Source organism: Balaenoptera musculus, chromosome 10, assembly GCF_009873245.2.
Source record: "Balaenoptera musculus isolate JJ_BM4_2016_0621 chromosome 10, mBalMus1.pri.v3, whole genome shotgun sequence".
Lineage (NCBI taxonomy): Eukaryota > Metazoa > Chordata > Mammalia > Artiodactyla > Balaenopteridae > Balaenoptera > Balaenoptera musculus.
In genome coordinates, this window is record NC_045794.1 from 1,606,994 (window position 1) to 1,749,450 (window position 142,457).

The 142,457-nt window shown below is 52.1% G+C and overlaps 3 protein-coding genes and 1 pseudogene across 9 annotated transcripts in view; 2 read left to right on the top strand and 2 right to left on the bottom strand.

Annotated features, from left to right (window-relative positions):
- Positions 1-7,249: 7,249 nt before the first annotated feature.
- On the bottom strand, positions 7,250-101,972 carry WNT5B (Wnt family member 5B). 3 transcript variants are annotated; one of them, XM_036866194.1, is made up of 5 exons: positions 101,757-101,972; positions 21,655-21,807; positions 20,351-20,598; positions 15,594-15,886; positions 7,250-10,645 (listed from the first exon to the last, which is right to left on the bottom strand). In XM_036866194.1, coding segments are annotated over exons 1-5 (1,155 nt in total). In that variant the 5' UTR covers positions 101,759-101,972; the 3' UTR covers positions 7,250-10,186. The 3 variants fall into 3 exon arrangements, with proteins under 3 accessions (XP_036722089.1, XP_036722090.1, XP_036722092.1); XM_036866195.1 differs by lacking the exon at positions 101,757-101,972 and adding an exon at positions 101,015-101,365; XM_036866197.1 differs by lacking the exon at positions 101,757-101,972 and adding an exon at positions 24,627-24,685.
- LOC118902901 lies at positions 38,336-38,462 on the top strand (annotated as a pseudogene).
- FBXL14 (F-box and leucine rich repeat protein 14) lies at positions 52,381-54,365 on the top strand. Its single transcript, XM_036866193.1, has one exon. The coding sequence runs from the start codon at positions 52,521-52,523 to the stop codon at positions 53,721-53,723; it is 1,203 nt and encodes a 400-aa protein (XP_036722088.1). The 5' UTR covers positions 52,381-52,520; the 3' UTR covers positions 53,724-54,365.
- Positions 101,973-122,971: 20,999 nt separating the features above from the next.
- ERC1 (ELKS/RAB6-interacting/CAST family member 1) overlaps positions 122,972-142,457 on the bottom strand; it is a 285,407-nt gene continuing 265,921 nt past the window's right edge. For all 5 annotated transcript variants that reach the window (XM_036866387.1, XM_036866383.1, XM_036866384.1 and 2 more), the window contains one exon: positions 122,972-127,128. In XM_036866387.1, coding sequence (XP_036722282.1) covers positions 126,991-127,128 — 138 coding nt within the window. In that variant the 3' untranslated portion in view covers positions 122,972-126,990. The remainder of the gene's footprint in view (positions 127,129-142,457) is intronic.

Genomic DNA, 142,457 nt, shown 5'->3' on the forward strand with positions numbered 1-142,457 from the left:
TATTATCCCTGTTTTATTGCTAAGGAAACTGCCTGAGATCACTTAGCTGGGAAGCCGGGCCCTTTGCACCAATTCCAAGCCCTTGCTGATGCTAATTCTGGAAGGGAGACAGGACCCACAGTCCTGTAGCTGAAACGAGTCTCCAGGTAATATCTGGTTTTCTCCGTGTCTCCAGACTCTTCCAAATTACCCCAAACATCTAGATATCCCTTCTTTTCTTAAACTTCTCTAGGGAGTGAAATCTATAACTCTCGCTTACCTGTCCTGGTGACAAATAGCCTCTCTCTGATTAGAAAGATATCCTTTATTTCCACCTTGGTTCTTTGTGTTACCAAAAAATCTGTTTGGCCGAGAGAGCGTTGTTTTTTATTTTTTTCTACTTTGTTGGGAACATACAGTACGGGGCTCAGAAAACAAGCCTGGGATTACTGGGTCTGTCCACAGCAGACCTGAAATGACAGCTAACGCAAGAGTGTGATCGGGTACATGGTCCAAAGCACTTGCCCAACTTCTGTTGCAGCCGAGCATTACCAAGCCCCTGAGGGGCAGGTGGCACTGGATCAGCCAAGACCTGGCAGCCTGGTGCCGCGTCCGGGGCTCTTGCACGAGCCGACAGCAGAGCCAGACCGGAATTCTGGTCTCTGACTCTGGGATTAAGGAGCAAGTGTTTATGCCCGTCACAAAGTCGTCCGACTTGATAGCTTAACAAAGTTCTTATCTGGATGAGCTCTCAATTCGTGCCCAAGTCCAAATTCAGGACTCTGGAGGCAGAAGCAGAGGTGACCCTGGGGACTCTCCTTAGAGAGAGCACAAAGCCCCCGTTGGCTTCTGCCGGTGGGTCCCAGGACAGTGGCTGGCGGAGGTGCGCAGTGGCCGGCTCTGCCCTGAGCTGACCTGCGTGGGGACCGGCAGCAGCAAAGGCTCCTCTTGGGCTGTTGTCCACGTGGTCTGGGACGGTCTGAGCACAGGGCCGCTCCGGTGCATGCTGTGTCCTGCGCGTCTCTCCAAAGCCAGAGGAGACAGACCAAGACACAGCCAAGCTCAGGGCTCAGGTCTGCCTCCAACAGACGCTCTCCTCATCTGGTCAGACAATGTGGTCCATGGACCACAGCAGAGATTAGAAACACGTCCAGGAAGTTACGTCCACACATCTTACTATGGAGGAGAGTTTGGGGACAGACTCTACTGATGTTAGACTTTTGGGGAGACGCTAATTCAGGACGGCCCACCGTCCCCTAGTCCAGGGTCAATCTCGAGGATGTAGACACTGACCTCTAGCAGCCTGATGCCCTGCGCATGCTACCTCTAAACCCAGCTCCTCTGCAAACAGCCGTCTCACTTGTGCGCAAGGCTTGCTTGGTCAGACCTGATAATCTGTCAGCAAGTCTCAAACTAGCCGCAGAGCAGAATCGCCCAAGGCATCTTTTGAAAACAGATATTCCCAGACCCGACCCCAGATTCACTCAATCAGCGTCTCTAGGTCTGGGTCCTGGAAGTCTGAATTCTTACTTTTTATTTTATTTTATTATTTTTTCGTCTGCGCCGCGCGGCATGCAGGATCCTAGTTCCCTGAGCAGGGATCGAACCCGCGCCCCCTGCAGTGGAAGTGTGGAGTCCTAACCACTGAACGGCCAGGGAAGTCCCATGAGTTGTTTTTTTTTTTTTTAATATTTATTTATTTATTTGGTTGCGCTGGGTCTTAGCTGCGGCAGGCGGGCTCTTTTGTTGTGGCATGCATGCGGGATCGTAGTTCCCCGAGCAGGGATCGAACCCGCACCCTCTGCATTGGGAGCGTAGAGTCTTAACCACTGGACCACCAGGGAAGTCCCATGAATTCTTAAATCTCCCCAGATTTTAACAGCCAGATGGAGGACAAGCTCGGGCCCTGCAATTATCCAAGCTCCACTCAGCGTCCAGTTCGAGCTTCCTCTCCCGGGATCCATGGACGGCATCTTGCTTGCTCCCGGGCTCCCTTCTCTCCAAGCAGATCGAGGATGGGGGCCCAGAAGTGCAGGCGAGGCTCTGAGTCTGCAGCAGGAGCTGCCCTTCCTGCTCTTGCCCCCGCGGTGGACACGGCCTGGGAAGCGCTCGCACTTGGACACCCCCCCACCCCAGCCCCATGCCGCAGCCCCTCGGTCCAGCGCAGCAGGCGATTCCCAAGGCGTCCTGGTCCTACTCGGCCGCCAGCACATCTGAGCCCAAGAGTGGACTGAGCAGAGGGGGGAGGGCTCTCCGGGGCTGAAAATATGCACGTAATTCGGAAGTATTTTAGGGCGTCTCCTTCTCTGTGGTAGAAGGTACTTATCTGCGATGCAGAGGCGGGTCCTGGTGTGGAGGCTGAGAGCCGGAGGAGCAGCTTAGAAGAGGGGTTTCCAGAGCTCAGCTCACGGCCTGGTCTGCTGACGTCACGCATTCTCAGGGCCCTTCTGAATTTTGAAGAGCACCATTATTCCAAACCTCAGACTCATCAGACCCAGGAAAGGCAATGGGGTTTGTGTAAATCCAGGGAAGTGCCCAGTGGAGACCGTCTGTCCTCCATCTCTGCTGGGGGCCTCAGGCCCCTCCTGAGGGCCGCATGTCCCCACCTCCCTGGGTAGATGCACTCTGGCCCTGGGGCTGAAGTCCAAGCCCATGTTTGACTTGAGGACCCAGGGTATGTGTGACCTCGTCACCCCCCACCCCGTCCCCCTCCAGACGATTCCACTCTTGTCCTCTGCGCTCAGATCTACAACCTTCCCACGGTCATCCCTGCGACTCAGGCCTCTCCAACCAAGAGGCCATCTTATCGCTCCTGCCAGGGGCCTCCTCCAAGGGCCGCTGTCTCGCCTCGTCTGACGGCTGAAGTGCTTCTGCTGTGTTAGTTACATCACCAGAACAAATTAAAAATTTCAGAGAATCAAAAACAAAAAACCCAAAAACGAAACAACAACTGTCTTGTGTAAAACGAACCCACTGTGAGGCAGCTCTGTAATTCACACGTAAGGCGAGTGACCTAGTCAGTTCCGCTGTCCTGGGCACACAGCAAGCGCCAAGCTCAGCATCCACCATCCGTCTTTGCTTCAACATGTCTTTCAACACCCTCTCTTCCCTTTGTGCAGATTCTCCGTGTCCTCAGCTCTGCACACCTTGCCCTCTTCCCTTAGATTCAGGATGGCCAAGTTCCCTCGGCCATGTGCCTCTATCAGAAGAAATTTCCCTACTCACCCTTCTCATTCAAAATTCATGGTAGCGGGACCTCCCTGGTGGTCCAGTGGGTAAGACTCTGTGCTCCCAATGCAGGGGGTCCGGGTTCGATCTCTGGTCGGGGAACTAGATCCTGCATGCATGCTGCAACTAAAAGTCCGCCCGCTGAAACTGTGAGCCCTCGTGCCACAGCTAAGACCCGGCGCGGCCAAAATAAAAATAAATAAATAAAATATGCATATATATTAAAAAATTCATGGTGGCAAGATGGGGAAGATTACTGTACACACCTGAGGCTCAGAAGGAAACGGGCACCTCTTATTTCAGGTGACTACATCCTGTGATCACCCAGAAATCCACTGAGGAACCGGAAGGGCCTCTGGAGTTGTTCGGCATCAATCAGCAGCTGTGTGAGTCAGAGGATGTTACTTGACCTCTCTGAGTTATAGTCTTCCCATCTGTAACATGTGGATAATAACACAGACCTTGCAGAGGTACTGAGAGAATTATACATAATATATGCAAAGCAGCTGGTACAGTCAGCCAGCCCTCTGAATGGTAGCTATAGTTACTCCCCACCTCTGTAACGATGACCTTCAAGCAAGCAGAGTATTCGGCTGCCTGGAAACTACTTAGGGGCAGGAGATCAGCTCCCAGCCTGAGCTCCACTGCTGTCACGGATAACTCAGTGGCCCATCCCAGCCGGACTAGGTACTCCCCTCATCGTCCTTGCACACTCAATCTTTAAAAAATTAGTAAAATATGGGAATTCCCTGGTGGTCCAGTGGTTAGGACTCTGAGTTCTCACTGCCGAGGGCCCGGCTTCGATCCCTGGTTGGGGAACGAAGATCCCACAGGCCACGTGGCGTGGCCAAAAAAAACATTAGTAAAATTACACTGACCTAATTCTTCCCAAATTCGTCCAAACGAAGCATCTGAAACTCAGCCGTGCTGCTGTCCAGGGTCTGTTTCTGGCATCAACCTGCAAAGACCCCACGCCCAGCTTTTGAGCTAAGGCGCGAGCCACAGACGCTGGGCTGGAGCTGGGGAAACAGCGACACCGTGCGGCCAGGCGGAAGGGGAGCCCAGCGCAGAGTGGGAGAGGAGAGGCCCCGACAGTCAGGAAATAGAAAGAGGAGGGAACACAGCACCTTACACGTGCGAGTGGACCCACTTCCTACTCAATGCTCCTCCCGTCCCCAGCCTAAGACTAGAAGGCAGGGCAGTGCACGCTCTCAGATCAGAAGGGACAAAAGCAGGCTGCCTGCAGGGCATTTGTAAAGTTTCCAGTGTTTGCTGCCTTTGCTCCCGGGAGCCGTGGCAGATTTACAGAAACATCGGGCCATCTTTGTCCCTCTCAGATATTTCTTTTTTGATGAGGACTCGGACCTTGCAGAACTGAGGAAAGTGTGAAGGAAGCAGTTGGTGCTGTAGAGTTATTACTGTCAAAGAGAAGTATCTTTATTTTTTGTTCTTTGTTTCTTTTTCTTTAAAAATATTTTTTGTCTTCTTTTTCAAAGGGAAGTATCTTTATAATTGTTTTTTTGGGGGGGGTTTTTTTGGCCACAAGGCATGCAGGATCTGATCCCCAACCAGGGCTCGAACCTTTGTCCCCTACATTGGCAGGCAGATTCTTAACCACTGTGCCACCAGGGAAGCCCTCAGATCAATTTCTGTCACTTGGAACTTTGAGAGAACAAACTACACTGTTTCCTCATCTGTTGAGTGAGAATCATCATTCCTCCAGCAATTATGTATGGAACCGTCTCTCTGCAAGGCACTATTTGAGATTCTGGGAGACAGAGCTGGGAACAAAAGAGATTTTTTAAAAGTCCTTCCTTTATGAAACTTCCCTTCTACTAAAAAGGTCTCTGGAAAACCAGTAAATCTAAGGGAGACAACAACGTCAAATCAGAGACTAGCCAAAGGGCTGGTTGACCCAACAGACAGAGCACAGCCCCCGGTCCTAGAAAGCATGCTAGAGGGCCAGGCCCCTTGAAACAATCACATCCCTTTTGGCTTTAAAATAAAATTGGTTTAAAGGATGCAGCTTTCTTTTTTATATATTTTTAAAAAGTATTTATTTATTTAGGCTGCATCGGGTCTTCATTGCAGCACACGGGCTTCTTAGTTGCAGCATGTGGGCTCTTAGTTGTGGCATGTGGGATCTAGTTCCCTGACCAGGGATCGAACCTGGGCCCCGTGCTTTGGGAGAGCAGAGTCTTATCCACTGTGCCACCAGGGAAGTCCCTAAAGGGTACAACTTTCTATAGTGTCTTTTCTTGTACGTCTTGGAGCAGCTGCTGCGGCCCCTTCTGATGGTTTGCTGACAGGGCCCACACTCGGGCCAGCTCTGTCTGTACTGCGGTTTCCTACCTGCTTTGGCCGTGGCAGCTTTAAGGCTATTTCCAGTTATCCTGGGAGCAGTAGAAATACACCTAAGTGACAAGTAAAATTTGCAAATCATTTAAAAACCTAATTTCAGCCACCTCTTCTCCCACTCCGTTATTTATGAAAACTACTCAGGAAGCCCAAGTTAACTGATTTGGTTCTATCTTCTGTTGCCACCTCGGGCAGAGCTGCAAATGGACAGAGCTGCAAATGGGACAGAGCAAAGAGCAAAGAGCAAAGGGCAGGCGGCAGGGGAGAAAGCAGAGCGTGGACAATCTACGTGAAAATCAACCGTGTGAAGGCTCTTCCACGCACCGAACATCTGACCCTCATACCTGGGCCAAACCTTCTTACTTAGGGGCAAATTACCTGGCATTCTATGTAAAATCAGGAATTAAAGCACCTTTCCTTATTGTTTGGGTATAACTACAGTGCAGATTCTTACATAACAAAGGACTCACAATAATACTTAGCAACCACGGCTAGGGGGGCCCTTCTCAGCCCCCAAGGCTTCTTCCAGAGACGTGAAGCTTGTCCTCCCAACCAGAGGGCAGGGGTTTCCAATAAAGACAGACAATTCATGTTCTGCAGCGTCTCAGCCAGAAGTGGTGACAGTTACTTTTATTTATTTTTTTTACATATTCCATGTCTCCAGTGCCTCTCTAACTCCCCTCCAAATTTAATGAAAGCGTTCATTCCTGTGTACTTGGTGGGCATGGGCGTGTACAAGCGCACGCACACGCACACATACCCCTTGCACGTGCACGCACACACTGAGGTCCCAAGATACATGTGACCAGGGTCAGTGGGGTCTGGCAATGCGTCAGGGCCTGTTTTAAGATGGAAATGAGGACTTTTCCCACCTTCTTGGGACAGTGCGGCTCTCCTCCCAAGAAATGGGCTTCTTTCTTGATAAATCACTGGAGCTGTAAGATCACTGTCTCGTGGAGCAGTTTCAACCACAGATGTCTTGCTATGGGCCCAGAGCTCCAGGGATAACAAAGCTTAAATAAAATTATATATATATATATATGTATATATTTTTTGGCCGCGTGGCATGCGAGATCCTAGTTCCCCGACCAGGGATTGAACCCATGCCCGCTGCAGTGGAAGTGCAGAGTCCTAACCACTGGACCACCAGGGAAGTCCCTAAAATAATAATGATTTAAGGGAGGAAGCAGGGCAGAATTGCAGAGGAAATAACCAACTTGGGGATTTAATACAAGTAGCAAGTTTTGTTTCTCAGCTCAAAGGATGGAGCGTGGATGACAACGAAATGCATTCTCCAAACTAGGACTTCGAATTCGGTTCCTGAGACTCTGGTCACAAAGCCTTTGTGAGTGGAGGCCTGGCCTCATCTTGACCCCAGCTCTGGCTGTCCTCCCACCCTCCCATCTACTTTAGGTGGAGGCAGTCAGGCATGCCTTTCTCCGAATTTCATCCTGAAGACAAGGTGAATGCCTGCACACACAGCTAAGTAAACAACACCTTATTATATTCATAGTGGATCTGTAGGCTTCCCCCCAGTCCCGGGTGGAACATCCCAGGGCAGATCGGTTCTGCTCTGTGCCAGCATCTTTCCCCTCTCATCAAATAGGCTCTCTGGGGAATTCCCTGGTGGTCCAGTGGTTAGGACTCGGTGCTTTCACTGCCATGGCCCAGGTTCAAGCCCTGGTCAGGGAACTAAGATCCCACAAGCTGCGTGGCACAGCCAAAAAAAGAAAAAAAAGAAAGGCTCCCCGGGATGGCTGCTTGGTCCAGGCATTTCATTAATTCAATTAGGCTACATGTTAATACATTTCAGGTGCCAGGGAATTCTGCACAGTGTTGCCAAGAGCACCAGGTTGGGAGTTAGGGCCCAGCTGCCTGTCTCCCTGTGGGTCCTGGGCTAGCTCTCAATGACTGTAGGTCCAGTAGAGTCTCTGGACCACCAGCGCAGGGTTCCCTCAGGTCCTTGATGAGGGTGCGGACAGTGGTCCTAGCTCCACCCCAGACCAAGTGAATAAAAATTTCTGGCGTTGCAGGTCTAGGACTCTGCATTTTCACAGCACACTAAGGTTTAGGACCTGCTCATAATTTGGAGGTCCTTATCTGGACACACAGGAGCTGGGGGTCTGACTGCCACACTCTCTGCTCAAACAGTCTACGGTTCTGAGCAGAAGCTTTTTTTTTTTTTTTTTGCTTCGCCGCACAAGCTTGTGGGATCTTAGTTCCCCGACCAGAGATCGAACCCTAGGCCCTGGCAGTGGAAGTGCGGGGTCCTAACCACTGGACCGCTGGGGAAGTGCCCAGAAGCTCAGTTTTCTAGGGCGGTCTCCATATTCTCCACCCACTTCCCACCGCCTCACCGGCCGCGTCACAGGCAGCTGCCAATTCACCAGGATCCCACAAGCGTGTGACAATAACTCTAACTTCATCCCAACCCATTTTGAACATTAAATAATCCCGAGACCTGGTTGTCAGCGGCTGCAACAATCACATGGGTGTCTGAACATACAACCTTCTCCCCAGTTGGAAGGAAAACATTGACTATTCGCCCATTCCCTTGCCAGGACTCTGCAGGAATAAGCTCAGCATGACAGGGGTGACCCATCTCCCTTTGTGAACATGGGGCCACTTTTTGGGATTGTGGGCAAGTCACTCCCAACTAACTTTCTGAAGTGTCTGAGGATGAACTGGGTCTCAGCTCTTCAACACTTTGAGCACCTGATACAAGGTAACTCTCGGGGTCTGTGGACCAGTGATGTAGGCAAGGGCAATGAAGCCAGACAGTGTTTCAAAACCCTGACCGTCACGGTTGATTTGGGTGACTGGTTGGTTTATTTGGTTAAATGCCAGCGATTGAAGCCAAGGACGTGCTTTTGATCTTTTGTGGGCCAGTTGGTTTAAACACTTTCTCTCATGGACCATTCCTCTTGAAAATGTTGACCAATCTGGGTAACCGTGCGAGGAACAGTTACAGGGAACACAGCCCTACGTCGGACGTTCCTCGGTGTCGGGTCAGGAGGTTCTTCTTTAGGTACTAAAGACACAGCAGGATATGGGACCGTGGATACCCTCAGGCAGAATCTCTTTTACACTGTTCTGCAGCATCATTTGCTCATTATAACCAAGTTAATTCCGTAATCCCATCACTTCCCCGGAAACAAATTTTTCTCACATAAAACTGGTGTCTTTTGTGGTTTCTGGCTCGCTGGACAGCCTGTCTCAGTGTCTCTCCCAGAAACTCCCGCCTTTTCTAGGGTGCCTGAGCTCTGCCTTACTCTCTCCTGTCCCAGATACTCCAAAACTGAAGCTCTGGCCCCCAAACCGGACATGGCAACACGGAGAAGCCAGCAGAGGGCATCCCCAACGCCTGTGGTCACCAAGAGCCCAGGAGGACTGGTGGGAGGTAAAATGGGGAAGGTGGGGAGGAGGAGGTAAATGTGAGGTTTAACCCTAACTCTCTGAATTCTCTTCAGGGCAGTGATACTAACGGCCATCATTTAACTCTGTGCTGCCCTTGGGGAGAAGGCGTGCACGCACGCGTCACCTTATGAATTCTCACGATGTCCCCCTGTCCCTGTAACACCAGACTAGGGCTCTGAAACGTCTCCATTCTCTTGCCCTCTTCCGTGCGTGCACCGGGTAGCAGGGTTTCCAAGGATCAGACTGAAAATAAAAGGACCCATGAAACATAACCGTGTGTCCAAGTAAGGAAAGAGAAAGTTCGGTGGAGGGTGTTTAATGTCAGAGGGGAACTACATCCGGGGCACAGGAGAAGAGCCCGCAACAGGCCGGCCGAGCAGGGCCGCGCCTGCCCCAGCTTCCCGCAGCGGGGCGGGCCGGCAGCAACCTCAGAGCGCCCGCTCCCTGCGCCGGAGCACGGTGCCATCCGCCCTCGCCGGTCGCCACCTGGCTTTCTGCAGCTCGGGCACAGAGAGGCCATGCCCTTCCTGACACGGCAGGTCAAACGACCCCTCCCTCCTGGTGCAGGAGCCCGCGAATCGCGGAGGAAAAGCAGTTCTCGCTGGAAAGGCAGGACCCGGAGTCGGGGGAAGGGCTGTCCCCCTGTGGTCCCCAGAGACGGCGTGGGGCCGGTCCTCTTTCCTGTAACTGTGGATTCTGCAAGCACGCACACGGACGAAAGTGCAAGGAGGCACTGGGCCTCTCATGGAACCGGCCGGTGTCCTGGACGAGACCCGGAAGATGCCAGGCGTGAGGCTGGGTTCCCGCCACTCCACGGGGCCGCCCGGCCCAGAGGCCAGGGTCGCAGGGCAGTCACCCACCCAGCAAAGACTCCAGACATCATCAAGTTCCCCCTCCGAGCACCACCTCTGTCCTCAAGGCCGCGGTGGCTAGACAGGGAACAGTCCCAAGTCCCTACCTCTTGAGAGGCCCCACCAGAGGCGGGGACAGAGCCCTTTTCCCACCCACTGGGAGCAGAGAACCAGCAAAATCCAATCCTCCAAGATTTCCAGCGTCTCTTAAATAGGCTTTTCCTTTCCGTTTTCTTCCTTCAGTTATTTACCATCCATCCTTTTCTTTATACAAATATAAAATAGATTTATATAGATTTATATCCTATAGACTCTGTGCGGCAGCGCGGAGGAGCACCGGCGAGCGGCCCTGGCTACTTGCAGACGAACTGGTCCACGACCTGCGTGCACTTCTTGCAGCGGACGAAGCAGCACCAGTGGAACTTGCAGTGGCAGCGCTCGGTCTGCACGCTCTTGAACTGGTCGTAGCCGCGGCCGCAGCACATGAGCGCGCAGCCGTCCAGGCCCTCGGACGTCTTGTTGCACAGGCGGCCCTGCGTGCCCAGCGAGCCCGTGCTCTGGTCGCGCAGGCAGTAGTCCGGGCTGGGGTCCACATAGACCAGGTCCTCGGGGGTGGGCTGCTTGAAGCGGCTGTTGACCAGCTCCAGCTTGCCCCGGCGGGTGATGCGCATGGCAGCCGCGCTATCGTACTTCTCCTTCAGCTGGTCCCCCACCTTGCGGAACTCCGCCAGCTGCAGCCAGCAGGTCTTGAGGCTGCAGGACCCCGAGACGCCGTGGCATTTGCAGGCCACGTCTGCCGTCTTATACACAGCCTGCGGGGAGAGGGGGAGGAGAGAGAAGGGGATGAGAAGGAGCATCCCTGACGGAAGACGCCCGGAGGCCGGCGAGGGCGAGCGCGGGAGAGGGCTGGCGGGGTGCGAGTGCGGAGGGGCGGTTTTCCAACCGTGTCCAAAGGTCTTTCCAGGTTGAAAGTGGATAAAAGGAACAGCACATAGAAAACTTCTGGGGAGGTGATGGCCATGTCTGAGTCACTACCAGGATGGCACACTTGCCCTTTTTGTTACCCATTTATTATCACTTGAAATTTGTCACAAGAAATGCGTCATCGTTACCAGCAGGAAAAAAAAAAAAGAAAAGGCTATTTCTATCTTGATCAAAGTCTCAAACAAATAAAAACCAGCCACATGAGTCTAGATTTTACACGATATGGAGCCCAGTCCAGAAAAAAGAATCGGCCGTACCGGGAGCCTGTAACAGAGACCGCTGGCACGGCCCTGGCTAGCCGAAAGCTACCCCCAATCCTGTCAAGTCCCCTAAGAATTAAACGGTCCCTTCTTCTGTGTTAACAGTTGGTCACTAGCTCCGCAGAGCCGTCGGAGCCTCACCATAAACCACAGCACATTTGTGACAAGACACCCCCTGGGAGTGGCTGTGAGGCAGGGGAGGGGCAGGCCCTCTGCGATGGGAGAGCAGACCGGTGGGTCCCTCTTAGGGCGGATGTCTTGGAAAACAAATCCACCCAGAAGTCACTGAACCACAAAAATGGGAGGGGACCTGAACGTGGGCTACCCCAAATCCAAATGGAAAAGCAACAGCAGACCAGAAAGCTGCTTACAAAGTGCCTTTCAGCGAAAGCATACGGATGCATTGTGTCAACTAGCCCTGGCAGCCGGCCCAGAAGTGCAGATGGCAGGATAAAGATGCAGGTCCGCCGCCCAACATTTTCTTCTGCCACAGCTATTGTCACCGACGCAGGCAGGACTCATCTGTCAAGGGTTTCTCTTGGCTTTCTTTTCAAGAGTCCCCAGATTGTGTCTTTATTCAGCACTGCGGCCGGGACCACTGCAGGTGCAAGAGGGAGCTTCAGCTGCATCAGCTCACATTACTCCTGTCCAAACTCTTCCTGATTTTTTTCTGGTACAGAACTATTCCCACTATTTTAGGGTGGAGAAACTCGCTCTACATGAGGCTCGATAAGCTGTGCAAGGGCCACCCAGGAAGGATTGCTCACCGAACTTGGGGCTTAAAAAAGGATTAGGGTGGAAAAGTCAGGCAGCCCCCTCCCCAAGGTTAAAGGCACCAGCACTTGGCTGGCAGCTCCAAGCCGAAGGCAGAAAGGAACTGACACCCCATTCCAACAGGGACTTCAAAGACGGGGCCCGCAATCTTCCTCTGGCGCAAATCCCCCAGGTCTGAGCTGGAGCCTGACATTCCTTGGAAATGGTCCTCGGTTTAGAGAGGGATGTCAGGCAGCTGGCGCTGTTAGAAGAAGAGGAAACATTAAGGGCCTAAAACTGTGTACCCGACACTGAGTGACTGGGGGTGAGGGGCGGATAAGCATCTCCAATGGGCAGCAAACACTTCAGGAGATTTGGGAGGGACAGGAATTTTAGTAAAACAAATCCGGAAGGGAGAGCGTCACTGACCCTCACTATTTAGACGTCCATTCTACCTTCTTCTAGGAAGAAAGACACCATAGAGACGGTACTGTTTGTATTTTAAATATTTTACTGTTGCTAATATATAGACGCTCCTCTTGCAAGAGAAGGAGGTTGGTAATTTTGGCCCTTGCTGCGAACTGAAAAAGCAAGAGAATGTTTTAAAATTTTTCTTAGGTCTACATCTCGCCCCCTGGCAGAGCCCCTGGCCCCTCTTCCGCATCTAACGGTGTGACAGAGCTTGGTCACTGGCAGGAACGTCACAAGGACGAGGCAGCTTTCACCTGGAAAACGCTCAGAGGCCCTTGAGTGACAAGGCAGTATCAACCCACCGCCCCTGGCTGCAGTATTGTAAAACAAGGTCATTAGAGGCTCTCAAAGGCCAAGAGAAATTTCTTGCAAAGTATGCCCAAGATTTACTCTGTGGTCAAGATGTCAGATCCTAGATATCCTACCCTTTAAAAAGATCTGGTTGTAAAATACCGGTCCGGGGCATTTTCAATCCCGGCCACCGCTTAGTCCTTCCTGAGGAAGGTTCTGTGTAGGTGTGAGGAGGTGGGAGGTGATTGATGGTGAGGCCTGCTCCTTGGAGGGGGGATAAGACGTAGAGAGGGACAGAGATTCCCCACCTGGAGCAGATGGAGGCCGGGGAGAGATAAAGGGCTGTGCAGAGGTGAGGAGACTGCAGGGAGGAGACAGAGGAAGCCGGGGAGGGGGTAGGACAGGCTGATGGAAGGCGCAGCCGAGATAAGGGCTGGAAAAAGCAAACAAACAATTAAGGGTGAAGAAATGAGGAGCCAGCAGAAGTGGGGCCCGGATGAGGATGAGTGCCTGGTCACCTCCGCATCTGCCCCGGGGCCCCAAGCACGGCTCCGAGCAGAGACAGGAAAGCCTTCCTGAATTTGACCTCTTGCTAGGAGGCCACGGGGAATTTTCCCTGCACTGTCACGTGCACACTGCCCCCCCCCCTCCAACCAAGAGCACAGCAGAGGTCCCAGGGCACCCCGGTCCTCAGGAGCTGGAGGAAGGAAAGTCTAACACCTCAGCCAAGTCCGCAAGGCTCCACTGCGCCTCAGATGCAGAGACGGCCGGCCACGGGGGATGGGAAAGATTGTGGGAGTACGTCGTATTTGAAGTGGGATCTCGAAAAATGGGTAGAATTTGGGCGTTCAGGAGATAAAGTGAAGACCTTAACCTTTCTTTTTTTAATCAGTCTTTCACGGTTAGACTCCCAAAGACTGGCAAACAGGAAGTCGTGGGAGACTGAGGCAGCTCCACAGATGCCCTCAGAGCAGAAGAGTTCTGGTCTCTCCACCCGGATTTATAGCACAATAGCCACGGATCAGAGCGACGGCCCGAACTCCTGACATGCCACAGCTGAACACCCATATCTGGCTAAACAAAACTAGCCTCTGGACGTGGGCTCTGCAAGGAAGATGCTGGGCAATGACCAATTCTAATTCTGACTTGATGTCACGCTAGTGATGGCGCTAGGTTTACACACGGGTACCATGTTCTACCAGCACCACAGGATGCTAAGTCATAGAAAAGGCATTTCCAATCCCCTTTGTTTGATATGTGCTCCTATGAAACGAGTTAATTTTTTAAAAAATTAATATATTAACACTTTTTAGAAGTATATCCATATCCTGTTACTGAATCACCAATGAACCAACATTAAATTTCTGAATTTATTTCTCCTCCAGAAACTGCTGCTCCTGTTTTTTCGTTAGATCATCTTTGGCTTCACTAAGTACCTTGCTGGGCCCCGAGCCCGGGCTTGACACAGACCTGAGTGTGGACAGCTCTCCCAGAGAGAGGTCTGTGTAGTCTCCTGAGAGGTCCGTGGCCCCGGCCCTTCGCCAGGACGGCCTCCTGCCACCCAGCACTCGGGCCTCAGACCTCTCTCCAGGGAGATGTGGACGCACATCCACAATGGACGCCTGAAGAGTGGAAGACAGAGCTGGCTGAGAGAGACCTCCAGTCGGTAGCAGAGGCAGACCCCGTCGGGGCAGACCCTGCTCAGGAGAGAGGAGCAGGCCGTGTGCTGAGACATGGGGGCTTCCTGAGCAGGTGCCGGCAGATGAGGCCCGAGCTCTCCAGCACCCGTGCAGGAAGCCCAGAGCCCTGGCCCAGGTGTGCTCTGCACAAACAATAAACCCAGCTCTCCCCAAACCTACATTTTAGTCTCCACTGAAATTGAGGCTCAGAAGACCCTCGCCTCTTACATGAGATTGATGAGACTGGGCCTTCAAAGGATAGTTGCCTTCCACACTTCCACTTAGGTTAAAGCACCCAAGTGTGTTTGCCATCAGTACTGAAGTGTGCTTTTGGACTGGGTCTCGGGATATGCATGATGGCAGCCCTGAAAAGTCAGCTCTGCTTTACCTGAGCCTCTAACAAACCATAAACCCTAGACGAGGTCTGATGGCCGAAACTTCCAATCATCCTAGCTGTTCAAATGACACAGGAGGGGCAGCGAAGACAAGAGGTGTCTGGGATTCTGATGATGAGACTGCACCTAAGTCCTACAGGCACGGATGTCCTGTGGAGAAACAGATAAGCCTAAAAGAGTGACAACTGCGTGTGTCTCGTGGGAAATGGAGCCTTTGGAAATCAAGGATGAGCTCCACAGTGTGGGGATCTAGGTCAGCATCCTAAGAATCTCTGTGGTCAGACTTACCCCCCTTCCTGGACCAGCCGCCATCACGCAGCAGAGCCCAGGAACAGCCGATGGTCTAGGTGTGTGCGTGGGCGGGGCCCTCTGTCCATGTGTGTGCGTGGGCGGGGCCCTCTGTCCAGGTGTGTGTGTGGGCGGGGCCCTCTGTCCAGGTGTGTGTGTGGGTGGGGCCCTCTGTCTGGGTGTGTGTGGGGGGCGGGGCCCTCTGTCCAGGTGTGTGTGTGTGGGGGGGGCCCCCTGTCTAGGTGTTTGTGGGGCGGGGCCCCCTGTCCAGGTGTGTGTGTGGGGCGGGGCCCTCTGTCCAGGTGTGTGTGTGTTTTGGGGGGGGCCACCTGTCCAGGTGTTTGTGGGGCAGGGCCCCCTGTCCAGGTGTGTGTGTGGGGCGGGGCCCTCTGTCCAGGTGTGTGTGTGGGGGGGGGGCCCCCTGTCTAGGTGTTTGTGGGGCGGGGCCCCCTGTCCAGGTGTGTGTGTGGGGTGGGGCCCTCTGTCCTGGTGTGTGTGGGGCAGGGCCCTCTGACCAGGTGTGTGTGTGTGGGCGGGGCCCCCCGTCCAGCTGTGTGTGTGGGTGGGGCCCCCTGTCCAGCTGTGTGTGTGTGTGGGCGGGGCCCGCCGTCCAGGTGCCCGTGGGGCGGGGTCGCTTACCCTCCGGCCGGCCTCGTTGTTCTGCAGGTTCATGAGCACGCGGCCCTGCTCCTCCGAGCCCTTGGCGAAGTTCTTCTCGCGCTCGCGGGCGTCCACGAACTCCTTGGCGAAGCGGTAGCCGTAGTCGACGTTGTCGCCGCAGCCGCCCCACAGCCAGTCCCGGGGCAGGTCCTTGGGCCGCGCGGCCCGGCTGCAGCCGCACGTGGAAAGCTCCCCCTCGCGGCAGGCGCGGCTGATGGCGTTGACCACCCCGGCCGCGCTCACGGCGTAGGTGAAGGCCGTCTCCCGGCTGCCTGCGGGTGGACGGGAGCCGGGTGAGGCCCCTGCCCCCTGCCGCCCCGCCAGCCCGCACGCCGGGAGGGGGCACCTCTCCCTGCCGAGGCCCCCAGGGTTAGAAAGCGCCCTGGACCAGGAACCGAAGTTGACTCGTCTGCCTGCGAGTCCCTTCAGCCCCGGCCTGCACCTCGTCCCTTCCGGAGAGGTTTCCCCGGCTGTGCCTTCCTAGGAGGCTGGCCTGAGCGGACGGGAGGGGGGCCTGGAGGCATTGGTGGACCAGGTGGGACGGCCGGAATGAGACTGGGCACGAATCATGGGACCCACAGTGCAGCTCTATCCTGGCAAACACCGCTCCCTCACAGGTCTGTTTCTCACCCTCCACGAGTCACACATCTGTCTTTTTACGCCTGCATTATCTATCTGGACAGCGGCCGAGACCAGGAGTAGAAATGAACTAGGATGACAACATCCAGAACCGTCTGAGCCGTTTCCCTCTGTCCCCCGAGGTCCACACTGCCGCCCAACCCGATGGTACTGGGGCACCACCTCCACGGACACTCAGCACGGTCTTTCTAAATATCCAGATCATTTCCTGTAAAAAATCCAAACCGTGTACTTTATTGCTATAGTGAACCGCTTAAGAACCCATATGATGGATGTTCTACTTCAATAAAAACGTTGATAAAAAATAACACCCAGCCACCAGGGACATGCAAATCAAAATCACGAGACATCACTTCACACCCACGAGGATGGCTATAATCAAAAAGGCAACTAATGACAAGTTGATGAGGATATGGAAAAACCGGAACCCTCATGTGTTGCTGGTGGGAATGTTTTAAGGCACAGCTGCTTTGGAAAACAGTCTGGCAGCTCCTCAAAAGGTTAAATGTAGAACTACCATATGACCCAGGAATTCCACTCCTAAGAATATATCCAAGATAAATGAAAACATATGTCCACAGAAAAACTAGTATGTGAATGTTCGTCGCAGCATTATTCGTAATACCCCAAAAGTCGAAACAACTCATATTGTCCATCAGCGAATGAATGGGTGAACAAAAGGTGGCATTATCCACGCAATGGAATGTTATTCAGCCATAAAAAGTAATGAAGTGCTGCGGACAGGATACAACATGGTTGAACCTTGAGTTATTATGGTAAGTGAGCCACTTGGCATTTTGTATCTGTATTGAACAGACACAAAAGGCCATGTATTGTATGATCCCGTTTATATGAAATGTCCACAATATGAAAATTCATAGAGACAGAAAGATTAGTGCTGTCTAGGGTTTGGGGAAGAGGGAGAAGAGGTGGAGAGTGACCACTTGTGGGTATGCAGTGTCTTTATAGGGCTGTGAAAATGTCCTGAGATTAGAGGGTGGTGATGGTTGCACAATCTGGTGAATACACACTGAACTGTACACCTCAAAATGCTGAATTGTACCATACGTGAATTACGTTCAGTAAAGCTGTTATGAGAAATGAAAAATAATACTCGTATGGACTCAGGTATGGAGGGAGGGGAGGCGTTCTTAGCAGGGAACTGAGATTCGGTCCTGATCTCAGCGATTAAACCAGGCAGGATCTTCTGCTCCCCACGCCACCCCCTCTTCTGAGCCTCCAAGGTCAGGGGTAGCCATCCCATGATCCTGTCTGGGCAGGTGGTGAGGAAGGCAGTCTGCAGTCACCGCACCTGGCCCTACTTCTGGATGGTCTAGGCACAACACAGTGAAGTTTGCAACCAGGACAGACAGGGCAAGTCAGTTTTTCTCCAGTAACCAGGGGTCAGCTTACGGTCAGGTGTGGAGCAGGAGAGGCCCCAGGAGAAACCAGGTGATGTGGGAAGCCACGCTCATGATTCAGCCCTCGGGACTGATGTTGGAGCCAGTGTGAACCACAGCCAGAGACAGGATCTATGGGTCTAGGGAGTTAGACTATGCGAGCTCCCAGGATGGTTAAGATGGCCAAGGGGTCTTAGGGAGGAGAGCCTGGGCACCCCTTTGAAGGAGTCATGCCTGAGAAGTCTCCCTAAAACAGTTCCGCAACCCCCAACCTGGCATCCAGGGACAGGGAGGAGAGTCTGAAGCTGGGCCCGGATCTACACTCCATCCGCGGTGAGCATTGCTTTTACAACATGCCTTGGAGAATCGGGTTGGGTTCCCAAGGCCACCCACTCCATCTTTTTAAAATGACTCTAATCACCAGAATGTTCTTTCTTAGAGTAAGCTGAAAGATGCCTCCCTATAACTTCCCTCTTCTGGAGCTAATCCCTCTTCCATTTGACAGCCCTTCAGGATTTGAAAACAACGAATATGCCTTTTATGTTTTCTCTTTTCCAAGCTACATATGTCTGATTTCTTCCACCACCGTTCTTTAGCAAACACGCTTTGCAGAGCTGAGTCACCCCTCTCAGAATTGCCTTTTAAAATAACGTTCCTGCAGCTGAGTGTAATCCTGCAGACGTCAGGGCTCTGAGGGTCCAGTCCACCATGTAGTTGGATCCTGGTCTGTCCCGGTGAATCCCCTCAGGATCTCCCGTGGTCACTCTGTCTCCTTTGGTTGGGGGCATCATTCGGGCCCTGAGTGCAGGCAGCTCTGCCTTCCTGAGGCAGCACGTGGGCCTCAGGGAAGCCTAAGGACAGACCTCGTGCTGCTCTCAGCAGCAGAGAACTGGGGGCGTCTCTATATGTGAAACAATACAGAGAGGACAAAGGCTGATAAACCAGCAGCCAGGGAGCTCCTGAGAGGTCGTGCATCTTCCCGGGACACAGAGACAGCAGGACAATATCACGTCCTCTGTTCCACAGCTGCCCCGCTACCCGTAGGAGCCTCCCACCTCCCTGGCCTCCCTGGCCTCCAGGCGAGGGGCCTGGTGCCCTCCAGGCCGCTCTGCTGCCCTCTGGTGGTGGACTCTTGCAGTGGCTCAAAGGAAGGCGTCTCAGAAGCCACCGGCCAGACACAGGGAGAGGACTCGCCAGAATGCCTGGGCCCAGCGGGAGGCGGGAGGACAGCTTCCCAGGCAGCATAAGCCTGCAGGGAAGCTGCAAAAGGGGACGGTGAGGATAAGGCAAACAGAGGGGTTCCATTTGTAACAGAATAGGGCAGAGACTGGTAGCGTCTGCTTTCACTGGTCACTCCACCACGCAGACCTGCACCCCACGGAGTTTCTATTCCAGACACGCCTTCTTCCCTAAAGCAAAGCCGCGCTTTTGGGCCTTCACGCAACAAAATTACATGAAAAGGGTCCGGCCAACGTCAGGCATTCACTAGGTCCCAAAGAAATATTAGTTCCCTGACAGTGATTAGGGGATGCCTCTCTCTGCACCCGGGCCATCCTAGTTCCCTCACCTGAAACCCAGCAGGCAGGGAGAGTGGCTAACCAAGACCCTCACCAGGAAGAAGGGACGGACACTAAGCGCATTTGAGAAGAACTGATCAACTATGAATGAATCCCATCTGACCCCCAGGCCTATTGTTTTGGGAAAGTTGCCCAGCAGGACTGTTGCAGGAACTCATGAGCATTCCTTTCAAGGACCTTGCGTTGATGCTGAAGGAAGAAGAGAAAGCAAGTTTCAAAGTGTAATTTCCCTGGACCTCACTTCTCAATGTGGGGCAGGGAGGGAGGGGAAAGGGGTCAGGAGAGGGCGGGGCCTTCGCAAAAGAGGCGCAGAATCCCTAACTCCCCTGGTCCTGGCCTGCTAGAAACCGCAGCCTCAGGGAACTCCAGAATGTTGCCTTTGGGGGGAAGCTGTTGGGGGAGAATGTGAGCCGGGACGTGGTGCTCTAACACCTTCCTTTTATGGCCCTGGGGATAAGAACCAGTAGAATAGGGCCGGATTTCTCGATTTCTTGCCAGGGAGGGGAGGACTGCATTTCAAAAGGACCTAAAACAATTAGACCCCAGATCACACCTCCATCTAAGCAATAGGGTAGCCAAAGAATCCTCGGCCAGGAGTGGGAGAGGGGACAGGACAGGGATCCAGGCAGGGGTGGCCCTCTCATCTTCCTCCTTCAGTCTGCCCCTCCCCGCCCTCACTTTCACACACATCCCCTTTCAAATGAAAAAGCCGGGACTGGATCTAGGTCGGGTTAATGACAGCCATCACCAATTTGGCCCAAAGTTTCTCTCTCTCTCAGTGTCCAAGTGGAAGAGGCGAAGAAACCCTCCGGACACTCAGGGCTGCAATTTTCAGCTCTCTGCCCACAGCTCTAGAGGAGGCCCTGGAGCTGAGACAGGGGTCAGTCGTGGTGGGTGGGCTTCCCGATCTGCTCGAACTCAGCTTAGACCCCTGCCCCCTGCCCAGAGGGAGCGCCTCTAGGCTGCCTGCTCGGGGCCGGGCGGGAAGCAGAGGGCCAGCTGACCCCGGGGCTGGGCGCCAGCACGCCACCCGAGACCACCCCCTTGCACACCGGTTCCCGTGGAGCCCTGGCTCCCAGGCCGGGAAGCACAGCTGCTCCAGCCCCACCCCCCCGCTCACCTATCTGCATGACTCTCCCGAAGACGGAGGCATCGTCCACGGTGCTGCAGTTCCAGCGCCGCTGCCGGAACTGGTGCTGGCACTCCCTGATGCCCGTCCTGGCCCCCTCGCCTATGTAGGCCATGTGCTCCTGGTACAGCTGGCACAGCTTCCGCTGGCCGGCGGAGAGCCCGGGGAGCTGGCTGCACACGGGCTGCGCCCCGATGATGAACATCTCAGGCCTCTGCACCGGGTTCAGAGCCAAAGACCTGCAGCAAGAGGGCCGGGAGTGAGCGCGGCCCAGGGGCAGCGGCAGGCCTCGCACCTGACCCCCTCCCAGGGGGGTTTTCCGCGGGCAGGCCCTGAGCCGGGGGCTTGGGAAGGAAAGTCACCCAAAACCGAGTTCCTGCCTTCAAAGGGAAACTGAGGCACGAACGCAGGCGACGCGTGAGATGTCGAATGCCCGAGACCACCTTGGGCGTCTGGATCCACAGTGACCAGACAGGGAGGAGCACTCAGAGCTGGGAGAAGGCTTCAGGGGGGATGGCCGGAGTGGTCTGCAGGGTGGGCACGCTGTGCGTGTGGCCGCTTCTCTGCAGGAGGAGCGGTTAGGCCACTGCGGCCCAAGGGCAGGATGTGTGCGGAAAGCAGTCCGTTCCTTTCAAGAGAACTCCCCTTAGGCCTTTAAAATCGAAACCAGTTTACATACATGGCCATATGTTCTAAAAGTCTGCACTTCCTTCTCCGCCACACGGCCCCTGCCCTTGCCCTGTAGGGCTCTCCTGCTCATCTAGCAGATACAATAAGGTGCTAAGTCACAGCAGAAGGCCGTGGTTTTGCCATCTGAGCAAAACTGAGAGCAGAGCACAGGCCATGCCAAACAGGGGGCGGGGGGCATGCCTGCCATTCCCCTGTCCACCCGGCGGTGACAGTAATCTTAACAACACAAAAGGAAGCCACACACGCTCCTGCAAATCCCTCATCTGGCCTTCAGACTTAGAAACCGGGAATCCTACTCTCCTTGCCCTCGCCAGCAGGAAAAAAAAAAAAAAATCAATATTCGTATTGATCCGATAGCAACAAAAGAGCTATTTCTAACAACCCATGGAGATGGAGGAGGTCCAGGGAAAGGGGATTTGGACAGGATCAGAGAAAAAGCCAAATGAACTAATCCTTCCTCCTCAGGGAACCTTTACATAGCTCTGGGGGCTTGAGAGAGAAAGAGCGGTCCTCGTTCTCCTGGGGTTGCTGAAAAGGGAATGGCCCCTTCTCCCCTCTTCTATGGCCCAGGGGGCCAGGCTGGGAGGGCTTCAGCCCGCACTCACCACCAGGAGCTGGCCGCGGCCCTTAGCGGGGCCCAGCAGGCGAACAGCGCAGCAGCAGCAGCGAGCAGGGCAGGCGGGCTGGGCATGGTCCGCCTGCGCCCCCCCAGGGCCCGGGGAAGACCCCGGGGACCGACGGCTTCCGAGACGGGCTCCCTGGAGAGAAGAGACCAAAGGGGGCAGTCAGTGTGCGACGCAGACCAGGGGGACCAGGAGGGCCTGCTTCCCGGGGAAGGTCCATCTCTCCCCAGCCTCCCGTCCCACCCTCCCCTTCTCACCCTGGGGGTCGCTCCAGCCTGGGGAGCCCTGCTCGGGACCCGCTGCTTAAGGAAAGAGGGGACTGAGAGACCAGGAAAGGGAGGAAAGCAAGGCATTTGCAGAGCAGGACCGCTCCGGGCGGCATTTAGGGAGATGCTTTGGCTGCTGCTATGCACACCTGCCCTCCTTCCAGAACGTCCAAAGAGACAGGACCATCCCACCGGCTCCTCCCCGGGATGCATCCGTTGCGTGGAGCTAAAAACACCTGGCGAGTTGATTGCCCACAGCCAAACAGGAGCCTCCGCTCTCCATCCGCACCCTTCTCCCGCTAAACGCGTTTTCCAAATCCCAGCCCGAGCCCGCCAGGACAGACAGTAGGCGCAGGGAGGGACTTTTCACTTTCTCGAGCCAGCTCCTCTGGGAAATGTAAAAGCTGCCCCCAGGCTGTGCCGGCGGCGTCCCCTCGGTGGCCCGTGCCTCCTCTGTGCCCTCCAGGAGGGATGGGTTTGCCACCCTCGCATCAGACTGCCTGTTCCCAGAGAACGGCTCTCCCAGAGCCCCTGGAGACAGACGGACCCTGGAGCAAGCCTCTGGCAACGCAACCCCACCTCCTCTCCTCCCTGAGCCCCCATCCAGGGCGTGACCACACCCCCAGGGCCCCTCAGCACCCCACCTCAACGAAACACCCGCTCCCACGCTCCGAGACCACCCCCATCTCACCGAGCAGCACAGGGCCTCCTGGCTCTCCGGGAGGGGCTCTGGGCCATCAGCCTGGGAGATATCTCTGTCCCGGGGCCACCAGGAGAGGGAGGTGGCCGAGCAGGGCCCGGGGGAGCTGGGGCACAGCTGTCCCCACCCCCTCCGGGCTCTTCTTCGGGAGGTCTCCGTCGGGGCGGGGGCACCCGCGGGCAGGTGTGTCGGGCTGGTGGGGGGGCAGATCAAAGCCCCTTTGTCATGCAGAGCCAGCTCGGAAATGATCTGGCCTGGCGGCCGCCGGCATCTCCCCACACCCTGCTTTCCTAACAGACCTCGCCTCCTCTGAAGAGGCCCTCCCCCCCATAAATCCTCCCCGTCCCCCAGGGCAGGAGCTCTGTGAATGCACCGACAGGGCCCAGAGATAGAGCAGAGATAGGGCTGGCACCAGAAGCTAATGGCTTTATGGAGGGGAGGGGACCAGGGCCAGAGTGGGAGGACAGGAGAGAAGCTTCAAAGCGCTTCCTTGTGCAAACACCCTCCACCCCACCACCGGCCCTTCTCGGGGACTGGAGGGCCGGGGCCACTCCCTGTGGTCCCCTCCCTCCCCACACCCGCCGGCCCATCCCCACCACTGCGGAGCTGAGTTCTCTCTCCCAACAGGTGCCCCTTCTCATCCCCAGGCCCCTCTCTCTCATTTCTGTCCCACCCTCTCATCGGGCTCCTGTGAAGCCTCTCCTGCAAGTCCCAGGTTCACCGGAGGCCACGCTGGGCCCGTTTCCGAGGACAGGAGTCAGAGTGGCTCTGACCGCCCAGCTCCAGCACAGGCGCTAAGGCCGAACTTCCCCAAGCCGCTAATCCCGCCCTCGTAAACATCCAAGGCGGGAATCACTCGGGCAGCTGTTGCTACCGCCCTGTGCTTTCCAGCAAACCCTAGGCTCATTAAAAAATATGTTTTAAAAACTTGGAAAAGGAAAACAAAAGACCCTAGCACGTGTGGTGGCTTCCTTCTCTGCTTTCCAGATGTCCGGCACCTGAAATTGAACACTTGTCCCCAAAACACACACACAGCAGCCCTCAGGACCCGCTCTCTCCCACGGACAGACGTGACCCGCCCCCCCCCCCAGCGACTGGCCTCATTGGCATGGGCAGAATGGAAACGTCTTGCCCCACCCGGCTGGGGAGGAAGGAGGCTGTGAGGCCCACGGTTTGGCCGAACGAGCCAGCAGACAGGGCAGGATTAAGCAGGGGGGGTCCAGGGTCTCTCTTTGCGGGGCCAGGGGAGGATGCCACATTCTCAGTCAGGACCCCTCCTGAGGGCCAGAACGAGCTGGTCAGACATCTACTCTGCCCTCCGGCCGCATTATTTCATTCATTCAAAATAGTCGTTCGCCAAATGTGTCTTGGGGGCCTGGTATGTGCCAGAGATACAGCCATGAACAAATAAGTACGTAATATGTCAGGTCCAGTGAACCTCGAGGAAAAATCAAGGGGGGACAAGGATCCAGAATGAGGGTGATGGTTTACCCTGTTTCGGGTCCTTGGGGGGAGCATCCCCCAAACCACTGAGTGGCCAGGTGGGGTGCAGCCCTGCTGTACTCGGGCCCCTCTGCGCACGTCCAGGGTCCTTACTGAGACCACTTTACTGTCACAGCCAAAGGGGTGCATATTTGAATTGGGACTTTTCCGGCCACAAGTTTTCATTCCCTAAGAGGCCGTGTCCACCCCGAGCAGCCGACCAGGAGAGGGGCTTGGGGGCTGAGGCCGACGCAGCAGCCCCGCCCTTGAAGGGGCGTCTCCTTGCTGTCCACACACCAGAGCAGTGACGCCACAGAAAATCCCACCCGCGGGACAAGCGCCCGCCAAGATCACTGGCTGTTCACAAAACCACCCCTGGCTGCTCAGGACTGGCCTCCCCCAGAGCCCGAGGACTCAAGCAGCTTAGGTGTCCCCTAGGAAGAGATGTCACCTCCCACACCTGCCCCCTGGCCCCAGATGGGCCCCCTCCCCACCTGGAAACCTACCCAGAAAGAACAGCCTGCAGGGACCCTTTTCCAGGTTGCCACTGGCTACTTCTTACTCTGCGACCCAGCGAGGAGCTGCTGCCTTGTAATTCAAAGGTCATTTGCAATTTTGTTAACAGTCCTGGCACAGCAGGTAGACAAGCTCGGTGCCTGTGTGAACTCCCTCCGGCTGCTGTGCAAGTGCTGCCCTTGGTCCCAGGAGCTCTGCGGGGGGTGGGGGGAGGGGTGGGGGGAAGGGAGGGGGTACCAGAGCTGCAGGCCTGTGCCTTCCCTCCCCTCCCCGCTATCCAACCCCCCCCCCCCCCACAACCCGGCCACTCCATTTCCACCTCTGTAGAGAAAGGCTCCTCATGGACCTCAGGACACCCGACGACACCTCCTGAGATGCAGGTGCCTTCATCCCCCTTCCCTGCTTTCCAGGAAGTGCTCTCTGCTGTCTAACCCACGGGGCTCCAACACCAGCTTTCCTGCAGCACTGACTGTGCATCATAATGTTTCCCCGGTTGAAAATTCACGGTGGCTCCCAGCCCTTGCGCCCCCAAAACTTCCCAACCTGGCCTCATTCTACCCCCCAGCTCTTTGCCTGAAGTTCCTGCCACGGGGTCCCTATTCCAGTCTCCTCCTGCTCTGAGAACAAGCCCTGCTTCCCCGCCCAAGACCTCATCCTGATCCTCTGCCTCTCCGGCAATCAAACCTCAAACGACTTGCAAGTCCACCACCAAGGTTCACTTCCTCCGTAAAGCTGCCTTTGATTAATCCAATGCCAGGAGGCTCTTTCCCCTGACCTGGCGTTTCCTTAGCCCCTGGAGGATGGTGTCCAGCCTGCACCGCCAAGCCTGCACACGCTGCCTTGGAACTGTGTGTGTTCCTACTTCTCCGGTAGGTCTAGCGTTTGCTGAAGGTCGGATGCGCCCCCCTCCTTCTCCTGGGTGCCCCATCCTGCCTGCTGTACGTACACCTGTCAATAAACAGCTCCTGATTGATGACCAGTGACAATACCTAATACTAGTGAGCATTTATTAAACACCTTCTACATGCACTGAGCCAAATGTTTTACACCCATTTTCCTCATTTAACTGTCACTAAAATTCTATGGTACAGGCTATTTTTATCCTCACTTTGAGCAGGGAAACCACAGGGAACTAAGGCATGGAGGGGCCCGGTAACTTGGTCCTACAGCGATTGAATGGGAGACCCTGGCTTGGAATCGAGACATTTCCCCTCTTGCCCAAATACATCACGTACCATCCCTGGAGCAAAGGCCTTCTCTGCTCTGCTTCCCTGCTTTTCACCACTGCCCTCTTACCAAGAGGAAGGCTGTCCGAGGACAACATCCTGATTTGTAGGAAATAGCCCCAAAAGCAATGTTTATAAAAAACAGGCTGATTACAAAGTGACTAGTATAAACACACACACACACACACACACACACACACACTCACACACACAGCCTTGTGGGTGAAACAAAGCAGACTTTCCCCCAAACAGAATGATACATGGATTGAGAACAGGTCAGGCTGTTTAAAGCTGGAGAAATTAAAATAGAATAATAGGATTTTTTAAAAACTTTTATTTGAAGGATAGTTGATGTATAAGAAATAGAATGATGGTTTTAAAGAGCTGGTGTTTATGTTGAGATGGGAGATCCCAACCAGGCTGAGAGATGAGGGTCGGGAGACAGACCCTGTGAGGTGTGAGGGGTGCAGAGGCGAGGAGCAGTGTGGTTACGGGAAGAAATGCAAGGTTCGGGGAGAACGTGGAAAGAAGTTTCAGATAGCTTGTAACAGGGACTGACCAAGGGACTGCGTCTTCGGGAGGAGAAGACCCTACACCGATGGTGGAAAACTGCATTGCCTTTCAACGAATACGGCTGCCATAGAGCTCTTTCTATTTTACGTATTTATTTTTAATTAATTAATTTTTTTTGGCCACCCCACACGGCGTGTGGGATCTTAGTTCCCCGACCAGGGATCAAACCCGTGCGCCCTGCAGTGGAAGCGTGGAGTTTTAACCACTGGACCGCCAGGGAAGTCCCAAAGGAGCTCTTTTTAAAACTCAAAATCGACCAGAGACTTCTCTGCTTTTTTAAGAAAGGCTCCCCGTCTTCTAAAGGATGAAGTCGGAGCTCCTCAACACGTACGCGAGGCCTTTCAAGAGGCCCCCCCCCCCGGCCGGGCCTCCCACCCTCCCCTGGTTTCCACTCCGCTGGAGGAACCCCCGGCTGTCTGAGGCCTGCCTTCGCCCGTCCCCACGGTTTCTCCCTTTGCACTTGGCTGACCTCAGGACCAGCTTCTCCTCTCTCTGTGCAGGGCAGGCTCCTCTGGCCTTGAGGTCCCATCTTCAACTGACCGCCCGCTCCAGAGAAGGCCCCTCCGTCCTCCTCATCTCCAGCTTCCTGTGAGCGTCTGCAGCAGCACTGAATGTAATGCGCAAGAAGCTGGCGCGCTAATCTGTTTATTCGTGGTTTTGTGTCTTTGCTCTGGAAACGATCTTGTTCACCATCTCCTCCCTGTCATTAGGACAGAACCCAACTGAAAGGAAAGAAAAGCCTTCCTTTTGCTCTCAAGGAAACAGGAGGCGGGACACTAAGGCCCCCACGCGTGGCAGCCCACCGACCAGCGAGAAGCTGCTTCGGTTTCTTATCCTCTTATTTGGGAACCACTGTCGGCTGCAGATGGAGATTTCAGAGACGCCAGCCACGTCTCTACCTTCTCCTCAGAGACTCGAGCACCATCCGGCATCTGGAAATGTGTAAGGTGCTGCTCCCCCAAGGCGCCGTGGTCCAGCAGGGATGACAAACCTACTGGAAAGGCAGGACGGATCAGCCCAAGGACGACCACGTCAGGATGTAGAGTTGGAGAGGGACAGAGCAAGAAGGACGGCATACAGCAATGCGCTTTGGTCCAAAAGAAAACTTCAAGTTGCTTTTGGAAGGGTCCGAGAGATATTGCGATAAAGAAGGCGTGCGGGACTTCCCTGGTGGCGCAGCGGTTAAGAATCTGCCTGCCAATGCAGGGGACACGGGTTCGAGCCCTGGTCCGGGAAGATCCCACATGCCGTGGAGCAAGTAAGCCCGTGCGTCACAACTACTGAGCCTGAGCTCTAGAGCCCGTGAGCCACAACTGCTGAGCCCGCATGCCACAACTACTGAAGCCCATGCGCCTAGAGCCTGTGCTCCGCAACAAGAGAAGCCACCGCAATGAGAAGCCCACACACCGCAACGAAGAGTAGCCCCCGCTCGCCGCAACTAGAGAAAGCCTGCGTGCAGCAACGAAGACCCAACGCAGCCAAAAATAAATAAACAAATAAATAAAAAGGAGTGCGATAATTTCCAATGTACTCAGAACAATTCTTGTTTGTTAAAGTTACGAGTCCCTCTGAAATCTGATATTGAATCCCCACTGAGCATGTAACATCCGTGGTCCAGGGAAACTCCCATGATCACATGCTTCTAGTTTCTTAGGGGGGTCAGTCACCTTTTGACCACGAAATGATGGTTGAGTAAGTCTTCTTAGAGAGCCAAGAAGTACAGACATGAAGATACTGATTGGCTACACCTCTTCCTCGCAATCCTGCCTGTTCTCTGTCCTCCAATTCTCCTCCTGGATCCAGGCCTGAAATCTTGGTGTCCTTCTTGACCCCTCCCTCACCCATACCCTCCGTGTCAAAGCAATTGTCAAGGCCTCTTGACTGTGACTCCCTAATACTTTAAAAATGTGTTCCTGACTCTCCATTGCTACTGCCATACTCTTAGCTACTACAAGAGCCTGCTAACTGCCCTTTTCCCTCCAACAAATTGTGTCTCATACCCCATCTCATCTACTGAATGATTGAATGAATTCCTTCCTCACGCAGTCCTCCAACTTCCAAGGTAACAGCCGGCTACAAGTTTCTCGAAATATGGTCCCCAACTAACAGCATGAGCATCACTTGAAACCCGATTAAGTACAGAGATTCTCAAGCTCCACCCAGACCTACTGAACCTGAAACTCTGAGGGTGGTGCCTAGCAATCCGTTTTTGTTTGTTTGTTTGTTTGTTTTGTTTTGTTTTTTTTTGCAATCCGTTTTAACAAGCCATCCGGTGGTTCTGATGCCCAAGAAAATGTGAGAGCCACTGTCATAGAACCATCCATAGTAATACGCAGCGAATTAAAGCATGCAGTTTTTCAAATAACATATATATGTATGTATGGATGGATGGACGGATGGATGGATGGATGGATTTTAACGGCAAATTTCTACATGAAATGCCTGGAACCAGTGGCTCCTCCCCTGGGGGCTAAAGACATCTGGAGACCACAGAACCACAGAACATGCAGACCAAGCACTGTCTCCAGAATGAGTAAATATGTCCACGTACTTCCACTCTGACAGTCTACGTATATGTACATCCTTGTAATTAATAAAATACTAATTCACTTAAAAGTGCTACTGATGACTGTGGTGATGCTAGTATATTACAATTCAAGGAGTATATTAAAACCATTGGATTATACACTTCAAATGGGTGAATTATATGGTATGTGAGTTATATCTCAATAAAGCTGTGACATTTTTAAAACATGTTCCTGAAGACACAGCAGTTCCACTCTCCTGGAGGAATCTGCCACGTGCACACCAGAATATGTGTCAAGACTAGAACAGCCTCAAACTGGAAATAACACGCATGTCCGTTATAGTTTATTACAAGGTACTGAGTAGAGTTCCCTGTGCTATACAGTAAATCCTTGCTGTTTATCTATTTTATATACGGTGGTATGCATCTGTTAATCCCATACTCCCAACTTATCCCTCCCCACCACCTTTCCCCTTTGGTAACCAGAAGTTTATCTTCTAAGTCTGTGCGTCTATTTCTGTTTTGTAAATAAGTTCATTGGTACTATTTTCTAGATTCCACATGTAAATGATGTCACATAACATCTGTCTTTCTCAACACAGATATTTTTAAATGGGAAAATACCTAATGATTTGAGGGAATCTTTACACACTATCTCAGTGGAAAATATAACTATTTTGTCTCCTGGGGCACATAACTTTTTTTTTCTTGCTTAAAAAAGGGTCCTCACACTTAAAAAGAAACCTCTGCCTTCAGTGAACGTTGGAAAATTTAGGTACAGAGACAGCTGGCTGGAGGGCAGGTGGAGCTGGCAGGGAGGGAAGGGCTCAGGGGGTTCAATGCAAACCATGTGGGCTGGTTACACAAGCGCAAGGCCTGACCCAGCCATGCAAGAAACAGCAGCTACCTCGACCACTCGCTCCAGGAAAGAGGACCTGGCAAAGCCTCCTCTGTCTCTTTTTTTTTGGGGGGGGGGGTCAAAAATTGCTGTTTAGTCCTGTAGATAGCTGTTTCTCTGGCGTGCATTTCTCTCCATAGACACTTTTCTCTTTAAAATATTTTCTTAAGGAGAGACCAGAGATTAATGCAATGATGAACCCAGACTTTATCAGAAAGTTCCATAACCTCCTGCAGAATCCCCTGGTGACTGTTCTCCTTCTCAGTTAAGGCAGCCTCAGCAAGTTCCCCAAGGGTCCCTCTCTGTCCCTGGGTCTCTCTCTAGTTCTTCCTTCTAAGTTTTGCCCAATGAACCCTCTCAGCCTTAAGGCATATAGCATTCCTTTGTGTGATATTTCTCAACAGTTGGTGGAGATGAAAATAAGTAAGTTTTGGGTTTTTTTGGAGGGGGAATCCCAGCCCCACCATCTTACTCTTTGCAGCCCCTTGGGAAGCCTTATCTCGCAAACACTGTGTCGTTTCTCCTGTGTCTCTAGCTTGCAGGACAAATCACATCTTGGGGGTGAGGTGAAGGGTAGAGAGTGGGTGGGTAGGAGTGGTGAGGTTTTAATTGTGGCCTTTCAGAGAAATGTAAAACTGCCCTTCCCCTGAAATGAGTTTGTCCTTCACAGTGATAAATTTGCCACAGCGACAAACTTCCCACTGTTTGGGAAGGAGACAGCAAACCCGCCCCAACTGTGGCGCAGGGTGTCAGCACACACAACCGGATCCTGAGACCACACTGCTAAAGACTAATTCTTTTTTTTTTTCTCTTTTTCTTTCTGGTTGCGTTGGGTCTTCGTTGCTGCGCCAGCTTTCTCTGGTTGCGGCGAGCGGGGGCTACTCTTCGTTGCGGTGCGAAGGCTTCTCATCACGGTGGCTTCTCTTGTTGTGGAGCACAGGCTCTAGGCATGCGGGCTTCAGTAGTTGCAGCACGTGGGCTCAGTAGTTGAGGCTCGTGGGCTCTAGAGCGCAGGCTCAGTAGTTGTGGTGCACGGGCTTAGTTGCTCCGCAGCATATGGGATCTTCCCGGACCAGGGCTTGAACCTGTGTCCCCTGCATTGGCAGGCGGATTCTTAACCACTGCGCCACCAGGGAAGCCATAAAGACTAATTCTTGATGTTTCAGAGAACCATGATTCCCCAGGTCCCAGGGCCTCAGGAAGTGTAAATGTGTCCTCTGTATCTGCTGCAATGCGACCCAAGGAGCAGGCGGTGCAAGTCCCCAGACTCCGGTCCCTGCAAGGTTCCCAGAGGGGCCGATCCCTGCTGACTCCCCCTCACCTCACTTGGAAAAGCAGAGTTTTCTCCCTGGGTACCAAGCAAAAGTCCATCGGAAGATAAGAAAGAGGAATTTTTCCTCCTCACGAATCCTGATAAATTAATTTAAAAAGATGCTCTAGAAAAGAATGGCCAGAGGTAAGTGTGGTACAGGAAGCATGGCAACCACACTTGTGGACTTCGTTTTCAGGGGAGCGGGGAGGGGAAGGGAGAGATGTCTGGGTGCTCGCACCTTTCTCCCGTCATCTGCTTTCAGTGGGTCTGCTGGTCTGGGGAAAAGCATTTACCTGGTCAAGTGTCATCCACTTCTGCACATTCCTTGGTTGGGACAGAGTGAACAAAGCAATAAATGGAGCTCTGGATCCCCATCACCTGCAGGCCAATGACCTCTCTCTAAGCCATGGGCTAACTAGAATTTAAATGTCTATCTTATGTTATCAAGTAAATGTGTTCCTGTTTTTGCAAACCAAAGCGTATTTTAAAAGGACCTGGGGAAATCTTACTATTTAAAAAAGCAGGAATCACCAACTGTCAGCCAATCAAATCTCTTTGACTAACATAAAGTTTCAAAATTTTTGAAATATAAATGCCTCATGGATGGGGCAGGGTATGCACAGGCTAATTTTCCAAACTCCCCACCGCTCTCTATCGCCTCTCTCCTGGCTGCTTCACACATTCATTTTGCTTGTCAGGTTCCCAAAGGCTTTTAAGTAAGTGACTCTCTTATTTAAAGGAACATTACTATATGTATTATATATTTTTATATATTACATATAATAGTCATTTTACCATGTGAATAATCCTTCTGAACTATTTATAAATCTGGATTTGCACATATGGGGTTTTCTGGCAGCAGTTACATATACTGGTTCTTTTTTCTAAACAATTCCATCGTTCCATCCCAGAAACAGAGAGTTTGGTTAAGTCGTTGCCTCATCTTACTCTAGTCTTCTTGTGCTCTTACACTCTTACTGAAGTTGCCAAACTTCTGCTCCCAAAATGGGCAATTTCCATTTGGAAAAACAGGATAGTTATTTCATTCATTTTTATAAACAAGCAGGAGATGCCTACTGCAGTGAAAAGAATAGTGGAAGCAGCAGCCTGGATCCACAGGGCTGGAATGGTGATGCCAGACACCTGGGCCTCCACCTCCACCAGCCAGGTACCAGGGACACGGCTGAGGAAGGACCGGCCGGAGGGGCTCCCACCCAGAGCAGGAGAGGAGGGGGCATCTGACTGTCCCGGGACTGACAGCCCACGCGGACGTGGCCCCCTGGGTGCCAGCAACTCTAGGTGATGCAGTCTGCCCACTGCTGCCTCTAGCTGGTCCCCGGGTTCCGACTGACCCTTAGACTGTGCTGCGGGAGAGCTAGGTCCTCGGAGGGAAGAGGTGTCCAGCATCCTTCTAATGGGACCAGAGGCAGAAAGTGCTCACCCCTACAGGGGCCCTCACTTCCTTCCCCACGGGGAGAACATCACAGCCAGGCGGCCCCCTTCTTCCCTCCCTTCGCCAGCACAATACCCACATCTCCCTTCCCCAGACCAGAGTCACACTGGACTCCTTCAGGTCAGGTCCCGGGGTCTCACAGCTTCTGGGTTTTGGAATTAAATGACTTGCGCGGTTGCCTCTGGAAAAAGCAGGATCACCCGATTCAAGCCCGGGCAGGTTGAGGGTCTCGGCTCACCACCGAGATTCTTCTGTTTCTTTTACGGCTCTGCCAGGCCCCTTTCACAGGCTCCCAGCCCTCCTGCTAAATTGCTCCCCGGTGGCCGTGTGGCCTGGGCCGCCTCATGGGGGCTGCAGAGAAGGCAGGTGACACACAGACGCCGGCAGGCCCCTTGAATTCTGCGGCCCCTGCTGAGTGTTCAGTGCCCATCACTCGACGGGTACTGACTGTGGGCCACCGAGCGCCTCGCCCCGCACAGGAGAGGACAACAGGCCCGTAAGATGTCACTCCCCTAGGAATGCAGCACTGCCGTCCCTCCACTGCGGTAGCCACTGGCCACTCGTGACTACTGAAAGTTAAAATGACTCAGGACTTCCCTGGTCGTCCAGTGGTTAGGGCTCGGCGCTTTCACTGCCGTGGGCCCGGGTTCAATCCCTGGTCGGGGAACTAAGATCCCGCAAGCTCTGTGGAGCGGCCAAAAAAAAAGTTAAAATGTCTTGAAGTTAAGCATTCTGGTCTTCAGTGGCAGTGGCCACATTTCAAAGGCTCAGTACCCTCGTGGGTCTTGCGGCTGTTTTTTTTGTTTTTTGTTTTTTTTTGCCACATCGCACAGCATGTGAGATCTTAGTTCCCCAACCAGGGATCGAACCTGCGCCCCCTGCAGTAGAAGCGTGGAGTCCTAACCACTGGACCGCCAGGGAATTCCGTGGGTCTTGTGGCTTTTGTTGGGGACAGCTCAGGTCACAGTACGTTTCCATCATCACAGGGACTTTACGGACCGAGCTGGTCTAGAGTGGCAGCCAAGCAAGAAAAACAAATCATCACCACCATCATCAAAACCACAAGCTCCATCTGAAATCTGTGAGTTAGTTATGTTTTGTGTAGTAAGGGCTGTAACAGAGGTAACACGCAAGATACTACAGGCACATGGGTAGTAAAAGCAGCCAACCTAACCCACGGCCCAGGGTCACCCACCTACCAGCCAGGGAGATAAACTTTCTATTCCAGTAACTTCTCATCCTTACAGTTAATCACTAGGAAAAGCAGATGCAGTAATGACATGGGGAGTAATTTCCCATCATCAGAACCAAATGACTAGCTATTTCGTATTTGCTACTCAATATAGGAAAAAGGTCAGACCCAGCGAAAATGCCAGACAGTAATTCAAAGGAAATTCTTTCTGTGACTCCAAATCAATAAATTTTATCGAGCATCTACTACGTCTTGGTCAAAGATGAGTGAAATTGTTCTTATCTTTCAGGGGCGGGACAACGGGCCAGATTACAATACTGAGCAGAGTAACATGTCACAGTGGAGGTACCAAATGGCTGTTCAGCTGTTATCCTAGTAAGTGTATCCGATTATTAATCCTAAGAAAGACAGATTAACTCCTAAGGAGGGGATGCTTCATGATGGAGGCGGTGGTTTATTTTTTTTAATTCTTTAAATAATTAATTAATTAATTTTTGGCTGTGTTGGGTCTTCGTTGTTGTGAGCGGGCTTTTCTTTAGTTGTGGTGAGCGGGGGCTACTCTTCCTTGTGGTGCGCGGGCTTCTCACTGCGGTGGCTTCTCTTGTTGCGGAGCACGGGCTCTAGGCATGCGGGCTTCAGTAGTTGTGGCATGCGGGCTCAGTAGCTGTGGCGCACGGGCTTAGTTGCTCCACGGCATGTGGGATCTTCCCAGACCAGGGCTCGAACCTGTGTCCCCTGCGTTGGCAGGCGGATTCTCAACCACTGTGCCACCAGGGAAGCTCTGATGGAGGTGGTGTTTGAACTTGTCCCTCAGAGGATGGGCAGGATTCCCACGGGTGGACATGGGAGGGGGAGGCCTTCCCACTGGACGAAGGTCAGAAACACGTAACGCATTTTGAGAATGACAAGAACATCATATAACAATTTCACGTCCAAAATTCAACTGTAGAAAACACAGAATGAGAAAGAGAGAGAGAGAGAGAGAGAAAACCAAAATTCAAAGAAAAACAAAAGTCATCAATTCCTGGCAAGGCGGGCTCCCTCATCCTGGGACCACCTGATTGAAGACCCCAGGACACCCCCCCCACTCCAGGAGTCTGGGCCTCCGTCTGCAATCTGCAGGACACCCAAGACACTCCAGCAGGTGAGAGGCAACATCAGATCTGCACTCAGGAAGGCCGGCGACGTTTGCTGTTCGTGGAGTGAGAGCCCAGAGTTTGGGGCCCAGCTGGGAGGGCCGACCCCGCAGGAGCACAGTGAGGGCAGAAGGAGAAGCTTGTCAGCCACGTGGGCAGGTCTGTGTTACACAGCTGTGAGGGTGACAAACGTCAGGAGTGGGGACCAGCCACCAGCACAGGCCCTCAGACCGCTTGCCTTCGGTCACGGCTGAACTGAAATCGAGAATACTGATGGGAGAGGACTTCCCTGGCGGTCCAGTGGCTAAGACTCTGCACTCCCAATGCAGGGGGCTGGGGTTTGATCCCTGGTCAGGGAGCTAGATCCCACATGATGCAACTGAAAAAAAAAAAAAAGATCCTGTGTGCTGCAGCTAAGACCCAGTGCAGCCAAATAAATAAATAAAAATTTAAAAAAATACTGATGGGACCATTTCTGCATGTGGCTTTGGGGAGAGCTCATGATTTTCATGCACCTCTCCAAGGCTACATTGGGTGGTTGGGGAAGGTTTGATCTCCACTGGATCCGGCCAGCTTGCAAACATGTCCTCGACCCGAGAGAGGCACCACAACTGAAAACACAAACGGCCTGAAGTGTGTATACACCTACGAGGAGTCAGCAGAGATGCATTTATTAAAATCAACGAAAATGATAATCATAGAAATAAGTATTAATAACTTCTGCAACCCTGGGTACCTACGCATTTATTTGCTGAGATGTTACTTCACCCCATAGACATCTTCCCACTTGGGACCCTCACAGCTATTCGTGGCAGAGCTCACGGGCTGGTCACACGGCTCGATCACATTTTCCAGCGCTCAGATGTCCTAAAATGGTCATAGGACTGAGCTCTTCCTCGTGGAATGTCAGAAGAAATGATGTCGGCAACTCCCGGGTCTGGCCCGTGAAAACCCCCCACAAGCTGTACCCCATGCTCCCTGCTTCTTTCAGCTTCATGTGCACAAGCACGGCGGATTCAAGGAGGACTAAAGCCAGAGTCACAGACGGAAGAAGCCCAGGTCCTGGAGTTGCTGCCTGGAGAACTGCTGGCCGATAAGGAACATGCATTTTGGTTTTCACAGGGGCTAGAAATGAACTTCTACAATTTTAGAGCCGATTTACAGCTGGCACTTGTTCATGACAGGATCTAGTATGAGCTTGACTAACACCAGCTCTCACAGCCTATCCTACTTTGTATTAGACTCATGTATAGACTTTTAAACATCCCCTTTCAGACTGTAAACACCTCTGTGTATTTGGAGTTGCTCAAATGGTTGCTAAGTAAGTCTACCGAAGAGACGGCAACTGTGGTCAGGTGGCAATCCTCATTAAAAATACAGAGGGGGGAGGGATAAAGTGGGAGACTGGCACTGACATACACACACTGCTATATATGAGACAGGTAACTAATGGGAACCTACTGTCCAGCACAGGGAACTCTACTCAACACTCTGTGATGACCTATGTGGGAAAAGAATCTAAAAAAGAGTGGATACATGTATACGTATAACTGATCCACTTTGCTGTACACCTGAAACTAACACAACCTTGTAAATCAACTCTAACGAAAATTTTTAAAAAATACAGAGAGGCATCTAGACACACAGTCGTATAAGGACAGAGAGCGGACGGGAAAACAGGCCTGAATTCCTGTTTTTTGAGGCTTATGACATTTTGTCTGTCTGGAAAGACAGTAAAGCACAACATCCTAGAGACATTAAAAAAGAAAAGAAAGCATAATCCTATATTAAGCTATTCACCTACAGCAAGACCTAAGCAACAGCACATTGTGTTTTACTAACGCAGTTCTAGCCCTTCATACTTGGGACTGCAGACACACCTGCTCTACATCCCTGATTCCTCATGAAGATGACAAAGGGCTGAACCACATAAGCCCTAAAGTCCTTTCCAGCCCTCACAGCCCTGGCATCTACTGACCAGTCCACCAATCCAGTTAAATTGGCTTATTAAGTCTATTAGGCAATTTATTATGCTTTCAAAATAAATTGTCTAAAAAATTTCCAACCTTTCATGAAGGTAAAGCCTAATAAAACACTGAAGTAATTTTTAGTTCTGAATAACAAAAGTTAATTAAGATGATTGGATAGTGTCATTTAAAAAAAAATCTCATCTTGTGATAGGTAAAAAATATTATCTCATTTTGGGCTTCCCTGGTGGCACAGTGGTTAAGAATCCGCCTGCCAATGCAGGGGACACGGGTTCGAGCCCTGGTCCGGGAAGATCCCACATGCCGTGGAGCAACTAAGCCCGTGCGTCACAACTACTGAGCCTGCACTCTAGAGCCTGCGAGCCACAACTACTGAGCCCGCAAGCCACAACTACTGAGCCCGCATACCACAACTACTGAAGCCCACGCGCCTAGAGCCCGTGCTCCACAACAAGAGAAGTCACTGCGATGAGAAGCCCACGCACCACAACGAAGAGTAGCCCCCGCTCGCTGCAACTAGAGAAAGCCTGCGTGCAGCAACAAAGACCCAACACAGCCAAAAATAAATAAATAAATAAATTTATTTAAAAAAATACAATCTCATTTTAAACTGCATTTCTTTGATTATTCACAAGGGCAGGCGCATTTAGATGATTCTTAGGCATTTGTATTTCCTCTTTCATATGTCATTTAGTTTTAAGATGAGAACACTTCAGCAGGACCACATCTTTCAGCCAGCAGCCAACTGAGGGAGGCCAGAGGATCCTGCCCAGAACTGTCACCAGCTCTGGGGACAGAAGTGTGGGACTCCTCGCCTTGGTTCAGCTCTGTATCTCTGACCGCACACCTGACTTTCATTATGTGTTAAATGCAATGGAAGCACAGCATTGGTGGCGAGCAGGGGTCCGTATTTATTCTCTTTCTGTGACAGCCACATCCAATGAAAGAAAAAAACACGGTTACAAATTCCACCCAGGATCTGGAAAGCCAGCTGGACTGCTGGAGTTTCTTTCTACTTCTCCATGAATAAACATTCTACAGAGGAGCCCTGAACAAGCAGTGCCTCTAATCACGTGTGAAGCAGATTGGGCCCCCAAACTCCACTAGCCAGGCGACGCTGGCTTTGCCTGGCGAACTCTAGCGCAAAAACGTGTTTTTGCCAAAGGAAGCCTGTGACTCTGTAACTGGATATGGGCTGAAGTCACTCAGAGGGCGGAAGTGTTGAATCAGGGGGCATTTTTTGGCTCTGCTGCTTTCCCAAAGCTAACCATGCTCTGTGGCCACAGCCCTATCCCAACATCGCCCGCTGGGTTCCACCAGCAAAATAAAACAACACTGTGGGTTTCAAAAGCAGTTAGAAATTTCGTTTACAAAAACGACTGAAGTGCCCACCGCCGCCACAGCAGCAGATCTACTAAAATTGGAAAGACACAGAGAAGATCTATATCCTCTGTACGTACCTTCGATACTAGCATGGCCTCAGCAAGGGTGATGCAAGTTTGTGACAAGGTCCCTATTTTATATGTCGGTTACACCTCAGTAACAAAACAGATTTTAAAAACTGCCAGCGGGCTTCCCTGGTGGCGCAGTGGTTAAGAATCCGCCTGCCAATGCAGAGGACACAGGTTCGAGCCCTGGCCCGGGCAGATTCCACATGCCACGGAGCAGCTAAGCCCGTGCGTCACAACTACTGAAGCCCGCGCACCGCAACGAAGACCCAATGCAGCCAAAAATAAAAATAAATAAAATAAATTCAAAAAACAAAAAACAAAAAAAACTGCCAGAGAGGAAAATTCTAATGAGGACCCTCATTAGATGGGTCTAATGCCCAGTAGCCAGTGCCCCCAAGTTCAAGTCAAGGACACATTAGCAGGCGCAAGAACAAGGCAGGAGCGTTCTTGCTCTTCTGCAAAGGGCCTCACCCTTGCGGATGCCACCATGTGGGGTGTCAGGGACTGGCAGGCCAGCTGGGTCTGGCGCTCTGACGTGTGTCACGGCTTTCCCGTGGTGCCCTTGTCCTCCTGGTGGCACAGAGCGGCTGCATCCCCTGCCCCGCAGAAAGGCCTGTGTTTTTCACCCATAGGAACGCGAACACGAACCCCGATGACAATTTCCAGCTTACAATGGCCAGACCCCTAGGAAAATCTCAGTGATAAAAGGTACTCGTGTTTGTGTCAAGAGAAACCGCACACCCAACCTGGAAAGCCAGTATCAACAACCAAAATGACAATGGAAAACTGCACAGCAGAACCCAGCAAGTATAATGTGACCCAACAGGGCTCCAAAGGGAACAGCATGGAGCGGGGTACAGCAACGATAAAACGACTGTATTTTTCCAACATTAAGGAAACATCCTCAAAGACGGAGGCAGTCCCAGAAAGGTCTGTGTGTTCTCTGTCCCAGCTCCTGGCCCGTCCCGGGATACTCCCCATGACACAGAGTCTCTGATCTAGGCTTTAAAAAACAGTTTCCTTTTCCCTCTCTCTCCCACTCTACTCCCCACCTGCAACACAGATTAACCAAAGAAAAGTGATCAGACTGAAAGAATATTTATCAAGTGCCAACTGCATACACTGTACCAGGGGCTGCAGGATGTGGGTGAGCAGAATGGCAAACTCCCTGCCCTAGTTCAGCGCGCGCAGCCAGGCCAGAAAGGTCCAGGGAGGGTGTGGCAGTCACTGGGCAAGGGCGGCCGCAGGGCTGCGGGTTAGGGTTAAGGCACAGTGCCTGGCCCTTTTCAATTCCAGGGAGCAGCTGCCGCAGAACCTCTACCCTTTTGATTGGCCCGTTGAATAAACAGAACTTGTGATCATTTGTACGCATAGAAGTAAACCTCCCTTGACCTGTTAAGCCCCCTCTGACTTAAACAAACAAACAGCTTAAAAAAAAAATAAAAAAGGAAACAAAATATACATAGAGTAAAATACACAAATCTTAAATACACAGCTTGATGAATTTTGACATTTGTCTACACCCATGAAACCACGACCCAGATCCAGGTGCATCTAACCATGAAGCAAACCAAACTGGTATGCTGCAGAAAAATGCAGAATAGAATCTGGTGGATCTCTGATACACCTTTTTAAAGTTGTTTTATTGCTGTTCTTGATTTTATTTTGATGTTTAGAGATAGTTTACTCTTTTTTTGGGAGGGGAGCGAGTGGGGGAGGTCCACTCAAGCAGGAGCTAGGAAACATTCTCCTAACAGGCACTAGGTGACACTCACCCAGGATGGAATATTCTGCTTGTTTAACCTTTCAGGATCCCTAACATCTAAGAAATGTTTAAGAAAACATTCAGGCTCCAACCTAATGCTGCCATATATTTGCATCCATCCTGTTTAGAAAGGGGTGTGAAGCAGCTCAACTTTCATATGGAATCTGGGTGCTTTCTCACGCATAACACCGCAGACTTAATCCCTCCAACTTTTATTTTTTAATTTTTTTGCGAGCCATTGCTTTTCCTGGGAGAATAGCAAATGATAGACAATGTTATTTTCAGGTCTTCAACTCTCCCTTTTCCAGCTTTGTCTTAGAATTTAAATGAACAGAATAAAAAAAAAATTTTTTTTTAAGGAAAAACAAAACAGAGAATTCCCTGGCGGTCCAGTGCTTAGGACTTGGCGCTCTCACTGCCGGGGGCCAAGGTTTGATCCCTGGTCGCAGAACTAAGTTCCCACAAGACCAAGTCATACATCGTGGCCGGAAAAAAAAAAAAAAAAGCAAAGCAAAACAAAACAAACACCTCCCACCCTCAGTGTGGCACACGATCCACCCATCAGAATGGAAAAACTGGCTCTCTCCCAGAGCCAAGGATAATTTAAGATGATCTAATTTAAACCATGGGATTCTTTGTTGTTTTTTTTCAAATTGAAGTATAGTTGATTTACAATATTGCGTTAGTTTCAGGTGTACAGTATAGTGACTGAGTATTTTTGCAGATTATACTCTATTATACATTATTACAAGATAATGGGTATAATTCCCTGTGCTGTACAATATATCCTTGCTGCTTCTCTAGTTTATATTGGGTTGGCCAAAAAGTTCGTTCGGGTTTTTCCATAAGATGTTACAGAAAAACCCAAATTCTTTGGCTAATCAATATACAGTAGTTTGTTAATCTCATACCTCTAATTTGTTCCCTCCCCTCTTCAACCATGAGATTCTTTATGGTGGTTAAGGATTAACAAATGCTCAAACCTTAAGCACTTCCTATCTTATACTATATAACACAGAAAAATATTAGCATATTAATTCACACAGTAGCCGCGGCTTTCCGTTGGTGTATGACCCCTTACAGGGTGTTTGTAGTAAATGCTACGTTTATATGGAACATTATGATGGTCGGGTAGTAGCCTAAGGAAGCAGATGCGCCGTTTCTAATGGGAAGCGTAACACAGGCTGCTGCTGAGGTCACAGGGCAGCTCACTCACTTCCACTCTGCCTGCTAGGGCAGCTTCTTAGCTTACATATGATTTTTCAAAGTATGTCAAACTTTTAACATTTAAATATAAAATTGGGAGAATGGAGAACCAGGCAAAAAGGGGATCCCAAAGGTGGGGATTCCCGTTTCCCCACAGCACTTTTTCTTTTAGGATATTTTATAATTTATTTATTATTTATTTATTTATCCGCCCTCCGCCCAGCACCATTAACAGCCGCTCCCACCGTCACTCTGTTTGGAGTGGCTGCTTTTCCTCGCCTGCTGCGGTTTATCAATTAGCATCCCCCTCACTTAGTGCCACAAGTGAGCCCACGTCTGTGGACTTCTGCCCACGTCTGATTATCCTTCCAGATGCACAGAGCTTTAGTGAAACATCACGTACAAAGGCAAGCCTGCGTGCGGGGTTCCCAGAAGCTGTGCGGGCCCAGGAAAGACCCCATGACTTTGACAAGGTCACTTCTCATTCTCCGCCTTGTTTTCTCCACTTGTAAAACGCAGTGCTGTCCTCACACGTCCTCACGGCGCCCTTGAAGCTTCAAAGGGAAGCATCGTCCAATCTCTAGGTTTCCCTCTTCTGCCCAAATGCTGACGGCTTAGTCCCCGCTACCAACTAAATCAAGGAATTCTTGATGGTCCACAGCAGGCACGGACAACTTGAAAGAGTTACCTGAACTTTTTGGCTTTAAACAGTATGTGAAGTTTAAAAATAAACAGCAAACAACAGACAAAGAACGTCACGGAGTTCAGGGCTGAGACGAATTTTTCCGGCTTTAGGGACAGTGTGGACAGAGTTTCCGTGCTGTTTTCATGCCCTGACACAGGGGGAAGCCATGCCTGAAGTTAGCGGCCTCTTTGGGAACGACTGGCAATCAGGAAAGCTGCGGATCCCAGGATGTAAAGATGCGATTTTTATCTCCAACCATCTTCTCTGGGGTGTGAAGGGTTAACACCAGCAAGGCGAGATTGTGCTTTTGTACCCCTTGAGCTTCTGGCTTTTTTTAAACCTTTAACCCTATCCTCTTGGCAGAAAAGGGCTGTGAACTCGGCATCAGGGCTGACCCTTAGTCCTCCTCTGGGTCTGACATGATGTAAGAAATGTCAATGCTCTGGTTCATCCAAATAGGGCTTTCCAGCAAAGCCTGGCTCAGTGCCAGCACCCTTCCAGAAGGGAATAACCTTCAAACTCCGGCCCCCTACGGCTGCAGACAGCGGAGTCCCAGGCCCGATATGGAGTTACAAATCAGTTCTGAGTTGATGGATCTTAATCCCCTCCCTGCCTTTGAAATATTTATCAAGATATGAGAGACCTACGAGGATCCTGACAAAAATGACCTTTCCCGGCAGAGAGAACATAGCCTCAGGCCGGGGAGAAGCAGTCAAGCCAGCCGTCCACCCAGGTGGTGAGAGTTTGGAATTTACTCAGCCCTTGTGAGTCCCACGGCCTGTGCCTACTTCCCTTGGAAAAGAGAACTGAAACTGGTTAAAAATAGTTCTTCTCCGACCCCACCAGCCCTCTGCACTGACGCTCCGGAGAGAGCCCGGGGTGCAGTACCCACGCCCACAAACAAGAAACAGCGCTCGATAAAGATGGATACGCGCTCTGTTTCTGTAAATAAGTTCATTTATATCATTTGTTTAGATTCCACATATAAGTGATATCATACAATATTTGTCTTTCTCTTTCTGACTTACTTCACTTAATATGATAACCTCTAGGTCCATCCATGTTGCTGCGGAAATAGACTCACAGACACAGAAAACAAACATAGGGTTACCAGAGGGGATGGGGGGGAGGATAAATTAGGAGCTTGGGATGAACAGATACACACCACTATGTATAAAATAGATAAACAACAGAGACCTGCTCTATAGCACAGGGAGCTATATTCAATGTCTTGTAATAACCTATAATGGAAAAGAATCTGAAAAAGAATAGATACATATGGTGTACATATATGTGTATGTATATACATAGGTATGTGTGTGTATGTATATATAGCTGAATCACTTTGCTGTACACCTGAAACTATATTGTAAATCAACTATACCTCAATTAAAAATAAAAGGTTGAAAAAATTGATGAGTAGGAGCTCCTCCTCTCTCCAGATGTTCTGCCTTTCCCACCTCCCCCTTCTCTGCAGGAGTAAACTAATCCTTATTCCCGGAACACTTTGCCCTCTCCCGATCGTACCCCTCTCTCCTTGCCCTTGGCCACACTCCTCTTTTCCCAGCACTGCCTCCTTGCAGCCCCCCCAAGCTCCCTGAGGGTCTGCTCACCCAGAGGTCACCTGCACCTAGAGGGAGGGGCTGCTCCGCGGATAAAGGGCTAATAGGGAAGTAACCACTAGAGGGTGACATAATTACACACAAGCGGCTTCCTGGGGCCTGAGCGAGGCCAGAGCCGGCCGGGCATCCCGCTGGAGGCCCGGAGATGGAGCCGGGCGTCAGCACGTCACCCCAGGGAGCACACTCACAGCGGTGCCCGCAGGCTCCGCCCTCACAGTCTCTGTGTCTCTCACACACACACACACAGATCCACTGTGGCCGTCTACCAACCAGGGCCTTAGGTGTTGCACACGAAAGCCACCCCTCGTCATGGCCCACGACCGTTCATGGCGGGGTCAGGATCTCAGTCACCGGCAGCTGCTGCTTTCATGGACCCTCCTTGTTTGGTGTCGCACAGAAACTGCACCCTAGCCAGGTGGGCTGACAAACTTACATGCATCCTCAGGGCAGCGGAGCAGTGATTTAGAAAGTGGCTCTAGGTCTAGACCATGGCGTTGAAATCCGGGTTCTGTGGGCCGGATTGTCTTGAACACACTTACCTCTGTGCCGTGGTTTCCCCACCAGGAAACAGAGGTAGTAATGGAACCTACTTCACAGTCATGTAGGTGGACCTATGGGAGGAACAGCTGAGTCATACTCGTAAAGACCTTCAAAGAATGTCTAACACACAATAAATGCGCAATAAATACCAGGTGTTCTGGGGACTTCCCTGGTGGTCCAGTGGCTAAGGCTCCGCGTTTCCACTGCAAGGGGCCTGGGTTTGATCCCTGGCTGCGGAGCTAAGATTCTGCATGCTGCGTGGTGCAGCCAAAAAAAAAAAAAAATACTAGCTATTTTCACGACGGCCAGAGGCCATACTAGGGGGTTCCGTGCATTATCCCGCTCAATCCTCACAAAGCTCCCAAGGTAAGAAAATCACTAGTCCTATTTTACAGACGAGAAAACCAAGTCTCCAAGTGATGAAATAGCTCGTCCAAAGTCACAGAGCTGATACGTGATAAAGTCAAGGTTTTGACCCAGAATCTGTCTGACTAAAAACCCACGTTCTATCAGTACATCACGGGGAAAACTTCGGACTTCACACCAGAGACTCAAAGGCAAAAGATGGTAGTTGGGGGGGGACATAATTATTTTAAATATTATTTGTATTTTACTAAAAAAGGAGAGACTTCAAGAAGTATAATTTCACAAAGTTTTAAATCAGGAGAAGGAAAACCGGGGGGTAGGAGGTTCTGGCAGCACCTGGGAAACCCGCTGGACGTGCAAATTCTCAGCACCACCCCCCCAACCCAGACCTCTGACTCAGAGACCTTCGAAGTCACTCTGATACACATGCAAGTCAGAGAAGGCCAAGAAAGCATGAGAGTTGGTGATGAAAACCTAGGTCGGACGAAAAAGGATGGATGTGTGTCTGGCAGAGTCTGGGACTGTATCTTGGTTTTCTGAATGGAGCACGACTCTTCCCGGCTCAGGGAGGAGAGAAGGAGGGGCACAGAGACAGGGGCTCCCCCCACGTGAGGGACCATCTCACCACGCTCTTGCGAGTTTGCCGTTTCCGCTCCTTTAACCTGCGCATTTCTTAAAAACAGGAAATAGCATTTTTAAAATGTTTAACTGTCAGTAAGGATGTATCTGTACAATTTGGGGGCACATCCATGTGGGGCTTTTTTGGATGGTTCATTTATAAAAGAAAAAACCAGAACAGTGTTTATTAGCTCCCTCCTAAGGGCCAGGTTCCCCATGAGGGCCCTCCCTTTCCCCTGCGTGGTTTTTCTCAATGAGTTCTCACCACAGTTCTGTGACAAGGGGTGACTTTTCATTTTACAGATGAGGAAACTGAAGCTCAAAGCACTGAAGCCACGCTGCCGGAGGGCACGCAACCATAATGGAAGAGCCGGGACTCCAGTGCACAACTTGGGCTGCAAGTCTGGGGGACACTTAACTCCTCAGGACACTGCCTGGGGAACAGCCCTGTGTCAAGGGGCCTCGAGTCACGGGCACCTAGGGGAGCCCCCCTCGGACCTGGGCCGTCCCAGGGGTCAGTCAATGTCTCAGTGGTCCCCTCTCACCGCCCCCCCCCCCAGGGTGTGAGGCACCAAGCTCTATTGTCGGGCAAAATGAGGAGAAAGACAGCTGATTTAAAATAATTTTTTCCCAAGTCAGTCTCTGTTCTAAAAACAGTAGCAAAGTCCAGACCATGAACTAAGAATTTCTGACTTCAGAAGCCAAATTCCAGTTCCGGATAGACAACAGTTAAAATAAAGTTTCTTATTCTTGAAAGAGAATAAAGAGAAAAAGCTAAGAATTCTTTGAAAAGGTGATTCTTTTTGGGGGGTCATGTCGCACGGCTTGTGGGATCTTGGTTACCCAACCAGGGACTGAACCCGGGCACTCAGCAGTGAAAGTGCCGAGTCCTAACCACTGGGCCGCCAGGGAATTCCCTGAAAAGGAAATTTTCAATATTCTTCAATACTGAAGAATCAGAACAATGTATGACAATGTATGTTTGCTATTATGGCGTTATTTTTTCCTAAACTAGTAAAGTAAAGCCAGCCTGTTCTCTAAATAAATTTCCACCCTATGTAATGACTTGCCTCTCATCAACACTATTCAAATTCGAGGCTTCTCTGTAGTGGTCCTCTAAACTGAGAACATTTTATTTATAACCATCACTCCATTGGCACTTACCCCACTGATAATACGGAAACTATTTCGTAGCGCGTTGCCGGGTCCTGAGTCCTAAGAAGCAGACATACCCTCTGCATCTTTGTCTATTCCAGGGCACAGAGCCGTGCACACCAGCTGTAGGAACATTTCCTGAACTATCACATGATTGAAAACCCACCTTCCCAAATGCTCAGTGCTTGGAAATGGCTACATTTACAAGATGGCTTGTTTTATTTTAGGGTTGTCATAGCTACCTGCTTGGTAACAAGTACCTAAGGTGTTTGTTAATATTAACAACTAATAACTGATACTTGGGTTTATTCGATCAAAGTATTTCTAATCCTTTCGTCGGGCGCCTGAAAATATGAAGATATATGTTAGGCTTCCCCGGTGGCGCAGTGGTTAAGAATCTGCCTGCCAATGCAGGGGACACATATTCAAGCCCCGGTCTGGGAAGATCCCACATGCTGTGGAGCAACTAAGCCCGTGCACCACAACTACTGAGGCTGCGCTCTAGAGCCTGCGAGCCACAACTAGTGAAGCCCGCGCACCTAGAGCCGGTGCTCCGCAACAAGAGAAGCCACCGCACCGCAACGATGAGTAGCCCCCGCTTGCCGCAACTAGAGAAAGCCCACGCACAGCAACGAAGCCCCAACGCAGCCAAAATAAATAAATAAATAAATTTTAAAAAATAAAATAATAAAATAAATTAATTTAAAAAAAAAGAAAATATATGGTACAGTTAACACTCAAAAGTTGCAAACAACAAATTTCAAATGCAGCCGCATTTCCAGTGTAAAAGGAGGGCGTGTCCATTCATCCGGGGGCGATTATTAATAGCACCCCGTCTCTTTCGCATGAGTTTTTCCAGTTTGTACATGAAAGGGCCCCATCATCCTCAGGAGAGGGCTCCAGCTACCCAGACCTCAAGCCCTTATTTTTATTGGGGTGGATAAAGCCCTTGTTTACAGGATACAATGAACTAATAATTTGGGAGAGAGTAAACAAATATTTCGGGGTGTTCTAGGAATTTGTTGATGTGAGGACAATTTTCACCTATTTTTCCTATTTATTTACATCTTCATTTCACAATGTTGGTTCTGTTTAAATCTTTTCATTTTTAATTGTGGTAAAATATATATAACGTAAAACTTACCATCTTAACCATTTTAAGGTGTACAATTCAATAGTCTTAAGTACATTCACATTGTGCAACAAATTTCCATAACTTGTTCATCTTGCAAAACTGAAACTCTGTGCCCCGAAACAGCTCCCCTCCCTCAGCCTCTGGCAGCCACCCTTCTACTTTCTGTTTCTGTGATTTTGACTGTTCTACATACCTCTTATAAGCGAAATAATACAGTATTTGTCTTTTTGTGACTGGCTTACTTCACTCAGCATGATGTCTTCAAGCCCCCTCCATGCTGTGGTGTGTGACAGGATTTCCTTCCTTTTTTAAGGCTGAATAATATTCCATCGTATGGATAGACCGTCTTGTGTTTATCCATGATCTGTGAGGGACACTTGGGTTGCTCCTACCTTTTGGCTGTTGCAGATAATGCTATGAACTTGGGTGTACAAATGGTGCGTCTAGACTCTGCTTTTATTTATTTTTGGTATATGCCCAGAAGTGGAATTGCTGGATCATAAGGTAGTTCTATTTTTAAGTTTTTGAGGAGCCTCCATACTGTTTCCCACAGCAGCCGTACCATTTCACATTCCCACCAACAGCACACCAGGGTTCCAATATCTCTACCTCCTCACCAACACTTGTTTTCTGTTTTAGTCATTGCAGCCATCCTAACGGGCATGAGATAATATCTTATTGTGGTTTTGATTAGCATTTCCCTAATGCTTAATGATGTTGAGCATCTTTTCACCTGCTTGTTGGCCACCTGTACGTCTTCTTTGGAGAACGGTCTGTTCAAGTCCTTTGCGCATTATTCAATGAGGTTGTTCTGTTGTTGTTCCTAGTTAAATCTTCTCCTTGCAGTCAGTGAATCAAGTCCTCACTATGTCTTACCTTTTCTCTAATCAAGAGGTGCCCCAGGATACTCTCCTGCTAAGAATTACTTAGGAATAGAGAGAACATTGCCTTGAAGTGGGGAAGTAGTTGGAAAGGCACGATCTTGTAAACCTCAGATATCCATTGTTACTGGTGGTCCAGAAAAGTTTTGACATGTATGAAGTCTTTCGTAAAGAGATTATATAATTGTTATCGTTCTCATTCACTTCAGTTCAACCACATTTACAGAGTGCCTACCTGCGAGGCATCCATTGTGCCATGGATACATTAGAGTTAACATAAAACACACACATGTTTTAACTCCTTTGAGCCAACGCCCACCAGCTAGACTCTGGGTCACTGTTTCTGGACACCTACATTCCTTTTTTTTTTTTTTTTAATAAATTTATTTTATTTTATTTATTTTTATTTTTGGCTGCGCTGGGTCTTCGTTGCTGCGTGTGGGCTTTCTCTAGTTGCGGCAAGTGGGGGCTACTCTTCATTGCGGTGCGCGGGCTTCTCATTGAGGTGGCTTCTCTTGTTGCGGAGCACAGGCTCTAGGCACGCAGGCTTCACTAGTTGTGGCATGCGGGCTCAGTAGTTGTGGCTCGCGGGCTCTAGAGCACAGGCTCAGTAGTTGCGGCACACGGGCTTAGTTGCTCTGTGGCATGTGGGATCTTCCCGGACCAGGGCTCGAACCCGTGTCCCCTGCATTGGCAGGCGGATTCTTAACCACTGCGCCACCAGGGAAGCCCTGGACACATATATTCTTGAATGAGGAGTTTAAAAGCTACGGATCTCTTCTGATCTTTCCTGCCTCTCTGTGTGAGGAAGCATACATCTTTTTTTTTAATATTTATTTATTTGGTCGTGCCAGGTCTTAGTGGTGGCTCGTGGGCCCCTTAGTTGAGACATGCGGGCTCCCTAGTTGTGGCATGAGAGCTCTTAGTTGCGACATGCATGTGGGATCTAGTTCCCTGACCAGAGATTGAACCCAGGCCCACGGCATGGGGAGCGTGGAGTCCCAACCACTGCGCCACCAGGGAAGTCCCAGGAAGCTTACATCCTTAAGTAAGCCTGACCTTTGGGTTGGGCCTCACAATTTTCCCAGGTCCTACCCAGATGAAAAACACACCCTATCTGAAAAACCAGTGTCTTTAAAATTCTTGGTAAAGTTTTAGAGACTCTGTACACAGGGCTATCACCTCTGCTTCGAAACAGAATTTCAGAGCTCATTCAGAAAAAAACTTCACCTTGGTTGCAAGCTGTTGAATCATATACAAAAGTCTCAACCTGGGCTCAAAATATGAGTAGCTGTCCACGGGACCCTCTACATTGATATACATCTTCTCCAGACCACCAGTCTCTGGTCCATAATTCCCTCCACCTATTTTTGTGTCCTAAATCACAGCCTAAACTGAAACCCCCAAGAAGCCAGTGCATGTGAAACTATCCCTTCTCTCCGGGTTGCATTAGGAACAATGCGAAATGTCGGGCTGAGACAGGACTCAGAGAGGCTCATGGTTTCCCAGAGGGTAACTGTTGAGAAGATCCCTGGAGATTATCCAGTCAATCTGCCGCAGTGAAACACAAGGACACTGAGCCTCGGAAAGGGGAGACACTTCCTCCATGCCCCAGACTCAGCAGAGGGTTCACCTGATGCCACTCTTGTTTCCCCACTAATGTGCATTTTCTAAGATACTTCTTGATGTTTATTCTCCTGTTTATTGAAAGTGAACACAATCATATTGCTGAAAATCCTTGTCATATATGTTTGAACGCCTTACATAAAAGGTCCTGAATTAATACCATTCTAGAGTTAAACTCAAGAAAAAACTTCGCGAGAGCTAGGAGCAGGTGGTCCACTTCTCGAGAAAGTGCTTCCAGGCACCTCTGAACTACTTTTCAGACTTGAGAGCAGCAGCGGGTCTGGAGGAGGGACACGGCTAAGCTCCTTCTCTTCAGGTCAGCCCCCCCCCCCGCCCCCCACTGGTGGTCTAGCACTTTGTTTTGTGATAAGGAGGATTAAGGTGTTGTGGATTAAGACCTTGATATCAACACAAACACATCTACATCCACAGAACAACAGAAAAAGTCACTTCACGTAGCGTGTAAGGTAAAAGTTTGGGCAGCAGTGACGGAGACCAGTGTATGCCTAGATACAGCCCAGGAGAAGAGTGCCAACCCAGGTGCAGCCCAGAATTGAGACTCTCACTGCACAGCACATTTGGAATCCTCTAGATGACCAACACAACCCTACATGATTCCAGGAGGGTTATAAAAATCTCTGGGCCTTGCACCACGTGCATCGTGGGTGAAGGATTATGCTTCTGCATTTCCTGATTTAGGAACAGGGGAGGTGGGTGGCAGTCTACAAAGGTATTATGCCTATTACTTATCTGTATGTACTTGGCCCGCTACTGGTCTCCTGGGCAAAAGAGAAGTAAGTGGCCAAAAGGGAACCTCATATACTGAATACGGAACCCAGTCAAAACCTTGTTCAGGTTCTCAAAGAATCAATGAAACCATTCTCTGTTTTTGATAGCTGAACCAGACTGTCTTGCATCTTGTTGTGTGGATTCACAAATTCCTTAAAAACACAGAGGGTCATTTTTCTGGTTCCAAAATTCTTGGTTTGAAGGTAGTTAAAATGAAACTCTTTTGAAACCCTATCCTCTGAGTGGGCATTTAAGACCCAGGAGCCACGGTCTAGACTGGAGCATTCCATGGTTCCAGAGAACACAGTTTGTAAAGGAACAGACATTTGCTGGAGCACCTTAAACCAAGCCCAATCGTCACTCTGTTTTGTCAAAAGATAAAATTGTATCGGCACATACGAACACACTGACTGTCGGCACAACTGGGCCCTTCATCGTCTAAGAGGCTGACAAGAAAGAAAGCGGTGGCGGTAAGGGCTGAGGGGAGGCTGCTCCCTCCGGGCGCGAGGCAGGCGGAGGCGACGCGGCGCAGCCCAGGGCTGCCGGCCGAGTGCGGAAGCGGAGGAAGTTGAGATGCAGAAGGAGCCGAGGGAGCGCACTGGCGGCGGTGTCTGGAAACACCCGGAACATGCTAGAAGGAAGTGGTAATGGCTAGATCCAGAGTGCGCACTGGGGGACGCCGTGCTCGGCTAAGGGACGCGTGGGTAGTCCTGAGTTTCTCCCCAGTTTAGGGCACAACACTGGAGCGAAAAGAACCGTGGGAAGCCGCCCACTGGGGAGGACCGAGGAGGTGTCCGCACAGACGCGCGGCGGGGCGCCGGGGACGGAGGCGGGGAGGAGAGCGGGGCGGTCACCGAGCAGCGGTCCGGGGAGGAGGGTCTTGCGGGAGGATAAAGGGAGCGGGCGGGAGGCTGGGCCGGGAGCGCGCGGGGAGGCCTCGGAGCCGGCGGCGCGGAGCCTAGACGCGGGCCGGGCGCGGCCGGCGGCTCCTTGCGGGCGGTGGAGGCGGCGGAAGCGGCGGCGGCGGGCCCCGCTGGCGCCCCGACGGCGCGCACAGGGTTAACCCGCGGCGGGCCGGCGCTCGGTTTCCAGGACAACGCCGGCAGTTCCGGCGCGCAGGCTCGTACCATCGCGCGCGCGCGGGGGAGCGCGGGGGGCGGGGGCGCGGAGGCGCGGAGAGCAGCGGGTCCGGCCCGGACGCCCCCGGCGCGGCCGCCGCTCGCCCCGGGTCGGCTCCGCGCGCGCGCTCCGTGCCGGCCGGCGCTGCCCCGCGCGCGGACGCGGGGGCCGAGCGCGCGCCGGTCCGAGGTCCCCCCGCCGGGGCGGCCGAGTGCGGGCGGCCCGCTGGCAGCTTTGAAAAGCGGGCGAGGACAAAGGCGGCCGCAGCCTCCCGGCGCCCAGCCCGAGCGCGCAGCCCGGCCCGCGCGGCGCCGGAGGATGCGGCCGGGGGCGCGGCGGCGGCGGCGGCGGGGCGCGCGGGGCGGCGCGGGCCGGGCGCGGCAGGGCTGAGCCCAGCAAGGGCCGGGCTGCGGGGGCGCCCGCCCGGGATGTGAGCGCCGAGCGCGCCGGGCGGGGAGGGCGGGCAGGGCGGCAGGAAGGACGCGCGGACGGGAGGAGGAGCGGCGCCGAGCCGGAAGGCGGGAGGCGCGTCCGTTGGGCCCGCGGCGCGGCCGGCCAGCCGCCTCGTCGCTCGGGCGGGAGCGGGGCCCGCGCCTCCTCCCGGGCGCCGCGGGGAGGAAGATGGAGACGCACATCTCGTGCCTGTTCCCCGAGCTGCTGGCCATGATCTTCGGCTACCTGGACGTGCGCGACAAGGGGCGCGCGGCGCAGGTGTGCACGGCCTGGCGGGACGCCGCCTACCACAAGTCGGTGTGGCGGGGGGTGGAGGCCAAGCTGCACCTGCGCCGGGCCAACCCGTCGCTGTTCCCCAGCCTGCAGGCCCGGGGCATCCGCCGGGTGCAGATCCTGAGCCTGCGCCGCAGCCTCAGCTACGTGATCCAGGGCATGGCCAACATCGAGAGCCTCAACCTCAGCGGCTGCTACAACCTCACCGACAACGGACTGGGCCACGCGTTCGTGCAGGAGATCGGCTCGCTGCGCGCCCTCAACCTGAGCCTCTGCAAGCAGATCACCGACAGCAGCCTGGGCCGCATAGCCCAGTACCTCAAGGGCCTGGAGGTGCTGGAGCTGGGCGGCTGCAGCAACATCACCAACACCGGCCTCCTGCTCATCGCCTGGGGCCTGCAGCGCCTCAAGAGCCTTAATCTCCGCAGCTGCCGCCACCTCTCGGACGTGGGCATCGGCCACCTGGCCGGCATGACGCGCAGCGCGGCCGAGGGCTGCCTGGGCCTGGAGCAGCTCACGCTGCAGGACTGCCAGAAGCTCACGGATCTGTCTCTGAAGCACATCTCCCGGGGGCTGACGGGCCTGAGGCTCCTCAACCTCAGCTTCTGCGGAGGCATCTCGGACGCGGGCCTCCTGCACCTGTCGCACATGGGCAGCCTGCGCAGCCTTAACCTGCGCTCCTGCGACAACATCAGTGACACGGGCATCATGCATCTGGCCATGGGCAGCCTGCGCCTCTCGGGGCTGGATGTGTCCTTCTGTGACAAGGTGGGGGACCAGAGCCTGGCTTACATAGCGCAGGGGCTGGACGGCCTCAAGTCCCTTTCCCTCTGCTCCTGCCACATCAGCGACGACGGCATCAACCGCATGGTGCGGCAGATGCACGGGCTGCGCACACTCAACATCGGGCAGTGTGTGCGCATCACGGACAAGGGCCTGGAGCTGATCGCCGAGCACCTGAGCCAGCTCACCGGCATCGACCTGTACGGCTGCACCCGCATCACCAAGCGCGGCCTGGAGCGCATCACGCAGCTCCCCTGCCTCAAGGTACTCAACCTGGGCCTCTGGCAGATGACGGACAGTGAGAAGGTCAGGTGAGGGCGGCAGCACCAACTCCCCCGGCCCCGCCCTGTTCGTCCTCCTGCCACCGCCGCGGCCCCCGCGCTCACTCGACACGCACACGTAGACCCAGAGCATTGCCGCGGACGCGGTGGGGGCCATGACGCGGAGCCCCAGGCTCGTCCTCCCCTCCCCCCCGTCGTTGCGTCCGGGGTCCCTCCGCCACCCACACCCACACCCTCTCCTTTTCCCCGAGGATGCGGAGATGGACTCGCCACCCACCAGCCACTCCTCCCAGCAGGGGTTTGGAGGACGGATTGAGCTACTGTATCCCCGCCGCGCTGCATTTGGAAACGGGGGGGGGGTGGGGGGGTGGGGAGGGACCAGTCCTTTCAGCCCTGGGGAGTTGGGGAAAATGTCTGCCTTCACTTAAGCTTTCATTTGAATACTGTGATCTGGTTTTTATTTCGAAACGTATAAAAGCAAACCCAACTACAACGGCCTTTTCACCCTTCTTCCACTTCGTAACTAATCGCAGTCTCTCCTCATCAGTCCTTTGACAGTACTCTGCTACTCACGCTCATTTCATTTGTATTGTCTTTCTTTTTTTATTTTTTGAAGAAAGTTGACATCATGGTCTCTTTTTTTTTTCTGCTGAGTATAGTCTATATATTATATATATATAAATTATATATATATGTGTGTGTGTGTGTATATATATATATACATATATATATATATATGTGTGTGTGTGTGTGTGTGTGTGTGTGTGTCTGGCTACCTCGTTTTAGTTTACTTTTTTCTCTGAAGCCCTGGAATTCTACAAGAGAGATATTTTGAGACTGAAACATTTTTGTGCCTGGACTGGAAAGATGCCCATCGGGTTTGTACATCTTTTTTGTTTTGGCTTCTTCCCAAACCCCATCCACCCCGTGTATCCCACTTCACATTCTGGCTCTGCTTTCCTTTTTCTCCTTGTCCATAGGGATTTGAGGGCCCAGCCGTGATCCTAAATCTTGACTTAATTTATAGCACAAATGTGTGGGAGACATGAGAGAGAGTTGGACTGTTTTGTTTTTTATTTTTTTTGTCTGTTTGTTTGAGATGCAGATTGTGTCTTGAAAAATGATGATTATATATGCAGATTCTGCCCTGCCCTCACCCTCTTGCAAGTTTCCCCACGAAAAGGTCACACAGTGAGGGTTCCTGTTGGGAGCAGAGGAGCCGAGTTGGCTTCCAGAGCCCCCGGGGCTGTAATGTGAAGGGGAGGAGACTGAAATTCATGTCATATCTCTGTTCTGTTAGTAAAACGGGAGTTTGTGGGTTTTTAAAAATTCTGTTTCTAAATGGAGGAGTAGATGCCTTTCTTTATTTTGATGGGGGTTGGGACTTGTGGCTTTAAAAAAAAAATCACTTTTGTGTAGGATGTACATTTCTGTTGGATTTTTTTTGGTTTATTTTTTTTTAGAATCCTCCACAGCAACATGCGAGACCATGGAGTTAAAGAAACCCAGAGACCTTTATCAGTTAATTGTACTGTTTGTGAATTTGTATAAATAATAACAAAGATCCTCTTAAAACGTTTATATTCTTACAGTAAAAGGTTAAACTGATATTTATATAATAAAAGAGGAAATATGAAGTATGTTTTTGAAAAAAAAAAAACCAAAAACAAAAGCCTTGTATCTGTGCATTATTTTTAAGGCAGTGTGTGTTTGGGTCCAGGCCACAGTAGGAGGTGCTGTTTTGCGTCTCTGAAGTAAAAGTATAAGATGCAGAGTTCCGTGCAGCCTGTGTGGTGTGAGCTCATGGTGAAAAATTTATCCTGTATAAGGTTCACCACTGACATCTACATGTTTTGTTGCTAGAAATGTGATTGGAATGGAGATTTATATAATTTCTGGTTCTGAACTGTCAACAACATGGAAATTTAAAGAATCTGAACAAAATGAAACTTCTTCTTAAACCAGATTTGTAAAGAGTCACAGTTTCACCAGGGTGGCCAGTTTTTCTCCAAATGGACATGAGATCTAGGGGCGATGTTCAAGAAATGCGTCCTGAGATGTGGAAGTGGGAAGAAAGATGGGTTTCTTGACCCTGAGGGGGTGTGGGGAGGCTGCGAGGGGGCAGGGAGGGCGCCAGGGCCATTGTTGGGAAAGTTAAGGGCGCTCAGTCATGCGGACTGGGGCTCAGTGTGAGCTGTGCGGCAGGGCGGGGGCGGGGGCCCCTCCTTAGCATTCCCCGCCAGCCCCGCCAGCGCCGCCGGGTTGGAGCACTTTCCTGGGGGCGGGGAGGCCGGCCTGGAGTTCTTGCACATTTGCATTTTAAGAAGGCGGCCACTCGAACCCTGGTGAGGGTTCTTAGACTGAATTGGGGCTGAATACCAACAATTCCAGCAAAGAGCTCCCTTTGGTAGACAATAACTAAATCATCTGACACCCTGTGGTTGGGCTGTGGAAACGGAAGTGTATAAATGCTCCAGCAGTGGGTTTTTTCATATTCCTGTTTCGCAGAGGTCTGTCTGACTTGTTTCTGAGGTTTTTTTTAAAAAAAAATACTGATCCCAGGAAGAGCCGATAAGAATAGCACAAAACTTTCCTGGATCAACACCTCTTTCCAGGAAGAGAGCTAGAACCAGGTTTCTCTTGGGTAAGACTGTTTTGTAAAGTTTCCAAGCTTGCTGTACGGGCCTGTCACAAAAGCTGCATTGTTCCTTCTTGGAGAGCCATCACAAGTGGGTCTAATGGAGCCTGACACTAGATCCATCTTCCTTTTCTTTGGGGAAGGTGTGGATCTCTTTCTTCCCTCTTACGTTACAGTGCTTACTGCCTGGAAGAAAAAAAGACATGTGTGAACCCCAGTAAGAAGGGACTCTGAATCAGGGTCAGCTTTCTGATTTAGCATTTGCCTGTACAGCGCGTGAAGCTTCCACAAGCTGTGAGTTCTTAGGCTATTTTTCTTCTTCCAAGAGACCGTGTGGCTGTGCAGATTCGGTCAGTAAGAATCTGGGCAGCTCCTAAGTCTTAGGCTCTGTGCTCACCTCCTTCATTTAATACGAAAAGTAATCCTACCAACTATTACTGGAAGGTTTTCTGTTTCTCTGCTTTGTCTTGGTTTTTACTTTAAAGGTTAAATATACGCTTGACTCAAGGCTGGTAAATTACTGTTTGGAAGTTAAGATCACGGGCCTGGTGTCCTCATCCTGAACTGGGCCTAGTTTAGAATGTATCTGGAGTGTCTCGGGAAAGATGAATAAACCTCCTTGCATCAGTCAGAGGTGACTGCTTATCCCTCAACCTTGTTTGACAGAAAGAAAGGAATCAGGGTTGAGAACCAATGGTGTGCTCTGCCTGGTACTTGAAAATTTCTCCTAGTCCTCAAAGCAACCTGCTGAAAGGTACCCTCTTTTCCAGATAAGAATACTGCTCGCCTAAAGTCAGCCAGCCACTAAGTCCAGCCCCCTTCCACTCCAGGAGAAGGATCAGCTACTGATCGCACCTTGGTTTCCAGGAAGGCGACCTCCCAGAAGCGAGTGGTGGCTGTCTGAACCCAGGATGGACAAGCTCAGGCCAAGGGCACCACTTGGAAGGGAGTAAAAGTGGATTTGGCCTCACCATACCTACAGGAATGGAAGGAAATGCTTTTAAAGAATAGAAGCACTAAGAACATAAGTGGATATGTAATATGTGGGTGGTGCACAAGTTAAGAGGCACTTCAGGGCAATTTTTAGAGTAACAGAAAAAACCTGGCTCAGGTATTTGCCAAAACTTCAGAACTGAAAAAACAAAATAGGAACTTAGTGTAAACTTTATCATCTAGAAGCAATAAACCTCAGTAGGAACTGTGTTGGTGGCAGTCAGGAAAGGGTTCCACGTACTTGTCCAAGACTCATGGGGCAAAAGCCATGAAACATCTGCTGAAAAGATGATGTGTAAGTGAACGGCGGGGTTCAGTGTCCGCAGCCCCCTCAGGACCACGACAGGCCTCTAGCTAAGAGCGCTGGGTGTCGCCGAATAATTCTCCCTGCCATAGACGCCTTCCTGCCCAATTCCTCCGTCCTAAGGCGGGGAGGGCCCACTTGATTTATCCCACCTCTGGCAGCAGTGACAATTATGCTTGCCTAACTTACGGTACATCCTTAAACAGTTAAGAAAATTCAAACTGATCATATTCTTTCATGATTCAAGTCAACAGCAAAGATCTGAAAAAGCCAATGTTCCTTTTATGGCAGTTTCTTCTTAAAGGTAAGAGCCTTCCCTTAAACAGAAACATACGATATGTAAATTGAAGCATGGCTTATCCCCCAAATCCAGGTGCTTTCCCGCAGTGGTTATTAGACAGATGCTGATCTTGCAATATAAGTAAAACCCTTCCCTTCCGACTTAGAGAATCTGAACTCAAGTTTTCAAAGGGGAGAGGGGAGTGGCCCCCAGGGACCACCGTGTTTCCAAAGGATAAGACCCTCTTATTAAGAGATCAGATTTGTAAAACAAAACCAAGACCTCATGCAGCTTCTGACAACCGTTCCTCTGCTTCCAGGGCTCTGCTGCGGCCAGGGGGCCCGTGAGTCAACCCGTGGTCGCCCCCTCTGCTGCCCTTACCCCCCTGCATCAGACGTCACCCCCTTTTAAAAGTTAATTCTGTCCCTTTAATAGAGGACAAGACCTAAATTGTGTGCCACCGTGACCCCTGAGGAGTCAGGGGCGAGGCTTTTGGTGAAATCATGTGGGTCCTGGGCAAAGCGCAGGATTAGAAATCGGAAAGCTGCATCGAATCCCGAGCCAGTGCCCAGGCCACACCTCCGCCTCGTCTTGTCAAGGTGCTTGCTCAAACGGTACGGAGCCAGTTAAGTTTTTTGAAAAGTGAATGTTGGCAGACAGAGGAGACCTTGTATTTGGATCAGTGCCAACTATTAAGAATTTAGAACGTCTCCAAGGTGAGTGCACAGCTGGGAAGAGAGCGAACACTCAGGTCTCGGACAGAAAAGGGGTATTTCCAGACATCTGTACCTTTAAATGTCCACAACTGATCAGTTTCAGCCTTTTCCTCTTTTGCAGGGGTGGCTCTGACGCGGCCTGGTGGAGCTGCCTGTCCCACCTGGAGCGCTGGGTACCATGGACAAAGCCGCTCCTCCCGTTTAGGGCAAGAGGAAGTCGGCACGAGAGCAGGAGTAACGGCACGAGACGGGGTACGCTGACATCCCCCCCAAACAAAACAATCCAAGTGGAATTCCTCCATCTCCTGTTTGTTAACCCAGGAAAGTGCACATATTTTCTTCAAAGAAGACTTAAGTTTTTTATTGTCTCATCACTCTTGCACTTCGTGGAAAGGACGAATGCCCCCTGTCCTGTGCGTGCGCTTTCATCTGTGAGAGTGGACGGCATCCCGGTCACACGGGCGGGGTGTGGCTGCGGCCCGCGGACACACGGAGTCGCGACCGTGTTTGGCTTCCCTGTCTCCGGATTTGTGTCTCCCCAAAGCTGGTGGATTCCGGACATTTAATTTTATAAACGGGGTAAGAGGCTTGGCGAGGGTGAAAGACTGTGCCCGGGTGACCGCCCCAGACTTTACCCATCACCGGGGAGGCCGGTCCCCAGCAGGAGGGAGCCGGGGGTCCTTCCCTGAGCTGCTGTCAAGCAACACCCGACCCCCTGCTTCTGAAGAGAGCTGAGCTAGAGCACATTATTTTCATCTGGAGTAAACACCCCGAATGCTGAAAGTTACTATTATTATTTAATAAGCATCACTTATGCAAACTCAGACGTGTACGTTACTTATGCAAACTCCTTTTTCAAGGAGCCGGAAAGCTAGTGCGAGGAGCTGGTAAACGGGCTTAGGGTACCGGGTGGCCCGAGCACGAGTGAGGGTCCAGTCGGTCCCCTGTCGTCCTCAAGCACCTGGGCCAGCTCTCCAGCACTGCTCTGTCACGGACAGTGACAGACGACACAAACACCTGCATGCTGAGAAGTCACAACTCCACACGCCCGGGGCCGCCTTTCACAAAGGAGAACTGAGCTGTGGGAGCACGAGGTGTTTTCTCATCACTCAAGGATAAAACGTCCTGACTTTACAGATGTTTTACCTACAAATCCCTCCCGTCCCGAAAGAGTAAAAGGGTCTAGTCTAGTGTGTTCACATCAGCACCGCTTCTGTTCCCTGCTCTCCGGGGGATGTAACCCGCCCTCCAGAGGCTCAGGCCTGCTCATGGCACCAGCGGTGACCCCCTGCCAGGCCAGGGCCTGAGCGACAGGAACGGCACAGACACAGCGGGGAAAGGCCAGTCCAGATTCATTTCTTATAAATAGTGTGGAATTACTCCACATGGTTTGGAAAGCATTGTTTTCCTCATCTAAAAAGATGATGCAAATATTTACTACAAATGTTTGTTTGTAAGAGTGTTTCTCCTTAGCAAAGGTTGACCCCAAACTGGCATTTTTATGCACACGCTTGTGTACGTTTGTGTAGGAATAGCTACCGGCTTCCATTTTGCTTTTTGAGAAGTGGTCTCTAAATAGAGAGGAACCCCCCAAAACTCGTCCTCATATTCCTTAGAATCTTCAGTAAAATCACCGAGGCCAAAACTGGACAGATGGGTGAAATAAGGGAGGAACTGGAACAGTTAAACCTCTCAAATTCTTAGCCTTTTTAGATGGAAGATACACTAACCAGGGCCTTCCATTTTTACCTCAGTGCTTTAAACCTTAGCTTCCCAGCTTCAAAGCCCACTGCTATGAACTACCAAAAAGAAAGAGAAAAAAAAGAAAAAAGGCCAGTAGGTGTGCCTTGAGCAAACTATATGAAAATACAGCATTAAAGTGACAACTTTGAGCTCTTCTAGTTCATTTCGAACGCACAAAATTTAGCGTCTTTCAGGGATCTACGGTACGGCTGGGTTCTGTGGCCTGAACGTTGTGGACCTCCCAGCGCAGCTTCCTGACATAGCAGGCAGAGAAGCTCTTCGGGTTTTCTGAGCCTGGACTGGATAGACGACTGGCCTTCCCAGCCTCCCTGACGTCCAGACGCCTGGCCATTGTGCTCGGAGTCAAAGGGTGACAGGACAGTGACCCATAGCAAGACAGCTGGCCTGTCTTTTCCCCACACGCCAGGGTCTAGTGCTCAACGGAATCACAGGAGGACCCGCGGAAATTCACTCCAGTAGAGCAGGGCACAGGGTTTCGCAGTGACAGCCTCTCCCCTGCTGGCGTCGGAAGCTAAGCTGCGTCTCTGTAAGTTAGGAGACAGGTCGCACGGCACCTCGTGAAAGGCAGGGGTGGAAAGTCAATCTTGCCTCTTGCTGCGTTGTTCCTCGACCTGCCCATCCCCTGCAAACCCTCTCCCACCTTCTCCCACCCATTCACCCTCCCCGCGGGGATGCAGCCCTGCGTCGTGGCCACACCAGTGTCAGAGCCGGGCGTCTGGCCTCGTGCTTTCCTTTACCCCAAGTGCACTAAGACGATTTTAGGATCCGCTGTGGGGCAGAAAAGTAAAGTACGGTTCATGCAAAACTCCACGTATTTGTTTTCCACGTGGAAAGGCGGACTGTCTTTATCCACGGCGCCTGCTAGCCCCGAGACCCGTCAGCAGGTGGCAGCATTGCCTGTGAGCTGGATGCCCTCCGGCAGGTGCCCCCGGTCGCCTCCCCACAAAGACCTTCCCGGTGTGAGCGAGAGCTGGCGAGACAATCTCAGGTCGCCAAGAAGATGAAATGGAACTTTGAAGTATTGGTGGAGTCAGGGACCCCGGTGCTGGGTACTCGGTTTGGGAGCAAGTATCAGATGCACCCTCGGGACGGTTCCCTGATGTAGCTGGTGGGAATCAAACGTCAACTCCTAACTTTTCTTTAAGACCATCTCATACAGATCCTGTTAGATTGCCATATTCGGGGAGTTTGGGAGAACAACTTGGGAAAAAGTTTACACTCATACATGGAAACATCCATTTTAACAGGAGGAGCAAAAGTGCTGGCTTTTTTTTTATTACACACACACACACACACACACAAATATTAAAAAATTTTTAGGAGTATCAATTTTTAGTTTTTTATTATCAAAATGAGTATCTTCTAAAGGAGCCCATGAAAGTGAGAATGATTAAGAGCCCTGATAAAGCAGTGAGGTTGCTCACATACCTAAATTCCTCCTCTGGGAAACAGACATTAGGAACAGGAAGCAGAAATTAAGACAAGGAGAAAGAACTGAGCCAACTTGGCCAGATTCTGTAAAATGCCACAACGAGGTGCAGGCTGGGGTCTCCGGCCCTCTTGGCGCCCGATTGTGTGGCCTCGGGGAATGAAAGCAAGGATCTGAAGGGCAGTTGGTGCAGATGTGGAATAAAAGTGTGGAAAGTGGAGGTGGCCGTGTCCCATGGCTGCTCCTGCTACGCCGTGCCATCCCAATGAGGCTTGGCCACCAGCACGGTGACACAAAGGTCATTTTTGGTTAGAAAATGGGAGAAGAGAAAGGAGAAGCTTCTGGAACTCGAGGCCCAGGCACGAAGCAGATCGCCGCTCCTGTCAGCAACCAAGAAGGACGTAGGAAACCAGAAAACCTCCCGGCAGCTTCGTGGACTCCCAGGCTGAAATACACTGTTGTCAGTGACACACGGAACGAATACAGATTCAGGGAAACAACCCGGATAAAGAAAACAGGTGGCAGAGGAGAGAAAAGAGGGCACGGATCGCTCACGTCAAGCGGAGGGGACCAGGGCAATAAACGGAGACCAGGTGAGGCGAGTGCAGGGGAGGCCAACGGCCAGCAGGCCCAGCCTGGTCCCCAGGAGGAGCTGGGAGGGGTGCTTGGGGCCACCATCTCCGGGAGCAGCGTTCCTGGGCTGCTCGTGTTTTCAGGAGGATGGTCCTTCTTCCTCTGGATGTGTGAATCGGACACGAGACAATAATTCCGACTACTAGGTCCCCGGGCTGGCCTGAGGAGCTGGCAGTAGGGTGTCGGGCCCCCCGGTAAGGCGACGGGTCCCACTCCCAGAGCCGTCACCGCCAGGACAGAGGTTCTGTGCTACCCACTCTCCCCATCCTGCAGAGAAAACCACCCAGAAGGACAGCGTCCCAGGGCTGTCGTGTGACACCTCCCGTGTCGTGAGGCTCCCCTGGCCTGGACTCTGTCCCTCGATCCCCAGGAGTCGGGCCTCTGCGCTCTGTCCTGGCCAGCCCTCGAGTCACCCCAAGGAGACAGCTTGTGCTTTAGGTAACGTGCCCAGCCCCAGCCCCAGAGGCCCCGGCACAGTGAGCAAAGCCAGGCCAGCACCGCACGTGCACACACCCCTCATCTTCCTCTGTCCGCTCCGTCCTCCCCACAAAAATCCAGGGGCCACGTGGCCATCACTGGCCCTCTGGAGTGGTCCGGCCGGGCCACCCGGTCCCCGAGTCAATGGAGACCACAACGGGGGTGCAGGCTGGCCTGCGGTGGGAGCCAGGCACGCGGTGGGCACGACCTGGAGCAGACAGGCCCCTCCGCGCAGGCCCCAAGCCCCTGGCCCGGCCTGACGCCCGGAGGGAAAGCCCCACGAGCACCCCGTGCCCGGAGGTCCCCGCGCCCTCGGCCGCTCCTGCCTCTGCACCTGCCGTGAACTCGCGGGGCCGCCGAGGCCCTGTGGGCAAGTGGCCGCCGACACCTTCCCGCCTTCCCAGAGCCCAGACAGGCCGGCTGGTGCTAATCCACCCGCCGCGCAGCTCAGCAGCTCCGCTCCCCTAAGCCCCTGATAACGGTTTTACTAAAATCCTCTTTTGATGGAAAAAAATCCCAGCTGGACATTTCAGGCCTCGCACAATGTACAGGCCTGCGGGTCCCTTTCCCACCTCACAAAGGCCTCTAATCAAGTGGAAAATGTGCTGGAGGCCAGAGGTTGGGTCTGCAATTATTTTTTAAGGGATTACGGAGAAGAATAGGGGCAACGAGGCCCTCCCCCGCTTTGTTTTCCATTTGGTCCTGCTCGAGATGCCTGGGGCTGGGGGAAGCCACCCAGATCTCCGCGCACCAGGCCTCACCTCTCCCTGCCCCGTGCAAGGATGGCATCTTTGAACACCATCGCTTCAGGAAGATTGAGAGAGTCTGGAAGCAACGTGCAGGCCCTATTCTGACCCCGTTTAAGCCCCTATTTATAAAACCACTATGGAGTGGGCTCCCGTGTGTGGGGAGAGCCCTCATTCATTAACCTCTGACCCCGCTCTGTATGCAGAGGGGAGGGTCCATACGCTGCTGGGGCTGGGAGCATTCACTGGGGCTTCCCAGGCTTTGGAGGGCAAGAGGTCGTGTTCCCAATGTCGCCAGATCCCCTCCTCCTTATTTATATACATTGACCCTTCCCCTCACACTGAGCAAATATCCAGGAAACTCCTAAGGCAAAACATGGATAAAAATACAAGACACCAACCATTTTTATCAGCCTATTTGGAATCTTCGTTTTAAAATGCACACTACAGAAGGGAGTTTGTCTTCCCTGTACATTGGGAAGGACCTTTTCTGATGTCATTCGTACAGGAACGTTCATTAAAGATCAACTGATAAAAGGTGAACATCTCAGGTTGGCCCTCTGTTCTCATCCTTCTAAACCAGCTGGTTAGTGATGTATGCAGATCCCCAGTAAAAAGGACATGGTCACAAATTCCTAAACTCATTCTGGGATGATCAAGGATTAGGCTGTTTGGCTCTGAAAGTTAGAGGTCAGCGTATATTTCAAAATAAATACCAGGCTGAGTGTTAATTTTCAGGTCCTTTCTTCAAAGTCTCTAAAATAAAAGCAACTAACTACCAAAAGCAAAACAATACCTCTGGCCTGTTTTCATCAGTATTTATGACTTACTGACATGTTTTGCCTCATTGATTTTGCAGTTCTCCCTCAGAAGGACCCTAAACAATCAAGAAGTAGATGGAGAGAAACACAATTATTACATTTAATATCTTACACGAAACACGATGCAGGTATCATACTAGTATTTTATGTTGGCCTTCATCGTTCCTTTGGTGGGTATTACAGGAGGAGAGGACCACATAGTTCCCCTAAAGAAAGCAAGTCAGGGTGGACCCTGTGGGGTCCTCTCCCCAAATTGTGACAAACACGTTTGCTGAATCACTTCTGCTGGTTTTCAAAGCGTGACAGCTTTCTCCAGGAATGAGTAATCTTCACCCTGCTGTAGAAGAAGATGAGCTTCTCTGGAAAGGTGAAGTGATACATTTAAGGGCATCGCAGGAGACAGTGGACCATCTCTAAAGTACAGCCTGAGGGGGCCTGGCTCCTGAAATAAGGGCAACTCATGAGATAAGCCTGCCTTACAGGGGAGGGGTCCCAAAGCCTCCTCTCCCAATATACTTCCTGAGTCACCACTCAGAATGCTGGCTTACCTCTGTCCTGGGCTTACCACCATTATTTTGGTACTCGTCATTATTCTTATACTTCTCCATCCTTTTAACATACTCTGTTGAACAGACTATCAGCTGTTTTCAAAGCCACTCTTCTTACCAAAACCAGTTTGGGGGAGAGTAAAATAGTAATTTGGAAACAATAATCTGATAAAATAGGGACAGCAACGCATCTCAGATTTCTCAGGGCAGATGAAACTTTTCGTACTTTGGAATGTAAACCTCTTTCAGACTCTCATCAGATCACAAAGGTTTCTAAAAATCAACTTAAGACCAACTCTCTTAATTTTCCATTCAAAATATAAGATGAACATACTTAGAATTAAGAAGTACAAAATACGGGCTTTCAAATTAACTACCAGAAAGTTTTGTTCAAGGTCTAAAGAGAGAAGGAAATTATCTCTTGAGGTTGAAATGTTATCAGTCCAGGAATGAATAGTCTTCATCCTGCTTTAGGAGAAGATGAACTTCTTCTCCTAAAGGTGAAGTGATACATTCAAGGGCATCACAGGAGACAGTGGACCGTCTCTATCCCGAAGAAGATATGAAACACTGCTTCTCCCAATCACACTGGGTGCGGAACTACAGGAGAAACGGAGCCTCATTTATCCACAGTATTCTCTTCAGCTCTTCCTCTCCTGCTCTTGATGAACCAGGTGACATCTCACTCCTGCCCCAACTGTCTCCGTGGGAATTGCTTCATATTTCTGAAATTCTCCTGTTCACTCGTTTTCCATCGTTACGGGCGCACTCATATTCTGACTCACCTAATTCTCTAAACCACCATCTCCATGCCTAACAATCTCAATTCAGCATCCGCAGGCCCTGCGGGGACCACCGCATTCCTGACTCTGAGGCCCTCGGCTTCCCTGCCCTGCCCTACAAGCCCATCCCCAGCACCTCCCAACAGCCACGGAGCTTCCCAGAAACATCCAGACTGTGGTGGCCAGAGAGCGATGGCTGCCATTCCTGTAGTTGACTGGCAATCTCCACACCGAAGCTTTTAAACATTATTATTACTACAATATGCCTGCCTATTTAAGGCTGTTCTTAAAAGTGATACATAAATCTTTATTTCAAAAATCTGTGGACTTCCCTGGTGGTCCAGTGGTTAAGACTCCACACTCCCAATGCAGGGGGCCCAGGTTCGATCCCTGGTCAGGGAACTAGATCACGCATGCCCCAACGAAGATCCCGCACACCGCAACTGAGACCCAGCGCAGCCAAATGAATAAATAGATATTTTTTTAAAAAAGACCCAAAAATCTGTATTAAAAAAAATCATCCAGACTAGAAAAATCTGGATGGCAAAGCTGCCTTTTGATCTTCATCTGATGCCACTTCCCTCCCCTGAGGGGCCCCGTGACAGTGGACCGTATCCTTTTGGACCCAACTCCAGCTTTCAGAGTTGACAACAGTGGTGAGGTGACAAATGCCCCCAATTTGGGGCTGATGATCTTATTCTTGATCTGTATAAGATCTTGAAATTAACCATCTGTCAGCACAGGTTAGGCCCCCAGAGGGTCCACAGTAATCGGGCAACTGAGGCTACTTCCCCCTGGGTCTCCAGCTTCAGAACCTCTTCCAGGTCCTCCCTGGGACGATGATGAGTTTATCTACGTGGTGCTGACAGTCACCGGCAGGGCTGATAGCGCTTGAGCCCGGCTTTATCAGTTATGGAGCTAAAACCGCTTTAAGAGCCTATAAAAACGCTGACAAGTATTCCTTCTGACCAACCCATATGATGGTGGGTTCACATCACAAGAGCCTGCCGGTTTATTGGGATTAATTCCTAACTAATAGTTAAAATGCTCGAGTTTATGAATGACTTTTTAAAAATACAAATTAGTGTGGGCTCAAGGCTATCTTTCGCTCGGTAAATGTTTATTTGGCAGTGATCGTGGCAGAGGCCCTGCTCGGGCTTCCTTGCAGACCCCCTTCTCGGTGCCCAGAGGAGTGTCTCCTGTGTGTTTCAGGGGGAAACACAGTGGGGGGGGGGCCCTGCTTCCCAGAGCACTCGGTGCAGGAGGCCGGGCCACGGCCCAGGAGGCGGAGCTGAGGTTCACGCCATCCAAGGCCAAGTTCCCTCCAGCCCAGGCCCCTGGCTCGGGTCAGCCAGGCCGGCCTGGACTTTGTCAGTGACGCACAAGCTAAAGAGCCTCGAGGGAGGCCAGGCCGGCCCAGGTCCCTGATGTCCAGGATGGTTTGAGTTGTCCCTGCAAACCCTCCGGTCACTCTGTTCTATTAGAGAAAGGGTTTGTGAGAAGGAAAGGAGTGATTTAAGGGTTCCTCCTGCCCTTCGAAGCCAGTGAAATGTAGACAGAAACCCTGCTGGGCTGTGCAGGGGGCACACCTCTGCGGGCATCTCCGGGTAGACAGGAGCCCAGGGCGCAGGCCCCCGTGTCAGGGGCTCCCCTGCGGCCGGGACCCTGTTGCCCCAAGATCCCATAGAGGGAGAAGGTTGGGGGCTCAAGCCCAGCCTGCACGCTGGGCTCGGTGAGCCCCAGGACGCAAGACGCCGCCCTGAGGGCGGCACCTGCCCTCACCCTCCCTCCACAAGTGTGAAAACCCAGCACACGCTCCGCTCACCGTGGCTCCCGGGAGGCTGCTAGGCACCTCCGTGGGCTCCCAGGACCGTCAGCTCCGATGCAGACACAGCTGGACAGAAGCCAACAGCAGCTCCGGGGGCAAGGACCCCGGTGCTGGGGGTGGAGAGGGTCCACCGGATCCCAGAGCATCCTGCGTGAGCTTCACATGTGGGCTTCTGGGGCGAGCGGGAGCTGGGAGACCAACAAGGAGGGGGACGTGGTCCCAGGGCCCCTGTCAGTGTTTATTTAAAGTGCCTTTAACCCCAGTCCTGCACAAAGCCCTGTGCTCATGGCTGGAATACTCAGGGCCAGAGACAGGTAGGTAGGTAGGTAGGTAGGTACCTACTAGGTAGATAGTCTGTCTAGCCTGACTTTCTTTTTGTTCAGCTTTTAATCAGCATCTCCTGAGAAACTGAACTACTTTTATCTCAAAGCGGAAGAAACGAACCCCAGTGAGCAAAAGAGGATAAAGCCGTGGAGGATCTTCATTTTTATTTTAATAGAAGTTTTTTTTCCTCCCTCAGGGTTTTGCTTATCTGTCCATATACGTCCATAGGAAATATTATTCTTAGAGTCCAGAGTCTGTTCACATTTGTTTGTATAGATTTTTAAGGGCAAATGAAAGACAAGCAGAGTATGCTTTGACTCTAAGTGTTGTACGTAGATGGTGTGTTTAGATCTTCCTCATCTAGCTCAGGAGCAATTTGTCTATCATGACTGACCTAAAAGTACTTTTGAAACACACTATCGAGTTCATCAAAGACGGCTTGTAAAAGGAGGCCCCTAACTTTTCCAACAAACTCCTACCAACCTCTCGATGACCCCGACGACGCTTGAATTGTACTGAAGTGCTCAGCGGAACACCTGGGGCTGCGAGCAGCCAGGTCCCTAGGGAAGGCAGGTTCCTGCTTGCTGCCACGCCCGACCGTTAAAGCAGGCACAAGGCAGGTCTGCAAAACCTCGTGGCGTTCATTACCGCCGAGGCCCCACAGTTGGAACCCTCAGGGGAAGGGTCTGGAGATCGCCCCGGCCAAGCCGGCCGCGTGGCCCTCATCAGCTCCTGGGAGCGTGCGCTGGCCCCGCTCCGCCACCAGCCTGCACGCACCCCGCCTCTGGGTCACACGCCGCTTCTCCAGGTGTGGTTCCTGGATGACCTTTACACGGGAGTCACCCGGGTGCTTGCCAACAATGCATTTTTCAGGGGGAAGGGTTCACAACCTCTCCATCCCCGGAGATGTCTTCTAAAAATGGATACCGATCACACTGCTATCCTGCTTAAACACCTCCACCAGCTTCCTGTCGGTAAAGAATAAAGTCCCAGCTCCTCACTAAGGTCCTGAAAGCCGCCGGGGCCCCAGTCACACCTCAAGGCTAACCCCCCACCAGCCCTCATCCTCCTCAACTCCAGTGCATGCTATGCCCCCAGGCCTAGAATGTTCTTCTCCTCCGTCTAATTGGAGAGCGCTTCTCACCCTCCAAGGCCGGGCTCACGTGAACTTTGTGAAGACCCCCGTTCCTGTGTCCCCACGTTGTCTGAGGCTCCAGTATCAGCACTTCTGACACTGCATCGTGTGTCTTCTTTGCATTTCTCCCTCGCCCTAGAAGGCTCTCCCAGTCCTGGGCAGCCGGATGGCATTCAACTAATAAGTATGAGAGTCTGTATCCAGTGTCTACCCGGTGCCGGCTCTGTACCAGGGGCTGAGGGTACGGCAATGAACCAAGCTTGGCTCCAGTCCCACAGTGCTTACAGCCTTTGTGGGAAGAGAAACAATTAGTAATTACCAGAATATGCGATGAACGTCTTGACTGGAAAGGTACCAGGTCCAGCTGGGGGCGAGGAAGCCACATCGAGAGGCTCTGACCTGGTCCAGGGGTCGCCTCCCCGACCACGCCAGGCCCGACTTTGCACCCCTGGCGCTGCTGCTTGCACACTGGGAGGTTCTGAACAAAATGTATTAACTGAAGTGTCAATAAGCCGCAATACTCAGTCCCAGGCCGCTGGACCCACAGGCTCCACTATTAGCCATCTCTACTCATGTATCCACGGACAGCTCGACCCAATGCTCAGAAAACCAAGAATCTTCCCTCCCAAACCTACTCTACCCACCCGAATAATCTGCAGCCTCCACAAGAGGCAGCCCCGGGTTAACCAAACAATAAGCCTGGAGTGTTGTGTGATTCCTCTCTCTCGTATTGGACCCTGTGCTGGACCAGAGCATCCCGGCCCGTCAACCTGCTTCACCCTCTTCTCCGTGCCCACCACCACGGCCCAAAGTCAATCCTCATCACTTGTAACTCTGACCCAACTTCCAAGAGTGACTTTTCTAATGTACGAACCTGGTTCTGTCGCTTCCTCGGTCACAGTTCTCCAATGGCTCCTTCTTGCCTTAAGGTTAAAACCTGAACTCTGCCACACACTGCCCGAGGCACTGGGGCATCTGGCCCACACCCTCTCTCGCCACGGCTGCTGCCAGCACCTGTGCCAGCCCGCAGCTCTGAGCCCCTGCCGTCCTGTTCTTCCGACACGCGCATCCTCTCACGCCCGGCCTGTGTGCCCTGTGACCTCCTCGGGGGACGGGGCAGGACCCCTGGTCCCGGTGGTCCAGTGCAAGGGACTTTTTGAGGCACCAGATGGGCTGAGACCTGAGGGCAGTGGAGGTGCCTGGTGCATCTTACTGGTAACTGAAAAAACCAAAAGTATAGTTTTGGCTTTTTTTTTTTGAAGATAAAATAATGTTCACCAATGTGAACTTTTAATATTATAAAGATATTATCCCCCACCAAGTGAATGTATTAATTCAATGCAATCCCAATGAAATTCCCAGCTTTTGTTTCACAGGTAGGGATTCATGGAACTTTAGAAATCAACTTGGCTGTATTGAGTAAAGATGCACATTTCATGAAACTTAAATTTTTACTTCTAGGAGTATGTTCCAAGGAAAAGTCTTCTCCTTATGCACAAAAAGACATGTACAAGAATGACCACTGTCCCATGCTTCTAAAAACACCAATAAACACATAAGTTGCTTTTAATTATTTCTGATTGCTGAACTGTTTCTTCATAGTAGAAGAACTGGTCTGAATGAAGTTGATTCTTTAGAATTTAATGATAAATCCTTTGTGGCCTAATTTGGTGGCCAATTATTTTAAGTAATCTTTTTTACTCAAAATGATATGCATTCTGTGTGGAACAGCATTTTTTGATCAGACGAAAATGTTCCTACGTTAAAAGGGGCACATCGTTTGCATTAAAATATTCCCTGCATCTGATTGCAAAGGGGCAGGAGGAAACATTTGGGGATGAAGCAAAGTTCTGTATCTTGATCGTGGTGCTGACTCCATGGGGGTATAAATCTGTCAAAACTCACCATATTGTGTACTTCAAATGAGTGTAATCTGTTGTACATAAATTATATCTCAATAAGGTTGTTACAAAAAATGTTCCCTCCATCAAAACTAACCTTTGCATGAACTGTCATACTCTCCCCTAAAATGCTCTATCCTGCTGACCTGCCTGCCTTTCCTGACTCCCCCAGGCAAAAAGCTTGGGTGTCTTCCCTTGTGCCCTCAGTTTTGGTCACTCCTCCCCATCCTTGCTGATGAATCTCTGAAGTCCCCTGGGTGGAAGAATTTGCAGTTATGGAACTTACGACTTGATAGAAATACTAGGCTTCGGTGGCGAGGTCTCGAATGACCGAAGCACAGAACTGCCTTCGTTTTGGTAACCGCTGCCCTCAGGAAAGCGCTCGGGATACAGCAGGCGTTCAACAGATACCCGGGGAACAAGCGGAGGAGAGATACACACTCTGCACACAGGCTCAGGTGACTCTTACTTGAGGAAGACAAATGGGACAGGGACAATCTTGCACTAACCTTGCTAGTGAGAAACCTACTAAAAACCCAGGTTTTTAAAAAGTCACTCTGATAACTGCTGTGTTCCTGTCCCAAGGTAACCATTTCAAAGTCAAGGAAACAACATACATGATTAGAAGATTTCAAGAATCTTTTTAAAGCATGATTTCGGTTTATGCCGTTGATGAGCTCTGTTGCTTAAGCTTTGCTAATTGAACAAGTCATCTCCTGGAGAGACGACAGGCGATCACCAAGAGTGGAATAACCTCGGCTCTGCGAGCACGTCCCGCGGGTGCAGAGCCCGGGGTGGGAGCCCTCTCCCGCGCGCTCAGGGCACAGAAGCCCGCCTTCTAATTCCAGATCCTGCATTTCTGGGCAGAGCCCTCCTTGCCCGTCCTGGTGGGGATGAGTGCTGCCTGGGAAAGCCCCCACTCCAGCCCCTGGGGCGTGTGTCCCATCCAGGTGGAGTTCCCCGGCGGCCTCCGTCCGGCAGCCCCGGGGAACCGGCTTGGTAGCCCTCCGGGATCTGATGGCAAGGATTACGTCTAGTAATCTGTCTGGTTTTACAGGTGAAAACGTGAGGCAGGTGCAGGCCAGTCAAGCTGAGCTGTGGACTAAGTGAGCAAAGCAGAACAGAACCCAAGTTTCTTCACCATTTTGCCCATTTTGGTCCAGGCATACGCTAAATATTCAATACATCTTTGATGATGTGATCGTGGGGACCAAATGGTATTAACTCTCCTCGGCCGCTCTGGCTTTTTATCCCCTTGGAGATCTCCCAAGTGGCCATGGTAACAGTGGCCAAAGGACAGACCACCAGTGCCGACACGTAGCCCTGCTCCTCTTACCCGGGTCTGCTGAGTCTGGGGTCAGAGGCTACTAAAAGACAAGGACAAGTTAAGTCTGCCGTTATGGTCAATAGTCCTCATGCCGTGTGGCATTTGTTTGTCAATGGCAGTCAGTCATTGCTGTGACCGGCCACCTTCCCTTCCTTGTCTCACTCTCCCTGATCTCACAAATAATCTACCCAAACAACCACCACCTTTCTCCACCTTAGAAAGGAAAGAAAAAAGAAAAGGAGGAAAAAAAATAAGGCAAGACAAAGAGACAGGCTGGATTTAGGCTACCCCATTCCTTTGACTTATATACAGTCTCCATTAATGCAACACTGATTATGTTCACTTGCATAGAGTTGAAGAGGCACCCATCTTTTCCTTTTAGTTCTGTAAATTTCAATGCATTCTTTACACCCCACCCTTATGAAAATGTTTTTAAGATGATCATTATTACATTATTAAGGATAATTATTCTGGGTTATTCTTTTTTTTTTTTTTTGCCGCACCGCGCGGCTCGCAGGATCTCAGTTCCCCGACCAGGGATTGAACCCGTGCCCCCTGCACCGGAAGTGCAGAGTCTTAACCACTGGACTGCCAGGGAATTCCCAATTCTGGGTTATTCTTAATGTCTCAGGACTATACTTTGTGTTGCCCAAAGTGACCTCAAGGAAGCACACTTTCATTATAGACATGTGTATGTATATGTGTGGATATATGTGTACGTGTGTCTACATATATATGTAAATCTATACATAAGATGATGATATATGTAATAATGATATATGTTTCTGAGAAAGCAAACTATGATTACAGTGATAGCTGGACACACAAGGAATTCACAACTTCCCAAGGAAAGCACACCTGGATGACCTGCCTAGCAATTCACCCCAGGATATAGAAATGTCTCCGTATTTCATTCCCCTGGTCCTTCCCTGAAACAGTTTCAATCACTTGACAAATCACTATCATTCATTAGTAATGTTTCTGAGTGTCCCTATGTGAAAGAGTTCCGCCACACGCTTCACACAGATGCAATTTCTCTCCCTGTGGAGTTTTCCTGTTAATGGAAACAATGTAGAATATATACGTCTTCCATTTACATCTTCTGTTTGTGTTTGTTGTTGCTTCTGGTTTTGTCTTTCTCTCTCTCTGGTCCCAAGGAATAATTTCCTGGTTTTATAAACCAAGGTGCTCACTTCCATGAGTGAGGGGATGCTTTGTGAAAGAATACAGATTTAAAGAGGACTGGGGTAAGCGACGGAAGAGAGCCGAGGAGAGGTGAACTAAGCGGGCTGCCCTCCCTCCCGGCATGGAGAACACCCCTGGTGGGGGCCCCCTCCTGCAGGGACCAAGGAGAATCGCTGGGGACGAAAGGAGGGAAAACTGATAACTAGCAAGCTGTGCCCCACCATCACAGTTCTCACTGCCTCTTCTCAAATTACCTGGTCAATTTGATTCATCAAATTCTCCTGGTCCACATTTCATAGCCACAGGGCCTGGATTCCACAGGACACAGCTGAGGAAGCCCAGAGAGGCTCAACGTTCACTAACGTTCTCTTCCAAAGCTCTCTACCAGCTGTTAGTCCAGCTCTGACAGCCAGGGGGTTGGAGAACTTTGTCTCTTTTGATTGTTCTAGAAACTGCGGCCTACACCCAGTCTAAGGACACTGATAAGAATCCCCTTCCTGCTGCCCAGTGGGCCTTCTGGTTTGGACTCTGGTGTAAGGGTCCCAGGGCATGAGCTTCCCTACATGTGAACCTGGCAGGCTTAGACCTGTGGTGTAGGGAGCCTGCCTAAAAACGTGAGAGTAGCATCCAGGGGTGTGGACAATTTGAGGGTAGACCTCGTATTGAATCACAAAGATTTAGAGGCAGTGATTATCTAGTCCCGTGGCTTTAAACTTTTTTTTTTTTTTTTTAAGAAATAGAAGTCTGCTTTTCTACCGATATCATATGTTGAAGCAAAAGAAATAAAGACATGCCTGTAGTTGATATCTGGGGAGGGGAATGGACCTCCAGACTGGCCCCTAATTAAGAACTGTCTCAAAAACATCTTGTCTAGCCCACTCAACCCATTTTACAGATGAGGAAATGGGTACACAGGGGGATCAGGTCAATTTCCAGGTCACAGAGCTAGGGACCAGTCCAAGTTCCCTGATGCTTAATCTCTCCTCTTTCCACTATAACACCCTGTCTTTGAGAATCTATTCTGAACCTACGGAATTACATGTGGCAATATTAAGCCACAAAAATTACTAACTCAATGCTTTCATTAGAGACTCCCTCCTGTTCATTTCCTCAGAATAAGTTTTTAGTTCTTTGTACCACATTAACTCCAATCAGTAATTTTGAATTCCTCTTGGCAGAGGTAATATAGGTCAGATTCCATTAAACACGTATCACTACAGTAAAAAAAAAAAAACTTCAAACCCAGCTCGTGGTCTACAGACTCCAGTCAAATTTAATCAGCGAGAGTTTAGTACTAAACTATAAAAGAATTTGAATAGTGTTTTGAATTTTACTGTAAAGAGATCTGCCTATAGTATATCCGTTGGCCTCGTGTTGGAAGATTTGATCATTCAGACAGCAGTGGGCTTCCAAGCCCTCCACCATCAAAGTGGCTGCATGTTACAGAATCCGACACTAGGACATCCTGGCCAGGACCCCTGAGGAATTTACCCCCCTCCACTTAGCTCCCCAGGTAGTCAGACATGATATGCAATTTGCTGCCCTGGCTCAGAGAGAACAACCGCCAGCCTTCCCCAAGCCCCCCCATGGTCCCCCACGGTCCCTGCCGCACCCTCTGGGATGGGCTCTGTAATCCCAGCTTCGTCAGTAAGGAGCTGGGTTATTTACAAGACCGGAGGGCTTGTTAAAGCAATAATGTCCAAGGCAGTTTAAAAGAAGGGAAGATGAGTGAGAATTGGAAAGAAATGTATTTGCATATTTGAAAACTAGGGGCAGGGCAGAGGCAAGCTGAGGCGGGTATGGGATGGGGGGCTGGCAGCTCTGCGAAAGCGCCTGGGAGCGGGGGTCCCTCGGACTCAGCCCTGTACCCTTGGGGGTCGTCGGGTGGGCTGACGCTGCAGGGTCAAGAAGGATTGGTCATGGAAGGAACAGCAACGAGAGGGAGGCCGCAGGAACGAGGAACTTGTCTACACGGAGTATAAATTCAAGGCCGAGATCCAAGTCAAACATCGCATTGGAAAGAAGAAAAATAACAGAAACGTTTCAGATGACAAAGCTGAAACTCTGAGACGAGGCTCCTTAGATCTGCCTCTCGTGCCTGACGGCTAGAATCAGAACCCTGTCATCTCCAGACACCGAGTCCCGGACACTCGAGGCCCCCGCGGCAGAGGGATCCCGCCCGGTACGCAGGGAATCCGGGCAGGGGACGAGGTGTACGGGGGCCAGCGCACCCCCTACCCGGGTTTCTCGACCATTAGCTTGTACTTGGAACCTGGTATTAGAAGAGTTCATGCTGGGACGCTCTCTGAACTCTTGCCCTGTCTGGCACTTCTTGCCATGCAAAGGGAGGAGAATTTTAACAGCACTGAAAAAACAAGGGAGAGAGGATGAAATACTTGTAAAAGCTTTTGCTAGCATTGAGTCATGCACGCACAAGCCTGTAAGTGGTAAGCGGACTACATGTTCTACAACACGTCTGACCTCACGGGGCGGCCAGGCTAAGTTAGGGCTGAGAACCAAGCTGAAGCTCTAAACATCAGGGGCTTTTAAATACCTCTGAACTACATGTACGCAGGGGCTACAGCTTTCTGAGGGGGGCTGAGCTCTGGGAGCACGTAAAGTCTGAAGCACAGAGGACAAGAGCACTGGGGTTGAAAACTCAGTTACATCGGCGGCTTCCCTGGTGGTGCAGTGGTTAGGAATCCGCCTGCCAATGCAGGGGACACGGGTTCGAGCCCTGGTCCGGGAAGATCCCACATGCCGCGGAGCAACTAAGCCCACGCACCACAACAACTGAGCCTGCACTCTAGAGCCCGCGAGCCACAACTACTGAAGCCCACGCGCCTAGAGCCCGTGCTCCACAACGAGAAGCCACTTCAGTGAAGAAGCCCACGCACCGCAGCAAAGAGTAGTCCCAGCTCGCTGCAACTAGAGAAAGCCCACGCGCAGCAATAAAGACCCAACACGGCCAAAAAAAACAAAAAAGAAAAAGAAAAAAAAAGAAAAAGAAAACTCAGTTACATCAACTGTTTGCTACATGACCCTAAGCAAGTGAGCTACCTTCTGGCCCTCAGTTTCCTCATCTGTAAAATGGGAATATTAAGACCTACTTCATAGGGTTATGGTTGGAATCAATGAAATGAGGTGATGTATGCACAGCATCTACCACAGTGCCTGGTACCCACCAGATGCTTTGTCCATTCAACTGGTATCAACTGAGCATCTCACTATGTGCTGGACACTGGAAAGAAGAGTCAGGAGAGATGGACTGGTACCTGTCGCCTTGGAGCTTTCAGGATGGCCACTGGTCTAGGCACCAAATAGCACTTTCTGTGAACTGTCTTGACTGAGGTGTGCCGGGGGTACCAAGTAGGTAACGGAGACAAGGGACATGCAGACTCTATTCCTCAGCTGCTTAAATCTGATTGAAAACGTGACAGAACCACATCACTGATGTGGCTCTGCCACCAATCACGGTCCTTGGGGAAGTCACTGTGGCTCAGCTTCTGTGTGAGTAGGACAAAGAGGCTGGAAAGGATTTGGGGCTCACAAGCCTGGCTGTGCATCAGAATCTCCCAGAGGAGCTTTTAACACTCCAGGTTCCAGGGCCCCTCCCCAGACCTGCCGGATCAGAATCCCTAAGGGTAGGGGCTCAGGGATCTGCCATGATTCTTAAAACGTCCCAAGGAATCAAATGCAGATATCTTGGTCTCGGTCCATCTGTAAGACACTTCTTAACAGTAAGGTTCTGCGATAAATTGCTGTAACGCAAGCTGAAGCTAAGGGTGCCACAGAAAAGGCCTAGGAAAGTGTCATGAGGGTTAGGAGAAGGGGAGGTGGTAGCGTCATGGAAGTGGAGCTGAGCAGGGCCTTGGGGAGGTGGCTGGAACCCGAACTTGAGGTCTAGAAGGGAAACAGAAGCCAAACATCTGGCCGGAGGACAAAGCCCTTGAATGGGAATAATTGGATGGAGGTTGGAGAGGTAGGTTGAGACCAATTTCACACACTCACTCATTCATTCATTCATTCATTCACTGTGTGACCTTATTTGGAAATAGCGTCTTTATAGAGGTAATCAAGTTAAAATGAGGTCATTAGGGTGGGCCCTAATCCAATATGACTGAAGTCCTTATAAAAAGGGGAAATTTGGAGACAGACAGACATGCACGGGGGGTTGGGGGAGAAGATGATGTGAAGACACAGGGAGAATGCCAGGTGAAGGTGGGGGGATGGGAGCATGAGTCTACAAGCCAAGGACCCAAAGATTGCTGCAAACCACCAGGAGCTGGGCCAGAGGGCTAGAGCAGATCCCTCCTCACAGCCTCGGGAGGAGCCAATCCTGCAGACGCCTTGATCTCAGACTTCCAGCCTCCGGACTGTGAGACAATAGGTTTCTGTCATTTTAAGCCCCCCAGCTTGTGGTTGGTGCTTTGTTGCTGCAGCCCCTGGAAAGTGATACGCGATGGAACAGCAAAGGGAACAGGGGCCAAAGAACCGTCAGAGGCTGTACAGTACAGCCCTGACTGCTCCTTTTTGCTAATTGTGCACCTAGGGGTGCCTGGGACCCCTCACTGAGTATAACCAGCGTCTGTAAGTATTTGCTGAGTAATTAAGGAGATGTCGGGGGAAAAGGGGGCATAAAGAGGGGTGCTCGGGGAGCATGATGGGACGCAGAGGAAACGTACACTCAGTCCCAGACGCGCGAAGTTCTCCAGGAGAAGCTGACGCAGGAGGGGACTTGGGGGAGAAGTCTGGGCAGAGATGAAGCTTCAGGAATCGCCCATCTAGAGAGAATAGACCAGATGCACTTAGGAAAATATATAGGAGAAGAAAAGAGTGTAATTTAGGGTCTCAGAAAAGAACAGAGGAAGTGGAGAGGGAAAGGAGATGGACAAGCCGGTGGCCCAAGTTCAAGAAGGATGCAGCTGCGGGACCCTGGACGGGGACGCGGGCTTGACACGTGTCAAGTCATTTCCTGTCCAGGTAACTATGGGTCTGTTTTCCTTCCTTCTTTCCTTCCTTCCTTCCCTCCCTCTCTTCCTTCCCTTCTTCCTTCCTTCCTCCCTCCCTTCCTTCTTTTTTTTTTTTTTTTTTGGAAGAGCGCAAGGGCCGCGAGCGGCCGGGAATCCCGGCCCACCCCCCGCGCTGACTTCCTTTTTTTAAACATAAATCCATGGCAAGTCTTGAATGGTTTTAAATGAAGTGGATTTTTTTTTTTTTTAATTTATTTTTGGCTGTGTTGGGTCTTCGTTGCTGCGCGCGGGCTTTCTCTAGTTGCGGCGAGCGGGGGCTACTCTTCGTTGCGGTGCGTGGGCTTCTCATTGCGGCGGCTTCTCTTGTTGCGGAGCACGGGCTCTAGGCGTGCAGGCTTCAGTAGTTGTGGCACACGGGCTCAGTAGTTGTGGTTTTCGGGCTCTAGAGCGCAGGCTCGGTAGTTGTGGTGCACGGGCTTAGCTGCTCCGGGGCATGTGGGATCTTCCCGGACCAGGGCTCGAACCCGTGTCCCCTGCATTGGCAGGCGGATTCTTAACCACTGCGCCACCAGGGAAGCCCAAATGAAGTGGCTTTTGAATTTCTTAAATTCACAAAAAGGTTCTGCGGCGGGGGGGAAAGTGTTATTGCTAATCCTGAGTGTTTCAACAGCAACCTTAACCTGAAAAGCTCAAAGAGCATAGGATCAGGCAAATAATCGAGTAGCAAAGATTACCTCCCTCATGTCACAGATAAGAATGTTCAGGAAGTACAGATTTGTAGCTCAGTTTTACCCAGAAAATCAGGTTCAGGTGAAGAGCTGGGTTCTGACTCCTGGGCAAATATTCAAATCAAAGCACCATCCGGTTTATTCATTCATTCGACCCGTTACTGAACAGTTGGCACCTGCCCTAGAGGCACAGAGATGAATCGAATCATCCAGGCACTTCAGACAGGCACATTGTCAGGTAGTTTTAAAAAAATGTTAAAGACCTTCACTAGAGAAACTTTAAAAAACAATAATGTTCCATTGATGACTGACTGGGTAAACAATATATGGACTTATGCATGAACCTGGAGGATCTTGCGCTGAATGAAACAAGCCAGGCACAAAAGGACAAACACGATGAGCCACTTATCTGAGGTGCCGAGAACTGGCAAATTCAGAGAGACAGCAAGTAGGATGGCGGTTACCATGGGCTGGGGGAAGGGATGGGGACCGAGCTAACGGGGGCTGAGTCTCAGTTTGGGAAGATGAACACGTTCTGCAGATGGATGGTGGTGACGGTTGCACAGCAATGGGATTGTCCTCAAAGTCACAGAACTGAACACTCAGAAACAGTTACAACGGTAAATTTTACGGTATGTACATTTTACCACAATTAAAAAAACCCACAATAATGTTTGTGAACCTATAAGGTAACTGAACAAATTGAAGCTCTTTTTCCAGGAGCCGCTATCTGAACACAAAGCCTTTCAGCTCAGTGAATTGCTAAGTTGTTATGCTTCCAGATTCTACGCTGAAAGGAAAGTATTCCACTTTCTCTCGCCCAATTTGAGAGCTAGCGGTGCCCCATGGATCAAAAGCCACATGGAGGCCTTTGTGCCTGTGAGTCATGTGTGACAAGTTCTTACCCTGCACAGTTAGGCAGCCGATGACGCTGACACAGAGTTCCACCACCGGGGAGAACGGCAGCTCCCTCCGCCCTGCTGCCACAGAGGGGAAACTGCTCCAGGGCCCACGCAGAAAGAGGCCAATTCCCACCCCGACCAGGGAAGCTGTCCTTTCATTTAAACTGCGTGTCACCACCGACAGTAACGATCAACATTGGTCTAACAACTGGCATTTGAAGCTTCCTTTTAATACACAGAGAAGGTGTAATTGACCTTACTCAAGTAAAGAGACCAGGTCTAAGCTGCTATTCCAGGACACACTACATATTTTACAGCTTTTATCACAATCAATTAGCATTTGCATGGTTAAAAGTAACTTTAGGCTTTTACTTTATTACATGTTCGCTTCCAGAAATGTTAGAAAATAAGAATAAGAAAGGGGAAGAGATAGCACTTAAAACTGTCACCTAGAAACTAACGCAACTTTGTAAATCAACTATACTTCACTTAAAACAAACAAAAAGACCCTCTATCAGCTAGAGAGAACCACAACTAACACTCTGCCACAGCACTTTTAGCTGGAGCTTGCCCTCTATTCCATTTTCTGAAGTTCAACCCCTTGTACGGAATTTACCACCCTCCCAGTTACAAATGGCAAGTGTGATCCAGAAGGAAGGCGGGGGTGACTTTCGCAGCATCTCACAGTCTGGAGGAAGGGGAGTCAGAGTCAGAATTCAATTCTCCTTTGGCCGTCCACGCCTCCTGCCACTCCAGTAACCATGTGGACAGTTAAAGCCACTGCCAACCAGAGCCAGAGCTGCTGGCTGAAAACACAACCTCCTCTGAGATGGTTTCCGTTATTTGGATGTTTGAGAGCCGGCCAGAGCCTGGCCTGGGCGCTGAGTGAACATCTGCGTGAGAGACCGGCCAGAGAGCCACCCGGCAGCTGGGGGCCATATGGGCAAGGAGCCTCCCAGCCAGCAAGGCTTCCCTGCACCCCCTCCTCCCTGTACCCCTCCTCCCCCTGCACTTCCCTGCTCCTCCTCCCTCCTCCTCCCTCCTCCTCTCTGCTCCTCCTTCCTCCTCCCTCCTCCTCCTTGCTCCCCTCCTCCTCCCTCCTCCTCCCTGCTCCCCCTCCTCCTCCTCCCTCCTCCTCCCTGCTCTCCCTCCTCCTCCCTGCTCTCCCTCCTCCTCCCTCCTCCTCCCTGCTCCTCCCTGCTCCCCCTCCTCCTTCCTGCTCCTCCCTGCTCCCCCTCCTCCTCCCTCCTCCTCTCTGCTCTCCCTCCTCCTCCCTCCTCCTCCCTCCTCCTCCCTCCTTCTCCCTCCTCCTCCCTGCTCTCCCTCCTCCTCCCTGCTCCCCCTCCTCCTTCCTGCTCCTCCCTGCTCTCCCTCCTCCTCCCTCCTCCTTCCTGCTCCTCCCTGCTCCCCCTCCTCCTCCCCCCTCCTCCCTGCTCTCCCTCCTCCTTCCTGCTCCTCCCTGCTCCCCCTCCTCCCCCCTGCACCCACTCCGTAGATGGAGAGTAGTGCCTGGGCCTTCACAGTCCTTCACAAAGCACAAAGTCCTAGGAAGCCACCATGCATCAAAGTCGACACTCCAGAACGTTCTATCACAGTTTAACAACTCTGAAATCAAATGCAAATTTCAATGCTGTCAGCCAAACACATTTCAGTGACAGAACTGTCATCGCCGCTGAATGAGAGAAACTGGTCACAGTTGTTCATACTGTTGTCACTTCAGCTGAGCAATGTCCACTGTTGGTACCACACACACTGAGTTTAACTGCAATTTAAAATGTCTTCAGAAAGATGACACCAGGATTCAGCATTGAAACACAAAGTTCTTACAAACACTGCAAAGCAGGAGGGCCGTTGTAAATTCACTGTTTCATGGGACTGTCTGAAAGACCCTGTATCATAGGCAATTGGCACTGTTTTTCTCTCTTTGCCACAAAGAAGCACAGCATAAAACCGAAGGAGTCCAAGAACGCTTGGTTCATGTCAAGCTTAGCATCTCAGTAATTTTCTCGCGGAGCCCCCGGGCCTCAAGAAATAGCTGATCATTCCATTGAGTGAGTAGTTAAGTCCAAACAATGCAATAAGCGTTTATGTTCCAACAACTTAGAGCCATTTGAGAAGATGAAACACATAATTTGAGAGAAAACTATTTTCATCTCATTCTTAAACAACCTCACAATAACCCCTCAAGGTGAGCTCTCAACCCCCTTCAGAGATGAAGAAGTTGAAGGTCAGAGAAGTTCAATGCCTTTCCCAAGGCATCAGAGCTAATAAATGCTTCTGCCTTGTAATATGTGTCTTTCGGTTTTTTTGTTTCTCCTTTGAGGCAAGGACTGTCTTAGCCGTGTCTGCTTCAGCAGAACCTAGCACAGCATCTTGCCACAAAATAAAATAAATAGTTCTTGAATTAAATAATCTCTTCCAAAGAACTCCTCCGGTTACAGCATCTTTGGCATTTTGAGTAGCTAACTCTGCACTTGCCACGTTGAAGAGGATGATGAGAAAAAGATGAAGGGAAGAAAAGAAATGAAGGGAAGAAAGCACGGTTGGTTGCAGAGCCCGGACAGAGGTGGCCGAGAGTCACCAAGTGGAGACCCTCATGGGTCTGTGAATTCGTTTCACTCGGCACTTCTCCTCACGTGCCCTCCCCACATCCTGAGCCTGAGCGCGGGATGTATGGTTACCATGGCGCTGGCAGAAACTGTCCCTGGGAGAAAGCCTGGGCGGATTGGTGGATGTGACACAAGATGTGCCCACAGGCCCCTGTGGCTCTGAAATGACAGCACGTGGAGAAGCGGGGGCCAGAGAGCTCCTGAGACCTCAGGACCCATCCACTGGGAGCCACGTGCGGACAGAAAGCTCAGTAAACAGGACTGAACGGAAACAATCTGGGAGCCACCATTGAGCCCGAGTGAGCAGTCCCCACACCCCTTCTCCCAGGCCCTGGGTCTCCCCCTGCCCCTCCCGATGGGGCAGTCAGGGCAACAAGGTGGCAAAACGAAAGCAGCCTGGCAGTGCCTGCTGTGACCTGGGCCTCTGTGGACACGAGTGTCCTCACATGTCACCCTCTCGGCAAGTGGCAGGGCACACAGCGGTCACGAAGGCAGGTGCTGGCCTGAGGTCGGACAGCCTGGTCTCCAACCCAGAGCCTCCGAGTCAGAACTGTTCCCCTCACCTCTAATCCTCAAAGCCTTCTCACCCCCATAAAGAGGGGCATGCGGCAGAGTGGATCGATTGTCCTAGAATACGAAGCATCATCAACCTATTCCCACCTGCTCTCGGCAAGTGATTCCCATGAACGACAGGGCTGCCAGTGGACGGAAAGAACTGCCTGGCATGGAGAGCTGCCTGACCCCCAGTGACGGTCATGCCACTAAAATACGACAAACACTTCTCAGGATATTTAATATCCAATTAGAATTTCATGTTATCTCTAATCAGCTCCAATTATGTTAAGAGGCATCATGAACACACAACTCCATGAATTTCAATTCACATTTATATAAAAGGCATAAACCGGGTAGTATTTTGGGAGAAGGGAGAGAAGAGTTGTCACAACACATAATGATACATGTTGCCTTTCCAAAAAGTCTACTTTTATTTTCAGAGGGCTTTCATTCACGTCTAAACTTCTAAAATTGTGCAAGACACAAAGGGCGTGAAGCTCAGGTGACTGCGGAGTTTGAACATCCCTAAGACCCCCGAGCTCCAATGGCAGGTGCCTCACTTGGCCAGCGTTCCCCTTCCACAAGCCAACTGTCAATGGGGCTTTGGTGCAAAAGCCATCTGCCCCAAAGGGAAGTCCCCAGGCTTCTGAGATCCTGCAACCCTCAGGATACCAGGTAGTGACAATTACAGGCTTTCCTACTTATTATCTAAGAAAACAACATTAAGTACTCCAAATAATATGAAGATTTCTATTTTGTCAATCTGTCATGGCTGGACTGGATCTTCTAAAGATGCTCAGGTTACTTTCTCTATCGATAACTAATGCAGGATGTCTCAGAGATCTGTATTAACTACTCAACATATTTCTTCTTCAGTGACACAATGCACCCAAAAGTAAGGAAACCACAAAACAGGAGAAAGGATTTGCAAATCATATATCTGATAAGCTACCATATACTAATAACACAACTCAATAATTAAAAGACAAAAAATCTAATTTTGGGGGGCTTCCCTGGCGGCGCAGTGGTTGAGAATCTGCCTGCTAATGCAGGGGACACGGGTTTGAGCCCTGGTCTGGGAAGATCCCACATGCCGCGGGGCAACTAGGCCCGTGAGCCACAATTGCTGAGCCTGCGCGTCTGGAGCCTGTGCTCCGCAACAAGAGAGGCCGCGATAGTGAGAGGCCCGCGCACCGCGATGAAGAGTGGCCCCCACTTGCCACAACTAGAGAAAGCCCTCGCACAGAAACGAAGACCCAGCACCGCCAAAAATAAATTAATTAATTAATTTTTTAAAAAAAATCTAATTTTTTAAATGGGCAAAGGATCTGAATAGACATTTCTCCAAAAAAGATATACAAGTAGCCAATAAGCATGAAAAGATGCTCAGCATCACTAGACATCAGGGAAATGCAGATCAAAACCACAGTGAAATACTTCATACCCGTCTTAAGTCTGTCATAACCAAATACCATAGACTGGGGGCTTAAACAACAGAAACATATTTTCTCACAGTTCTGGAGGCTGGAAGTCCAAGATCAACGTGCAAACACAGCTGAGTTCTGGTGAAGGCTCTCCTCCTAGTTTGCAGATGGCCGCCTTCCCACTGTGTCCTCACATGGCAGAGGGAGGAGAAGCAAGCTCTGGTGTCTCTTGCTCTTATCAGGGCACTAATCCTCATCATGACGGCCCCACCCTCATGACCTCATCTAACCCCAGCTGACTCCGAAAGGCCCCACCTCCTAATATCACCACACTGGGAGGTAGGACTGCAACATGGCAATTTTGGGGGAAATAATTCAGCCCATGGCCTTACCTATTAGGATGGCTATAATAAAAAGACAGATAATAACAAGTATTGACAAGATGTGGAGAAATCAGAACCCTCATACACTGCTGGTGGCATTTTACAATGGTACAGCCACTTTGAAAAACAGTCTGCCACCTCCTCAAAGGGTTAAACATAGAGTTACCAAATGACCCAAATTCTAAATTTCACTCCTTGGTATCTGCCCCAAAGAAACGAAAACTTATTTCCACACAAAAACTCATGCACAAATGTTGACAGCGACGTTATTCATAATAGCCAAAAAGTAGAAACAACCTTAATATCCATCAACTGATGAAAGAATAAATAAAAGGTGGCCTATCCATAGGCCACAAAAGAAATGAAGTACTACAACATGGATTAACCTTGAAAACATTATGTTAAGTGAAAGAAGCTAGTACAAAACACCGCATATTGCATGATCCCATTTTTATGAAAAGTCCAGAATAGGCAAATCTATAGTGATAGAAAGTGGATCAGTGTTTGCCTAGGGCTGGTAGGGGAGTTGGGGGAAAATGAAGTGACTGCTAATGGGTGTGGGATTTCTTCTGGGGGATGAAAATGTTCTAAAATTGATTGTGATGATGGTTGCTCAACACGGTGAACATACTAAAGACCACTGCATTATACACTTAAAATGAGTGAATTGTATGGTATATGAATTATATCTCAATATCTTTAAAAAGTAAGTAGTAGTTAACACCCCTGGAGTCCAGCTGAGATATGCCTTAGGAGTAAGGACCTTGCCCTTGAGTAAGACCTCTTCTAAACACAGTCTAATAAAATCTCAAACCAAGCCCTAACAAGATCTACAGGAAAGACAGAGTTAGAGTTTGAGCCCTGCCAAGTTAAAGTCTGGGCTGCTGACAGATCTGTACTAAAGAGTACCTAAGTACCTAAAGAGTACTTAGAAGAGTACCTAAAATGGTAAATAAGCATGTAAGTATAAAAGACTCTTTTCTTTCTTCAAATAATTTACTTAAAGGACAACTGACTTTGTAAAGCAAAAGTTCGAATTCCATAAGGAGGGGTTTATAACATATGTAAAAGTAAAAGATATGACAATACACGAAGGGTTAGGAGCAGGTAAGTAGAATTATGCTGTTGTAAGTTTATCATACCTGCAAAGTATGCTCTGTGAAGAGGTACTCTAAATAGACCTGATTATTTAAGGATGCTAGAGCAACACACACGCCCCTTGCAAAAAAAAGCAGGGAGGGGATGAATGGAAAACAAATATCAACGTGGCAGACTTTAACCAAACCATAACAAAAATTGCATTAAATGATCCAAAGTTAACATCCTCAGTGGTAGGAATGCCGACATCATGTGCCCCAGAGAAGATGCACTGAGGGGACAGAGCGTCCCTTCTGTAGTATTCCTGCCCAAAATGCACAACCAGACCTGCTCGTGAGGAAACACCAGGCAACCCAAACTGAGGGAGGGACAGTCTGCATGTGTACACATCCAAGTGTCAAGGTCAAGGAAGACAACAGAAACACCAGGCAGTGTCACTGACTGGGGGAGACTGATGCAACATGACAACTAAATTTAATGTGAGACTCAGGACTGTATTGGACTGGGGGCCAGAAAAAGACATTAGGGAAAAGCTGGTGAAATTGGAAGAAGATCTGTGAAATACTTAATAATACTGTAGCAATGTTAATTTCCTGTTGTTGGTACCTGTGCTATGGTTATGGAAAAATGTTAACATTAGGGGAAACGAAACTATTTTTTTGCAACATTTCTGTAAAAAAAGCTCTAATAATTTCAAAACAGAAAGTTGAAAGATGGTACTAAATGTAAATAGACTAAACAGGACAATTAAAAGACAGAGACTATCATATTAACCAAAATCTAGAATAACCTAAACGTCCATCCAAAGTGAATTCAATGGTATATACACAGCAATTAAAAGGAATGAACTACTAATACCTCAACAACATGGAAAAATCTCACAGATACTATGCTGAGCAAAAGAAGCCGGACAGCAAAGAGCTGAAACAAAAACCCTGAGAATTCTGGTATAATTCTGCTTATGTGAAATTCTAGAACAGGCAAGACTAATCTAGAACGCCATCAACCAGATCAGTGGTTGCCTGAGTTGCAGTGGGTGTTGGCATGGAGAGACTGTAAGGGGACCAGGGGACTTTCCAGGGGAATGGAAGTATCTTGATTTGGAAGGCATGGGTTTGTCCAAATTTACTGAACTGTACACTTAACAATGGATGAACTATACTGTATGCAAATTATACTTCAATTAAGTTGATCAAAAAGAAAAAGTAAGGGAAATCCCTGGTGGTCCAGTGGTTAAGACTCCAAGCTTCCACTGCAGAGGGCATGGGTTTGATCCCTGGTCGGGCAACTAAGATCCTGCATGCTGCGTGGTTTGGCCAATAAATAAATAAATAAAAAGAAAAAAGGGGGCTTCCCTGGTGGCGCAGTGGTTGAGAATCTGCCTGCCAATGCAGGGGACACGGGCTCGAGCCCTGGTCTGGGAAGATCCCACGTGCCGCGGAGCAACTGGGCCCGTGAGCCACAATTACTGAGCCTGCACGTCTGGAGCCTGTGCTCCGCAACAAGAGAGGCCGCGATAGTGAGAGGCCCGCGCACCGCGATGAAGAGTGGCCCCTACTTGCCGCAACTAGAGAAAGCCCTCGCACAGAAACAAAGACCCAGAACAGCCATAAATAAATAAATAAATAAATTAATTAATTAATTTAAAAAAAAAAAGAAAAAGTTGCACACACACCCCCTCCCCCATTCAGCTGCGGCAATACAGGGCAGCACGTGAAGAATCTGAGGGCAGAATGCATGAAGCTTATGAGTTTTGAGGCCGCCAAGATTTCCCCCAGCCTCCAGATGCAAACAGCGTGTGGAAGGAAGCTCAGCACGTTTCTTCAGAAGCAGGCCTCCCAGGTTGCACCCATAAAAGCTAGATGTCACTTAAGGCTCTTCCTTAACGACGATTAGCAGTGCACCTCAACAATCTCACTCGAAAGAAAACAGTTCAAAGCTGTCTGGCAAAGTCGAGACCAGGATTCTCCTGATTTAGTTACAGTATAAGAAACTGTATCTGAAAATGCAAAGTCGCTGAGGTCAGATTACTGTGGAATTGACAGGTTTTGTGTAGTTTATTAATGCCACGCCTAAATGTGAAAATAACACCAAGGTGACCCCTTCTCTCCAGACATAACCCAGCCTCGGATGATGTAGGCAGAGCTAGTCATTGGCTTTTGTGCAAGAGTGGCTTGCGAGGTTGTTTAGAAGCATAATTAGAGTGAACACCTGCTGGGCACGGCTTTCTATGGGCAAGGCCCTGCTAAGTGCTTTCCATGTGTTTCCTTTAATCCCCTCAACGGCCTCTAACAGATGAGGAAACAGAGGGCAAGAGGGTTTGGGTGGCTGTTCAAGAGCACCTCTGTGTGTGGTCACACTGCTGGTGATTTTGTGTTGTTTTGTTTTTGTTTTTGTTTTTGCCTGCATGGCTTGCATCGGGATCTTAGTTTTCCGACCAGGGAATCGAACCCGAACCCTCAGCAGTGAAAGCGCCGAGTCCTAACCACTGGACCGCCAGGGAATTCTCACTGCTGGTGAGTTTCGGGGCCGGGACCAGGCTCCTACTGAGCTGCAGGAGTTGATTTTGTAAGCACTGCACATAGAGATTAGACTTCCTCTTTCATGATAAACACATTTGTGTTCATGTTGATGATATTTTTTCTGACATACTTTCCAATGCCAAGGCAGTGAAACAGGAAAATATAAAATGGAAAAAACAAAAAGCCCGGCACTCTAGTTATAGGATGTTAACTTCCTTTTGATCCTTTGGGATAGGATTTTGCCTCACCAGACAAGCTTCCACAAAGTTTTCAAAGACTCTCTCCTAGAAACAGAGAAATGAGAGGACAGGTGCCACGTAGGAATCACTGTTGAGTCACCAGGGGCTGTGTCTCGTCAGTGGATTTAGAAAGTCTCTGGGTCACCTACCCACTCTGCCCATCCTGCAGGGATGAACGGTGCCTCCCAGTGGCTATACACCACTTTCACACACATCTTCTCACTTAAATCTACAGCTTGGTGAGGTAGGCATTGGGGGTTACATTGTGAACCCCAACAAACAAATTACAAATGAGGACAGGGAGGCTTGTCCAAGGTCCCTGGGAACACAGGGGCAGTGACCCTGGACTTCTGATTCACAGGTGACCACAGGGGGCCGACCGTCCTCAAGCATCTGGGTCCAAGGTCTGTGGGACATCTGGTCTTTGCCTAGAATTTCCCACCTCAGTTCTAACTCTTAGTCAATAGATGGTCAGCATGGAGGTGACGCTCTGAATACTCTATTTGGCAAACAACAGAAGCACATTTCCTAGGGAACACCGAGGCAGGCACCAGGAAATGACAACAGGTCATCTTAGTAAACAGTGATCAATGACATTGACTTATGTCACCAAATCTAAGATTCCATTTATCTTATTTTTTATTTATTTATTTATTTATTTATTATTTATGGCTGTGTTGGGTCTTCGTTTCTTTGCGAGGGCTTTCTCTCTAGTTGCGGCAAGTGGGGGCCACTCTTCATCGCGGTGCGCAGGCCTCTCACTATCGCGGCCTCTCTTGTTGCGGAGCACAGGCTCCAGACGCGCAGGCTCAGTAATTGTGGCTCACGGGCCCAGTTGCTCCGCGGCATGTGGGATCTTCCCAGACCAGGGCTCAAACCCGTGTCCCCTGCATTGGCAGGCAGATTCTCAACCACTGCGCCACCAGGGAAGCCCTCCATTTATCTTAAAATGCACCATTATTCCATCCCACTAAGAGAGAAAAGTACTCCCAATTAAACACATTGATTTTAAGATGAATCTTACAACAAGGTCCTACTGGATAGTGCAGAGAACTATTCAATATCCTAAGATAAACCCAAATGGAAAAGAATATTTTTATTTTCTTAATTTTTTTCTTATTTTTTAAAAATTATTTTATTTTATTTATTTTTTGGCTGCGTTGGGTCTTTGTTGCTGTGCGCGGGCCTTCTCTAGTTGCGGTGAGCAGGGGCTACTCTTCGTTGCGGTGCACAGGCTTCTCATTGTGGTGGCTTCTCTTGCTGCGGAGCACGGTCTCTAGGCACACAGGCTTCAGTAGTTGTGGCATGCGGGCTCAGTAGTTGTGCCTCACAGGCTCTAAAGCGCAGGCTCAGTAGTTGTGGCGCACGGGCTTAGTTGCTCCGCGGCATGTGGGATCTTCCCAGACCAGGGCTCGAACCCGTTTTCCCCTGCATTGGCAGGTGGATTCTCAACCACTGCGCCACCAGGGAAGTCCCAAGAATGTGTGTGTATATATATATCTGAATCACTTTACTGTACAGCAGTAATTAACACAACATTGTAAATCAACTATACTTCAATAAAATAAATGTTAAAAGATTATTAAGCTAGCTTTATGTTAAATTTCAAATGAATCCCTTAAGATGCACCCTGATCTCAGATATGTTAAAATGCGTCTTAGCATAGAGAACAGACTTGTGGTTGCCAAGGGGGAGGGGGTGGGGAAGGGACGGATTTCGAGTTTGGGATTAGAAGATGCAAACTATTATATATAGAATGGATAAACAACAAGGTCCTACTGTAGAGCACAGGGAGCTATATTCAATATCCTGTGATAAACCATAACGGAAAAGAATATGAAAAAGAATATATATATATATATATACCCATATGTATAACTGAGTCACTTTGCTGTACAGCAGAAATTAACACGACTTTGTAAATCAACTAGACTTCAATAAAATAAATTTTTACAATGTGTCTTAGTACGGATGAAATACGGTAATCCATGACCAGCTTTCTCCAACCGGGGTGATAACCTTCTGAGGCGTCACTAGCTCATTAGTTTATCAATACTACTGAGTAGTCACGATGCTGAGTGCTGGGACTACTCCTGGGACCCACTCAGGTTGGGTCCTTCAAGGAAAATTCCAAGAGCCTGGAGCCGTGAGCCCACAACAGCTCCTTGTGAGAGCAGCTGTCATAGAGGTGAACTTTCAGATTTCCTTTGTCTCCTTACCGTCAAAACCAGCCAAGTTACAAACACTCAGTTCTTCTGGACCAAACTCTGAGCAGGCACTGAGCATCTGGGTGACGGCTCCTTGACGCCTTCAATTTGTTCAGCAGAGGGTTAAGGAAGGGGGCTGACACTGACCACGTGCAGAAATTGCCCTAATTCACACAAACCATCCCAGTGGATCCTCAGGATAAACCTGTGAGCTGGCCGCTATTACCCTGTTTAAAAGATGAAGAACAGGGAGCTCAGAAAAGCTCAGCAACCAGGGCGAGGTCCATCAGGTGCGAATGGCTGAGTGGGGATTCAAACCCACGTCCATCCACTTGCCCCCAAAGGCCATGCGCTTTCCACTACACGGGGGACAGAAAGCAGGGAGGGCAAAGGCCTTTACAAGCCTGAAAATCACAGCCGTGCTAACCTGAAGCCTGGAAGGCTTACGCTGTCTAAACAAGTGCACAGCAGACAACAACCCTTCTGCTGCAGAACGCCCCACTCTCAGGGGACCTGCCGGTCACCCCCCTGAGGTGGTTCCCTGCACAGCCCCAGCTGCACGTAGGGCCTCCCCTAAGATCTGCTGAGAACACGGCGTAACCAGCCACGTGCCTGGTAGGGAGGATGAGACGTGAACACAAATGATCACGATGTACGACAAAGTGTGAAAAGGGCCACACGGATGACCTCTGAACTGCAGCGGCCCTGCAAGCCAGCTCCCAGCCAGAGAGGTCATCTCTGACAGGGGCGGGCAGGGGGCTGGCATCTGAGGTGCACCTTGAAGAACAGGCGGGTTCCCACAGGAAGAGGGGAGGGGGAGGGTGCCTGGCTCGAGCAGACATCGGGGAGCAGGACTCCGGTTTGGCTGCAACACAGAGAAGCAGAGGAGAGAAGCCTGGGAAGGTCGGTAGGGTGAGGACTGAAGGCTACCGAACACCAGTCAAGATATTCTATCAATTCAGTAGGGTCACGAGGAGTCACTCAAGAATGCTGAGCAGGGGACGGACCCAGGGCGGCAGGGTGACCGTGCGGGAGCAGGTGAGCGATGTCCCTGGGGAGTGGACCAGGGACCAACCGCTGGTGGGAGAGCTGGGGCCGTAATCCACATCCCTCCCATAAGGGCTCACGCCCGGGCAAGAGCCCCCAAACAGGATGCAAAATGGGTAATAATTCCAAAGGATTTAAGGGAAACGGAAATAAGGAAAGATTCTCAAGAAAGGAATAGACACACCTTAGAACAGTGGTTCTCAACCAGGGGCAGTTTTGCCCCCAGGGGATAACGGGCAACGTCTGGAGACATTTTTGGTTGTCACCACACCGGAGGGCAGGTACTGCCGGCATCTAGTGGGTAGGGGTCAGGGGTGCTGCTGAACACCCCACAATGGGCGGAACAGCCCCCACTACACAGAATCATGGGGTCCAAAATGATCAACAGCGTCAAGGTTTAGAAACATGGTTTGGGGACCATAAGGAGAGGAAAGTGGCACCCATGTTCCACTCAGCAGGCAGCTCATGAGCCCAAAGGCAGAGGAACCACGGGGCCTTCTCTGCAGAGACACAGCTACTCACCGGGACCGGTACACACCTCTCCCCACGCCTTTCCTCTACATTCCTGGGCACGTGCTACGGCCAGGCCCGACAGGCACCGAGGGTGAGGACAGGAGCAGCCCTTGCCCTCAGGGCATCACCTTCCAGAAGGGGGACAAGGACATAAGAAGCACACACGTGTCTGAAAATGCTTACGTGCTTGCACATGTCTGTGTGGTACAGACTGAAAAGGGATGCCTTTTTCCTGCACGAGCCGGGAGGCCAGCAGAGCACTCGGAGCAAAACGGTGACACGATCTGACCTGTCTGAGCAGGACGGCTGCGGCTGCAGCAGGGAGACCAGTTGGGAGGCTGCTGGTGGTGGACTGAGCCCAGGAGGAGGGGGTGGAGGAGGTGAGGAGAGGCCGGGGATCTGGGGATCTTCTGGGAAATTAGACATGTCAAGATGCACTGCTGGACTGGATGTGGGCCGTGAGAGAAGGGGAGAAACCAAGAAGGATCCAGGGCTTACGGCGCGAGCGACTTGGAGGGGGAGGTGGAGCAGGCAGTGCGAAGAGCAGGTCTAAGGGGAAAGGTCAGAAGGTCAGGCTGGGATGCCCCTCAGACCTTCTCGAGAAGGTGCTGCTTGAACAATCGAGATACCAGTCTGAAGGTCAAGGGAGAGGGGCCAGCAGCAGATGACGGTGTGAGATTAGCAAGAGGGCGGACGGTACTTACAGCCATCGCAGTGTGTAGAGAAGAGAAGAGAAGAGGTCCGGGGAGAGGAGGAAAACCCAGAGAGCCTCAGCCAGGGAGGGAGGAGGGAGCCTGGGAGAGTGAGGCATCTGGGGGCCAAGCCAAGACCGAGAATCAAGGACGGGGCGATGGTGCAGCTGCCCGAGGCAAACAGAGACCCTTCTTATCAGGTCTTCTCCAATTATGTCCAGTGGGGCTTTACTGGACACTGGCTGGGCAACCTGGGACCAAAGACGTGCGTGCTAGTAACTTCTAGATGGTGCCAGTCGTCTGGAATGACAGCCTAGCGAGGTAGATGGCTGTGTGCCTGCAATGCACTCATGGAACTCCGAACCCAGTTCCTTCCCCACCTCTCCATCTGGTCACACATGGGTGGAAAATGTCCTGCTAGCAACGGCACAGGGAGGAATGTTCCAGGTCCCCCTGGGAGCAGCCGAGCACCCAGCCTGGGCAGAGGTCAGGTCAGCGCGTCCTCTCTCGGATCTTCTGCTGGCCTGGACCGCCCCTGTGGCTTCCTGTTCTTCTGTGTTTCCACTGTCTGCTGCATCCCCAAACCACCCGCAATGTGTGTGCATGGTCACAGATGGGGCTTAAGCACAGGGTACGGGAGAATAAAAGACTCAAGAGGTTTTGGAATTCTGCACACTTGCCGTTTGTACGTAGAAGGAGTTCCTAGAACAAAAGCTGCTGAGGTTCAGGGACTGTATCTTATATCCCCAGCGCCTGGGACTTGCCTGGACCAATATTTGTTATATGAATAATTCAATCCACAGAAAAATCAGTAAGGATGCCATTCTTTTTAGGCAAAATAGGCCTTTTTCTGGCAAAGAACATGCTATACAATTACAAAGCTCACTGCCCTAAGATCAACAATCACAGCTATTTTGGGAGCACCTTTAAGCTCAGGCACCATGAGCACTGTTTCAGCCCCGAGGACGCAGTGGAGAGCAGGACAGACACAGGGTGGCAGACGTTTAACAAGAACTAACAAGAAAGAGAGTTCGCGACGGTGATGGGTGCTCTAGAGCAAAGAGCCAGGAATAGAGAGTGTGTGTGGGGGGGCAATTCTGCCGCTGGGGCCTGAGGGTAGCGGTCCATCCAGCACAGAGAGGACCGCCCGCAGAATCACGTGCGCCACGTGGACGGGAGGGCGGGACCAGCCACAGGGAGCTTGGCAGACCACGGTGTGCGGTCTGGGTTATGTTTAACTGCAGCGGAGCTAAGGAGGGTGTTTTCTGGGAAGCGTGCAAACTCCCTGTTAATCCAGTAAGTCCCCTACATACGAACGAGTTTCGTTCCAAGAACACGTTCCTAAGTCCGATTTGTTCGTAAGTCCAACAGAGTTAGCCTAGGTACCCAACGAACACAATCGGCTATATAGTGCTGTACTGTGATAGGTTTATAATACTTCTCACACAAATAATACATAAAAAACAAACAGAAAGTAAAGAAAACATTTTAAATCTTACAGTACAGTACCTTGAAAAGTACAGCAGTATGGTGCAACAGCTGGCACACGGGGGCTGGCACCGAGTGAACAGGCAGGGAGAGTTACTGACTGGAGGAGGGAGAGGAGGTGGGAGATGGTAGAGGGTCGATGACCCTGATGAAGGGTCGTCAGCAATAGGAGACGGAGGAAGCTGCAACTTCACTCACGCCTGACACTGATGGCACAGGTTCTGGGCTTGAAATAAAGACACTGTACCACTGTACCCTATACAGTACTGTACAGTAAAGTACACAAAAGCACAACCACTTGTAGGGGATGCACGCACGTGACAACGTACTCCAGACACGTGAACTAACTTACGTGATTGGACATGCGAACGCACGTCCGCATCTTTGACAGTTTGCAACTTGAAGGTGCGTATGTAGGGGACTTACTGTATCCGGAAAGATACACAAAATCTGCAGGAAAGCCCACGTGTGATGGCCCCGAACCTGACACTCTGAGGGGTGGGACTCTCGGAGCAGCTGGAGACTAGGTTAGGGGCAGGGCTGGGGACGGCAGTCTCTGGGCTTTGACAAGTTAAAGGACTTGACCCAACCCCCTGGGTGAGGCCTGACCTCCCCACCGCTGGCTACCACCACCGCCCTCCCCTCCAGCCCTGCCGGCTCCTGGGCGTACCTGAGGGCGAGGCCCTTCACAGGTGCTCTGCGGCTGGTCTCAAGGGTGGACTGACCTGGCCTGGGGAAAAGGAAGACGCCCTCGGGGGATCTCCCTCTGTGTATTTAAAGCGTACTTCAGATTTGATTTTGCAGAGGTTACCCTTTTAAGCCCAAGAAAAGACAACATGTCAAGATCTTGAGTGGTTTCCAAACGCAGGGACTCTCCCGGCATCTGCTTAGTTAGAGGGACAGACTCGTGTGAGGCGGAGCCCCGCTCGACCCCCAGCCCTACAGGCCCCATCAGCATCCTGAGAGCGCCCACTTTTCCTTCCCTTTGTAACAGCCAATGCTGAACACCTATCCCCTCCTGTCAGTGGCCGCTCCACAAACCGGGACCCTCCATCCCACAGACGTCACGCCGGATGGGATGCGGCTGACGCCCACGAGAGTCATTCCCTTCCAGGACTGGCGGGCACCCGCCGACACGGGCAGCTCTGCTCACAGGGGCGGGGCGGGCTCCAGGCTCCTCCCTCACAGCTCGCAGCCAGCAACGCCCAGCCCTGCACAGCCTAGTGCCCTGCACGCCCAGATCCTCACCGCCAACTGCCTCTCGGCAACCACAGGAGAGGAACAGACAGTTACTGTTTCCACTCACAAGTGAGGAAACCGAGGTACAGAGAAGCCGGGTTACGTGGCTGGCTTCTGAGGGCCGGGCCACAGCCGCAGTGCCACCGAGGCCCAGCCTCTAGCGTCTTGGCTTCCCGCAGCCTGCGGACTCGGGGCATAAGCCACAGGGCCACCCAGGACCCTCGCCCCGTCCGCCAGCTCCTGCCCCCCAGCGGGACAGGACATTTCTAGCCCTACACTTAAATACAAAATCTCTTTAAAGGTTTAATTACTTTGATTGCAGGTCTTGTACGCCAAACAAGAGCTGTATGAAGTATTTAGTAATTCATTACTCAGAGTTTCCCAGGAGAAACTTCCCAACGAGCATGGGTGGGGTATATAATCTTAGAGACGATGCCACAAAGGGAATCAACTTCCTTCAACCTCCCTCAGCGACAGGAACGCCAGCATCTCTGGGTATCTGCTGGGAAGAGGAAGGGGGGGCCCAGCAGGAACAGAGCCCAGGGCTGCTCTGAGGCTTCTCCCCCAAAGTCCCCTCCAAAAGGAGGACAGGGTGAGACTCGGCAGCGAACAGGGTCACCCCGAGCCCGTGTCAGAAAAGCTTTGTTCTCATTTCTTTGGCTCTCCCAGCAGGGCTCAGAGCAGATCTACTGGACATTCCAGATAACTCGGATGTGACCTTCGGGGGCTAAAGTTTGTAAACCAAGAACTTCTCAAACTGAAGCCAAGACCTCGGGAAATCCACCCCTGACCCTTTATCAGTTAGTGAGACAGGAGTGACCCTGGAGGGGTTAGCATTTCTGGGGCTCAGGGACCCTGGGTGCCCCCCCAGGAACTCAGGCCCTGGCCCCTAAGTCACCAGCAGCTGGAGACAGGGCCTCGAGCCATCCTTGGGAGGCCGACTAACCACAGGGGCCCCTCCGGGCCGGAGCCCAAAGCCGGGAGCACAACCTGAGCCTCCAGCTGGCCCACAAGCCCTGCCTGCAGGCCTGCAGGGGGTGAAACAGTAACTCTGCGAAAGCAGCCCCGCTGCCCCTCCGTCGCTGCCCCTCTGTCGGAACGGACGCCTTCGATTGGCTGCCTCCCCACCCCCAGGCCTGGTCCACAGCAGAGGGATTTCCAAAACGGAACCAGCTAGAGCTGTTTGAAACAACAGACTGTTAGAACTGGAAGGGCCTCCAGGGCAATCTAATCCCACGCCCCACATGACGGGAGAGACAACTGAGCCCCCCAGAGGAGATGCTACCATGCACCCCTCCCCCCCAGTACACCTCCCCTCGAAACCTCACACAAGAGCAGGACATACAGGCGGGCTGGGTCCTCCTGGGCTTTGGAGGGTCGGGGTGCAAAAAGAAACACCCCTGTGTCTGAGAAAACACCCCTGTGTCTTTAGGGCCTGCACTTGCTCCCAAGGGGGCCCCGGGGCCCTGGGCTGGGCTGGCGACAGTTACAGTCAGCATGAGGGTCTCGGTGGCAAGGCTTGAGCTCCCTCCCTGAAACTTCTGTGCCTGATCTTTGGAGGGCTCAGGGGAGAGCTTCCCCCAGTACCAAGCAGCTTCCAAAAAGAGTTGGGAAGAAAGCCCCGTGGGCAGAAGCCGGGAGGAGAGACGCCAGCTTTAGAAAGTGTGGAGGAGAACTCAGGCTGCACAGCTGGGAAAGACCCAGCTGCAACCACAGGGGCAAGGAAGTCTGGAAACGCTGCCCAGCGGCCAGGAGGGCGAGACCAAGAGCCAGTGGGTCAAACTGGGATGAGGGGGTGGAGGCTTAAATTTACCCAGGTAAACAGAGCCGACGGGGGTGCTGGGAGGAGCGGGCTGTCACTGCCAAGGCTGGCCAGACTGGACCAAACTTCAGGTCCGCTTTCCCAGCTCTGCCAACTCGCTGCCTGGGGGAGTGGACGGTCACCCCTCAGAGATGGGGAGAAGGTGACTTTTTTTTTTTAACATCTTTATTGGAGTAGAATTGCTTCACAATGGTGTGTTAGTTTCTGCTGTATAACAAAGTGAATCAGCTATACATATACATACATCCCCATATCTCCTCCCTCTTGCATCTCCCTCCCACCCTCCCTATCCCACCCCTCTAGGTGGTCACAAAGCACCGAGCTGATCTTCCTGTGCCATGCGGCTGCTTCCCACTAGCTATCTATTTTACATTTGGTAGTGTATATAAGTCCATGCCGCTCTCTCACTTCGTCCCAGCTAAGCTGGGAGAAGGTGACTTTTACCATGAAAGGTGCTTCAGACGAAAAACGATAGGGCCTTTCATCTTCATCACAGTGTCCGTTCCCAACCCCTCTGCTGGATTTCTCTGGACTGCTGGAAGCAGTTTGAAGACACTTAATAGAAACCAGCCAGGGATGCCCCTGGGGTGAGGATGGGGAGCCCCCACGTCCTCTCCTCACTCGGGAGACTTGAAGGGGCTACAAAAACAGCACCAACCAGCCAACCACTGAAAACTCTGAGGCCCATGTTCAGGTGTGGGGATGGAGCATGGGTGGCGTCCGAGGACGTGTTCGGAAGATGAAGGGGATGAATGACAGGCAGGTTGGAAAGGAGCTTGGGAGCACAGACCAGAGCAGCGAACAGGAAAGCTTTGTGGGCTTACTGGCGCTTACTTCGGAGGCGGCGAGGACTAGCGCTTCATGTAAAGCCCTCCTCCCCTGCTAGACATGCCGGCCGTGGCCGTCCAGGACCCGCAGAACCATCCCAGGAGTGAAAATTAGAACAGCCTCGGCTGGGCTCCTGTCCTTCTTGAAGAAGAGCCAACAAAAAATCTTCCAGCTGCCGCTAGAGCAAGACCAGGGTGAAATACGCAGGTGAAGAACAATCCCAGATTTTTTCTTTTCACAGCATATGGCTCCCAGCAATTTGGCTTAAGCTTTGGGCATAGAAAATTTTTTTTCAGAAAACAGTTGTTTCAAGCCAACGAGACACCCTTGGAGACTTTAGCGCGACCGAAGGACACGAAGAGGGCCGCTTTCAGGCACACTGGGCAGACGCCGGCTCACACATTCACACTGGGACACACGAGAAGTCGGGGCCTGGGAAAGCGGGGCTGGCTCCTGCTCCCCGGCAGGCAGACCCCAGCGGGTCCCACGCCCAAGGGCTGGTTTTCTTTAGGAAAGGAAGGGGGGCTGCCCTTCGGTCCTTATCCACATGTCACCTCGGTAGGTCCTTTGCTCCACGAACCTCCTTCCCTGCGCCTGCTACACCTGCGCCTTTTGGGGCGGAGACCTGGCCCCAGTCTGCCTCTGGCCTTGGGATCCAGACTGGACCTCCCCACAAAAAGCCCAGCCACACCACTCCTCCCGCAAGCGTGCAGAGGGCTCTGAGCACTGCCCTTCCTTCCCAGGAGACGCACCTCCTTCCTCCTGCTATTTATAACCACAGATCTTCTGTGTGAAGAGAGAACAGATGCTATTTTGAAACAGAGGAAACCACCACTCAGCCTTCCACGTTCCACAGGTCGGCGGGTCTGCCGGGGGACGCGCGTGTGATCCTGGCGGGCGTGTGGGCACAAGCTCGGTGCCGGGCCTCACTCACCCACGCCTGAGATTGGAGCCTTGCCTTTGATAAGTAAACTGCACATCTGAATCAGCAGCAGGAGGGCCGGGGTCCAGGAAAGGGTCCTCGGCTTTCCCAGGGTGTGCTCACTGCTCCCTGGCCCCTATGTTGCCTTAGGGCCAGCCTCAAGAGGGGTCACCCTAAGCTTCCAGCCCTGTGCCTGCCTGGGTGCTGGTGTTTGGCCAAGAGCGTGACTCTGCCCCACTGGAGTTTTCTGCACCCATGCAGATGGCATGGCATCACAGCTCTGGCAAGTGGGCACTTCCTTGGCCGCTAGACTGGTAACACGATCCTGGCCTTTCTCCTCCAGGTACCAGGCTGAAACTCTGCCCAGGGTGGTAGCAGCTGAAAGCTGTTGCCAAGCAGCCAGGTGGCAAAAGCAGTGAAGAAGGCCCGGGGGGAAAGTGGAGAGCAAGCTCCCCAGAAAAGCTGGGTCACCACTCAGCTCCCCTCTCTGTAAAACAGAAGCAGTCCCGCTCCAAGCAAGTGGAATGGTCTCTCACGAAGACTTGCAGGATGAGAACATCTAGGAACCGGGGCTCTAACTAGAGTGCGTGGCCAAATATCCCCCCAGGCTCCACGAGGAGGTGGAGAATGGCCACCCCGCACCTCTCCCGGCTGGGGTGGAAGAGGCAGGGCGAGCGGAGGCGCAATTAAAGAAAACAGAAAGCTAGGAAGACCAGCCGGAGACCTGCTCGGGCTTAGGCAGGAATCCAGGCACCAAACTAGCACTGCTCGCGGGGGTTAAAAGAATCCAGATGCAGCTCTCGCCACAGTCTGGCGGGCGCGGGGCGCAGACCCCACCGCGGACCCCAGCTGGGCCCGAGCGAGCCGGGAAAAGCGCGCGGGAAGCTCGGGGGCTGGCGGCGCGCGGACGGGCCGGGGCCGAGACTGCGCGCCCGGGGGCGGCTCCCCGCGGCTCCGCGGTCGCCGCCCGGGGACCGAAAGCGGCGACACCCGCCCGCCGGGAGGGCGGGGACCCTAGCTACCTGCCGGCTGGGGGCGGCCCGGGCTCGGCGAGAGCCCGCGGCCCCAGCTTTGTTCGGCGGCGGGGACCCCTTCCCTTGCGCGCCCCCCGCGCCGCCGGGCCCCGGCCCCGCAGACCCGTCCCGGGCCAGGCTCGCGGTCCCCGGGCGCGGGGGGTGGAGGGGAGGCCCCTCCCGGACCGCACCTCCCCGCTCCCGATCCGGTCGCCCCGACCGGCCCGCGGGCGCGGGGAAGTTGGGCGGCGGGGCGCGGGCTTCGTTTTCCCGGCCGCCGCCAGGCTTACCTGCGCGTCCGCGGCTTGTCAGGCCCGCGGGCTCCGGCTCGCTCTCCGCCCGGCCCGGCCCTTCTAGCGCCCGCGGGGCCGTGGCGGCCGGGGGCGCCGACTCTCCGCGCTGCGCTCTGGTCCCGCCGAGTGTCCGCCCGGCCCCGGGGGTCGGCCGGTCGCCCCCGCGGAGCCCGCGCTCCTTGCCCCGAGGGCTCCCGCGCGGCGCCCGGTCCGAGCCGATGGGCGGAGGCGGGGCGCGGGCAGCGGCCGAGCGGAGGAGGCCGGGCCCTGCGCGGGGCTCGGGCCGCCGGCTGCGCGCTGCTCTCCGCCGCGGCCGGGAACTTGGGCCCGAGTTGGCTGCGGCGGTGGCGGCCGCGGCTCCGAGTGCAGGGCCGGCGCCGGCCGGCGGGTCCCGGGCCCCGCGCTCCGCCCCGCGCCTCCTCCCCGCCCCCGCCCCGCCGCGCCGCGCCAACCCGCCCCCGGGGCTCCTCGCGGGCGGCACCCGGCCTCGCACCTGCCTCCGCTCCCCGCGCGCCCGCTCCTCCGCGGGCCCCGACCCCCGGGCGCGCGTGGGGTGCCCCCCCGGACCCTCCGCACACCCACCGGCCCCTTCGCCGGAACTCGACCCGGTCCTCCGGGAGCACCTGGGGCCTCACGCGCCAGCAGCCCCCGGGGCGTCCAGCGCTCCTGCGGGGAGCCCCCAGCTCAGGAACTGCGGGGCTGGAGGCTCTGGGACTCACGTAGTAGCTTTTCTACTCACATCAAACACTCACACGCGCTTTCCTCCTTGAATCTCCCCAAGGAGAGGAGTGATCTGTTATTTCTGCCTCACAAACCCGAGCCATTCCCTCTGGTCCTGGACCCCTTCCGACAGCACCCAGCAGAGCCATCCCTGGGACAAGGAAAGCTGACGCGGCGCGGGTACACCGAGAAGAGTGCTTCCACATGGGAAACGCGCGCTCCCATCGCTTCTGGGACAGCGTCCCGCCTGAATTAGTCCATAGTCACTGACGGGATTTGGTGCCTGAAAAGTCACTAGAGCCTCGGCTGGGACCGATGTCCCAAGTCTGGGTAGTGCACCCTGGGTGAGCTGCCCCAGAGGGAGTAGCCAAGGTCCCACGGAGGCAGAGCTCCAGCTCCAGCCCCGGACCCTATTCCAGACCCCAGTAACGGGGCACCAACCAATGGGGCCAGCATGGTTTGAGGCCGGCCCTCCAACTGCTTTTTTCTTTTTAAGTCTGAACCTCCCTTCTCTTCCCTGAGGGAGTTGGAGGTCGCTCTGCTAAAGAAATTGCCTTTGAATGCAGTACAGTGAGAAGAAAAAAAAAAAAACAATAGCAGTAATCGAAGGCTTGGCCTTTTTTAATTAGTAACTGAACAGGGTGACAACCTTCCCCTTTCAGTGGGGGAAGGGACCGCGGCGGGCGGGCGGTGGTCAGGGAACGAGGGACCAGGAACCCACCGTACTGGGCTGGCAGTAAGGAGCTATTGTCCTCTGGGTTTATAATAAGGAAAAGTAAGAGCAGTTTTAGCAAATACCAGACTAATTAGAGGGAAAGTCTTCCTTGGAATTGTGCCGTCTTGGCCGGAGGTGCCTGATGACTCTTCTCACCTCGCAGTGAACGGGGTTTATGAGACCAGGTCCAGCAACCTGAAATGAATGGCCTATAATTGCCATGCCCCCCCCCCCGCCCCCTTCACGGAGGGGAACTAGTTCAAGGCTTTATCTTTGGGGACAGATGAGACACAGAGGGTAGCTGGCCTCATGCAGGATGAAAGCTTTGAATCCACCTTGTCAGATTACAAATAGGCTCAGTTCCTCTCCTCCTGAGAAGAAAGCATTGGCTCTGGGGTTAGGGTCTTTGTGGGAGGTCAAGGGAAGACCTCATGCAGGAGGCCCTGATCATTCCAGAATGCAAACTGGGAGAATCTGGGGATTCACTTCACACTCACATTTCTTGAGCCCTAAACACACAGAGATGGCTGACAGCAGTTCCCAGCCGCAGGAAGTTTAAAGTCTAAAGGAAGGAGCACAAGAACGGGCCACTTTGCTTGCCCCCCCCAGCTGACCACCCAGGGGGAGGGCAAGTGACAGATGACAGCAAACCCAGCTGAGTGTCCCTGGAGTGGTCCTGAACCTCCCACCTCCATCTCGGTCCAAGATGAGTCAACAGTTGTGGTCCAGCGAGGGGGGCTGCAGCGCCCCCCCCACCCAGGAAAGGAGCGTGTGGCTGACTAGCTGGGAGAGCATTCACACGAGGAACCCCGAGTCCTGGGCTGGATTCCCAAGGGAAGTGGTGAGCGCCCCACTGCCTGAGTCAGCCCGGAGACGAGAGCCGATGGGACTGCGGACAGATCTTGCCCATGTTTTGTCTGTGATTGCTGGGTGGGGTCTCTTGCCTTCTCCCCCAGATAAAACATACCCTGACTTGGCATTTGTGGTTTCAACAGAGAAAGAGAAAGCAAGTATTTGGACACATGGAAATTAGTAAAGACTCCGGCTCTTTATTGGAGACCCTATTCCCCCGTCCTGGTCATGCCCTCACAGGCCACCAGCCACATTGGGAGGCCCCTTCCAAGCCAGAACAGCTAACGAAACCCCGTCAGAAAGAGACAGGAGGAGCCAGCCTCCTCCGTTCCTTAGCTCTCGGTGGTTCTCCTGTCGGGGTACTAGGTCTAGGGCTGACCTCTGCCCCTTGGGCTGTGCACGCTGAGGGCAACCGTTCCCTTTCCATCCCAGCACCGGGAGGAAGCGCTTCGGGGAGCACAGCTGCTCCAGATGGAGGAGGAGAAAAGCGCCCTGATGTGGGAAAGTCCTCCCCCCCACCCCAGTCTGCTTCTCTAGCCCTTTCTAAGGGTTTATAGGGATGCACAGAAAGTTTCTTGGGGGCACCAGCCTGATGAGCCTTTGACGCGAGAAGACAGAGAGGCAAAACTAGTAACCGCTCCCCCAACAGCTACTTCATAGGCCCATTGCCTGTGCCATTCGGTGTTCATTTTGTGCTTCTTATCTGGATGCCTTTCTGAGAACGAGGGCTGAAAAAAATGGTAGCTTCGGACCCAAATGTCCAGATACCATCCATAGATTCCCCCAGGTGCTCACGGTAGCTGAGACATTCTGGGACGTGTGGGTCAGGGGGGTTCTAAGCGCTGAAGGCAGCAGGTAAGAAGAAAACTCTGCTGTCATGAGCTCGAATCTGGCTCTGCAGTTGACTTCTTGGGAAAAAGTTCACCCCAAGAGGCCAGCAGCCCAAAGAATCTGTATAAAGGCAGAAGGAGGCTAAAGTATTGGCAGTTTCAACCGCTGATACGTGCAGAGTTACGTTCTATCTTGCTTGAGATCCATCAAATGAGGACAGCCCCGCTCACCGCACTTGGAGGGGGTCTCCTGTAACCAATTCTCCCCGAAGAGAGGCCAAGTGCCCTCCAGGGTGAGATCTAACGAGGGTGCTGAGCGGGGGCTCCACATCAGCCCCCCCGGGAAGTCCGGACTCACTGCCTGTGTGATCTTGGGCAAGACGCCACTGCTGTCTCTCAGCCCCCGTTTCCTCATCTGCAAGGGAGTAAGACGGCAGCCTGCCTGGGGGAACCTGAGGACTAAGTCAGGCAATGCAGGTGAGGAAACCGAGAACCACGTCTTGTATGTGGTACACACTCAATAAAAACTAGTAACAGTATTACTACTCCAAAGTAGACAGGGCCTGAGTTCGTTCCCATTTGGACAATCTGCTGTGGCTCTCAGCCCTTGAACTCCTGGATCTTCATCCCCATTTTTCTCCTACGAGAAGACATACAGGGTCCTAAATTGTTCCTTGAATGAATTACTGCTTCACAAATATGTAGAATGAGGCAGCTGAAGGTGTCACTAAAAACTGGCAAAATCCGGAGACCCCAGCCTCCGTCAGCATCACCTGCCAAGGCCCCAGGAATAAACTGCTCCAGAGTATGGCCCACAGGGAGGCCCTGTTTGGAGTCGCCAGGGACACGAAATGCTACATCCCTTTTGAGATGCCAGCGTCCCCATGTCCCTCCTGTTTCCCCTTCTCAGCTTTGACTGAAATCCTTTCATGTGTTCTGTACGGACGGATGTTAGGAGGGCACAGGGACACGGTGCCCGTGTCAGGAGGTCTGCCCTCACAGTGGGGCTGGGGGCCGCAGAGGGGCACACAGCTGGGTCAGGTGCCCCGCTGTAGATCCCGGTGCCCTCAGGACGGGGTGGACCCCGCGCGGGTCACCTCCTCTCTTGGGGCCGCAGTGTCCTCGCAGTAACCTCACAAAGCCAAGATTGGGTCAAAGGGAAAGGGAAGCGGCTGGAGGTGTGGGTGGGAGACGAGACTCTGACCCCACGTCCGTCTCGTTTTGAGGGTCAGTGGGGCGGTCAAGTGTTGCTGGCAGGAAACAGCAACCCGGGGCGGGGTTAGAGGTCAGCGTGGCTGGAGACGCAGCTCCAGCAAACTGAACTGGTAACTATGAAGCCAGACGGCCAGGGTCAAGGTGGGGGGGTGTGGAGCCTCAGCACGGTGAACCGGGAGGAGAGCTGGGCCGGCAGGGGCCCTGGGGTCAAGTGATGTGCTCTTCACAATACGGGCCCCTGGACACGCTTGCAATCAGAAGAAAAGCGAGGCGGGTGAGAAATTCCTGGTGTTGGAGGAGGGGGCCGGGAGCTCCGAGGGGTGGTTAGCGGTCCACGCCCTGAGGCGCCTCCCTCCCTCCTCTCCAGGGGATGTTGAGTCTTGTGACCAGAGGGTGTCTCACCATCCTCGGGCTCCGAAATTGCTGCTTGGGAGGCTTCCTAGGGCCCTGGTGGGTTGGATTGCGGGCTTATCAGAATCTCCCAGGAAAGACTGTTACCAACACAGACTCCCAGACTTGCACCTCAGGCCTTCTGAGCAGGTGTGTCTGTGGTCTGTGCTTTTAAGGCCCCACAGGTGATTCTGGTCCTCAGCTCAGCCTGAGACTTGGCCACAGGGTCCCGTAGGTCCACACCCAGCAAGCCTGAGAGGAGAGGAGAGGCGCCCTGGCTCCCAGAGGCCCAGGCGGACGGCAGGGCGGAGGGGAGCCCACCTGGTTCCCCAGCCCGACTCCAGCCCACCTTGGCCTTGGCGATGCGTCAGCCGAGACTGGGCTCTAGGTCCGCCATCACCATGGTGTTTGAGAGTTAACTTTCGCTAAATGGTACTAATGAGGATGATAAAGGAAGTCCACAGGTAATCCAAACATCTCACGGTAAGTAATGGTTTGTCCCCCGACCTATAATTATCATCAAAAGCATTTATAAACTTCTGAATTCCACCTTCTGAGCCTGGAAGCTTTGCTGGCAGTTTCCTGGCTGGAGGTTTTGTTTGGCTTGAGAAAAAACGGTTGTACCACAAGAGGTGAACAGTGACACGTGGGAATGTACCATCGTAATGGACAAGAGTTACATTGGACACTGTGAAATTTTAAGCACTTAGCCCAACACCCTCCCCTGTTCTCTGATCTTTTTCACTCTGTCTACAAGCCTCTGGGTCCTAACACATAACTAAGTTCAGCACCTGCACTAACCCTGGATGTCCTTAAACAGGCTGATCAACGAAAACAACTCACAGAAAACAGCAATCAGCTTCAACGCTAATTAGACTCTGAGGATTCTGCCTTCCTAGAAGCCCTTCTTGAGACTTCATGCTCTGGCCATGAAGACAGTGAGAGAGAAAGATGATGAGCAAAGAGACTGAAATTATACTCAGTGTTTCCTTTCACGTTTCAAACATGGGCCTTAAACAACTTCGATTCTAAGAGAAGAAACATATAAATGCCATTGGCTTTGAGAGACTTGGTGGTGGGCTGGAGGGGTGACCCGTGTTTCCCAAACCTGAGTGGGTGGGAGGGAAACTGATAAGGAGAGAACAGCGTGGGAGGTGACTGCCCAGGAGGGGAAAGTGCTGGCTGGTGACCTCACCCACTCCTTTATCAAACTCCTAACCGCCCCCCTCCCCCCAGCCCTGCTTCATTTCCTTTTTGCCTTTCTTGTAGTCTGGTAACCACACCTGTATCCCGTTGGCTGATTTCATTCGTCGGCTGCCATCTGGGGTGCATTTTAAGTAGGAATTTCTGGAAACAGAAGAGCTACCAGACCCACAGCAGATTCTCCAGTGGTGGAATTTCAGGCACCGCGGCATCTGGATGGGGGAGACGCTTCAGGGCCCCGGGCGTAGGCGGGACGCTGGGAGCCTTCCCAGCACCTTTAGATCTCAACACCCAGGCGGCCGTCTACCTCCAGTTCGCTCCCCAAGGCGCCGTCAGGGCTCCCCCCGGGCCCAGCTGGTGGCAGGCAGCCAGGAGCTGCTCGCTCAGCTTTTCAGTTTAACTGTCCACCTGGGTTTGCAGTGAGTGACAGGGACAGGGTCTCCGGAAGCTGACAGAGAAGGCCCAGGTCATCGAAACCCAGGCCTGGCAATCCAGGGTCTCCAGGAATTTCACTCTCTGGGATGGGTTTTGAGTGTGTGTTTCAAAGATGCCTTCATTCTAACAGTCAAAGGTTCAGACCCGGCCTGGTCACTTATCAATATTTTAAAAGCCTCTCCCTTTGCACTTAGAGAACCCTGCGCATGGCCACTGTGACAGCGACCCGGACAGACAGAGGACACTCTTGCTCCAGCTATGGAGCACGTACGATTTGACTTAGGGCCAAGCCCTGGCCCGAGAGCCTTTGATGTGGGGAGACAGAGATGAATCAGGCGGGCTGGCGGTTGGGCCGGAGAGAGGGAGGAAGGGGAGTCTCTCTGGGGAGGAGCTGGGGAGGAGCTGCCGGAGGAGGGCAGGGAGGGCCGGAGCTGGGGGCCCGGGCAGGGGCGGCCCGAGAGCGGCAGGAGTGGGTGGCCGGCGGGCGTGCTGGGAGGGCCTTGGGTCAGCCGCTCAGCAGCCAACGCCACGGGCTGGAGGGTCCCCACCAGCCGAATGGAGTCCTCACTGCTTGAAACAAAAGAGTGGACTCTCAGCCTTGTCCCCCGGGGGCCGAGGGAAGAGAGTCACCCCCAGTGAGGGAGGGGTGACAAGGAGGCCCCTTACTGCCCAGGACTGGGCTCCAGATTCCCCACGACCGAGAGGTGGTCCTGAGACCGACGGTGCCGAGGTAGTGCATCCTGTCCTGTTCCGCACGGGTGGCCCCATCGCCCCAGCCCAGCCCCACGCCGAGGCCCAGCTTTAACCGCAGAGCCCAGTCTGACTTTCTTTCCATCTCAGTGGGCTCGGGAGGGGCTAGCGGGCTGGTAGCAAGAAGCTCAGCTACGGACAAGCTGTGGGGCAGCCCCAGGGCACCACGCCTCTGCTCATCGCCCAGGGCAGCTGACAGGAGGAAGGAACCACCTGGGCCGTGTTCCTAACCAAGGGAGATGTTCACCTGCTTGCAGACCTGGTCCGGCCAGCCCTCCTCGCCCTCCAGTAGCCCCCTGGGTGTCCCTCCACCTTCCTCGGGGCCCTGGTGCGGTGGTCGGCTGGGGCTGCCGGTTCTGGGGTCAGGGAGGGAACACCCTCTCCAGCACGAGAACCACTGTTTGGGAAGCGCAGACCCTGGAGCTCTTGGGAAAACCTTGCGGATTAGGATAGTTTCCATGGCAACGAGTGAGTGTGCTCTGTCAGTTACACCGTGTCACAGGGATAACTGTTAGCTTTTATGGATTTTCCACTAGTATGTGGTGCCAGGAAGTGTGTGGAGGGACACCTGGTCGGTCCAGAGACTATACTGTAACAGCGTCAGGACAGCACTGACCAGTCCTAATGGAGCGCGAACCACGAGCTGAGGAATGTGACCCTCCCAACAGCACTCTGAGGACAGAACCCTTGTCATCCCATCTTGCAGGTGAGAACGCTGAGACCCAGCGAGGCCAGGGGGACCCAGGTCAGGCCTCACCTGTCCCCAGGTGTACAAGAGCCAATTTGGAGACAGAGGCTTCTCCAAACTCCGCCCCAAACACCCCAGGTCTCCATCCCACGCCCACCATCACTCAGGGGCGGGAGTCACGCTGGCCCAGTTCTATAAATAGCGGTGGGAGGGGGGGCGGGCTGGGCTGGAGACCGTGGGAGAAATGCAGAAGATAAAGTGCTTTTCTGCGTAATCTGTTCAAGCTCACAAGGAGGCAGGAAACCAATTTCCCCCAAACTAAGAAAAAGGGCAGTTCTCTGGCCCCTGGGGCCGGACACATGATGCTTTTAATAAAACAATTCTGGGGCGGTACCTGGAGCTCTGGGGAACGACCCCGACCCGACAAGCCGCTCAGGCCGGGTCAGGCCCTGAACAGCGGGCGGCTACTGCTTCCTGTGTGCTGGGTCCCCTCCTGCCCCCACCAGCCAGAGGCTGCAAAGAAAGCAAAGACCCACTGATCCCAGGGAGGGAGGCTCCCCCTGGTGGCCCCGTGGACCCCCTTGCTGGTGGCCCCTGGGGTTTCGACAGGAGGAGGGAAGGAAGCAGAGGTTTGAACAAGTCCAGAGTCTGCCATAGGAGAGGCCGGTCCCCTCCTGGGCGTGAACCCAGGAATTGAGAAGATGCATTGGGACCCTGAGTTCACGAGAGCAGAGGGGTGGAAACAGCTCAGACATCCACTGACTGATGGATGGATAAACACAATGCGTAGAAACACACAGTGGAACATTATTCAGTCTTAAAAAGGAAAGAAAATTTGACTCAAGCTACAGCATGGATGAAACTTGAAGTCATTGTGCTCAGCGACATAAGCCAGGCACAAAAGGACAAATATTGTGTGACTCCACTTATATGAGGGCACTGAGAAGAGTCAAATACATAGAGACAGAAAGTAGAATAGTGCTTACCAGGGGCTGGGGGAGGGGCGGCAGGAGTCTTTACTGTTTAACGGGGACAGAGCTTCAGTTGGGGAAGATGAAAAAGTTCTGGAGACGGATGATTGCACAACAGTGTGAATGTACTTAACACTACTGAACTGGACACTTAAAAATGGTTAAAATGGTAAATTTCATGTTTTTTATATTTTACCATAATAAGAAAAAAAAAAACAAGAAAAGAAAAAGAGGAAATGTGTCCATCCATTCTTGTGGGGAAAAACACACCTTTTTCCAGAGCCCTAAAAAATTTCCCAAATCACCCAATTTGTGTTGAAATTTCCTGGGCTTGTCTCAGCCTAGAATGGAATCTAGGGGGAATATTGTCTTAAAATCCACTCAGTTTGGAAGAATAAATTGGGAGGAATTACTGTACCTGATGTGAAAACTTACAATATAGTTGGAGTAATCAAGGCAGCATGGCTTAATGGAAGGACAGACAGACCAGTGGAACAGGGTACAGAGCCTGGGAACAGACCCACACAAACGCCCCCAAATGCTGTTGACAAAGCTGCAAAAGCAGTTCAATGGGGGAACAGTTGTCCCCAGCAGTTGTCTTTTCTTTCTTTTTTTTTTTCCAACATCTTTATTGGAGTATAATTGCTCTACAATGGTGCGTTAGCTTCTGCTGTATAACAAAGTGAATCAGCTATACGTATACACATATCCCCATATCTCCTCCGTCTTGCGTCTCCCTCCCACCCTCCCTATCCCACCCCTCTAGGTGGTCACAAAGCACCGAGCCGATCTCCCTGTGCTATGCGGCAGCTTCCCACCAGCCATCCATTCTACATGTGGTAGTGGGACGAACAGTCTTTTCAGCAAGGGGTGCTGGGGCCACGGGGCACCCATAGGTTGAAATGTGAGCCTCAACGTCATACAAAAATCAATGCGCTCGTCACCAGCCACTAGGAACACGCCAGTGAAATCCACGGTGAGGTGTCCCCCCAGACCCACGAGAACAGCTAAAGTGCACAGAGCAACAATACCAAACACTGGTGAGGCTGTGGGAAGCAAGCTGGCTCTCTCAGAAGTTGCCAGTGGGAATGCAAAATGGTGCAGCCACTCTGGAAAAGAGTCTGGCAGTTTCTTTAAAAACTAAACATACGCGCACCGTACAATCCGGCATACGCACACCTGGGCATTTATCCCAGAGAAATGAAAACGTGCGCTCCCACAGAACCTGTACCTGGAAGTTCACAGCGGCTCTATTTGTAACAGCCCAGACTTGGAAACGGCCCACATGTCCTTCAACAGGTCAGTGTGTGACCAAAACGTGGCCCGTCCATACCACTCGGCGACCAAAGGGAACCAACACTGATCTGTGCAACAATCTGGGTGGATCTCAAAGACATTCTGCTGAGAAAAGCCATTCTCAAAGGTTACAGACCGTGTGATTCCATTTATGTGACAGTCTTGAAACGATGAGGTGGGAGCAGGAGGGTGACCTTTGTGGCCAAGGAACTATTCCGTGTCTTGACCAACTACACACAAGATGAACTTGCAGGAGCACGCACGCGCACACGCACGCGCACACGCACGCGCACACGCACGCGCACACGCACGTACACAGCCCGAGGAAACCGCTGACACCTGAGTAAGGAAGGTCTGTAGGCTGTACCGTCAGTTTCCCGGTTTTGATCTGCTATGTGAGATGTGACCATTGGCACGAACTGGATGAAGGGTATGAGGACCTTTCTGTACTATTTTTCTAACTTCCTGTGACTCCATAATCATTATTTGTAAAAAGACTAGGAAAAAAAATCCACTCACCTCAAGGGACAAGGGAGAAAGGGAAGTGCGTGCAGTGGGGCGTTGATGCCAGCCGGGCTCTGTCCCTGGATCGTCTGGTCCAGCCGCCTCTGTGGCCCCATGAAGTCTGTCTTGTCCCATTTTAGGGACAAGGACACCAGGGCCCAAAGTGGAGGAACTGTGCTTCAGACCAAGTCTGTGTGCCGTCTCTGGGGAGCGGAAGCACCGTTGGGCAGCCTTGGAGACGGAAGAGGACCAAGGAAGTGGCGGGTTTGCCACAGTGGCCGTCACCCCGGAAACAAGCTCCATCTCGGACTGAGCAGTTCATCCCCTTGGGTTCCTGTTCGATGTCATCGTGTGAGCCGGCCAGTGTCCCTGCATCCTGAAGTCTCGTGTCCTCTAAACGCCCCCTTTGCCACCACGCTCTCCAGCCATCAGCCCAGGGGGCCCTGACTGAAGGCTGATCTCGGCCTGGTGCTCGGCTGTCCCCTCAAGGAATGTCCCTGTTTCTTCCCGCTGCTCCAAGTGCCCTCTCGCTGAAAGAGCTGGTGGTCCCACACGGACGCCCACAGTCCTTTCCCAGCTCTCAGCTCATCTAGGCTCCATCCTCTTCCCCGACCTGCCTCCCCAGCACCCAGGGTGTCCCCGTGCTTCACCCTCAAGAATGCGCGTCTCCCTGGCACAGGGCGGGTGGTCTGGGTGGGCTCGTCCGACGAGTGATTGGGAACTTGCCACGGTGGCCTCGTGCTGACAATAACCGCGTGTCTATAGGTTGGTCTTACCTTTGCCACCCGATGGCGGGTCTCTCAGCTGCCCAGTTCCTGCTCTCCCAGCCCCGAGCCCAGGACGCAGCTTTAAAGCAGCCACGAACCACAAGCCCCCCTCGCCCCCTTGCTGGACGCGCACCTTCGCCCCTGGGTTCAGGCCTGACCTCCCGCGGCCCTGACACAGCACCCGCTGCATGCAGTGTAGACGCACAGCTCCGTCACTGGTGACACCCACTCCTGCACCCACACTGCAGGTGGCACTCGGGCACCACCCGTACAGAGCAAGCCCTATCAACCCCTGAACCCGGCCCCGGTCCAGAATTGTGACATGACGAAAATTCCGGCATGCCCTGGTCGGGGGTCGGCAGACCACACCCCAGGGGCCAAATCCAGCCCACTGCCTGTTTTTGCATGACCTGCAAGCTAAGAACGGCTTCTACATTTTTAAGTGGTCGGAAAAATTTTTTTTAAAGAATACTATTACATGACACGTGAAGATTAGATGAAATTTGAATTTCAGCGTCTACAAATAGAATTTCATCAGAAGACACACTTTTATCCACAGCCAAGCAGAGACTGTATGGATGGCAAAGTCTACCATCAAGACTTCCTACAAAATGAAAGCACGGGGCCCTCGTTTATAAAAGTGGTTAAGAGGCTTCCCTGGTGGCACAGTGGTTAAGAATCCGCCTGCCAATGCAGGGGATACAGGTTCGAGCCCTGGTCCGGGATGATCCCATATGCCACGGAGCAACTAAGCCCGTGCACCACAACTACTGAGCCTGCACTCTAGAGCCTGCGAGCCACAACTACTGAGCCCGTGTACTGTAACTACTGAAGCCCGCATGCCTAGAGCCCGTGCTCCGCAGCAAGAGAAGCCACCGCAATGAGAAGCCCGCGCACCGCAACGAAGAGTAGCCCCTGCTCGCCGCAACTAGAGAAAGCCCGTGCACAGCAACGAAGACCCAACGCAGCCAAAAATAAATAAATAAAATAAGTAAATTTATATAAAAAAAAAGTGGTTAAGAATACCACGATGGTCATAGTAGAGCAGAGGACGAGTGTGGTGGCCCCTCTAAACCCAGGGTCCTGAGTGATACCTGTGAAGCTGGCCTGTCTGTCTCACTACAGAGGAACATTGCCAACATCTGCTCTGGGGGGTCAAACATCAACTGCTTTTTTTTAATTTTAATTTTTTAATTAACGTTAATCTTCCAGCAAAACATTTAGAGGCGGTTATTAAAGTGTTTCTGGACACACTTTGAACAGAAATTATTCAATATGAGGACACAACATGGGTTCACTAAAAATAAATCATCCCAGATTAGACTCATTTTCCTTTTTGGTGGGATATCTGTTGGGGGTGGGAGGTGCCATGCATGCGTGGGTGCCCCAGCCCTTCCGCTCAGGCAGTCACCCCACACTCACCCCAAAGTATCAGGGACAGTCTGTGACATTCCTTCTCTTCATGCAGGAAGTCAAAATTTTAAAGTGTAGTTTTGAGTTTTCTCATTTCTCAGATACCTTTTTTTTTTTTTTTTTTTAAATTTTATTTATTTATTTATGGCTGTGTTGGGTCCTCGTTTCTGTGTGAGGGCTTTCTCTAGTTGTGGCAAGTGGGGGCCACTCTTCATCGTGGTGCACGGGCCTCTCACCACCGCAGCCTCACTTGTTGCGGAGCACAGGCTCCAGACGTGCAGGCTCAGTAACTGTGGCTTACGGGCCCAGCTGCTCTGCGGCATGTGGGATCTTCCCAGACCAGGGCTCGAACCCGTGTCCCCTGCATTGGCAGGCAGACTCTCAACCACTGCGCCACCAGGGAAGCCCTTCTCAGATATCTTGATAGCTCCTTTGAAAGTCTGCTCCATAAGCCTTGTAGTTGGGTTGAGAAGTTCTGTTTGAAAGCTACTTCCAAGTTATTTGGGGTTTTTCTCAAGCCGTTTCAGAGGCCGTGCGTGAAGTTGAGTATGTGTTGGTGTTTTTGTCGGACACAGCAATTAAATTTGGTACAAACGTAGGTAGCAGCTATAGTTTCTGGCTCCACAGTGGGGAGTGGGTGAACCCCCATCTCATCCCCAAGGTTCACATCTACACTTCGCAGTTGCTGGCAGTTTGAGAATCCCAGTGAGCGCTATAGTTCGGAAGCATCAACCGTCTTCTGCTGTCTCCGCCGGACGCTGGATTTATTTATTAAACAAAATGTGAGATGCCGCCTCCATGGGTGGCATCAGTGGGGTGCCCGTGCCTGGTCGGAGTAAACAGCATTGACCTTTGCTGCTTCTGGTAGCGCAGACCGATTCTTGCTGAAGTAGGAAGGGCTGGCGATGGATCCAGGTTCAGCCTGTGCCTGGCCTCCAGTCAACCAGCTCTCAGGCGGACCTTGGGGAAGACACGCCCCGAGCTGGGGCCACGGCGGGAAAGAGCTGTAGCTGCCGTGTGATTCAGGCGGGGCTGGGGCCCCAGCGCAGGGGGCTCGAGTGCGGTGCTGGAGGGGGCCCAGCCTGCAGGGTGGGGATCTGGGCCTGTCCCCGAGTGGCCGTGGGACCACGACCGCCGTGCTTAGTGTTTCCAGACCTCCTTCTGGAGGTTTAAAATGAAGAGACCGGACAGGATTGTTTTTAAGATCCTTTCCAGCTCTCATCACCCACAAGTCTACAAGGAAGAACTTCCTAACATAAAAATCTGTTCAAAGGTAGAACTGGTGGCCTCAGAGGGTGCGAGGGGCTGTGTGTAGTCCAGGGCATCCTGTAATAAGGGGGAGTTTGGGCAACCCCTTAATAGAAAGCAGCTTCTCTCTACTTCCGATATAAAGTGAATTCCTCACAGGGTTTCTGCTCTAAACCAAACAAATCTAATAAAAGGTAGTTTACTCAACCTCCTTATGCCCTGTTCCCTGTTTGGGAAGCAGAGGAAGCACGCAGGTGTCCTTTTAGGGCAGACCAGAGGGAGGCAAAAGAATGACCGGACAGCCTGGGGCTCCAGGGAGGGTGCGTCTGGGATGGGCCAGCAAGGAGCTGCCAGGACACCGCCAATGTTTCAGGGACACTGGCCCTGAACCGGGGTCGGGGCTGAGCAAGGGAGAGGGGAGGCCCCGGGGAGCCTGGTGCCGGGGAGCCGAGGAGCAGTGCCCGGGCAGTGGACAGGCCGTGGTGCCGGGCGGACTGGCTCAGGCTTCATCCTGGGCTAAGAGGAACCTTGAGAGATTCTAGGCAGGGGAGCAACAGTGACCAAAGTAGTGCCCAAGACTGCAGGGATGTGGTGTGGAGCAGCCTTAAATTAAAAAAATTTCTGGGGCTTCCCTGGTGGCGCAGTGGTTGAGAATCTGCCTGCCAATGCAGGGGACACGGGTTCGAGCCCTGGTCCGGGAAGATCCCACATGCCGCGGAGCGACTGGGCCCGTGAGCCACAATTACTGAGCCTGCGCGTCTGGAGCCTGTGCTCCACAACAAGAGAGGCCGCGATAGTGAGAGGCCCGCGCACTGCGATGAAGAGTGGCCCCCACTTGCCGCAACTAAAGAAAGCCCTCGCACAGAAACGAAGACCCAACACAGCCAAAAATAAATTAATTAATTAATTAAAAAAAAATAGGCTAAGTTGACAAGCCTTGTAAAAAAAAAAAAAAAAAAAAAAAAAATTTCTGTGTGTGTGATAAAAAACATACAACATAACATTTATGATTTTAACTATTGGTAAGCACACAATGCAGTGACACTGAATTCACAATGTTGAATCATCATCACCACAATCTACACTCAAAAGTTTCATGTCATCCCCAACAAAAACTCCATTCTACATTGTTTGCATTTATTTTTTAATTATTTTTTTTATTGTGATAAAATTTACATAACATAAATGTTACCATTTTAACCGTTTTTTAGTGCATAATTCAGTGGCATTAAGTACATTCACATTGTTGTGCGACCATCACCACGGTTCACATCCAGAACTTTTTCATCTTCCCAAACCGAGACTGTCCCCGGTCAGCGCTAACTTCCCATCCCCCTCCTCCCGCCGCTGACAACCACGCTCCTACTTTCTGTTCCTGTGAATTTGCCTATTCTAGGGACCTCCATAAGAGGAATCACACAATATTTGTCCTTTTGGGTCTGGCTTAATCACTTAGCATAATGTCTTCAAGTTTCCTCCATGTTGTATCCTGTGTCAGGATTTCTTTTTTTTTTTTTTTTAAGGCTGAATAACATTCCATCTTATGGATACTTTGTTTCATCTGTTCATCCATAGATGGACACTTGGATTGCTTCCACCTTTTGGCTTTTGTGAATATGCTGCCATGAACATGCGTGTACAGGCATCTCTTTAAGACCCTCAGTTCTCTGGGGTATAGACCCAGAAGTGGAGCCGCCAGGTCATCTGGTAGTTAGTTCAGTTTAATTTTGGAGGGAATCGCCGTATCACTTGCCGGTAGCCTTTGAAAGAGCCCCGCAAGCTATACCCAGAGAAGAGGCAGAAGAGCCTGGAAGGCAGGAGAGGTGGAGCCAGGCCGGGGGCCGGGCAGCCTGGGGGTCTACCCAGCGGGCCACAGCCGGGCTGCGTGAGCCCGTGCATGCGGCCTCCCGCTCTGAGCTCTGTTTCCTTCCCATCCATTCGTGGAGTGCGTTTTTACTGAGCACCTAGGATGCTCCGGACGCTCTTGTATGCAGAGGGTACACTGATGAGAAAACAGATGTGAGCCGCATCCGTCTGAAACGCAGACGGGACCCCGGTCCGTCGCGCGGGCAGGGCTGGCTTGGCGTCCAGCTCATCGCAGGCACTTAATTAGCAGTCCCTTCCTGCCCTCCGCTTGCAGCCGGGCGACCGAGGGCACTGCATGTGCTCTACAAGTAACTCCCTTCTCAGTCTCGTTTCTTAAACCCACGGGGGCCACCCGGCAGGACGACCACGATCCCCGGGGCGCTTTGGTGGTGGGGGGAGCTGGTGGGCCGGGGGGCCGCCCCGGGGACACGAGTCACCCCCGGCCACGGCGACTGACGCAAACCTGGACGCAGACCTCACAGGGGCCCCCGGAAGAGCTGCTGAGACACAGACGTGAGCCCCGGCGTCGGGCCAGGAAAGTGCCCAGCAAGCTGCCCGGCTGCCAACAGCTGGGGTTCTGAGTCCGGGAGGCTGAGGAGGGAGCGTGAGGGCGCGCGGAGGGGAGAATCCCGGCACGCAGGCCGCCCTGCGCTCCTGCCCGGCCGCGGCCTCCCCCTCTGACGCCTTCTGGATCAGCTCAGGAGCCTCGCCCCAGACACGGTCCAAGTTGGCAACAGCTACACGTTGGGCTGTTTGGCTTTTAATAAAGTTTATGATTTAAATCTTGCGCTCTTAACACCTTCTTTGCAAGCCTCCGAGGGGAACAAAAATGTGGAAGTTGTTTACTCATTTCCTTCATGGCAGGGAGACCCTCTGGGCCAAAGCCTGCGGGTTCGTGTGCGTGTGAACACGCAGTTCGGTTGTGTGGCTGTCCGTACACACGCGCACACACGTCCACATGCACACGCTCGGGGGAGGGGAGGAACCTTCAGAGAGACTGGCTGCCACCGCAGTCCCTGGCAACTTCCCCGCACATCAAACGAGCCTTCGGCACGAAGACCCTCCTCTGAAGAAGCAACACCTGCCTTAGGCTCTGGGTCTTTGCTCCCCGCGGTCGGCGACGTAGGAAGGAGCCTCGTCAGACTGCTCGGAAGCTGCTGGAAAGAAAGGAAAGTCCCAAGGCCCCAGAGGACCCGATCCCAGGGGAGCCGACGGTGAGGCCACGGCAAGACCCTCAGCAGGGTCCCGGGCTCCGGGCTCAGTCCCAGCCGCCCCCCTCCCAGCCGGGAGGCAGGATTGTGACCGGGCGGGGGGCAGACAGGGTCCCCCCAGGCTGGCTCTGACGTCCGGCCCTCCGGGGAGGTCTCCTCCTGACAGCCACCCGGCCAGTGCACTGCCAGCGACACGGGCCGGAACCGGGCCGGCTGTGGGACGGTCCCGGAGTCAAGGCTCGTGGGAGGCCGACGAGCGCACAGCAGTCCCAGTGTGAGCGCAATATGCGCCACTGCATGCAGGGGCCCCAGGGAAGGAGCAGCCGCACGCCTGCCCTCGGGGGCCTTCCAGCGCAGGCCTGGGCGGGGGGGCAGGGGTCAGCTGTCCCCCCACCCCCCGAGCTGGGCTTGGATGGGGACACTGCACCGCCTGCAGGTTCCGGCCCACGTCGGGGGCTGCGGGCTGGACCCCACGGCGTGACGTCCTGGCTCAAGGACCCGGCATCAGGCTCCAGTCTCGCAGGTCCCTTTTGCCACTGTGACTAACAGGCTGGGCGGACAAAGTCCGCGTTCAGGACCCATCCCCGTGGGAGGACAGCACGGCCACGGCTGATGAGGCAGGCGCGTTGGCATCTGGGTTTTTCCCTCTACAGCGGAAGCAACATGACTGTTGGCATCTGACGCCCCTGGGGGAGGGCACTGCAGCCAGGATGGGGGGCCTGGAACAGGGCAGGTGAAGAGGCCCGTGACCCCCCGCCGGAGACTTCCCACTCCAGGTCCCGTGTCCCCCATCTGTGGGAGTGGGCATCCTTATCTCTATTTTAAAAAAGAGGAAACTGAAGGTGAGAGAAGCCAGGTGGACTCTCCAGGGCCACGCACCCGACCCGCAGTACAGACCGGACGGGGACCCCGTCTTCCGACTCCTGGCCCACTGGCCTTCCCGCTCGTGGCCAAGGGCCCCACGGGCCAAGCCCTACTTTGCCCTGGTTGCCCGCCCGTCCAGCAGGGTGGGGGTCCTGCTCCCCGTACCTCCGCAGGCCCCGCAGAGGCCAAGCGTGGGGAGGGGCCGGGCAGCCTGGAGACTCGGTCCGTCGATGGCCCCCGGACAGGAAGGCTGAGTGGCTTCTCGAGCCTTCTTTTCCCCTAAAGCATCAGGTGGCTCATCCTGACGTCCACACTATGGTGACAACCCAAGGAGAGCCTGACCGAGCCCTCCAGCCGCCCTCCTCGAGCTGGCCGGGTGCGGAGGCCCTGCCGTCGCGCTCGGGAGGCCGCCCGCTGCCCACCCAATCTCCGGGCAGGGATGCCGCAGCTTCCCGCCAAAGCCCGACGGGAATCCTGAGAAATAAGTTCACGGGTGGATGCTGTCCTCGCCCTCCCGGGACCGCGGAGCACGTCCCTCCAGGCACAGGCAGCCTGGGGACACCCAGGACGGGCAGCGGGTGCCAGGCGCCGCGTGGATGGCGGCGGGAAGGCAGGGCGTCCCGCTGGGCCCAGGCCCCTGGGGGAGCCCCCGCCCGGTTCCTGCTGGTGAGAGCGTGGCTCCCCTCTACCCTCTGAACCCCTGCTGTCCTCGATGCCCCAAACCCTCCGGCCAGGGGAGGGGTCCCCACATCCTCAGTCCCTCCCTGGCTCTGAGCCCTGGACTGGCCACGGGCCACGGGCCAGAGAACAGGGAGGGAGGCCGGGGACACCGACAGGGGTCAACCCCCAGGCCCCTCACTCCCTGCTGTGTAACCGGGACCAGCCCCAGCCTCCTCCCAGTGCGTCCCACAGCCTCGGGCTGGCGGACCGCTCCCTCCCAGCCCGGACACCCAGCTGCCTTTCCCTGGTCAGCTCCCCGCGGTGGCTGCAGGGGGGACTTGGGTGCGTGTGCCACACTCCCTTGCAGGCCTTCCTCTCCAGGGCATTGCAGGCCTCCGGGCACTGACCTTTGGCCCCGCCGTGCCCTCCAGCCGAGCGAGTGACCTTGCCCTGGGGACACCAGACCACTCGCCCGTGTCCCTTCCTGCCTCCCCCTCATCCTTGAACCCCTCTGCTGGCAAAACTGTCTTCTAAGGTCGAACGTGAGGCCTGTGAAGAGCACGGCCTGCCCTCCTCTGCCCACCTGCCCTCCCCAACCCGCCCCCGTGGACCCCGCGCGCCCAGAGAGGTGGCCACTGAGGGGGGTGGAGAGCACAGCTCTGGAGACAGAGCCCCACCGTGGACGAGGGTACGGCCCTGGGAAAGCTGTGTGGCCGCCCTGGGCTCATCTGTGAAATGGGGCAAGAGGACCTACCGCATGCGACGGCCACGAAGGTGCCACGAGACAAACACGTGATGTGCCGAGTCCTGAACTGGCGCCCAGGCCACGGTCCCGATGCTGGAGCCGCTGAGTGTGGGTGAGGGAGCCGGGGGTCTTGGGGGAAGGCCCGTGTGGGATCCCCGGCAAGCGCTGCTGCAGGGTGTGAATGTTTAATAAGACACACACTGTAGACAGCAGTGTGAAGAGCTGGGTGCCCAAAGCCCGGCTTGGACAGACTCACAGCCAGTCTCCACGTGTCCACGTCTTGCTCGTCACTGCCTCCGCGGCACACGGGCTGGATGATCTTAAAGCAAGTCGTGGACGTGAAGAAAGCAATTCTATGCTTCACACTCTTAAAGCAGCTTTCAAACAGGTGAAACATGATCATCCATTATCCCCGTTACGGCTTGTGACCTAGAGAAGGCTGGGAGACGAGGTCGAGGGCGGCCGAGGCTCCGGGCTGCGAGTCCAGGGTCCCCCCGGACACCTGGGAAAGCGTGTGGATCTCAAGCCAGCGTCCTCAGAATGGTCCCTCACTCCAGGGTCTAACCAGCTCCTGTCTTTGGGCCAGCCCGAGATGCTCCAAATAATCGCAATCTTCTCCGGATCCAGAGAAAAAACCAAGTTAATGGATGGAATTCTCCACTGAAACTTCTCCTCTCACGTATTTTCCTTAAACCTCGGGGTCTCTGCATCCCTTTGTCTGCAGATGAGCTGGTGACCACGGGGTGCATCAACAAGCAGTGAGACAGGATGAATGGAAAACCCTGGGACAGCGACCACCGCCACCTGACGGCTGGCTGTGGACACATCTGCTCGTGCTGGTAATTTCGTGCGGCAAAATCCACGTCCTGCCAGCGAAACGGTTCCCGCTTTACGAGGGAAGGACGGGCAGCAGCGGGTCTTCAGCCCTGGGAGCAGCGCTGTGTCCCAGGCTGGAGCGGGTGAGGCCGGGCAGAGCTGGGCGTGGCAGGGCTACGGGGTGGTGGCACTCGGCCCCCAGTGCCAATGCCCGGGTAGGGGGGCAGCAGGACCTGCACGAGAGCAGGCCAGCCCCGCCGTGGGGGACACACAGAAACAAGCGAAGCAGAAAACCAACTCTCATCAGAGTGCCCACAATAATTTCTCCCTGAGCATCAGGCCCAAGACAAATGCCAAAGCTGGAGATTTTCTGAGCAGATGCTCTCGGCAGCCTGGTACTCCTGGTATCTGCCTTCTGTCGGCTGACGCAGCTCACACCTCTGAGTCTACACACGGGCGCACGCCCCAGGGGAGCTCCAGCACCCCCTGAACCAGACCCTCTGAAGCCGCGCCCGCCCTGTGGGCACTTGTTCTAAGCTCTGGAACCGTCAGAGCTGAAACGGGGACAGGGGCTTGGGCCTTGGTGTGCGGACTGTGAAACACAATGAGGGGGTTGCCAAGCTGGAGTCCAGGTGGGCACCCAGAGGGGTGCCCCCTTCTCCACGTCAGGGCCAGGGTGCTGTCCACTCTTGCTCCCTCCCCTGACCCGGGCACCCCCGCATCCCTGGTACCCCGAGTGGGGCTGACCTCATGGGGGCCGCGGGCCTCTCCTGCTGTGCAAGCATCTGAGGACGCACTCCACCTGGATGAGCAGACCGCACGAGGCGCAAAGAAAGACGCAGCACGTGATGTTTAAATAACTTTATAATTTCCTGATGGATTTAGTTTGTGAATAAAAAAGAAAAAAAATGAACAAAGTGTTTACAATAATTATCAAGGCAAATTCGACTCTAACTCAGTTTCTCCGTAACGTCACGATCGCGTCGGCCGCACGGCGGGGCAGGCGCACAGCTGAAGGCAGGGGTGCGTGCGCCCACAGACCCCACCCCTCGGCCGCTACTGTTGCCAGAAGGAACTCAAGCTACGGGGGGGCAGTGCCCGGCGCCCTGGGGCCTCATCAAAGGGCAGCTCTCCCTCTGGAGCAGGGGGAGCCGTCCCAGGAGGCCCGAGTCCACCCGCTGCACACCCGCTGGGCTCGAAGGCCCCGGGCCGCCCCCGGGGGTCCACCGTGCCGAGGTGGAGGACAATACTGCTGTGGGAGGGTGGGGGGCTGCCCCAGCCCGGGGGGGGGCTCGCTGGCTTCGGCAGGGGCCACCTCCCTTCCTGGCCAGGCCACTGCTAGGGCCCAGACGGACGGCCTGGGCCTGGGAGACCTGGGGTCTAAAAAGCTTTCAGGGAAAGGATCCAGGGACCGAAGCCAGAGGAACTGGGCTCTGAGGAGGACTCACCCACCCAGATCGTAGGCTCCAGGCTGGCCGGGGCTCGGCCCGTCTTGGACGGGCCACGGGATGATATAGCACCAAGTGGGCAGGAAGAGGTCCAGCGCCAGGCCCAGGTGAGCACACAGCATCCGGCACACGGGGCTGCGGCCAGTGTGGGCTCACAGACCTGGAAACCTCCCGCAGAGGTCCTGAAGATGGACGGGCAAACCGGGGCCCAGGAGCCTGTTCCCCTAACTCAGCGCTGCCTCCTTCCCTGGGTGGTCGCCTGCCTGGACCACGGCCACCGTGTTTCCCCAGCGGCCGGCTCAGCTGTCACCTCAGCCAACTCGGGGGGACGGAAGGAGCCTGGCTGGCCCAGAGCTTGAATTCCTTTATTAACGTGATATTGGTGGGAGTTTTTGAAACACAGCTCTTTAATTTTTCAGTTCTACAACTACTTTGTAATATCTTAATAATCTCAACAATGGACACAATGTAACCGCCCCAATTCTCTGAACCACACAGACAACACCGACAAGCAGAGAAACAAAAGGGGAGGTGGGTGTGGGACAAAAACCCACTCCCCCAAATCAATCCCTAAAACCATCTCTCCCCCAAGAGTCAGGAGGAGAAATACCTACAATAGGGTCACAGCACTCGCCAAACACATTGGAAGAAACCAGGAGACACTTGGTTACAGTTTTGACACTAAAAAGTTTGGAAAGTTTTGCTTAAAAAGAGTAAGACAGCCATTTTGTTCAGAAGGATTCCCCTGGATGTTTTCTTCTTGCCCAAATGTTCCCTTAGTTCACGTGGGGGAAACACCAGATTCCTCTGAAGACACCTGACGGTGCGTCCCTGCCAAGAAGCCGGGGCCGGCAGTGCGGGTGGGCCCAGGTCTGCTCGGTCCAGCTGCCCGCCATCCCCCCCACCCCGGTCCCCCGCACCCTCCCCTCTCCTCCCGCAGCCCTGGGCTCCCAGCGGTGGGAGATGAAGCTGCGGGGGCGGGACGTAGGGTTCCTGGGGACTCGGGAAAACCCACTTGAGGGCCACATCTGCATGGCCACGCCCTCCTCCCCTGCTCTCGCCTCAAAGGCCCCGAGGCCGCCCGTGGGCCTGTGCTTACACAGTGGGCTCCACAGGAGGGCGCGCGGGTGGGAACAGCAGGACTCCAGCAGCGAATCCCAACGCCGATCCGGACCATCAGCCATAGGCCAAAACTTGGAGACGACTTCCTCTTCTCCCCTCCCTCTGAGGAGCGGGTGAGCCAGTGGCTCCTGCGGAAAACCCAACAGACCCTTATGGACACAAAGGGCCGAGCCCCGTTGCCGCCATCCACACTGGAGGTGCCTCGGGTCCCGTCTGCTTCACTAGTATTTCTAAAGCCCAAGTGTCAGGAAGAGAGGAGCCTTCAGATGGTAAGGTACACGGTCAAGGTTAGAGCCGAGATGGATTTGGGGATTCCCATTCACATTTCTTCACATGTTAAAGCCCACTTAAAATCTTTTCCATTTCAAACGGTATCCAAGTCCTTGCAAATCTCAATCCAGACGCTGCATCAAGAGCTCAGTGAACGCCTGGGATGGAGGTACGTGGGAAGAGGAGACGGTCGCATTGTCCTTCTTCTGTCCTGAGCCCCAGGGCGGATGCCACCCACCCCCCTCTTGCTTCCCCCTTCATGATGACTTTGATCTGGGTACAGAGCTTCAGGTGCTAAGGGGAACGAGACTTGCCAATGGGATGGAGGAGTTTGGTGAACATCACAGGTAACCCGCAGTGAGTTTTCAAGGTTACAGATCTTCGGTAGCAGCTCCATGAACTTGTGAAACCACGAATATCAGAAGAGGTCACGGAACGACAGACCTCGTGTGATGGGAATTGCGCATTTAGCAAATGTTGGCTCAAGGAATGACCTAAACTTAGTAAGACACTCTAAATGCTAGAAACTATGTTAACTTTGCCTGTGGTATAAAGGCAGGTCCTTGTTCACTCTTAAACTTTAGCCAGAGCCGACTTTCATCCAGGACCAAACAGCCCCTAGAACCATTTGAGATGCTAGGATGACCACCCAAGACGCACCGAGGAGAGTCCCGCTGTGGTTCAGAGACAGACAGATGGCGTCTGCCCAGAAACTGTTCTTCTCAGAAGCACTTGCCCAGAGGAATCCCATAAGGCTCTGGAGGGGAAGCACAGGAAGGAGAGCAGGCAGCAGGGCAGGTGGCAGGGATGGCATCTGACGGGTAACGTGGAGTCAGCAGGACCCGGGAGAGCAGCTGGAGGAAAGCCGGCCAGGCCCGCCGCTGCTCTGCAAGGGGCCTCTGCTCCCGCTCCCTGTCTGCTGAGGTCCCGGGGAGGGTGTCGTTCTACCGCAGGTCTTGCACTGTGGTGGACAGCGTGAGATTCCGAGACTCCAGCCCTAAAATACTGGGGGCTTCCTACGTGATTTATGGGCCGTGCCATAAATAAATGGGACTGAGGTAATTGACCACAAACGGCCACCACTTACTGTCTAACCTCCGCTGCACCCCCTCTCCGGCCAGCCTGGCTGTCAGGAAGCATCTCAGTAAGAAATTTATGAGCAGAGTCCATTTAAACCTTCGATAAGGAGCACTGCACAGCTTCTCACAGGGAGAGCTTGTTTTACGGCAGGGAGTCAGGGCAGCTGGAGATGTGACCATATAGGTTAATGGCACAGTCACAGGCTGCTGGCGGGAAGATACAGGACTGACGGCTGTGAGGACCTAACAGGCAGCATCGGAGAACTTGGGGGGAGAAAGGAGAGAACGCAAGACAGACCCATCTAGCCCAGCAACTCTTATCAGGATGTGAGTGTCTGGTGGGTGTCTGGCCAGAGAGGTGGTCAAAGGGCTACAGAGCTGGGTGAAGTGGTCTACTTCTTGGTGCCTGATACTTAAGACTGCCATTGTCTACGCTCGGGGAAGATGTCAATACCTTCCACAGGATTTGCAACTTTGGGGTCAATTTTCTGATTTGCAACATGGACCTGGCCGAGTTCGACAAGGTGCACCTGGACGTGTGGAGAAAACACCATCCACCGTTGCGCAGCCCATTAAACAGTCCACTCTCTCAGGGGACAAAACCCCGAATCCCGAGTCACCAGATGGGATCCTGCAGGCGAGTAAGGGACTCAGCCCTCTGCCCCCCACGACCCATAAATTCCATTATAACGAGAAATGCTGATTTGTGGAAGATTTTTCTGGAAAAGATACCTTCTATTAAGATGGGGGAGGGGAAGGGTATGCCTTGTACTGTTCTGACTTGACCAGGTGGGTCTCACAGAATCCTCGACTGCCCTCCCTCCCTGCAGAGAGGCTTTCTTCCAGGATGGGTGTCCGACAGCGACTTGCACACAGTAGGCACTTCGTAACGATTATCCGAATGAAAGAAAGGGGGAAGGAACGCGTGTGGGATGAGAAACACTCATCCGAAGCAGAAGCTCTGGACCAGGAGGAAAGCTGAAGGGGGGAGGCTGGGCCGCTGAGCGGGGAGCACGGGCGCTGGGGCGAGGCAGAAGCACGCTTTGGGGCCTAGACTGCTGACGAGGGAGGGGTTTGGGAGAAGCCGGCCTGACCCTGAGGACCGGTCGCCTTCCACAGAAGCAGAGCTGCAGGGGTGACCACACTGCCCTCTTCTCTGTCAGTGACAGATGTGATCTGACACACCAAGCCAAAGGTCCTCAACGAGAGGGACTCGCGCCAGAGGCTAGGAGAAGCGCAGGGACCAGTGAGGCCCGGAGGCCAGGATCTCCGAGCCCCGGCGCAGCCCGCCCGCAGTCCCGCACAGGCGGCCCTCGTGGAGAGCAACCAGGACGGCGGGAAAGAGAAGAGTCGGTCGGCTCTCTGTCCCTGCTCTCTCTCCCCACCGTCTCTTTTTTTAACACTCTTTTTGAGATTGTTTTTTGTCTTTTTTACCCTTTTACGAGAAAGCACCTGTTGTGACATTAGAACACGCGGCACCCTGGTCTGCAGGGAAGGCATCTCTCAGTGAGCTGAGCTCTGCAGGGTCCAGACTTAGTCCTCACGCCACGGACAGAAGGGAGGAGGGCTCTCCCCCGTGTCCCTCTGTCAGGGCACAGCCGCCCGCGTCCACGGTGTCACTGCTGATGGCTGGACGGCAGCTCTCCACGGAGGCTCGGCCACTCACCCACCCTGGACAGCAGGACAATTAGCGCAGAGACAACAGCAGAAGATAGGAAGACAGACGCAGAAACGGTGCTGGAGCCACACTCGCGGGACTAACCAAGACAGGGCAGAGTCTGGAGTGTGTGTTTGCTGCCAAGAGCCGTCTGAGCGCCCCCTCCTCGTACTTCTTCCTTCTCGGCTCCTGGGCTCATCAAGCGGGCTACTGGGCTGGCCGCTCCCCACGGAGACGGTCACGATGACTCTTCCAGGGCGCTGACCACCTGCTCCAGGATGTCGGGGCAGTGGTCTGCTATCTGCTGCAGGATGGCGTTGGCAAACTCCTGTAGCTCTGAGCTGTCCCGCTCACCCTTCTCTAACTCGTTCTGAAGCTGCAAGGAGAGACGGATTCAGATAAAATAAAACAACCCTATTGGCACTGAGTTAAGAATTATTGTTCACCAATAAAGAGATGACATTTGCAACAACGGGGATGAAACTGGAGGGCACTGTGCTCAGTGAAATAAGCCAGACAGACAAAGATACATACTGCGCGGTGTCACTTACATGTGGCACATGGGGAAGAAATGTCAAATCAAATTCAGAGAAACAGAGAGCAGAACAGCAGTTGCCAGGGGCTGGGGGTGTGAGAAGTGGCAGCGGGTGGTGAAAGGGCACACACTTTCAGTTATGAGGTGAATGAGGTCTGAGGCCTAAGGTACAACACAACGGCTAGACTGCATAACACTGTGCTGCAGACTTGAAGTCCGCTGAGGGAGCAGGACTTAGGTGTTCTCACACAGAAACAAAGGAAATCGTGAGATGACGTATGCGTCAATAACGCGACCGAAAGGATGGAGAATCCCTTCACGATGTCTGTGTACATCACACCATCAGGGTGTATACCTTGAATATAGTACCGTCTTGTCAAGTTTAGCTCAATAAAGCTAAAAAAGAAAAGAGAAGTGACAAAAAAGAGGCAGTTTCTATGTGAAGTCTTCCTGTGTCAAAATTAACCATCAGGAAAGTGTAAAAGTAAATATCAAATGTCCCTCCCTGAAAACGAATGTTAGTGACTGGTCCCAGGCCCTGAGAGGGGGACTTGCAGAGCCGGGCTCGCACCCCAGGGCTCGCACCCCGGGAGTATCCTCCCACTGGGCGACACCATCACTCACAGGCCCAGGAGAGGGAGGGGCACGCGCGTGACCAGGCAGGATCTTCATCTTGCACCCTGGTCCCTGCCTGAGGGAGGCTTCCCCCACAGGCCACGTGCCACTCCCTTGCTGACTGAGCCAAAGAGAGACACGCCAGTCCTCTGTTTGTTTACAAGTATATTCCCTATTGTCGTAAACACTCGCTCTGACATTCCTTGAGGCACCGAACCAGCATGTACTGAGGGCCTACTACGTGCTAGGTGCTGAAAGATGAACGGATCTGCAGGTACACAGATGATTATGACCCAGCAGGGAAAGGGCCGTGACCGAGGCCTGAACACGCTTCGGGGGAGACAGGAGGATGCCCGCTTCACCCTGGAGGGGTCCGAGATGTTCCCGAACAGCAGTGTGTCCAGGAGGTCAGAGACAGAAGAGGCGGTCAAGCAACAGCAAGTGCAGACGCACAGAGCCACCTTGGGGCTTGGTGCAGACCTAGGGAGAGTGAGCCTTCCCTGCGGCTGAAGCATCAGGCAGGGGGCTAGGTGCAGAACGACAGAGGTGAAGCTGAAGGGACAGACTGGGGCCAGACAGCATACACAGAGCTATGGGGTTCAGATTTCATCTGGTTAAAACAACAAGGACGACAACAACAGCAGCAAGTCCGAGACCTTTAAAACAGCACAGGGACACGATCAGCTTCATTTTCTCAGAAGACACTAGGAAGATAAAGCACGTCAGCCTGAGTGGAAGGAGGGACATGTCGAGGGAGGTTACTGTCACGAGCCCGGGGAGAGTGAAGCAGGACTAAACATAAGGTGGGCCCAGGAATGTGGGGGGACCAGGTGGGTGGGAGATTTTCCAAAGGCAGGATTGGCAGGAGGCAGGGTTACGTGAGAGAGAACAGAGAGTCAGACAACTAAGACTGAAAATACAGGAGGCAGAGCAGTTTTAGGAGAGGAAGTAAATTAAAAATTGAGTTTAGGGGCTTCCCTGGTGGCGCTGGTTCGAGCCCTGGTCCGGGAAGATCCCACATGCCGCGGAGCAACTAAGCCCGCGAGCCACAACCACTGAAGCCCGTGAGCCACAAATACTGAAGCCCACGCACCTAGAGCCCGTGCTCCGCAACAACAGAAGGCAGTGCAATGAGAAGCCCGTGCACCGCAACAAAGAGTAGCCCCCGCTCACCGCAACTAGAGAAAGCCCACACGCAGCAACGAAGACCCAACACAGCCAAAACTAAAATATATATTAAAAAAATTTGAGTTTAAAGTGTAGTTAAAAACGTAGGCTCTGGAGTTAGGCTGCCTGGGATTCAATGCCAGCTCTGCCAATTATTAGTCTGTATGACCTGGACCCCTCGGAGCCTCAGTTTCCTCATCTGTAAAAAGAGGCAATAATATTTATAGGGTTGTTTTAATGACTTAATGAGATATTCATATAAAGTACAGTACAATGCCAGACACACAGAAAATGCTTGGGAAATGTTAGATGTTGTTGTCATTATTGTTACTCTTGTTTTTATTAAACAGATAAGATTACCCAGAAAAGAGCATGTAGATTAAAATGCAAAAAGAACCCAAGTTTCAATTACACTGTTGACAGAATCTAGATGCTCTGAGCCAAGAATGACTATGCTGCTTTTTCAAACATCAATATAGCAAAGAGCTGGGAACAGATTTGGCAATCTTCTTTCTGCTAAATGTTGCTAAAAGACCAGGACGTGCAAGGGCTAGATTCAGACCACACGAAGTCTTGATGTACCTCAAGCTCTGGCTGCATCATATGAGTAAGAGTCTGTGAAACGGGGAAATCAGAGAGGCAAGGGGCCTTGTGAACACGGCTGCACAGGCCGGAAACCAGAAATACTGCTCGGTGAAAATGCTGCAGCTCTCAGGTCTCTTCAACCAGCTGACGTAAGTGAGGAGGTTATGAGGTTGTACTGCTTCAGTTTCTTACCTTAATCCTTCCCAGGAATTCTCTGGACAACTTTGGTTTATATTCTGAGCCAGGAATCTTCACAAGTCATGTAGTTATTGCCCATGAAATATTTTTTATTCTAATTTGGGTTCTGTTAAGTTGATAATCATGAAGTTACTAATGAATATATTTTAGTTTGACAACATTTTTTCAAGGGTTTTATTTTTCTGATTTAAAAAGTATTACACATGCATTGTAGAAAATTTAGAAAAAAAAGGCACCCCCCAAAATCACCTATAATATTAGCATCAGGAGATAACCACTTCTATATATAGTCATATATTCCTTAAGACTTTGTTTTATTGTACATACATGGAATTTTAGAAACAAAATGGCAATGATATTATATAGATTATTTATAAGCTGATTTTGTTTTCACCTAAAAATATACTCTAAATACATTTCCAAACCAAATCCCAAAGGCTCTTTTTGAACCTTGGTAACTGATTCTAAAATTTATCCTGAAGTGTAAATATATAAAAAGAGCCAAGAAAACATTTTAAAGGAAGAAAAATGATGTAGGACTTGCCCTACCAGATTATAAAACAGTATAAAAGAACACTAATTAGAAGAGCATTGTATTGATAAAATTAGATCAGTGGGATTTAGAATATGATCAAGATGCATTTGAAATCAATGAATTGTATTAGGAAAACTGGGCCCAGTTGTGGCTAGATTCCTACTCATGTCATACGTAAACATAAATTTAAAACTGGCTAAAGATCTAAATTTAAAAATTATACTGGGACTTCCCTGGTGGCACAGTGGTTAAGAATCCACCTGCCAATGCAGGGGACACGGGTTCGAGCCCTGGTCCAGGAAGATCCCACATGCCGTGGAGCAGCGAAGCCTGTGCGCCACAACTACTGAGGCTGTGCTCTAGAGCCCGCGAGCCACAACTACTGAGCCCACACGCCTAGAACCCACGCTCTGCAACGAGAAGCCACCGCAACGAGAAGCCCGCGCACCACAATGAGAAGCCCGTGCACCACAACGAAGAGTAGCCCCCGCTCACCACAACCAGAGAAAAGCCTGCGCGCAGCAACGAAGACCCAGCGCAGCCAAAAATAAATAAATAAATAAAATAAATTTATATAAAAAATAGAAATGTAAAAACATTCACTCAAAAAGTACTGACTGATTCGCCCATGAAAAGAAAGGCAGTTCTGACACATGCTACAACATGAACCGTGAACACGTTATCTGGACTGAGAGAAGCCAGTCACAGAAGACCACACTGTACGATTCTACTTTTATGAAAGGTCCAGACAAGGCAAATCCAGAGTTAGAAAGTGGATCAGTGGTTGCCCAGGGCTAGGGTGGGATGGGGTGATCAGAGGGAATGATGAAAATGTTAGAAAGCTGATTGTGGTAATGGTCGCACAATTCTGAGAACATATAAACCTATTACATTGTACGTTGTAAACGGGTGGATTGTATGATGTGTGAATTATATCTCAATAAAACTGTAAAAGCATACTGAGTCCTGCATGCAAAGCGCTGTAAAGGCCACAGAGAGGAATGAATGAGTGCTATGGCCTTCAGCTTGGGTAGAAAGGGGGGTTGGCAGTAGATGTTAGAGGACAGAAAAGAGGGTCAGTCCAAACAGACAAACAGTAAGAGCTGACCAGGCGCGGAGGAGGAGGAGATGCGCTTGGCTGGTCCTCGAGGTTTGTGTCTCTGCAGAAGCAACGCCAGGTCTCCCCAGGCCGGCCAGGCGCAGGCACTGCCCCGAGGACCCCCCAGGCCACTCCACGCTCTCAGTGAAGCGAGCACCTGTTTACCAGAACAGCGGAGACAAACTGGCGTAAGTTAAGAGAACGATGGCAGGTACGGCTAAGACGCAGGGTTAGAGGAAATAAACAGGCGACCTGGAGGAGCGGAGACTGAGAGTGGGAATGTGATTATGACCCACAAACATCAGGGGTGAAGCAGAAGTGGGAAGGGTGACAGCACTGGAGGAGGACGCAGAGCCAGAAGTGATGGAAGAAGACCAGGGGAAAAAAGCAGAGGTCGACAATAAGGCTACGCTTTTTCCAACATCTAATGAATGGTCTGCCTGGGAAAAGGTGTTTAAACACAGAGAGGGTCAGAAGAATCAAAAGTTTAGAGAAGGCAGTGTTCCTTCATTGGTGGGAGCTGCTCTCCATCCCGCAGGCCTTCCTCTGTCTCCAGGGGTTATGGCTGGTTTGCACTGTATCTGGAAGCAGCATTAAATGTGGGCACGGCTGAGCAGGGAGAGACTTCACTGGCACTTGATCCATTATATGCTAAAATTTCCTGTCTTGAAAAGAACTCTCAAAGATCAACCTTTCTTGTGAAACTGGAATTACTTTTTAAACGAGGATTTTTGTTTTGACTTTGAAATGCAAAGCTTTAGTCATCCTGAAGTCCAAGGAGCACAGAATGTGTCGGGAACGTGTGGTTAAAACTTCGCACCACTTAGGAAAGAAAGGCAATGTGAAGAAACCAAACGAGCAGCTTTAGACAGCTGTATTATACAGCACAGGTGGGAAAACAAATCTTGAGATGGATTAGTACCTCGTGATTTTAAAATATTTCATTAGCATGCGCAGCGCGTGTAAAAAAGGAAGTTTCTGCATGGTTTCAGATGTGGCAGGTCCCATGGATGAACTGGGAAAGGTATATTCCAGCTTCTGAAACTTATCAGATCTCACTCAAGATATTCCTGTCCCCACCCCTGCTCCCACCCCTCAGGTCTGCCTATCCATCCCTCACCACCTCCCCAAAGAAAGGGCCCCTTAGACTTCACACCAGGAAAGAATTTCCCAAAACGTACACACATGTGATATTTGGGATTTAATGAAAATGCTTATTACATCTTAGCCACAGTGAAGTATATCCTTCTCTGTCCCTCTTCCCTTCCTTGTTAAAGCTACAAATCCAAATTTGGTGGATATAAATATGACTGAATAATCCAACAAGATCTTCCATATCCTACCGTCTTCTTGTTTACTTTCTTAAAAACATTGTAATTATACGTAGCATGTAGGGTTACACAATCTCCCTGCTAGATATAGAGATGCAATTTTCCCTGTATGTATTGAAAGCTTTGCATCTAAAGACAAACAACAACAACCCTAAAAACATCTCCAAGTAAATTAATTTCCACTAAACTGCAAAACAAACTTGTTCCCACGAATTCCGCAAGCTCCTTCTGTAACGTAAGCATTAAATCCCGTACCTCAGCCTCTTCGTTTCCTCCATATATAGAATATCTAACACAAAACCTTCCTCAAGTGTCTTGGGCCTCTTTCTACTTAACCGTGAGTGAACTAAGATGCCCTGGAGGAAGGAACTCTTGTAGTAGGAGGTGTACAGGTATGTGCCTCCAATAGAGAAAACAGAATACAGGCTCTGCTAAAAGAAACAGGGGCTTGGAAATGTGGGTCAGGATGACCGGGAGGGCAGCGTCCTGCACGTGGGCCTGCTGCTGTCAGTGGCAAAGGGCACAGCCCAGGACGGCTCAGGACAGCTCACGGTGCCAGCAGCCACGAGCCTGAGGACTCGTTACTACGGTAACGCAGGCCTGACACAGCCTACCTCAAAACGACCCCACGACACTGCTGTTCCTCCTCCTTCTCCAGGCTACCTTGACCACCTCCCACGTCTCTGTGCCGTCAACTAACTCTGTTTCCAACCTCTTCCCCTCCCCGGTCTTCGACCACAGCCTCAGAGGGCACTCTCACCCCAAACTTTCTGAGTCTGCATCTCACAGGCTAGACCAATTTTCCTTTCCTTCACCATCAAACATCTAAAAGATCAGTCTACATTTGCTATCTCTGTTTCTCATTTCCCTCCTTAACATCTAAGAATTTAGTTTTTGCCATTTCACCAAAATTGCTCTCTCCAAAGTTTGCTAAACTAAGACTTCCACGCTGAAAACCACACGACATTATTTGGAGAAGTAACACAGCTCTTAAGTGTAGGGATACGACACGATGACAGGCTGGAAGACTCAATATTGTAAAAGTGTTAGTTCTGCCCAAACTACCTATAGATTCAGCGTAATTCAAATCACAGCCGCGGCAGGTGTGTGTGTGTGTGTAACTGACACGCTGACTCAGAGTGTGAGAGGAAATGCAGAGCCCAGAATAGCCCGAGCAATCTTGGAGAACGATCATGGAGAAATCTTGCTACCACACAGAGCTCTCGTTATTAACACAGCTTGCGACTGGCACAAGAACAGACACAGAGACAAAAGGGACAGAACAGAGAATCCAGAGAACGAGCCCAATCCTGGGAGTAACCCGAATGCCCATCAACAACTGGATGATAAACTGTGGATATTCACGCAACGGAGTGTCAGCAGTGAGAATGGATGAACCACGCCCACGCACAACGTGGTGCTGAACAGCAGATGCCAGACAGCAGAGTTCACACCGGGTGATTCTGGGCAGATAAAGCTTAGCAACAGGCAAAGCCAGCCTGTGGTGCTGAAGGCAGGCTGCTCCGGGAGGGGGCAGTTGTGACTGGAAAGCGGCTCTGCCTCTCGTGCCCGGTGCTCGTTCCACGAGCGTGTAAATTCACAGACCTGTACACATACGAGTCATGTGGTATTCTGCGTGGGCGTCATACCTCAAAACCTAAGACTCCAAGCCAAACCGAACCTCAAGGATCCCCTAACAGCACAACCTGTCGCTCGCCGGCCTTCGTCCAACACAAGCCCCCCTGGACACCTGGCCCTGGGGACACCTGCTCTGGACTCTCCCTCCGGGCTGCCTGGCTCTCCTCCACCTGTCCGTTAGCCCATCTGTGTGTTTCTTCCCTGTCCTGCGGCTGCTCCTCCCCGTTCTGCTTCCTGCGCGACACGCAGGGGTTCCCTGAGGCCTGAGGAGACCGTCCTCTGCTGCCCTCGGGTCACCCTGTCTATCCTCGCTCCATGAAGTTCAATAGTCACAGCAACTAACCTACTGGACGCGGATCCCGGCCGGGTCTGCTCTACGTGCTTTAGTGAACCAGCACATTTAATCTACTTTCTTTGCCAACTTAATTATTTCTTTTCAGGTGGGTTTTGTTAAGACTTTTTTACTTAGCAGAGAACTGCACACATATACAAAACAGTATAATAACCCTCATATGACCTACATTTAACCATTTTCAAGGTATGTATGAGTATAACTGTAGCTCCCTTCTTTCTCTTGAGCTTCAGACTAACATTCGAATGCCTGATAAACACTTTTTTGTGAATGTTTCACTTATACATCAAATCATAGTGTTTATACTGTTTAATAAACTGTTCTTTTCACTTAATAATGACTAAAAATAGTTTTTCATGTGATTAAGTATGCTTCTAAAACCCAATTTTTAAATGGGCTGCATTGTAATCCTTTTAATGGATGTATTATAATTTAACTAATTCCATTATTAGAAATGTAGTTTGTTTTCAGTTTTTCACTACTATAAATATTAATGTGTTGAAATTTTCTGTACAGAAATCTTTGCATGTCTATGACTGTTTTCTTAGAATTCCTGGGTCAAAGGGTATACACCTTTTTAAAGTTTTTGACCTGTTACCAAACTGTTCAGAACAGTTGTACTAATTTTCAGTCAACAAATAAGGGTGACCATTTCCCAGCCTCCCGGTCCACTGGGGTCACACACACACCCCAACCTTGCCAATATGACAGAGGTGCTTTCGTTTGCAGTTCTTTGTAGTTCTTTTCATTTGTGGTGAAGCCAAAAATAGAGGAGAAACATTTAAAAATATATTTATTGGCCATTTCGTCTTCTGTGAAATTCCTGTTCGCGCCCTTTCCAGGCCATGTTTCTTTCGGTTTAGTTTCTTCCTTGCTGATCTCCTGGTCACAACCCTAACACAGGCTCTCGTATCTTAGCATCTGTTGCTTATTGCAATAGCTTCACAATCATTTCAACCTTGGTTTGTAGGAGTAATCTTTCTAAAACAGGTTGGATTAGGTTCACTCCTCTTCCAAGATCTTAAGCGATTTCCTACCTACAACAGAGTCCAGTCTCCTTGGCATGGCATCCACCCTCCGGCCCCATCCGACTTTTCCAGTTTCATCTCCCGGTATGTCCGTGCCACCCTCTGTCTTTGCTTTCACTCTGATGTGGTTCCCTCACCCTGGGGTGTGGACAGTCTTACCTCCTACACCTCCCTCTTCCCCATCTAACTTATCCTTCCTGGTGGAGATCACTCGCCCCCTCTGTCTGTGGAGACATCCCTTTTCAGAGGTGAACACTGCTGAAGTATTCATTTTGTCTCCTGTTTCAAGAGTTCGCTACATGTTCAATTCCCCAACTCTTCAGCAAGCTCCTCAATGAATTCTTTTTTACATACCAAGTCTGCCTAGCAAAACAACCTGCACATAGCAGACAATCGAAAAACAACTGGAGAATGAACTAAAGGAAAAGATGTTAATCCTGGGGGAAAACACCCATAACTTTCCCAAGAGCGTTTTAAGATAAATCTGAAGCATCTCCAAATCAAGACTGTCTGGTGGTGCAGGCCTTGTAGCAGGACACATCAACTATCCATGGTAACACCCACATTGCTAAAGTTCTCAAAGGACAGAATATGGCGCAAGCACAGGATACCAAGGTGGCCTCTGGCAGGAACTTTCTGGCTTTGTCTGCTGAATGTTATGATAATGTATTCTGTTCTTAGTAGCTATTCCAGCCCTCAGAGTAGTAATATGATTTCTAGAGGGACTCCAGCCAAGAATCACAAATGCAACAGCAACCCAATTTGGATGCTCAAAGCAACACACATGGGAAGGGTGTGTGGCAGAAAGGTGGGGGGGGGGGGGGGGCGTGTCAGCCTCCACCACTGCCCAGGGAAGAAGGCATTTCAGAGAGGATACCTCACAACCTCACACTCCACAAAAACACGTCATGAAAGGCTGACTGTGAGAGAGACCACTGCAGCTCCCTTCCTGCTTTCCACGTCAGGACAGCTGTCAGACAGCAGAGCTGACAGTGGAAGGATGATCAGGACACAGCCGGGCGGGACGGAGGGGCAGAGGCACAGCGGAGGACGGGCTGGCAGACCTGAAACTGCCCAGAACATCCACCGCCAGCACAGGCCAGGGTTTCAGGGCAGGGGCAGCCTCTCTCCACAGCCGAGTCAAGGCCAAGGTAGAGTGAACAGAAACCTGTGAAAAAGGGAAGGCTTAAAAGAGAGAAAAAGCCTTATTTCAAGGCACATAGTTCTCTATTCACAGACACAGGATGAGGTGAAAGAGGAGGATGGAGGGATGGGTTTAAAGGAGGGATGGTTACAAGAAACCTGACTGAACAGATTCAGTCGTGCTTGGCAGTGACTCAGATTAATTCGTTTCTGCAGCTGGTTTGGTGGTGGGTGGGAAATTATACAACAGATGCTCAGTTTGGTTTAATCAGACAAGAATCTGAACTTGAAGTTTTTGACAGCTAGGACCCAGGATGCAGAGGCCATGAGGTCTGAGCTGTAAATGGACATGATGACTGGAGCCTTCCAGAGGTGACGGTCAAGCTGAAGTCGTCCTCTATCCTGGCCAGATCTGGGCTACAGTCCCCAGCCCCAATTAGCAGGCTGCTTAACTACATTTACCCAGGAGATATGAAGACATGAAATAACCCGAGTTTGGATTTTCGAACAACTAGAATAAATTGCAATGTATTTTGTCATAATTATCTGCTGAATAAAACATTAAACTTACATGGTCAGAGGGACCTGACAGCATGGCGGATATTTCATGCCCAGGTAGTAAATATTTCATTTACTTTTCTACAGGAATTGGGTCACTTTTTTGCTCTGTAGAATTCCTCTAGCATTTAGTAACAGGGAAAATGAAAGTTGCCCTTGAAGAATCTGTCCTACGATTACTCCCCACAGATTACGATAAACTCCAAGGCCCTCCCTTCTTGTATTTCAAGTCCGAGCTTGCAGCTTGAATCTCCCAGTTTCCTTCCCAAGGTCTCCCCCAACCCCAGCTGCTTACTGTTGAGAGCCTGAAGCAGCTGCCGCCCTGCCCGGGACTCTGCAAGATGACCGGATGCGGTGGTGATCGTGAGGCAGGAGAGATATCCTCTTTTTCTCTCCGGAGCACTTGTGCGTCTGGAGACAGCAGTTTGGTCCCTGACCGCTGGGCCTTCCCCTCCCCCTTCCCTGCCTTGCAATGAACCCCTCTGCCCGGCAGTGTCTGGATTTGTCTTCCTAAAGAAGGAAAGACTGTTGTTGCTTAGGCCAGAAGTAAACAAGGTGTCATTGCTCCTCCAGGACGAATCTGGAACAAAACGATGCAATAAAAACGAGAGTCCATTCCACCAAGGGGATCCACAGTCAGTTCCACTGATGACAACAGGCCACTGCACGGCGATTTCCTCAAGATTCACTTGGTGAAATAAAGGAACTTCCTCCTCTCCTTCCCTCACCTCACAACAGGTAGCAAGGTAGGAGGAAAGCCCTGGCACTAAGGCCTCCTGAAGCATGAAAATCATAAATGACTTCCCAGTAATGCCAAGAGCACGTTAAGCCTGGCACGTAGGGGGTGCTCCCTAAACAGTTACTGAATGAATGCTTGCCATGTGCCTTAGGGCAGCTAGATTTTTCAATGGTTAAAAACTAAACAAAGGTAAAAACAAACCAAGAGCTTCTCTGCTTCCCGGCTACGGCACTGAAAATCCTGCAGTGTGGTACTGGCAAGCCCCTAGCCCCGAAGGAAATAAGGCAGAGAGGGTTTTTCGTGACTCTGTTTTAGTCCAAAGCACACAATTTAGTTTCTACACTAACCCCCTCCCCTACAAAATATCAAACAGTGGAACTACCAGACCTAAAAGCAGGCCGATTCCAAAACTGAGAATCAAAAGCCTGGAAGGGAGCTAACAGAACCCGCAGTTCACTTCTCTAACCTTAAAGTGAGGCGAGCAAGGCCTAAAGAGGTGACGGGCCTGCTGCAGTTTAGGCTGATGGAGCGTGCACCCCAGGAAACCTGGGGCTCGTCCTTCACGCCCTGCCAGCAAGCGGTCAGGGACCAAACTGCTGTCTCCAGACGCACAAGTGCTCCGGAGAGAAAAAGAGGATATCTCTCCTGCCTCAGAGGCGAGTTTTACAAGAAAGCTGGGCTTGCTGGTTAACCACCGGACCTCGTAGAGTCGGCATGTCACTGCTGCTTGTCATCTTTTCAAGGTTAGTGTCAGTCACGGTTTTGTGAGAGTCAACAACCTGGAGTCAAGTGACCCAGGTGAACTGGGGTCAACGGATCTAGGGACCAAAACACAGGTTGCTAACACATGGATACAGCAGGAGCTGGAACCAGGCACAGACAGTGTTGCAACAGTCCAGGTTTAGACAGTTATCTGTACATAAACCAGCACAAACTTTTGCTTGCCGATAATTCTGTTTTGTACTTGCAGATGTCACTAACATACTAATGTCTTAATTTCTAACCTACTTGGGTCTAGACACTTCTAAAATGCTGGATGCGTTCCTGCCTGAAGTATTCTTCCCTGGCTGAGATAATCTGAGTTCTTCTTTGTGATATTCAACCTCCCAGGTTACTCTCTTTCCAGAAAGGTTCTGTCTTGATATAGGTGTTATACCTTCTCTGAACTAGTTAGGGAAGGGAGTGAACAGAGGAGGAGACAGAAGACATGGCTACAAAAGATAAAAGTGGGAAGAGACCACCCCCCCAAACCCAGTAGGAGGTTTACATTGGGCTGATTGGCCTCCTATACATTAAATTTCAAGAATCAAGAGAATGGTGGCGGGGCGGGGGGAAGAGAATGGGGAATCCTCTCTTGTGTAAAAACCTTCCAGAACACCAAAGGAATCTGATGTATCATCCCGTCCAAACAACAAGCCAGTTGTGACTACAGTTGATAACACGGTATTGTGTAACTGAAATTTGCTAAGTAGAACCTTAAAAAAGGTAAGTAATGGGAGATGATAAATGTGTTAATTAACTTGATGAGGGGAATCCTTTTACAATGTATACGTATAGCAATCATCACACTGTCCACTTTGAACATCTTACAATTTTATCTGTCAGTCGTATCCCAATAAAGCTGAAAAGAGCAAGCCAGGTACCCACGTGGGTGGGGCGTTTAGATGCAGTGCGTCCTGAGGCAGAGACGGACCGCTTCCCAGTCCAGACTTGCTGGGACAGCACTGGAGGCTGGAGAAAGTACGGAGGTTTAAATGGGGAAGCAGAATTCCTGCCAGGCAGAATTTTAATTGGTAACACCTCACACCACCTCTTACAAACCTGTTAACTGACGTGAGTAGAGACATTCACTTTAAGAGCCTGTAGTTATCCCCACGGGGAAGAATGTCCCTCTCTGTCAAAGGGACCATCGGAGCAGCAGCAGGGTTCTGAGAATCTCGGACACGGCCAGGCCAGGCCAGCCAGGCCAGCGTGTTTGGTTTGGCTTTCAGAAACGGAACGTGTCAAAGGGAGAGGATTAAAAACAGAAAACAAACCACCCAAACAACTAAGAAATCTAATGCTGAGGCCATCAGGACGATAAGAACAAGGCTCTGCTGCAGCTGAGATTTAAGAGCTAAACCAGCACACAGCTAATCCACGCCTATGAATCACTGCGGCTGAGCAGGACCAGAGAGGGAAGCGGCCTCCACTGCAGTGGCACGTGCTCAGTGCACGTTCCACGTCCAGCATGGGGCACCCGATTCTAGGGCCAGCGTGACGGGGAGAGACTGGCAAGGCTCCCTCAGGGAACCATGGATCTTGTTGGATTTTTGCTTTTTTTTTTAGTGCCAACCTGACATTCCCTGGGTGGTGTCTCCCAACGCCCTGGTGAGATGACAAAATGACCTTTTACAAGCTCCTGGCCCAGCAATTCAGAAGGGCCATGGAAGGGGTGCCACTACCGCCTAAGGCTCCGGGGCCGTGTGGGCTGTTCTGAGTGACCCCCCGGTACACACGACCATCGTCTGGAGGACCATGCACGGTGATGGGGTGGGCACAACGCGAGGATAGGCACCTGTGCTGACGTGGAGAAGGCTGGCGGGGCGGGGCCTGGATGGTTACTCATTTTGGGTGCTAAAGGGAAGAGGATGTGATGTGATTTGAAAGCTCTTGGGGAAAGCTGGATTTGAAAGAAAAATATTCCCATGGCCCCCTAAAGCTCAGGACTTCTGCAGTCGTGTTTCCTTAGGTGAAGAAGGGTGAGAGGAGAGACCCAGGGACCTTCCAGGCCCGTCTGGCTCAGCACACGGGGAGCACAGTCCCCTGGAAAGCGTGGGCGAAGCCACGGTGCCGCAAGGCCCGAGCGGCCTCGCACAGCGTGGTTTCCACGTGGCAGGAACGGCCGCGGTGAGACGGGCAGGGCACAGCACTCCCGGGAAGCTTCTCCCAGCCCCTGCGGGGGGGGGGGGTCCCCGAGCTTTGCGAAGCAGCAGCTGGAGAGAGAGGCGGGCTCAACCTTCAGCAGCGGCCCAGTGAGCCAGGATGCTCTGCGCGGGCGAGAGGAGACGGGGGTGGCGGGGTGGGCGCGCACCGCCCCCGGCACACGGCCCGGCGGCCCCTGCGTGCGGCTCTCCGGCCACCCCGCGGCCCGTGTCACCAGACAGGGCAGAGCTCAGGAGCCGACCGCGCGGGGAGCAGGCCGGGGCTGGCAAAGCCGCAGCCCCGAGGGAGGCTAAAGAGATCTCCGGACGGGCATTTTAATGACCTACAATTCACTCTTCTCCCCGAAGAAAGTCCCAGTACTTGGTCGGCACACGGGGCCTGGGACAGGCAGGCGTCCATCCCTCCACACACGCGGCCTGAGCCCCACGGCGACGCCCGGCAGCCGTGCAACGCGACCACCGAGAACACGCCTGTCTCGGGGGCGTCCTCTGACGGCGGAGGGGGTTTTCTCCCCCGGGGACTACAGGGGGATGGGGTGGGGACAGGTCTGGGACGGAGAGGAACGTCCAGGCCCCATCTGGCCACTTGGCTTCATCTTCCCAGGCAAGTCCCGTCGTGCCCGCCTCAGCTCCCTCACATGCAAAGAGCCAGGGGCAGGGGATGAGGCTGAGGAAACGCAGCTGCTCCTGACGGAACAACACGGGACCCCGCTGAGCTCCCGAGGCCGGAGGGTCGGAAGGGTCTCCTCTCCCGGCTCCTTGTCTGGCTCTCATCACAGGCCGCTCCAGAAAACTCGATACCCTGTCTTTCCGGTGACACCCTGTCTTTTCGGTGACTCCCTGCCTTCCCACGAGGTGCATCCTGACGCCCATCTGTGCTAAACTTAATCTTACGAATAAATATCTGTGGACTCAAATTTAGGCTAAACGCTTGCAGAGGGCTGGCGTGGACTTCAGCTGTGCGACAGGCCGACATCAGCGAGCCCTAAGGACGATGCTGCTTTATCACCAGGCCTGGGTCACAGTGGAGACTAAGCTGGTTTTTAACGTGGCCGCGTGTCCCCTTCTGAACTCTCCTCTCCCCAGTCACTCACGGTTCCTGCCATCCTAGTGTTCGGGATGCCTGACGTTCCTCTAGTGTCGGGCAGGCTAACGGGAGACACACCGTGCTGCCCTTCCTAGGAACGCCCGCATTTAAAAAGGTACTACCTCAGAGAGGTGCTTGATTCAAAGGAATAAACTGAACCAGTGACCGTCA

Coding starts and splice junctions, on each gene's coding strand:
- WNT5B (XM_036866194.1), bottom strand. Junction 20,599..21,654: donor GCCGCGGCCAGCTCCTGGTG/GTGAGTGCGGGC, acceptor CTCTTGCTGCAG/GTCTTTGGCTCTGAACCCGG. Junction 10,646..15,593: donor ACAACGAGGCCGGCCGGAGG/GTAAGCGACCCC, acceptor CTCTCCCCGCAG/GCTGTGTATAAGACGGCAGA.
- FBXL14 (XM_036866193.1), top strand. CDS start 52,521: ATGGAGACGCACATCTCGTGCCTGTTCCCCGAGCTGCTGGCCATGATC.